We start from the raw sequence: 135326 nt of genomic DNA, 5'->3' as shown, positions 1-135326 counted from the left end.
CATATTCTTGCTATTTTTTTAATATAATATATATTGTATATACAGTATATCGTAGGAGGACAGGGGGCAACCCACAGAGCCCAGTCCCTCCACGTGCCAGAGCCTCCCGGTCCCGGCAGAGTAGTTCCGGAGCAGCGGATTGAGTGGCCCTGTCTTTCCCTAAGAGGGCTGACCGTGGGTAGCTACTGGGACGTAAAGGTGCTCTTGATCAACCCTGGCTGGGTCACCTGGGTGAGGGTGTATGATGTTGCAGCAAATCAACTGGGAGCAAGTCGAGCAGTATGCAGACTCTATTTATTTTTGTATGATGTTGTAGTACCCGAAACATCCTATGACCCCAGGGTACATCACTGATGATACGTCCCAGTTGCATCCATGTGATGTTTTTTTTTAATATATATATATCTTGAATACACATGATAATAAATGATTAACTTATTTCAGACCACGTATCCTAGATATTTTCATTCAGTTTTCTCTTCCTCTCAACCTTCTACCATCATTTTTGCACACGGTCATAATCCTATAACTCATATGTTTTCATAGTTTTATTCATGTTCTTGCCACATTAGAATTGTTGGTTGTGTTATGTTTAGCACTTTTTTTCTCCTTTTCTTTGCTGTATCCTATATTTTTTACACCACCACAACTCAATGCCCCCAGCCAGGCCAGAGATCATTACAGTTTCTACATATTCCATCTTATTCATCTAAAAGCTTACCAAAAAGTTGCCATGTGACAAAGCCTCCATATATTGTGAATTTGTGTGGGCCTTATTTTAGCACAGGCTGATAATTTCTTCAGCTGTTTGTTGTGGAGTCTGTAACTTTGTGCTGCTCTTGTTGGCCAGGTCACTCTTGAAAAAGAGATTCTTAATCTCAATGAGGTTAACCTGGATAAATAAATACAAATACAAATTCAGCAATTGTTCCTTCAAGTAACAAACCTGCACTATATTGTTCGTTTCCAGCCTGAGTTGTGTGTGTGCATTTTATGTGCAGACAAGTAGTTGTTACACACTATATTGAGTTAGGAAACAGGAGGGGAAAACCTTTCACTGGCGCAAAGTGAGCCAATAAATATTTTTCAGATAGGTGAAAAACCGCAGGCTAAATCCAAAATGACAAGGAACCATGTACTTTAAACATTGATATGAATGCCAATTGCACTTGGTTTCTCCTGTTTCAACCAGCCAATCTTCGGGGAAATTCTCCCGTTCTCCCCCACGTTCACACACACACACACACACACACACACACACACACACACACACACACACACACACACACACACACACACACACACACACACACACACACACACACACACACACACACACACACACACACACACACACACACACACACACACACAGAAGGGGGGGGGGGTGTCACTGGAGGAATTTTGAGTGCTCTGAAATAAAAAGCTGCAACCCTCCTGTGACCAAAATATATTTTTCTTTGGCCCTCCCCAAGTGATTGGAAAAATTTGTTTGACCCTCCCACAACGAATGTTATAGCCTATAATTTCGCTGGCAAAACAGTGTCAATAACAATGTTCATTGTCAATAAAATCATAGGCAGCGCGAGGCAGGCATCATACATGGGATACATTTACTGTAGGAAAAGCACACAAACAGCTCGACTTGCACTATGAGATTAAATATAATAGGACCAATGCATTATTAAGCTCAAAGCCTTGTTCATTTTTTTTAAATTAAATGAGCTCCCGTTGCCAGCTGCGATATGCGTATAGCTGAGGACTTTATGGTTAAAACATCTTCATTCTTCACATCCTGCGTTTTGGTGACTGCATGGTGAAACTGCATGGATTTTTTTTTTTTTTTACATGATTGCCATCATCAGCAGCACCAGCTTCTTCTGTGAAAAGATTGATTGCAGCCTCTTCATTAGTCTATTATTAGCCTATTTAATTATTTTCAGGTGTTAATGCATCTTCATTATAGTAGCCTATAGGCAGAAGTTGGGTTGGTAACGCTTTAGTATACAGCCCGCAAATTACCCTGTAAGTACAGGGTACCAAGATCTGTACTTACAGGGTAAGTACAGGGTACCACACCTGTACTTAAGAAGTGAATTTACCCTGTAAGTACAGGGTACCAAATCTGTACTTACACGGTAAGTATGGGGTACAAGATGTGAATTTACCCTGTAAGTACAGGGTACCAAATCTGTACTTACAGGGTAAGTACAGGGTACCACACCTGTACTTAAGAAGTGAATTTACCCTGTAAGTACAGGGTACCAAATCTGTACTTACACGGTAAGTACGGGGTACCACACCTTAAGAAGTGAATTTACCCTGTAAGTACAGGGTACTAAATCTGTACTCACAAGGTAAGTACAGGGAATACAGCCTGCACCCTTGTAGTTATACCAGGGGTTCCCAACCTTTTTTGGCTCGTGACCCGATTTTGACGTAAAAAAATATAGGGACCCTAGACATTCAAATTCCAGTACACCGTTGATAATATCATCAGTGACATCATCTGTGATGTCACATGTATGCTTCTTTCCCCCCTCAGAATTCTGACTTTAATCTGAGAATTCTGACTTTAATCTAAAAATTCTGACTTTATTTTCAGAATTCTGCCTTTATTCTCAGAATCCTGATTTAAAGTTATAATCTCAAACATTTTCATAAAAAAGTCACTATCTGATAGTGAGCCCATTGACACTGTTTGGATGTCACCTGCATTTACCACTCATCGCCATAGGTGTCACCCAAGGGAACAAAACTGAAATCTTAGAGATTACAACTTTCACTTTAAACTCAGAACAAAACTAAAAAACTTAAAAAAAAAATCCAAGTGACCCTAATCATCTTCGCTAGTTTTAAATTGTGTGGTGTAAAAAAACAAACCTAAGGTCACGACCCTAAGGTTGGGAACCACTGAGTTATATTGTAGTTACTAAGTACAGGGGAATTGACACTGCTTTAGAATACAGCCCACACCCCTGTAGTTATACTGTAGTTACTATGTAAGTACAGGGGAATTGACTCTGCTTTAGAATACAGCCCACACCCCTGTAGTTATACTGTAGTTACTATGTAAGTACAGGGGAATTGACTCTGCTTTAGAATACAGCCCACACCCCTGTAGTTATACTGTAGTTACTATGTAAGTACAGGGGAATTGACTCTGCTTTAGAATACAGCCCACACCCCTGTAGTTATACTGTAGTTACTATGTAAGTACAAGGGAATTGACTCTGCTTTAGAATACAGCCCGCACCCCTGTAGTTATACTGTAGTTACTATGTAAGTACAGGGGAATTGACTCTGCTTTAGAATACAGCCCGCACCCCTGTAGTTATACTGTAGTTACTATGTAAGTACAGGGGAATTGACACTGCTTTAGAATACAGCCCACACCCCTGTAGTTATACTGTAGTTACTATGTAAGTACAAGGGAATTGACTCTGCTTTAGAATACAGCCCTCACCCTGGTAGTTATACTGTAGTTACTATGTAAGTACAGGGGAATTGACTCTGCTTTAGAATACAGCCTGCACCCCTATAGTTACACTGTAGTTACTATGTAAGTACAAGGGAATTGACTCTGCTTTAGAATACAGCCCGCACCCCTGTAGTTATACTGTAGTTACTATGTAAGTACAAGGGAATTGACTCTGCTTTAGAATACAGCCCTCACCCTGGTAGTTATACTGTAGTTACTATGTAAGTACAGGGGAATTGACTCTGCTTTAGAATACAGACTGTACCCCTATAGTTACACTGTAGTTACTATGTAAGTACAGGGGAATTGACTCTGCTTTAGAATACAGCCCACACCCCTGTAGATATACTGTAGTTACTATGTAAGAACAGGGGAATTGACTCTGCTTTAGAATACAGCCCGCACCCCTGTAGTTATACTGTAGTTACTATGTAAGTACAAGGGAATTGACTCTGCTTTAGAATACAGCCCGCACCCCTGTAGTTACACTGTAGTTACTATGTAAGTACAGGGGAATTGACTCTGCTTTAGAATACAGCCCACACCCCTGTAGTTATACTGTAGTTACTATGTAAGTACAAGGGAATTGACTCTGCTTTAGAATACAGCCCACACCCCTGTAGTTATACTGTAGTTACTATGTAAGAACAGGGGAATTGACTCTGCTTTAGAATACAGCCCACACCCCTGTAGTTATACTGTAGTTACTATGTAAGTACAAGGGAATTGACTCTGCTTTAGAATACAGCCCACACCCCTGTAGTTATACTGTAGTTACTATGTAAGTACAAGGGAATTGACTCTGCTTTAGAATACAGCCCACACCCCTGTAGTTATACTGTAGTTACTATGTAAGTACAGGGGAATTGACTCTGCTTTAGAATACAGCCCACACCCCTGTAGTTACTACCTAACTACGAGCAGTTCTAAAGCAGTGTCAATTCCCCTGTACTTAAAAAAATAAATAGATAAGATAAAATAAATTATATTTGATCAATTTAAATTTGTATGACCCTCCTATATGGACTCAAATTAATAACAGAGCACCCTCCTTGAGACTACATTTTAAAAAGCATCACCCTCCCCTATTTTCCTCCAGTGACCCCTCCCATAAATAACGAATGGTCACTTACTCATTGCTATTTAAACAATTTTGTGAAAGTGCTGCTAATAATAAATGAAAATGTTATAATAATCTTCCTGTTCAACATTTCACCTGAATCCGTATTCAACTTTGTGTCATTATTCAGTCAGCTTTGAGTCAATTTCAATGGAGAACCAAAATAGAGCACATGGTTAAAAGTGAATTTTGTAATGAAGGATAGAACCAGAGGATCCCAGGCACTGAAGTTAAACAATGTGGTCCTGAACTGCTCAACCTGTCTTCTACAAAAGGGCCAATGCAGTCGTGCAATTGCCAGCTTACTCATCCGTCCCATAAAGAAAAGAAAAGCCAACCCATCAACTGCCGAGAGAGTTGGAAAAATGGGCATGGCGTGAATAAGGCAAACAATACAGCAATTCAAGGGGATGGATCCAGCCAATTTCCTGCAGGACACATTCTAATAATATCTCGAGTATCAAGTACATTAATCATATGCTAAATAAACAGCACAAGGCAGCGCCTGAAGTGAAATAAATCTAACCTGTGGAAATTCAAGATGCAATAATGTAGATTTGATGCTAGATAAGTGGACTGAAAGAGTTAGCCAGGCACCAAACTGAACGTCTCCATTAAGCTTACAGACCAGGCTGCAGGGCCCATTGCAATTCTGCGTAATTCTCCAAAACGAAACACTTAGTCTGACTTCACTTTGATTGTTGTTTGTCAGATTCAACCTCTGTGTGGATGCAGTTCTTGGTGGTCTGGTCTCTGACGTAAGTAAGTCTTGGCAATGTTTCTGCAACTTTGTAATCTGCACTTGCCAAGGTGCCATAGGTCAACCCGACAAACAGGCAAAACGTAAGTAATGAGTCGCTCCCAGCAAGTCCTGCATCTCCCTGCCAGGCTAGTGAAAGAAGGGGTCTAGAGGCTTATCGCAACTTTAAACAAAAGCCTGTAAAAAAACGTAAATATAAACAGTCATTTACCATTTCCGCCTCTGTAAATCAAAGTGCTGTGTGTTTTTGTAGGACAGAGCAGTTACAGGCAGTGATGGCATTGACCACACATGATATAAGTGTCTGTGTACCCCAGTCCAATATAGTGATGCTCCTGTCAGAACCATGAACACATTTCAGCATGAAAAGTAGCTATCCATCATTTTACGTGTTTGTCTTACAGAAAATAGGCTACTCCTCGGGCGGCCTTAATAGGATAAACTTAAAGGGGGCTGCATGATGCGCCAAAGATTCCATGAAAAACCTCAGCTCGATCTCCAGTTCCATGAAAGCTTTCTTGGTCAACAAATGAATCCAAGACAGGGAGAGGAGATGACATTGCCAAAGACACCCACCACTGGCCTCCCTCTAATATCTGTCAAAAAATAAATCAATAAGATCTGAAGACAAATGCCTCACTGCTGGATGTTGCAAAGCCGAGCATCCCCCCTCTGAATCCGAATTCCAGCATCTCATATGAATTTCAATGGTTCTTTTGTCGACTTTTTAGATATGCATCACCTCGCTCCTAGTGCGTGTCAGGTTATAAATCAGCAGCCCACACTCCTGATTCAGAGCCCAGTGCTGACTTCAGCACTGTCGCACTCGATGGCAGTGGGACCAAGGTTATCGAGCAAGCCTGGGGGCCAGGAAACAATACAAACTTGCAGAGAGCACCCAGTGGCTGAACATCTGTCCAGCACATGTCCACGGTGCAGAGAGGGCGAGAGACTTGTACTCACACACGTCAGCAATATCGCACGATCCAAACAGGGGAGGCGATCAATATTTGACCCCCCTTTAATTCTTGCTCCACAAGCCCTGTTCCCAAGTAGACTCGATATGCACAACTTCACTCTTCCTCTGCAATTTTCTCTGAAAACATGACATTACAGGGAATGTGCTGCTATCTCCAAATTTGTGGTCGTGAGCATTCTTACCAGAAAAGAAAAGTGAAATCGGATAACTCCAGATTATGCTGTTTAGCTATGGGTTTTCACTGTACAAGGGATGGGATTTGATTATTCTTGTTCATCTGGATTCTGAATTTCTGTAATAATTGCTGTTGCGCATATTTATGTAACTAAATGGAGGCCTCTGTATAAAACCACTCTCAGAATAGTAGGAAGAAAGCAACTAAGGATAGCGAACAATAGTCATGACTTGTCTGAATGTCAAACCTCAAGTTAGACCCCCTGAGAGGATGTAAAAGTGCTCTATATATTTCAAGCTCGAACAATAATGAATGAACCTCACCAGTCATTGCAACTCCAACATGTAGGTACCTTCAGACCAAGAGGGCAATCATGTGTTTTTTGGATTCTAGGCTGCAAAAATGTGAATATTTGTCTTGAAGAGGTGAAGATCCTACTTAAAAATCATTTTGCAATTATGAGGATTATGTAAGAACAGGCTCAAATGCAAAGGCATCCAATTTGCCCTTTCTCACTGTCATTAATTCCAAGCAGAGTATGGTGATGTGTGTGTGTGTGTGTGTGTGTGTGTGTGTGTGTGTGTGTGTGTGTGTGTGTGTGTGTGTGTGTGTGTGTGTGTGTGTGCGTGTGTGTGTGTGTGTCGGTGTCAGGCCCGTATCCAGGATTTCGAAATTGGGGAGGTCCAGACATGGCAAAGGGAGGTGGATTTGGGGCGCCCGTTAGGGCACGGCGATTTAAAAAAAAGTTTTTTTATTAAAAGATTAAAAAAAATTTTTTTACCTTTTTTAGCCGTATTTAGAGGAATATCTCATTTTTAATTAACATTCGGATACTGTTGTGATGTAATTATTCAGTATTTTCTCCTTTTCTCACTCATTCAGAGCAAAGAGGGAGATATATAGCATGATGATAATGCTCTATAGCTCCCTATTTGCTCTGAATACACCAGTTAACATGACACAGACTTAACATGATAGAAAAATTATCAGCAAACTTAATGACTAGACTAATTATTCTGATCTGAATGGCATATATCAAGAAACATTGACTCCTCTCTTTGCTGTATAGTGGGAGCTGCATTTTTGAGTAGGCTATTAAAATAGCATGTCAAGTTCACATTTCTTTATTGCCAGATTAAACAATTCGTATTGGTTGTTGGTTGGTTCAACACAACATGTGCGTGCATGCACGCTTCTTCTTCTTCTCTAGCCTACAAGCATGTAACTTCCTTGATTGTTATTGTTGATAATTCTATTTAAATAGGCTACATTTTAATTTCCCGAAACATTCTTAAACAAGAAAGGGACATAGTGCACTGCAAAATATTTTTAATTACATTTGTATAAAAAAAAGAAAAAAAAAAAGATTTTTTCTTCTTTTTTTCTGAAATTATTAGGGAGGTCCGGACCTCCCTGTTCTCATAGCTAGATACGGGCCTGGTGTGTGTGTGTGGGTGTGTGTGTGTGTGGAAATCAATTGACTGCAGTGTCAAAAGCTTGTGGCGCTGGGTTTCTTCTCATTCTAAACTCCAATCACTTCTTATGATGGAACATCTACCTAATTGCCTTCATTGTAGCTGTTGAAATGTGGCAGAACACCCACAGACTGCAGAAGTCTTTTGGAGGTAATGTCATGCATGGTGATGTTAAATACTTGTTTGAACTGACTTTAATGAGAAAGGACGATTGGTTATTAAAACCAATCCGGCAACACATAATATACTACATGTGGTAATACTCCACTCCACAATGAGCAATCACAGTACTACAGGAGGTGTCTGGGGAGCTATCCATCCTAAGCTTCGTACTGTGTGAGTAACGTCAGTGACCAGCGTGGTGCTGCTCTGACATGCGGCTGGATATTGTTCTTGGCACTCAGACTAAGGCAGAGAAGAGCGAGAGAGCGAGGAAGCCTAATTGTGATGTGCCATAATGTCCCGCTCAGGGCCTCTCACTCAGGATATGGGTGAGGTCAAAGGTGCAATGGAGGGAGTCCATCAGAGGCAAAGCGTGCTGAAGTCATCTGTACAGAGTTATTCGCGGTGAGGTGAAAGCAACTTGGTCAGACAGGGGACCTAATCACATTTCAAAGTCAACACAGAGCCGCCGGCTCCAGAGGGCTGAGTCCAAACATTGTTGCTAATTGCATCTGTCTTCATTTTCCGCAACTCACTGTACGACACCGACGAAAAAGAAATCTAGATGGAACAGGAACTGTTTCAAAACCACAGAGAGCACCTCAACCTTACCTCAATTTTTTAGTTCATAACTGTTCAGTTTAGAGATTGCCAACTCTGATTGCTTCTGTCAGAAATCAAAATATAATGCCTGTGAAGTGTTTCTACTGGAATATTTCTTTCTTTTTCATACATGGAGGCTGAAAGGGAAAATATATATAGGCCTGTCCCGTGTGCCATATGTGGGGCTTCCAGAGCATGGAAACCTACGTAAGCACCAGTCAACTAGTACAATTTGGGTTTTCACATGGCTGCAATTGATCTCCCATATTGTGACATTTCTGTACAAGAGAGCTGATCCAAGCTAAACAGGCGCCTTATGTCAAAATAGGTTTTTTTCACCACCACCGGATCCAGCTGCATCTCAAAGTTAGGGAGCATGTGCACAGAAGGCTTTCACCATCATGTCCTGAAATCCCCAAAGTCATGCCCGCTGTCAGGAGTATAGTGCAGGTCGCTATCAGGGTCCTGGCCTTCAGTAAAGGCACGCCCACTGTCAGGAGTATAGTGCAGGTTGCTATCAGGGTCCTGGCCTTCAGTAAAGGCAGGCCCACTGTCAGGAGTATAGTGCAGGTTGCTATCAGGGTCCTGGCCTTCAGTAAAGTCAGGCCCGCTGTCAGAGGTATAGTGCAGGTTGCTATCTGGCCTTCAGTAAAGTCAGGCCCGCTGTCAGAGGTATAGTGCAGGTCGCTATCAGGGTCCTGGCCTTCAGTAAAGTCAGGCCCGCTGTTATGAGTTTAGTGCAGGTTGCTATCAGGGTCCTGGCCTTCAGTAAAGTCAGGCCGCTGTCAGTATAGTGCATGTTGCTATCAGGGTCCTGGCCTTCAGTAGCACCTTGGCAGGGAGGGGAAAGCCCTTTACTCCAAAGGACAGTGTTTGCCTGTTTTAATGTGGTCGCTTTGGTATTTGGTGTTCCAGCAAAAACCCAACCACATATCAACTGACTGCCATGTGCAGACTTGAAAATTACAAGTCCACAGATCGCCAGAGCTGAGCGTAACTTAAACTGTAGACAGTGTTATTATTTGTATCCCTGACAGAGATGATGACATTTTATAGTCCTCTTGTGCACTTGCACTTGCCCAGTACTGATGATGCTATGCCATGTTATAATATCCATGTCCTTCAGAAAAACATACCCTTGTTGCCCTTAGACAATAGAACATTTACAAAGTATACATATCAATAGGCGATCAGTGAGCAGCACTGGAGATGACATCAGATCTCTGAAATGTCTCTGTAAGCGGTTTTGTGCTGAGTCCACCTCAACAAGTGTGTAATGTGGTAAGAGAGGAGTGCGTAACATACACAGAGGGGAGATGAGATCCACAGAGGCTCCTGAGGGAAATCAGGAAAAGAAACGGGAGATGTGCTTGGAAAGCACATTTCATACTTTCAGAGGAAACTGAGATTGTAGGCTCAGCCTACTGTCCTCACACAGATCCTTCAGAGGGGAATTATTTGAAAATGTTAATGGAACATGAGAGCAACAGCATCTGGATCATAAATGGTTACAGTGGAGATGCAGCCTCCTAACCACCATGGTGCTGGACAGTGCTATGGGCATGCTAGTGCAGATTTATGGTACAAAGTTAGTAGCTGTGACAGGTTTCACAGTCGGGCTATGCCTAAACCAGAGCTTGGACTTGAAAGTCATAATAAACAACTGGCCTCAATTCAAACTGCACAGCATATAAATCATAGGTTATGGTGTCTTTATATGTTTACAAGAAGGTTTCAAATGCATTAAATGATGTCATTGTATCTATTTGTCCATCCATACATAGTTGAGCTTTTTTCATGCAGCATATAACATCTCATTACAGTCAGTACGTTCCATGCACAGTTAAGTCAAGCTATGGTTATAGCTTGATTAGGCTATTTACTCGGACTACTGTCCTTGTCCAAGTAGGCTATACATGAGGGTGGGACATCGATTTTTCTGATGGAATCACGTTGCCTCTGCTACGATAGGTGGCGATATGCACTCTTTCCCCGCAGGCTCTGCCAATTCTAACAACTGGTCTCTTAATAATGCAGCTATTTCATTAAAAAAGATGATACAATTATACAAATGTTTCCCCTCAAAACGATCACTTCTCGCATAGGCTATATAATAGTGTGGCAGTGTGTTTATGTTGAGAGACGTTTCGATAGAGACAGTCCGCATGTCTGGGAACGCCCATACAGGCTCTAGGAACGCCCACAATAGACGCTGGTTAGCTGGCTCAGCCTGGCTGGGGGCGTGGTCAGGGTGGGGTAAAAAACCCTGTTCTATCCATTCAGCAAAGTTAGAATTTAGCTGATAGCCCAGCCCAGGCAGACACGATCGGGGATTTAACCACCGCAGTAAACGCACATCTGAGCAGACGTATTGTGTTCTGCTCTAGAACCCCCAAACCTGTAATTTAGAGCCGCAGCACCATCTTTTGTTGAGTCAGCCCATGAGCTATATCGGCGGTTTTACCCCACTCGCGCGCCAGCCATTTTGTGGGCGTTCCCAGACTTGCGGACTGTCTCTAGGACATTGTTTTGCTGTGTTCTGTGTTTATGTGGTCGAGCGAGGTTGTGTTTATGTGGAGAGAGAGAGCGCAGAGAGAGTTGAAACTAAGATATTCCATTTAAAAAATATTTTTTCTATACACAGATTTAGCTCTATATCAACGAACTTCACATTTAGCTTTAGCTAATCCCTCCCTGGCCGCTAACGTAACAGTTTTACATACTGTTCGACTTCCGGGTCAAAGAGTGTTTGCGCATGCGCTGGTCGGTTCGTCCAGGTCCAGTCCAAGCCCCCAGGAATAGCGCTGAGCTGTGAAGCCATTTGAACATGGTGGCGAAGCTCTGTATTGCAAGTCACATGACGCCATGCAGCCCAGAAAGGAAAATTCCCATCCACTTGCATGGGGACCCCGGTAGCTGTTAAACCCAGGGGAATTTTTTCCGGGTGTAAGTATGGTGTAAGCTCAAAGTATAAAACAACTCTTTTAATTATCAACAAATTTTTTATGGGGCATTTTTTCTTCAGAAGCCACTAAGAGCTGTATACAGGTGTATTTTCTTCTTGTAATACAATCCATGGGTGGGAGGGGTGGGAACACATCATGGAACACGTCATGGCACACATGCGCACTTCGCCTTGGGCCGCATGGTCAGGAAGTAATCAGGAAGTAAAACCAGGAAGAAAAAACCCCCATGATGGCTTCATGCGCCAGTGAGCAACCTCCGTCCGAATGCATGGTGGGCGAGGCACGTCCCCTATCCAGTTAAAATCCAGTAAAAGTGAATCTGAGTCTGAATCTGAAACAAAAAAGACACCATCAAGTTCAAGCTTACAAAACAGCCATTTCCAATTTAGATTAAAATTCAAATCTATTGTCTAGTCTGAATTTGAATCAAAGAAGTGACTCCTGAGTCACTTCTTTGATATACATAGAAAATACAATATTGCAGCATAGGAGGGGGTACGGTGGTGCAGTGGTAAGCGCTGTCGCCTCACAGCTCGAAGGTCCTGGGTTCGATTCCCACCTGGGACGCTGTGAACGCTGAAGGAATGCATGCCCGTCCGCATGTCCTCGAGTGCCCACCGCCCAGGTGGGGTCGTCAAAAGGGCCTTTCTGTGTGGAGTTTGCATGTTCTCCCCGTGCCTCCCGGGGGTTTCCTTCATATAGGAACCCCCTTCACCAAAACATGCAATATCCTGGTTGCTAATGTGGTTCCTCCTCTGGTCGTTAAGGGCGCCTGTTCAGAGGGAGGGGAACTGGTTGGAATAGCGTGAACCTCCCACGTGCTATGTCCTACCGGTGAAGCTTCCTCTGTCAGGTGAAAAGAAGTGGCTGGCTAACTGCCCATGTCTCGGAGGAAGCATGGAGCAAGTTTCGGCTCTCCCCAGATCGATAAATTAAAATTAGCACAAATGGGGGATAAAAATGGGATAAAAAAATCGGGGGAAAAAAAATAAATAAATAAATAAATATATATATATATATATATATATATATATATATATTGCAGCATAGGTAACATAGCGTACGTTTTGCATTATCTGTAGATGTCAACATCAGCTAAAAATTAGTACAAATGCATAACAAATTGCAGTTTTTCTTTTGTTTATTTAAAGCATCAAGCTCTTTTCCAGCAACACCCTGCCTCACAGGCATACAGTTCCACACATTCTTAATGTACCAGAGAGGTCATTTACACCTGGCACTAACATGCGTTTTCTGTGATCAGATTGCAATCTGATAGTGCTTGACCAGTGACTACTTGAAAGTACAGGTGTAAACGCCCCCAAGACACATTGAAGAGGATTGCGATCTGATCAGCCAAACCACCTCCGGAGGTGGTCAGGGACGCATTGTGAACACATTGAACACAAGTGTAAATGCAATGTGTCCTCTCAATCCGCATACAGCAACTGTATGCGGATTGAGAGGACATCCGTTTTGCGTGATCAGATTGCAATCAGATTGCAATCAGATTGCAATCTGATCACCCAAAACACATGCTAACGCCAGGTGTAAATGAAATCAGGCTAATGTGGTCAAACACTATCTGATTGCAATCTGATTACAGAAAACGCATGTTAGTGCCAGGTGAAAATGGCCTCAGTCTTCTGCTTTTGGCCACTGAGCACCATTAAGGGTAGAGTCAGAGTGCCTTGCTCAAGGGCATCTCAAAGGTAGTTACTGAGGGCAATGGCAATTTACTTTTATTTGTTCCAAACTCACATTTAAGTCTAAATAAAATAAACATAGTATAAAGGTTCTAACAGGGAAATAGCCTAAATTAAACATAATATGGAATAACCCAAAAATATGGCCTATACAATATTATAAAAGTATGAAGAAATCAGCTATATATAGCAGTTGAGAAGAGTAAGTGAATATCTACCGAAGCCCTAAGAGCTTTTAAATATTTTCTTCGTGTTTGAAAATTTTCTGAGCAATGGGGTGAATATAGGAAATGTACTGTTTACCCTATGCAGCCAAAGACGACACCCCAGCAGCAAGGTCCAGACCACGCCCAACGTGACAAATTGATGACGTAGCACGACGTATGTCGTCATGTTGTCAAAGAAAGAAAGATGGCGTCGGTGTCAGAAATGTACGATGTGGGCTGGGAAGGTAAGGCAAAAGACGAAATATATTCACCCCAAGTGTCATTGAATTATATGCTATATGTGTATAGCTGAATGTTTTGAGAGTTTTCTTTGCTGTAGAGCAAGGGCGACAGGTCGTCGGTGTCTCAGCATCTCACTGCTAGCAGCACTAATGTTAAGCTAACGGTTAGCTACACAGCACCGTCTATGCGGTTAACGTTTAGCCAAACGAAACACTAATGGCCTAACCTAATCTCTATTGTTACATCATCCAGACTGTAATATCAGCCAAATATTCGTTAATGGTATCTAGCTAATGTTGTAGGTGTAGCTGCTAATGTCAAGCAGAAAACAATGCCTTTTAGCATGTTAGCTAACGTTAGTTAGGTCTTGTAAGGATTGCTTCGTCCAACTTTAGCGTGTATGGCCCTGCGAAATACATGAGACCAGATGTTGTAGGCTATTTCTTTCTCTGATGATAATCTTAAAATGAAACATGTACGTTAATGCCAACAATAGCTAATCTTGTTAGGTGCGTGGAGCTGCAGTGATATGGTCATGCACGATTTGAGCTCATTGGAACCATTGACTGTATAATTGGAACAGGGATGCAAACTAGCCACCTTATAGGTGACAGTCACCCTTTTGATCCCAAAATAAGGCACTCAAGTGAATGATTTCTGGGTGGTTTTGTGTCTCCCCTGGTATTGGTCACCTTTTTTCACGCCATGAGTTTGCATCCCTGTTGGAAAATCAATTAATAACTTTGCTGCAGATGACAGTGTGGTGATATTCACACGCTGACCCAAATCAATTATCAAACAGAACAAGCAAGATAAAAGGTCCAGGCATGAATGCATTGTGTTACAAGCTGTTACAAGCTCATTGGCTGTCATTTAGCCCACTACTAAATTTGTGTTTTTTATCACAGATTTGGGCTGTTCTCATGGCTAAACAATTTTGTTCACAGAGATGAGAGACAAGCTGCGTAAATGGAGAGAGGATAACTGCAGAAATAGTGAACAAATTGTGGAAGTTGGTGAAGAGCTCATCTGTGAACACGGCTCTAAACTTGGAGATGACAGTAAGTTTGTCTAAATCATTACTTGACTTTAGATCACCGTAGCATAATAATTTTCAGCAACTGCACAAGCTGCTGATGTAGAATACTAGAATGTCCAGCCAAGGCAGGACATTTGTCATTGGTCTCTCACCCACTTACATAAGAACACAAACATGTTTCCAAAAAGGAACATCAACAGGACATCACATCACATAAGTCAGTCAATAGTGCATTCATATTCAGGTGCACAGCCTATACTCCCTTATTTGCATTACTGTAGTTTATTGACTACATTGATTGTATTTGGAATAAAAGAACCCTTGTAGATCTTTTTCCTGGTCTGATGAAGAGCAGTCTGCTCGAAACGTAACCAGTAACGGTGCAATAAATATTTTTCACTGGAGCCCATGCAGTGTGCGAGCTGTTTCATTTATTCACTGTTCCAGCCTCTCTCCAGCTCTGCACCTGCCAGATTCGACCTCGATGTGCGTGTTTTTAACTTTTCTTTAGATATTTTTCCTTGCCAGAGGTACCGGTACTCTATAGCAAGGGTTCCCAACCTTTTTTGTGACGAGGACCGGTAGATACATGGAAAAAAAAGTTGCGGACCGGTTGTCAATTTGAATGGTTTTAGTTACATATATATTTACTCACCAGGTATCGACAAAGGGTAAATAACAGCCTTTTGTGTTGTACTGTATGTAGCCTATACAGTATTTATGTTTTTGTTTTGACTACAAACATAAATAAATGTCAACTTGAAACTATGTTTCAACTACCACACACAGCCTATAATATTTAAGCCTATGTTTTTTGTTTTTTGTTTGGGACCGGCTCGCGGCCGGTACCAAATGCGTTGCGGCCTGGTACCGGTCCGCGGCCCGGTGGTTGGGGACCACTGCTCTATAGCACCGCCCTGAGGGGAGTAGCTCAAACTCAGTGTGGAGGGGATGTGTCTCATCATTGATAATTAGCAGGGCTTTCCTCTGTACAGCTGTGCTGTAGAGGTCATCTAATGGCTTTTGTTGGCGGCCAACTATCTTCCCTGCCGTCTTGACAATCCTGTTTAGCTTGTTTATATATTTGCTAGATATTTGCGAGATATTAAAAACAATGATGCTCTCTACCCCCCAGATTTCTGGCAAAACGGCATGCTGCTTGATAAAAATAAAAGAAAGGCAGCAGATTCCACCCGCTAGTTTGTTCCAATGCAAATTGATGCACTGTTGTAAAAGAATCAGAAGAGCGTCTCCTCTTGTCTCACTACACTCTTTGTCTCCGCTCAGAACGGAAATAGCGCCATCATGTAGTGCTGCACGATTTGGGGGAAAGGTGCGATTAGCGATTAGGGTGGACAATATTGCGATTGCGATTGTGATTGCGATATAATAAACAAGAGGTATCTAGGGATGTGCCGGCATGAGTTTTTGACGGTATGATAACCTTGGACAAAAATACCACGGTTTCACGTATCACAGACTAAAATACATGAAATATATTACAATTTAAAATACCGTAAATTCCGGACTATAAGCCGCACCGGAGTATAAGCCGCACCTGCAAAGTTGACTGTTTTTTACATATATAAGCCGCACCGGACTATAAGCCGCGGGTGTTTTAATGGTATTTTTTTTTTTTTTTTTTTTTTTTTTTTTTTTGTGTTTTAATGTTTAATTACCATATGTAAGGGTTCATGCACAGAGGGGATTGTCGGGAAAGAGATGGCTGTTTGAGGAAGCTCCCATTTATTAACATTTCAACAAAACAACATAACACAACACCACCTGTGTTTCTTTTTTACAGTGCACACAGTGTCATACAGTGTCATACAGTGTGGTGAAAAGAGGGCAAGAGAGGAAATTAAAACAGAAGTGGATTTATAGTTAGAAAGAGTGCTAAGGAAGAGAGAATTCCGTTTTTTTTTTTTTTTTTCTGAAAAAATCCATAGATAAGCCGCACCGTTATATAAGCCGCAGGGGCCAAAAAAGCCCAAAAAACGGGAAAAAAGCCGCGGCTTATAGTCCGGAATTTACGGTATATTAAAACTAAATAAATAAAACAATTTGAAATAAAATGATCTTTACAAAAAAATAAAACATTTTGAGACATTTGCCTGTCCCAAACATGTAAAAAAGAAACACCAGAAAAATAGAAACTGCACTGTGTTACAGCACATAGAAGATGGCTCAGACTGGCAAAGTTAGTTACATGTCTGTCGAGTAATACAATGATACACCCCGTTTATTTATTTTGTAGCGACAGATGGCCGTAAACGCCACACTCATGTGACGCTTCTTGAGAGAGAGGTGAGGGAACGTGCATCTGCAGACTTTTAACGAGGGACCATGAAGGCATCATGTGACAGGCTAACGCTAGTTGAAGCCTGGAGGTGCTGCTGATGGCAGCTGCGACAGTGTTTTGCTATCAACCTTGTTAATCTCGCTATATTCTTCATCACAGGGGGTCATTACCCACTGTGCACTTAATCGTGCACTAGTTCTGCATAAGCACCTGCAGCTCTCTCCTTATTTTACTGACGTTCTCACTAAACACTCAGCTGTTTTATGCGTTTCTGAACGGCAAGCTAGTTATTAGCATAGCTAGCTGTTAGCGATCATGGATGTTCTCTCTCTCCCTCTCGGTAAGATGTAACTTTGCTGCGCATAAAATTACTTATTTGCGGGAGTGCATGGGAGAAGCCTCCCGCTAGTGTTGATGCCCACAGTGTGATGGCAGAGAAACGTGTGTTTGCTGCGTCGCGTGTAACGTTAGAGGACACACACACACACACACACACTCAAAAAGACGTGAAAAAATGATAATAATCGCACACTTTTGCGGTTATGTAATCGCACGTGCTGACATCGCGATTGCGATTAGATTAATCGTGCAGCACTACCATCATGACAGTTTGCCCGTGTCGAGTTTGCAAATCTCATGGTGATCTTGTTCAAACTTGACTCCAGCCTTTTGGTTGACTCCAGGTTTTGTTACTTTCTATGAAGAGTGCAACAGTTACATTATCTTACAGCCGGTGTTAAATCATCCAAAATGAGCATGAAAAGGTAGACGGCAGTGGGGGGAAATTTCAGCAAGACCGAGGCGGCTTCAGAATGCATGGGTCGGTCTCTCTTTAATCTTTTCTCTTATAAATGCATAATCTAACATTACGTTTGTTCCTCTACAGGCTGTATTCAATAGTATTATGATTGATTGTTTTTTCCCCCTCCAAATTATTAATGCCATTAAATAGGAATAGGTCTCTTTATAAAAAATTATAATAATTAAAATGACGGCCAATTAATACATTATGGCAATTTGATCATCTATCGCCAATATCTAATGACCACGATTGGACGATATGGACGATCTAACTAGCCTAAATCCATTTTCTTCTTCTTCTGTTCCACCATAAAACCCATTGACTGGTAAAACCAAACAGAAGAAGAAGCAGCACATCCGGGTGACTTGCAGGGTTGACTGTAGTTAGCTGTTATGTAGCTTAACATGATAAACATTGCAGATAATTATATTTTCGAGAAGCCCTCTTTCCCGGGAATCCTGGGAAATTTATCGTTTTTGTTGTTGTTGCTTTTTTGTTTTTTTTAATGCATCAAGGAGAAATATACCTAGGCTATTAGTTCCCAACCTGACCGAATGTATTATTTGGTGGCATTAAATTAATATTGATTAATTAAGGCAAAACAGCGCAATTTAACGAACATAATATGCCGTTAGCGTTTATATTTTCACCAATCGCCTGGATTGGCATATAAATAAATCCTGTAGCCTAGGCTAAACTTTTCACTTAGAGTTGTGGAAACTGCCGTGGAACGAATGCAGCCGTAAACGCGTCGATCAGCCCGTTTTCACGCTCTTTTATGCACAACATCAATGCTGTCTGATACCTGGCACCGTGTGCTTTTGGATATGGGCTGCGGCGCTGTGCTCTAGCGGCTGCGCGCTCGTCTTCCAGCCGTGCCCAGTCATAATCTTCGGCTGCGCGCTCGTCTTCCAGCTGTGCCTATAGCCATAATCTCCATACCGCAAACCGGCCAGTGCATGTACTGTAGATATTTTTAGAACACGCACCAGTGCGCCCTGGAATTCATATCGTCTTTCCCCTCCCTCCTAAACCATGTGCTTTGGCATGTGCTTTTGCAAAGATCCGCCCCGCTCTGTCTCTGATTCGCTCAGATCCTCCTCCTCATATTCCTATTGAATGGCAAGGATGTCCATTCTGCACAAACCCGCCCCACTCTGCCTCTGATTGCCTCTAACACTAGGGCTGGGACGGATCAGAAAACCCACGGATCGGATCGCGTGACGGATTTTGAGCCACGGATCACGGATTTTTCGGATCAGCAAAAAATAAATAAATAGGCTATATCAGATTTTTTCTCTCAAAATTAGATTTTCGATTTGAATTTTTAATACTATTATACTTCTCTAACCATTTGTTGCCCTGCACAGCTCAAAAAATATTTTTTTCTCATGACACAATTTATGCTTTTACTCTGAAGGCAGAACAACAACTTCCTGTTTTAGGTGGCACTGCGCCTAACTTCCTGGCTGTTGCTAGCTAACGTAGTCACTTGACACGGGTAGGCTACAGACCAGACCGGGTGAGTCTGGAAACATAACGTTGATGCTACGTTATGCTACTCGGTGGCCCCACGTGTTGTTTTGTTGTTATGTGTCCAAGGCAACATTTCACCGTCCGGTGATAATGTGTTCGTGAAACGTGTGCGCGCGCGCGTGTGTGTGTGTGTGCGTGCGTGCGTGTTGTGGCTCTCGCTATCTTGTGCAGCCTGCAACATGCTGCTCGCATTCCTGTGCTTTTTCAGAGGTGTTGAAATAAGTTTGTTGTCTTTAGTAGCCACTAGCCACAGCCTTCAGAGAGACTTTACAGCGACGACAAGGGATGAGGAAGCTCACTTGTGCATGCCATGATGCCTGTCTGTGTCTGGCTGCGCTGCAGGCGTTATCATACACTAACGTTAAATGAAACGAAAGGTGGGGGGGGGTTCCGCGGACCACGACGTTCCGAACCGTGTGCCGAACCGTGGGGGCTGATCCGTACGGGTCACGGATTATCCGTGATCCGTGCCAGCCCTATCTAACACTCTGCCAGGGAAAATGATACCGCGTGTGTGAAACGTGACGCAGACAGTGCCCAGCCCACTCCTCCTCCAGCAACGCCATACCTCAAAAATGAAGAGAACTATAGATCATTTTTTCGTTAAGAAGGGTGCCGCGGTGCCCGTCGCTGTCGGAGCGACGGCGTTCAGAATCGAGTCATTGAAGCAACACAATAGAGAGCCCCAGGGATGACGTATTTTTGTAGTCGGAACGCGGAAGTCCCGGACTTCCTGGTTCTTCACTGTTTCTGCCTATGAGATTTTTTAATGGGTTTTTGCCGCGATGCTTCAAATAAGGTCTCTGGGCAACTCAAGCTTAATCAAACGCGAACCAGTGTTCAGCTGGATAATCTTCACACATGAGGACCACTTTCATGAGTTTTGAAGCTTAAATGCGAGCCCTAGAAGTAAAAAGCTTGTGCTAAGCTAATCCAGAACTACACACGTGTCGCATAGGCTTCCCCGTCATGTCACCACTCAACCTGGACTGTTGTTGATGTGTGCGCTGCTGTGCACTGATTACCCCAGGCTGATTACCCCAGGCTGAACACAGGTGTTTTTCGTCCTTTGAAGTGATGACGTTATTGACGTATAATATCCCCGTCGACTCAACAGTGTAGTCTCATTTAGCCGTTTGCTAGCTAGCCGCCATTTTAACGGCACGTAAAAGCTTAAAAACTCCTAAAAGTGGTGTGAAGATTATCCTACTGAACACTGGTTCGTGTTTGATTAAGCTTGCGTTGCCCAGAAACCTTATTAGCAGCATCGCGCCAAAAACCCATTCAAAAATCCCATAGGCGAAAGTGTCAAATCCCTCTTGAAGAAAAGCGGGTTAGACGTTAAACCAACCTACAGTAATCTTGACACTGGGATTGTGCCCAATTCATTGGAGTCATTTCAGACATTCTAAAAATAAAGAGGACGTCTCTTCAAATCGCACATGCACAAGGTACAATAAAATAATGTTATTATTGGGGTAATAGGCTTTTTCCACGTTCCCATAGCAGCGGTCGAGGCAGGCATCCCCCCGGGTGGGGCATGTCACGTATTGATGGTATGCCGGTAGAAGTTCAGTCAGACTGCACATATTAAAATCCCCGAGAATTAGCTTGGCCGCATCAGGCGACTTTGCTTCAGCCTGTGCTATCAGGTCGCCTATGATGCTGGCGGCTTCCTTGACGTCAGCTGAGGGAGCAATATAGACGACAAAAATACATATCTGGTGTATTTCACGGGAGGTAGTAGGGTCTTAAATTAATCGCTAAAAGTTCAATGTCCTTCGTGCATATTCTGTGCTTTACTGTGATGTGGCCAGGGTTACAATACTTATTATTGATAAGAGCACATACGCCGCCTCCTTTGCTCTTGCCAGAGTTTATGTCGCGGTCCGCTCTTATCAAAGTGAAGCCCTCCAGCTCAGCAGCCGAGTCGTGGTCGTTCTCTGTGAGCCAGGTCTCCGACAGACAGACCAGGCATGATTGACGGTAGTCAGAGAGGTACTGCACGCAGGCTCGGAGTTCATCAGCTTTGCTATAATAGATGGTAAAGGTTGCCTAAAAGGCTTCTTCTTGAACCGAGTCCGGGCACCCCCTTTCTTACCCCGCTTCCTTGTTCTGGTGGTTACCGTGTCGATATTGCGACATGGAGGTGGTATTATGGCTGTAAATCCATCCTGGAGGACAGCAGGTGTGGCTGCAGACCTGATATTAATCAGCGCCTCCCGGGTGGAGGTAATCCTGAGCGGTGGCCCATTAGAAAGACCAGCAGCCTGCATTGAGTAGTCCATCAAATTAACGATTAAGAGCAAAAGGAGAGCTGCTGTGGTTCCCCTCATCTTGTCCACAAAGTAATTCTTAAGACTGTGTGTACAAAAAAAAAAAAAAAAACAATCTCAAAAGACAAACTTTCAGACAAACAAACACAAATGCACGCGGACAAACGCGCCAGACCGTGTCGCCGCAATGAGCATGCGCCACACACGGCCTGGTTTTGAAAAGCGCTAAGCGCTAAATTAACGCCAGGGGGGAAGATATCGTTATGCTGGTATTTAACTAAGGCCGAAACGCCCATTCTGGCCTATTCTGGCACTGCGCCACGCCTCTTCGGCGTAAAGCGCATTTCGGGGCCTAAAACCATGTTGCTATCTTCCTGAGGCATGCGCAAGGCACATTTTTTTGTGTTTAACGCCAGTTTTTGCGCTTAAGGCCACTGGGAAGATAGGGCCCAATGTCTCTAGTAGTCATCTAGGCTCTAATCTAGGCACCAACAGCCAGGGCAAACACTCTGTTTTGGTTTAAGTCCATGGACCATGAAGGCATGTCACTATTTCCTTGTGGCAAGTATCACATGACATTATAGAAGTAGTGTAACCTTGGCTTCGAGTTTAATATTTGTTTTGCATACGGATAATTTTGCTGTGTAGACTTAAGAACCACTGAATGTTCCTCCGTACAAAACTAGAAAAACAAGCAGGCTAATGTTATTGACTGCGGCGGCCTCATTAGCACAGATGTATGAGATATGACTGATCGAAGTGGGTGAGATTGTACTTTTTTGTACTTTTTTACAAATTTTTTGATGAATGTCTACATAGGGTCTTGTGTTACCTGTTATTTTGAAAACGTGGCTTGAACGGCAAAATCCAAGGCACACAACATCAAATACAGCAACCTAGAATTAAAAGGGGAAAGTGTACAACATTTAAGACTGTAACTTGGAAAAGAATGAAACAGATTACCCCCCTCCCCTCTCTCTCTCTGGGTTTGGTTATCAGATGTCGATGAGGAGGAGGCAACTTCACCAAAAAGTAAATTAACAATAATGTGAAAGTAATATTGAAAGATGAACATGCTACAGGTCTACTGTAAGCTAGCTGTGATATATTGGTGAAGAATCAGAATCAGAATCAGAATCAGAATCAGAATCAGAATCAGAAAGACTTTAATGATCCCCGGGGGGAAATTGGGACAAGTTACAGTAGCTCGCTCACATAACACACATAGCATAAAATAAAATACACAGTAGTAATGCGATAGTAAAATAAGCAGAATAAGAAGAAGAAAGAACACAATATTAATATTAATATTAAATGCGATAGGAGCAAAATAGTGGGGTACGTCTAAGTAAGAATAATAAGACGGCAATGGTTTTGGTTTCAAAGTTGCAAAATGCATATTTTGGTGAATTGCTCTCACTCAAGGGTATGCTATTTGCAGCAGTAGTCAGTTTTACCTACCATAAACATATCAAAGGTTTAGGTTTCCTTCATAATGGTGCTGTCCTGCTGAATTACCCAATAAAAGTTTTCATTTTTCCCAGTCATTATGATTCATACAGTCCTTAAAGAGGAGGGTAAACACTTAACACACCATGGTTTTATTGAAACCAGCTCTTAAATTGGCTGTGAAACAAGATGGCAATTATCAAAACAAGAGCTGGAATGATAAAAAGCCAAGAAAAACTCTCGGCATTTGTTTGTTTTGGCATAACCGATCAGTTTTTGGGAGTCCGATTTTATTGTTCTTTTTCAATTAACAGGGGGTGTCTATTGGCAGAGGGTGTTTGGGGCTGCTTGTCAAAACAGACTTATCTGAAATGTCGTATTAATTTCATTAATTGGCTTCTGTAGCCAAGCCATTAGTCAAGACTGATTGAATAAACATTTATTCTTTTATTGCAAACCACCAAGCAAAACATTTGAAAGGAGAGGGTGCCGCTTGTTAATGAGGGGCCAAACCATGACTTGCTGCACAATTGCAACAATATAACAATGTTGAAAAAACGGATTGAAGTTTGATTGTATGGTGCAGTGGTATGCAATAGGGCTGTGAATCTTCACTGGCCTCACGATTCGATTCGATTACGATTCAGAGGGCTACGATTCGATTCGATAACGATTATCAATGCATCTCGATGCATTTTAAATCGATGCATCACTTTTTTTCCCGAATACATGATTTTTTTTCTCACTTTCTTTTTATGCCTCCGCCGGGCGAAGCCAGGCCGAAGGCATTATGGATCCGGGTTGTCCGTCCGTACGTACGTACGGCCGTCCGTACGGATGTCCGTCCGTCCGTCCGTCCGTCCGTACGGATGTTTGTTAACGCCATATCTGAGGAACGCCTTGACGGAATTTCATCAGATTCGCCTTAAACATTCACTTAGGCGCAAGGATGATCTGATTAGATTTTGGTGGTCAAAGGTCAAAGGTCAAGGTCACTGTGACCTCTCGAACGCCATTTTCAAGCTTGTTAACGCGATATCTGAGGAACGCCTGGACGGAATTTCATCAGATTCGCCTTAAACATTCACTTAGGCTCAATGATGATCTGATTAGATTTTGGTGGTCAAAGGTCAAGGTCACTGTGACCTCTCGAACGCCATTTTCAAGCTTGTTAACGCGATATCTGAGGAACGCCTGGACGGAATTTCATCAGATTCGCCTTAAACATTCACTTAGGCTCAAGGATGATCTGATTAGATTTTGGTGGTCAAAGGTCAAAGGTCAAGGTCACTGTGACCTCTCGAACGCCATTTTCAAGCTTGTTAACGCGATATCTGAGGAACGCCTGGACGGAATTTCATCAGATTCGCCTTAAACATTCACTTAGGCTCAAGGATGATCTGATTAGATTTTGGTGGTCAAAGGTCAAAGGTCAAGGTCACTGTGACCTCTCGAACGCCATTTTCAAGCTTGTTAACGCGATATCTGAGGAATGCATGGACGGAATTTCATCAGATTCGCCTTAAACATTCACTTAGGCTCAAGGATGATCTGATTAGATTTTGGTGGTCAAAGGTCAAAGGTCAAGGTCACTGTGACCTCTCGAACGCCATTTTCAAGCTTGTTAACGCGATATCTGAGGAACGCCTGGACGGAATTTCATCAGATTCGCCTTAAACATTCACTTAGGCTCAAGGATGATCTGATTAGATTTTGGTGGCCAAAGGTCAAGGTCACTGTGACCTCTCGAACGCCATTTTCAAGCTTGTTAACGCGATATCTGAGGAACGCCTGGACGGAATTTCATCAGATTCGCCTTAAACATTCACTTAGGCTCAAGGATGATCTGATTAGATTTTGGTGGTCAAAGGTCAAAGGTCAAGGTCACTGTGACCTCTCCAACGCCATTTTCAAGCTTGTTAACGCGATATCTGAGGAACGCCTGGATGGAATTTCATCAGATTCGCCTTAAACATTCACTTAGGCTCAAGGATGATCTGATTAGATTTTGGTGGTCAAAGGTCAAAGGTCAAGGTCACTGTGACCTCTCAAACGCCATTTTCAAGCTTGTTAACGCGATATCTGAGGAACGCCTGGACGGAATTTCATCAGATTCGCCTTAAACATTCACTTAGGCTCAAGGATGAACTGATTCCATTTTGGTTATCAAAGGTCAAAGGTCAAGGTCACAGTGACCTAACAAATGCCATTTTCAAGCTCGGTAACGCCATATCTCAGTAACACATTGACTAAATTTCTTCACATTTGGCTCAAATATCCAATTCTGCACAGAAACGCCTTGATGCAATTTCTTCCTATTTGGCTCCAACATCCACTTGGACTCAAGAATGAACTAATGGCGGAGGCATAAGTCCGCGTTGCGGTCGTTCTAGTTTCTCACTGTGTGGCTACTTTTAAAATAAAAGTGCATTTAGAATTGCATTGTATTATGATCCATAATTAAAATAAACAACTGCATGTACTTCCATTATATTTTATTTGATTATATATATATATATATATATATATATATATGTATATATTTTATAATCGATTTTTGACATTTGTGAATTGATGCAGAATCGTGCAGGTCCGCATCGCGATGCATCTTATAATCGATTATTTTTGACACCCCTAGTATGCAACCTTGCCCTACTCAGGAGCCACATTGACAGAAAAAATATATATTGTTAAGAGCCACAATAAAAAAAGTCCCTTTTCCTCTTATTTTTTTAGATGTTGATTTATTAATTTATTTTAAGTAGGACTTAGAAATGCCACAACTACCCATAAAGGAGCCGCATGTAGAGCCTCGGGTTGAGTATCGCTGGGGGGTGGTAGGTGGTTGACAATATAGATCCATAATATCATGATACAAAATGTGAATGCACCATGGAGGAGAAAGTAGAGAAATCAGATATAGTGCATCCATTTAATTCCTCATTCCTCAGGGGTTGCAGAGATGTGTAAAAGTCTGTTTTTTAAGAATTTGCTACTGGAGGACTTGCCTGAAAGGCTATTCAATGCAATCATTCAGTATTATTATGTGATATTGATGACTGATGCCCTCTTAGGTCATGTATCATGGTGTAGTTAAAGAGATACTCAACAATTTTTCCACTTTTTTCTGCTGAAAATCAATATATATTGGAAATTAGCTGTGTTCTTGAGGAATCCAGGTCAAAGTCCTGACATTTACTGTAAATCTGAGTAATTCCTCATCTCTTCTCACATACCCATGCAGTTCCATGCAAACCAAAAAGGCAAAAAGGCCAGCTGTAGACTCCCAATTTTCCTCCCTTTCTATTGGCAGAGCTCTTGATCAGTGACGTAGCTTGATCAGTGACATCACCAAACCCACCTCTCGTGGCCCCTCCCAGCCAAAGTTTATAAAAGTGGCTGCACACCATGCTGGGACTATGGAGTGTGGAGAATTGTTGAATAGGGAGAGAGAGAGAGAGATTTGTGGAGCGTTTTGATTAGACTGCATAGTGTAAATTGTAGTATTTAGTAGTTTAGGTTTAGTTTTAGTTTTAGAGTACGTCAGATAGCCTAGGTTGTGTTTGTTTGTAAAAAAAAATGTTTTCATCTGTTTGCATAGGTATGTGAGAAGAGATGAGGAATTACTCAGTTTTACAGTAAATGTCAGGACTTTGACCTGGATTCATCAAGAACACAGCTAATAATACAGTATTGATTTTCAGCAGAAAAAAGAGGAAAAAGTGTGAGTATCTCTTTATAGTATTTCGTCGCTGTCCAGGCAGGACCTCGAATCTCCAAAACAGCAACTTTTCAGGAAGTTAAAAAAACCTGTTTGCTCTTAAAATACTGAACCAAACGTCGTCAAAGTTGGCACATGTCTTAATTATAGTTAGTTTCCCGCTGAATGTGTCATTACTTTATTAATATCTTACCTGGATAAGCTCAAATGATGTTGTTTATATTATCAGTCTGACTTGGAAGCACTCTCTCCCGGCCAGTCAGGCGCTGATGGCCGCCTCCCCTATGGTAACTATGCACATGCACAAGCCGCAAGCTCCGGGCCGCCGGGGCGCGCGCAGCCGAGCAGCAGTGCTCCCCAGCACTGCATGGCCGAGGCGAAGGCTTTGGGATGGGGATGAGAACAGTCTGACATAACGTAATGTTAACGTGACTTTATTTTTGTCAGAAACCACTCCGATTTGCATGTTAAAACAAGTTTGCAGCCTAGGAATAACTGGAAAACATTTGATTGATCTATTCACATCAGAAGAAGCCAGGATTAAACAAAACAATATCAGAAATACACAGCATGTCTGCCGTGTGTCTTTTCCGGCTTTAGTCTCCTGTGTGGGGGTGTACCCCGACAGCTTTGACTGGTGTGTTGGCTCGCTCCCCCAGTGGTCCCGATGCATCCATATACTTCTACTACCTTCAGATAAAGGTTGTAAGCTCACCTGTAACTATCGGTGACAATAGGCTCGTTTGAGTTGACTGCCGCCTCGCCTGGAAAGCAGACGAGAGCAGGCGAGCACAGTCAGGCGAGGCGTCAACAAGTCGAACACCCCCACAGCACACTCACTAGACTTTCACAAACAATGAACAAGGCTCATTCAGGCTTAGTTTTGTAACTTTTACCTGCTGCTCCTGCACATCACAGCACAGGCTAAATGATAAGTACTATTTCTATCTAACTTTTTAGCCAGATTTGATGGTTTTCTTGTCAAAAGTTAGCCGCCTCAAAGCCTTCTGGGTAATATCCAAACAATAGAGAGGCAAAGTGACCGCCTACTTCCTGCTTCAGCACTGTACCAGAGATTTTCATCTGCCATTTATTTTCCCATACACATTTCGTAAAATGCTTATAAAACGTTGTACTGGTTCAAACCAAACGGTACAGATATATTTAGAAACAGGGGAGATCGCATAACATCTCACTGGGACCAAAACGTAAAGAAAATGTTTAAGTTTTGGTCGGAGTGAAATGTTCTATGGTCTCTCCCGATTATAGCGTTAGCTGAACCATTTGGTTCGACGAAGTAAAACGGTGGTGTTTGGACTGAGAGAGCCTGGTTTGGACAGGAGGAAGCGAGGGGGTGGTAAATAATAATAATAATGGATTTGATTTGTATAGCACACTTTAAAATACAACAAAATCTCAAGGTGCTTCACAGAGTAAAAAACATAGCAATAATAGTAACATAGTAAAAACAGATAAAACAGATCAGCTAAAAACAAGATCAGTTCACATAAAAACAACATATTAAAGGCACAAAACGCAGAACATGGTAAAACTAGGGGAAAGCACAGTGGAACAGGTGAGTCTTTAGTTGTGATTTAAAAACAGTGAGTGAGTCTGATGCCCTAATCGTTTCTAGGAGCTGGTTCCACAGCCGTGGCTCCAGGGATGAGAACGCACGGTCTCCCATGCTGGCCAGCTTTGTTCTCGGCACAGCAAGGAGGTTTGAACTGGTGGACCTGAGTGACCGGGGTGATGATTGAGGGGTGAGGAGTTCTTGAAGATATGCTGGACCGGTAGAGTTTATGGCTTTGTATACAAGGAGGAGTAGTTTGAAGGTGATCCGATTTTGACTGGGGTTATGTGTTGTGATTTGTGGGTTTTGGTAAGAACCCGGGCAGCACTGTTCTGAACATACTGTAACCTCTGGATGGTTTTGGCTGGTAGACCAGCGAGGAGGGTGGAAGGGAGGCGGGGGCGCGCGGAGCATGAGCAGTGGGATTCCCACTGGCCGACAGAGGGGCTTTGTCATGGGGATGAGAAGAGGCTGACATAATGTTAACGTTACTTTATTCTCGTCAGCAACCACTTGGATTTGCATGTTTAAACAAGTTTGCAGTCTAGGGATAACTCAAAAACATTGTATTTATCTATTCACGTCAGAGGGAGCCAGGATTAAACAAAACGATATCAGAAATGCACCCAACCTTTTTTGACTTGTGACCCGATTTTGACATCACAAAAATCTAGAGACCCGGCCTAGACATTCAAATTCCTGTACGCCATTGATTACATGATCATTGCCATCGTCATTGATCTTACATGTAACAGTATGCTTCTTTTCCCCCTCAGAATTCTGACTTTAATCTAAAAATTTTGACTTTATTTTCAGAATTCTGACTTTATTCTCAGAATCCTGAACATTTTCATCTAAAAAATAATAATAATTAAAGTCACTATCTATCTGATAGTGAGCCCATTGACAGTTTGGATCTCACCTGCAATTACCACTCATCACCATAGGTGTCACCCAAGAGAACAAAACTGAAATCTAAAGCCCATGGCACACCAAACGAACATTCTCAAACAAACACAAACAAACACGAACAAACACGAACAAAGACAAATGTTCGTTTGGTGTGCCATAGCTGTCTGTCCTTGTCTGTTCGTGTTTGGCGATGTTCGGCGATGTTCTGTCATGTTTGCCAGGATTCGACTTGTTCAATCCGGCGTTGTTCGCTGTTCGCTGTTGTCTGGTAACTTCCCATGTTTTCAGTCGCGTATCCATGGAAACGGAGCTCACGCATGCGCGCCTAATGCATGCGGTTGTCTGGTCAGTTTGGTCAGAGGCAGAGCCTCCTCTAAACTAACGTTACACGCGACGCAGCAAACATACGTTTCTCTGCCAACCATGTGCCATCACACTGGGCATCAACAACACTAGCGGGAGACTTCTCCCATGCACTCCCGCAAATAAGTAATGTTATGCGCAGCAAGGTTACATAATGAGGGAGAGAGAGAACATCCATGACGGCTAACAGCGAGCTATGCTAATAACTAGCTAGCCGTTCAGAAACACATGTAAACAGCCGTGTGATCACTGAGAACATCAGTAAAATAAGGAGAGAGCTGCAGGTGCTTATGCAGAACTAGTGCACGATTAAGTACACAGTGGGTAATGACCCGCTGTGATGAAGAATATAGCGAGATTAACCAGGTTGATAGCAGAGAAAACACTGTTGCAGCTGCCATCAGCAGGACCTCCAGGCTTCAACTAGCGTTGCCTGTCACATGACGCCTTCATGGTCCCTCGATAAAGTCTGCAGAAATATGCACGTTCCCTCACCTCTCTCTTAAGAAGCGTCACGTGAGTGTGGCGTTTAAGGCCATCTGTCGCTACAAAAGAATAAACTGGGTGTATCATTGTATTACTCGACAGATGTATAACTAACTTTGTCAGTCTGAGCCATCTTCTATGTGCTGTAACACAGTGCAGTTTCTATTTTTCTGGTGTTTCTTTTTTTACATGTTTGGGACTGTTGTGCTGAATATGTTGGGTCGGTGTGCCATGCTTTCAAACAATCTCCAACATCTGCCAACATTCACAGACAATTGTCTGTTGGTGTTTGTTGGTGTTTGTTTGAGAATGTTTGATTGGTGTGCCATGGCCTTTAGAGATGATCACTTTCACTTTAAACTCAGAAAAAACAAAACAAACGAAAAATCGCAAGTGACCCGAATCATCTTCACTAGTTTTAAATTGTTTGTGGTGTGTCCGCATCGAATCCGAGTCGACTGGCAGAATCCTGAGTCGAGGACAGCCCTTTTGATAGGGGGGAAACAAACATCTGGGAGCCGAGACTAGGAATACATAAATAAGGAACTATTACATCTCATGTGGTCTTCTGTGTGAATGATCAGAGAAGCCAAATTATTATTATTTTTATGATCCAGCATTCTTGTCATCTTATCAAAGTAGTGTGAATACTTCCACCCAGAGAAAGTCAACTATTCAATTTTTCATCTTAACTAATTTAGTGTGAGAGCACAATTGGAACGATACAGGTAACGCTAACGGCGGTTAGCTTCCTATAAACGCTGCTCTCACATAGGCTGTCACTTAAGAGCTGCAGCGCTATGTCGAGAACATGGCGGTGGTGGGCGTGCCCGTACGTGAGTGACGTCAATCGAATAAGGTCTATAGTGTAGCGTTATATTTTACATGCTTGCTATATTTAAACTGCTGTGAGATTTGTTTGTGGAGATTGATCTGCGGAGATGCGGAGGAAAAAGAGAAAGAGACGAGATGAAACGCAGATCAAAGGACAAGCCGTGGCAAACAGGCTTGTGATTAACGAGGCTCATTGCGGACATCAGAAACATGTATAGCCTACACCCTACAGTAGGCTATATTTAAACATGTTTAAATATAGCCTACTGTAGGCTAGTAGCATTTATTCACTGACAAATAGTCTGGACAAGTTCTACACACACTCACTGCTGCGTCACACATCTCTCTGCGCTTTCTGCTGCCCATCAGTGTCCACAAACTGTCTGACCACGGGGGGGGTGGGGGGGGGGTTTGAGAGGGCGATGACATCGTGCATTGGCGATGTCAAAGGGTGGCAATTGGACGATCTGACTGTGGTCGAGATCGTGCAACTCTACTTTCCAATTCAGATGGGAAGACAGACTTCAATGTATGGTTTTTTACAACTAACCTAACTTCAACTTGTGCCTAACTGCAGACGTTATGTCATTTGACCTTCAGGATAGTAAATGAAATGGGATTGAAGTATACCACTGACTCTTAAGCTGTTGGTTTGGTGCATCTTGCAAGCTTAGTTGTGGTAATAGAAAATATGATGTGCTGCTGATGGGGTCAGAGTGTAAGACAGTACATCAAGTACTGTATATACTGGTCAATATATACTTTTTGTCATGTTACACCAGACTCTGGAGTGGAAAAGGCATTAACACAGTCCTCTTTGTATGTGTCTCCTCTCCCCAGTATGGATTATTTATGAGCAGGTGATGATGGCAGCGCTGGACTGCAGTCGGGATGACTTGGCCCTGGTAAGTTTTTACAGAGAGCTTCCTCCCACACCCAATAGCTTCAAAAGCCATCGTTCACCCTCTCCCGAGTCATCGCTACTTCTGCAAGACCCTTCTGCCAAATGTGAAAATCTGATTTTTATTTGGCCAAATAGTATTGCTCTGTCTGTGCTTTGGAAAAACAATTTGCTGAGCTTTGGAATAAGAGGGTGAGGCAAATGAGTGGAGAAGCACGCCTCAAGTGTTAGCCCAGCTTGGCCCTCCTTTATGGAGTTCAACTACTTTTTCCCCTCAGGATTAATTTGCCATCCTAGAGCTTTATGTAATGCTTTTAAGATCACATTTTGAAATATGAATAGCTCTGAAAATGGTCAAATTTGCATTGTATGAGAAAATGTAAACGATCACGTTAATTGAATTTGTTCATCTCCAATCTGCATGGATGTGACGATTCCACCTTGTAAAAATAAATAATAAATAGTAATTGAATGCAGAACCATTAGAGCCATTAGAAATAGTTGTCTATTGCCCATCTTTTCAGCCCTGCTGCCAGAGGACAAACGAAACAGAAGGGCCAGACTTCAGCTGTTGGTTAAAGGAGAATTTCGTTTTTTTTTAACCTGGACCCATCTCCTGGCAATAATTATGATTTGGCCACTCACCCAGCGATATCCGCGGCGTTTCTGGCCATCCTAGCGTTGTTTTGAGATCAATAGCGTCCAAGTCAGTTGTAAAATGGAGCTGATTTGGGGCCAAGTGTGAGCCTGTCTTTCCTGCATCTAAATAGCTATTTTTATTCCCGTTTTCGCCAAATATCGTCGTAATGTGATCCCTCAACATCCACCAGAGTGATATTTCGCCCCAGGCCATTTCATTTGGCGTAACCTATGTGGGATTCGAAATAACGAAGGTTATGCCAAACCCCACATAGGTTACGCTAAAACCACCACCGCAAAGCGTCCTACCTGTAGTTGGGCAGTCGGCAGGAAAGTATCGCGGGACTTTACGAGACTTGGTGACCGAGATCACGTTTGAGGCAATTTGATGCCTGGGAGACTCCAGGAAATGGCCTGGGGCGAAATATCACTCTGGTGGATGTTGAGGGATCACATTATGACGATATTTGGCGAAAATGGGAATAAAAATAGCTATTTAGATGCAGGAAAGACAGGCTCACACTTGGCCCCAAATCAGCTCCATTTTACAACTGACTTGGACGCTATTGATCTCAAAACAACGCTAGGATGGCCAGAAACGCCGCGGATATCGCTGGGTGAGTGGCCAAATCATAATTATTGCCAGGAGATGGGTCCAGGTTCAAAAAAACAAAATTCTCCTTTAAGGCAAAAATAATCGTGTCATAGTGCAGACTTTTCCATCTCATTCAGGATAACACTGAATGTAATGATAACCACTCCTCAACTCTCACCATTATAATAATAATAATAAGAAGAAGAAGTTTTTTAAACATGAACAGTGTTTCCCACAGGATTTTGAGTGGTGGGGGACCGCAGACCCCCTAAGGGGGTGCGGGGGCATGCCCCCCCGCAAGATTTTTTTAAACATTTTAAAGTAAAATGCATGAATTTGGTGTACTTTGAGAAAGCTTAAGAGCAAAATGAAAAGGCTAGATCTATGAAGAACATGTCATAATTACTGTGCTGTGGGTTTACAATGACAAACTAAATTTCTCCCTATAGGTCAGGGATACTCAACTTGCTTTGCCACTTTCGTGAAATGATAGAAGGCGAGGGGCCAGTTAATAAACAAACAATATACATTTTTCTGTAGCGGATTGTAGGTTTTTGGGGTGTCAGCCAGAGTTTAGGCTGACAGTGTTGTGCACACCGGATAGTTAGGTTAAGTTAGTTAGGTTAAGTACATACATAAGTGCCTGGGTAGCGAGCAGATGGCGGTATTTGACAATTTAGCAGCTAAATCATAGATTATTGAAAGATATTCCATATTCCAGACTGAAATGCTATAACAGAAGTATTGGCCAGAATGACATGAATTGGACACTTATTCAGCGGATATCTTGCATGTTGCGTTCAGGTGCACTGTAAATTTATTTTTTATTTTTTATTTTTTTGGTCAACATCTTATTGTGGTGGTCAAAATATTATTGTGGCGGCCCGCCACAAATTCCTTTATGTATGGGAAACACTGAGAAGAAGAAGAATACGTTTTTTAAACACAGCTGACAGCATCCCCTCTCCTGTTTATAGTAGCGTGGGTGACCACATGGCTAGTGATGGCGATCTTTTCTCTGCTCCCCCTGTTTTTGATACTAGTGCGTCCACTGTATTAATTTTGTTTCAGTTCCTACATTGGCAAAGTCTGAAATCCTCCAGACAGGTGATTTGTTTGGATAATTGCGAGCGTCTTGAGAGGTGCGTGCGTGTGAGAGTACGACTGCAACATAAAGTTTAGTTACCGCCAACTGTAATTGCCCTCTCTCCTCTGCCCACATCCTTGCAGACCTGTCTACAGGAACTGAGGAGGCAGTTTCCAGATAGCCACAGAGTGAAGCGATTAACGGGCATGCGGCTGGAAGCTTTAGAAAGGTAAGCATTGGGCACAAAAAGCTGGAGACCAAAACACACACACACACACACACACACACACACACACACACACACACACACACACACACACACACACACACACACACACACACACACACACACACACACACACACCGCCTCACTTATGTATAGTACTTTGGGAGGCTTGGGGGTGAGCAACTGTTAGCAGATCCTAAGTGGTACAATTGTGTGTGTGTGTGTGTGTGTGAGAGAGAAAGTGTGTGTGGTGGGATGTGTTTATGTTGGATCACCCAGCATTCTTTTGGAGAAGAAGGGGAAAGGAGAGAGGAAGGGTTCAGCGCTGGGTAGTCCTGTGGCCCTTTTAGCCGGAGTGAGGGATTCCCGGGAAGGAAGTGGTTGGATCCCACTGTTATTCCGGGGGTCCCTCAATCTTCTCTGGTTTCTATCTCTCCATCTTTTTCTCACTCTCTTACTCTTAGACTCTCTCTCTCTCTCTCTCCTCCCCGTTCTCTTCTGTTCTGTTTGCAGAAGTAGGTCTCTCGCCTCGGCCCTGTAAATATTGACACGTCACCGCAATCTCAACTTCTTTTTCCCCCTCCCTCGCTGCGCTGTTTTATTTTAAAGCCTGACGTTCATAAAAAGAAGTATCCAGAGTGGAGCGAGCGTGAGAGGAAGTAAGATAAACAGTGGGGCTATTTTAGTCTTTACCGAGCTGAAGTAAGGGTAATTCGATCTGTTTACTACCTCTCTCACATTCCCCCCCCCACCCTGATGGCCATCGCTGGTTTATCGGTTATGTCAGAGTTGATGTGATAATTGAGAGTGATTGCTTCAGCACTGTCAGATTAAATAAACGGCACACTGCAGATCTAATTGGCAGCAGGCAGAGCTACACTTGAATGACATAGCTTCAAACAGTTGGGTCCATTCTGTCTCTCTCGCTCTCTCACATGCACGCACGCACACGCACGCACGCACACACACACACACACACACACACACACACACACTCTCTCTCTCTCTCTCTCTCTCTCTCTCTCTCTCTCTCTCTCTCTCTCTCTCTCTCTCTCTCTCTCTCTCTGTCCCTAAGTAAATAAAGTAAATCAGAGTGGTTCATGAGTGGTTGCCTGGTGCCATCTGAAATCTCGCAGAGTGTGGCTGAGTAATAAAGTGAATGTGAGGGAAGCCGCTCACGGCTAATAGGAACCAGAGTTGCTTCTGTCTGTTGTCGGCTGTGGGCGGGACACTTTTTGATCACTGAACCCTGTGTAGCTTTGGCTACTAAAACGTCCCCCCAATAGAAAAAAAAAGTGAGTTTTTCGAATCATCCTTCAGCGCCTGATTTGACATGACAAGTGAAGTGCACATGCCTCCTATTTCCCAGATTTCTTTACCGTATGATTTGATATTTACAGCTCATAACTTTCCCCTTTTAAACAGAATCATGTGAGCCTGAGACTCGCTGTGCTGGATATTGTTGCTTATCAGGCTCATGTGTGTGTGTTGTTGGGGTATTATGTGTTGGCCAGGAAATAGGCAACCGAACCAGCAACTTAGCTGCGGGCTCTGGACAGATGTAAAAGCGGTCGTTTGATTTTGTTTAAAGGTGAATCAAACTGGATACAATCAAGTGAAAACACAGTCTTCAAATCACTGTGCTTTGTGTTTGTATTGATTTCATGACTCATTGTGAAGTGATATAAGCCTCTCACAATGTCGGCTGTTTGACCAGCAACCTTAACTTTAACGACTGTTTATTTCTTCCTTTAGATCACCGCTGATTTCCGCACGGCCTCACTTGTAATCATAGGAACCTGCCGCGCTGTATACACAAACTTGATTGCCTTGAACTCCGTTTGATTTCCCCACCACCTAATTTCACTCGACTGGTGACTGGGATTGGTTAAAAAGCAAATCTGCGTTCTTTTCTTTTGTCTCTGAAGGTACGACGACGCCAGCAAGCACTATGATACCATTCTACAAGATGACCCCACCAACACGGTAAGGAGGAGGAGGAGTGGGGATAGAAAGGGGAAAATCCCTCTGCTTAGTATTACACTTTGCTTCATTCTGTGGTCTCAACTTTTTGGAGGGCTTTAAATCTGCTGAGGCACTTTGGTGTTAGCGGTGTGAGTTTGCTAAGTTAACCTCCCCTTGGCCTCTGTGACCTCAACCACATTGCTGATCAGACTCTCACCCACACAACTGACAAGTGTTCACGGGAGGGAGCCGGCTGCTCGGGTAGGTGGGGGGTGATTCATGGTCTTAGTCAGTGGTAGACATGTTTGGTGGGACTAAAGCGTAAATAGAGGTCTGGCCTTTGAAGATGGTGATTTACTGGACATTTCAGACCCCCCTCCCACCCCCTGAGGTAAGAGAGCCATGCTCCTGTCCCAACTCCTCTATTGCTGTGTACTGGTTTCCAGTGCAGAGTCCACTGCTCTAAACAGGTGAAACAGACAAGCATAATTAGCCCTTACTTTACATTACATTACGTCATTTGGCAGACGCTTTTATCCAAAGCGACTTACAATAACACATTTTTGTCAGCAATAGAGCAATCAACTATGGAGCACAGTCTATGACAACTACAACTTCTGAAGGAACTGTGGTACAAGTTTAGTTTCCCCCCCCCCCCCCCTTCTTTTCTTTAGAAAGAGAGAGAAAGAAGTTAGATCAAGAAGGGCCCAGATGGAGCCTGAAAAGGTGTGTCTTTAGCCTTTTCCGAAAGATCGGCAGTGATTCAGCTGTCCTGACCTAAGGTGGAAGTAGGGCTGGGCGATATGACCAAAATCTCATATCCCGATATAAGTCATTTCATATCCCAATACCGATATATATCACGATATAGCATATTTTCTGTCAATTCTATTTATAGTTTATATAAAATGACCACATGGCCATTTATTTATGTAGCAGTTAAACCCGTTAAAATGTTGTCAAACCTTTATCAGATGTCAATTTTATCAGATAATATTTATTTCTGCTGTTTTGGGGTTTCATCAGATTATAGTAAAATAAAGCCTTTGCTTTCATTCTGTGTAAAGCTTATTGTGAAATTCGACCGCTAAATATACTTTTGAAGCTCTTGAAGTTAGAGTGACAAAACTGAAACTATACTGCGCTGACAGCCTGCTGCTCTCTGCGTTCTCACTCTGCTGACTGCTGCACGTGCAGCCCTCCTCACGTTGCCAGTTAAACGGGTTTGGAAGTACTTGCAAATGGTAGGCTATATTATAGACTACTCTACGATTTAAAACGATGTTTCTAAAGTTTGTCAGGGTTGTATTGTGGAGTTGTGTTATTGGTTTGTTATTTTAGACTAGTTTAGGCTGTTTATGTAACGTTTTAACCTCTTAAAAATCTGCCTCTTCGGGGGATATCGATAACGAACATGGCAACCCGTCTCTGCCGTCTCTCTCTTTCCCTCTCTCTCTCTCTCTCTCTCTCTCTCTCTCTCTCTCTCTCTCTCTCTCTCTCTCTCTCTCCCCCCTTGCAGCTGCGTAATTTCTGCATCCAGTGACAGTCTGTCTGTCTGTCTGCCTGTCTGTCAGATTGATAGACTAATACTAGTCAGTAATCTGCATGATAATGTTGCTTGATTTTTAAATTCAATTCACAGATGGCATTAGAGACTGAGCTAATTTATGATTATTTGCCTCATAGCCTAGGTTACTTTCAGCTGTCTGTCTCTCTGTCTCTACTCCAGAGCAGAAACGGGTCTGCTATAGATTCTTTGTTGCTGTTATTTGTAATAATTATTACAACAATTACAATTATTACTACATTAATGTACAATTATTAGCCTGCATTAATGTAACCCTAATTTAAAAAAACTATGTGGGTGGGGCGTCAGATGATCTTCTGTCAGTTGGGTGTTACAGAACAGTTGGTATTGATGATGATAATAATAATAATAATAATAATTTGTAGGACTTGTAGGACCGCTTTTCTACGTAGCCTATTAAAATATGCTTTGAATATATATATATATATATATATATATATATATATATATATATATGTATATATATGTATATACTGTATATATATATGTTTGAATATACATGAATATTTCCCAGGGGTTAAAGGCTGCATTACAGTAAAGTGATGCCATTTTCTGAATTTAGCTGGTCTATTAGTTGCCTTTACATAGGCTACTTTGTCATGATATCCACTGAGGTGTACTGAGATGTCATGTGTACCTGTTCACCAACAAAAGTATCTATCTATATATATTCGAATAGAAGACCAGGGGCCAAATGTATAGTGTTAATTTGGGCGTAGAGCTTTTTTGGGCTTACACAGATTTCTACACATACAGTACATGCACAGAGTTTTATACATTTGGCCCCAGAAGTGGTCGTGGTTTATAGGGAAAGTCCCATCAAATCTGTCAAATTTATTTTCTAATCTAATATTAGAAAATACATTTGCCAGATTTGATATGATGGCTCGTTTGAAATGCTGTAAATGAAATAAATGAATGAAATAGATAAACTTAATTTTAGGTCTTAAATTCAGAAAGTCCAGTTTCAAGGATTTTCTAAGTGGTTTCCAGGACCTTACCATGACCTACCCCAGATCATAACACACCACCATGCAAATTTACAGCCCACTCCAACCGGAGGTGGTTTCCAGACTTTACAAGTAGTTTCCAGGACATTCCAGGTGGTTTTCAGGACTTTCAAGGTGGTTTCCATGATCTTCCCATGACCTTACCCGCATCATGACACACTGCCATACAAATTTACAGCCAAATCCAACCTGGGGAGGTGGTTTCCAAGACTTTCCAGTGCTTTCCAGGTAGTTTCCAGGACTTTCCAGGTGGTTTCTATGACCTTGCCATGACCTTCCCAGGATCATAACACAGTGCCATACAAAATTTCAGCCCAATCCCACCTGGTCTGTGGGCATGCACCTGCAGACAACTTCAAGAAAAGATGTTTATGTCTCAGAATTAACGTCAAACTTTGAGGCAATTTTTCTCAAAAACATAGTTTGGAAACAGTCGCGACATAAAGGGGTGTATCTCCCTCAATTGTTGGACTACAAAGATAATTTTGATATCCCCAGAAAGCTGAGATTCTCCTCTTTCCAACAGTCTATACAACTCAAAATGTGTTTTGGGGTCAATGTGACTGATTTTGTCAGAGCAGGTCACAAATATATGTGTAACTAAAACTTTTCCCCATGTATCTACCGGTCCTTGGTGCAAAAAAGGTTGGGAACCCCTGTGTTACATAACTGGACAATCATGTAATTCAGGTTACAGCTTAAAAAACATGTTTTAGTATCACTAACCAAATCGATATTGAAATTAATCGAATCGAATCAGGATTAATTGATTCGGAACCTTGTGAATCGGAAACTAATCGATTCTTGAAATTTGAACCAATACCCAGCCCTAGTCCAGACCATCTCTGTTTCTTTCACCCTGTTGTTGCTGTTGGAACTGACCAGCTGTATTGATAACTCTGCCTCTTCCCCCCTAGCGGGCCCGCCGGCGGGCTGAGCCCTTGTCATCTCTCACAAATGACTCTCTATAGCAGCTTAGGAAGCAGGCAGGGAGACGTACAGCACACCAAAATGTCGGGAAGAAACGTGGCTACAAAACTCTGACAAGCATTTGTATTCAAACGAAAAATAATTCCAACCCCAAGCAACAATATCACCATGTAGCAAAAACAAGAAAACAGTGCATGCCTGCGTTTATGTGGTGATTTGTTTTTGTGAGTGAATCTTTTCTCTCCAAACGAGGCGGCTTTCGAAAGCTCGGAGTCTCCTCTTTCCAAAGAGGTATAGCTCGTCTCTGAGAGATGAAAACTCACTCAGTAGGCTGTCAAAGAACAGCAAAAAAGTGTTTAACGTTTTACAGATAAAACTACAAGTTATGTCTTACCTTTGCCGTTTTCCAATCAAAAGTTGTGTTTGACTTCATAAAAACGCTACTAATTGCTACTCCTAATGCCTCTTCATCATCTTAAAGTGTTGTTTTTTTACAGTCATCGTGTTTACAAAGCCATATGGAGGATTTTACATGGAGTGGTCATCTTCACAGAATAGACGAGCTTTGGGTTCAGTCGACAGCATTTCCTGAAAAAACTGCCTGACGTAAATTATTTCAGTTCACGTCGATTCTATTGGCTCTGACGCTTCCATAGAGGTGTCAATCATCGAAATAGGCCAATGGGGTCCCGAGATATCCCTCTGCGTATCGCCCCAGGCTTTGCAGGCAAATTGAAGAAGCCCTTTTGATGCATTTCACAGAGTAAAAATACAGATATAAGGCTTGAGGGTTATCCAAACCATAACGCATATTAACTGAGTACCTATAGTGATATGTAAATAGGAGAAAAAAAAGGTATTTCAGTCTTCTACCATAGAAAACTCAAATGGCACCATGATGCCCAAAATGTGCCCAGATCAGGTCCGCCTGGGCCTACATGTAGTAAATCACCTGTAAAATTGCTCTGGTTCACTTTCTAAGGATTTCCTTTGATACAAGCACTCATAAGATATTAGTCTACTGCTCCATAGAATAATTTGGCTACCAACCCATGATTTTCAGGTGCTTTTCATCCAAAATAGTGTTGTTTTTTTTAGGCGGAGCTTGAATTTTTAATTTTTTGCCATGTTCCAACTGATTTTACTCTGATACAGTACTTTTGTAATTGATTCTGACACTTCTACAGCAATCTCACAGGTGTTGGCTAGCTTTTGAAAAAAATAATTTTCAGAAAATACCCTGTAGTTGTGGAGATATACTCCATTCAGTTCGGGCATGTCATTTTCGGCAGGTGAGCTGAAAAATAGGCTTAGGGATTAACAGGTTAAAACAATGCTTAGAACTATTTGTTTTCATGGGCCGGACTCCCTAATATTTCAATTAAAAGCAGGACTGTTCTAACCTGACGCTGCCAGATGGACGGTATAGCTCCACATAGGTTTCACTAAATCAGTCGATCTGGGAATGAAGTCACCAGACCCGCTGACGGAGGCGGGCACTTTTTCCAAGCTACTTGGCAGGTGATTGGATGACCCATCTGTCTATCACCGCTGGTGGGTGTTAACTTCAACCAATCAGATCGCCGAAGGTGCCTGTGGATGATCTCCGTGGTATTCATTGATTGAGTCCTCGCGGTCGTAAAGTCACCTTCGAAGCATTTAGTTAGATTATAACGAACTACGGTAGTTGTGTGGCTTAGCCTTCCCAAATGTTGAGGGTCGTTTTTTAGAATTTAATACATAGAATTGGGAACGTTACATTCAATTTCATTCAGACTGCCTGTCACTTCCGCGGCGGCAGCCATGTTGACGAGTGAAAAGAACTACAAAGACCATGTACCCACTACTTGCCCAGACGAGCCTAAGCCCGCCTAAGGCTGCCGCTGATTCGTCGAGCCGGCATGGCTCGACCAATCATCTTAACTGCCTGTGCGGGTCCAGACCGTCACGGAGAACCAAATGAAATGTGAGTTCACGTGACGGGCGGTTTACCAGGCTAGTGCGTGCAAGTAGTGAAAGCGTTTCTGGTCAGTACGCTGACAGGCAATGTGCAACAGATGCATTACGGCTGCGTTGCGGATCCGGTAAAACTGCCTGATTGACTCTTGCCCATGTGAATTGATGGGTGATACATGCGGTACGGAAAAATTACGCACCTGTTCTATTTTTGTCGGATCCCGCATCCGTCATTACAGATTACGTGAGTGTGGGTCTGTTCGCAGCCGTACCGCATCTGTTCCAGAGGTGGTGTGCATTAGCCCTGAGCGTGGAAGCATCTCTTGTGCATTTGTTTATCATTCCATATTAGGGATGTTCATTTTGAACAATTTCCATAATCGAAATTCGGGAAATTAACGATCAATTATCGATTATCAATAGCGTAATAATAATAATAATAATAATATATATATTATTTTTTTTACTCTCGTCTGGTAATAACGTTGCGCGTTCTCGGCCAGCTATAATGGAGATGCCGCTGTGTAGTAAGAATATCAGACACTAGCGCTGTGGCCAGGTAAACAAACATGTCAGGTTACATGATGTAAGGCAATCGGCGTCTTCCAGCTTATGCCTACCCCACACTACAGGATAATTTGCAAGATTATGGCCAAGATTCCCCCCTCCCGATTTTCTCGGGGGTGCTCCCGATTTGAAGCGCGTCGGGCAGATAATCTTCCCAAATGATCCTGTAGTGTGTGGGGTTCAAAGATTCACAATCGGGAAGACTGCCTCTTCCCGATTGTGAATCGGGCATATCTAACATGTTAGATATTTACAACCCGACAGGCGATTGCATCTTGAGCAGAGAGCCAGTAGTAGCTGTGTTTCCATTACAGTTTTTCGCAAAATAATCTGGTCCGCGTCCGCTCGCAGCCCCGCACAGAAACAAAGAACGAGGAAATTGTCATCGAGGTGAAATACCCGTGCGTCTTTGAACGGGACGGAAAACTAAATGCTATACTGCAAAGCATGTAGCCTACAACAAGCGCTTAGGTCTCAGCTTCCCGCATCGGCAAGTGTCCGCACGGAAAAGTGAGTCAAATCAGCAGACCACAAGACACCTGTGCAGACGGTTTTCGCCTGGCCGTGCACAGTAGGCCTACACCCCGAATGGACGCGGCTGTCCGCGCAAATATTAGTTAAACAAATCCTTTCAGTGCAAATGCATTATAAAAACAAAAAATAAAATTTGTTTAGAAAACGAAATGACACTACTACACCCGGTGCGCACACTGAATAGGCATTTTAAAAGTTATCCAAGGTGAATCTTCGGCATAATCTTCTAGTGTGTGGGGTTGCGTTTGAACAGACGCGATTGTGTGTGTGTCCCAAGATTGAAATGTTAAAAAATCGGCTCTCTCTGTCCTGTAGTGTGTGGGCTCTCAAGATTTTTATAATCTTCAAGGATTTGAAAATCCTGTAGTGTGGGGTAGGCATTAGCTGACAGCAGAGTCAAACCAGCCAGAAAACTAGAGACTAAATGAAGCTCCACCTCACGTTAGTCGGCTGTGCAATGGAGTGGGGCGAGGGGGAACGAATTCCACCCAAACCTAGTCCAAAAAAAAAAAAAAAAATCCACGTGATCGAATTAATTCCTCAACAATCAATTATTGATAATTGATGAACATCCCTATTCCGTATGATATGATAGCGTTGCATTTTATGATAATAAGTGTGTATCCTTTGATAAAGACGCTGCCCAATTTCCTGTATCTTAAATGCCAGGAAAACAAAGTTAGACCATCACAGTGTCTCAATCTCATCTCATGCCATCTCTACTTCTCAACATTGAAAACTCAAAACAGCAATGAGGAGTGAAAGCATTCTGCTTTGCTGAATAACGTCATTATGTTCTGTTCATGCCATATCCGTTTTCTAATACGTCCTTGTTAATCTTTTGGCAGCAGGAGCTTCTCCAAAAGGAATTGGGTGACAAGGGAATAACACTTGGCTTGGATGCACTTAAGATTTTGATTTAGCCGCACTTAAGCCATCCAATACTAACATTATAGAAGATGGAAGTGAAAAATCCAAATTATGTTTTTCTTCCTCTTAACTAAGTCATAATTTTTTATGTACACAATTTGGCTAGCCAAAGCAAATTTGAGTTTAATTAGGTTGGCTAATTGGCAACAAATCGCTTAGTGTCTCTCCGCCATTATGGGAATGGAAGCTGCAACTTGAGTGAATCCCAGGCCACCCCCCCCGATACAGATCCTCTGAGGCTTCCAGGGACACCCTCGGAAAGGGACTGGTCTATTTCCTGCTCTCTTTCAGGGACACCCTCGGAAAGGGACTGGTCTATTTCCTGCTCTCTTTCAGGGACACCCTCGGAAAGGGACTGGTCTATTTCCTGGTCTCTGAAAGCTGGCTACTGCCACCCTTTAAGACCAGAGGCTGTCAGTCAAACCTGGGGCCGGGAATGGAACAAAATAGACAAATAGCTCCTCTATCCCTGGGGTGTTAACCTTAAAACCTTTTTCCCACAAGCCCTGTCCTGTCTGGCACGGGTGGAGTGATGATTATGATGACATCATTTAGGTCACCTGTCTTGGATTGAGGGATATCTCTCCATGTTCTTAAAAATGGGGCAGGGGATGGGCCTGAGAAACATGTTCTTAAGAATTGGGCAGGGCGATGGGCCTGAGAAATGGCGGAAAATTGGCGACCGCAAGGAGGACTTGCGAGGCATCCCAGCATGCGGAGCAGAGATTGGAAACTGAGCTGTTGTAATTACAGGCTGTGGAATAGATGTGGTACCCATTAACCAAAATTGTTGAATCAACAAAAATTGCTCAAGGTTTCTTTGCCATGGTGGTGTCCAAAAAATGTTTCAAACTCTTAGCCCTTCCATTGCTTGCTGTGTTCCAATACCTACAGCAATGATCTGGCGAAATTCTCGTCTGCCTGCGTAAATGCATTTTCCCCCCTTTTTTGCTTCTTTTTTTGCTACGTGGGATTATGTGGTACCCACAACATTTGCATACAACGGGTACGATACTAAGTTATTATTTATTTAACATTCTACTGACTCAATGATTGAGTTGATGGTGAATTTCAATACTCCCATTTCACCCTAATTGGTGTGCATAAAAAGATAGTGTTTCTTAAATAAGCCACTGAGGTCACAGAGACTCCTACTGAGGTTGACCCACAATTAATGTCAATTGCAGTTTCGTTGTAGGACAAGATCGTATTTGAGGGGGTCAAGTGGTATCTCAACGCTACAGTAAATCTTCTATATATTGCTTTTTGGATCACCATACTTTGGTGGAATATGGTGATGAGTTTAACGTGCCAATGCTAATTAAAAAACTCTTCTTGCCCCCACCAAAGGGGAGACTATGGAGCAGTCTCCGTCCGTCTGTCCATCCGTCCGACCGTTAGTTATTCACCCGTTAGTTATTCACTCCCTTCAATTCATATAGTTTGTACAGTGTAGTAGGTGTGTCAGACGTCTGTCTTGTTGTGGTAGGTCATAGCGTAAAGAAGTCAGTATGTACAGTGTAGTAGGTGTGTCAGACGTCTGTCTTGTTGTGGTAGGTCATAGTGTAAAGAAGTCAGTATGTATAGTGTAGTAGGTGTGTCAGACGTCTGTCTTGTTGTGGTAGGTCATAGTGTAAAGAAGTCAGTATGTACAGTGTAGTAGGTGTGTCAGACGTCTGTCTTGTTGTGGTAGGTCATAGCGTAAAGAAGTCAGTTTGTACAGTGTAGTAGGTGTGTCAGACGTCTGTCTTGTTGTGGTAGGTCATAGTGTAAAGAAGTCAGTATGTATAGTGTAGTAGGTGTGTCAGACGTCTGTCTTGTTGTGGTAGGTCATAGTGTAAAGAAGTCAGTATGTACAGTGTAGTAGGTGTGTCAGACGTCTGTCTTGTTGTGGTAGGTCATAGTGTAAAGAAGTCAGTATGTACAGTGTAGTAGGTGTGTCAGACATCTGTCTTGTTGTGGTAGGTCATAGCGTAAAGAAGTCAGTATGTACAGTGTAGTAGGTGTGTCAGACGTCTGTCTTGTTGTGGTAGGTCATAGCGGAGAGAAGTCAGTATGTACAGTGTAGTAGGTGTGTCAGACGTCTGTCTTGTTGTGGTAGGTCATAGCGTAAAGAAGTCAGTATGTACAGTGTAGTAGGTGTGTCAGACATCTGTCTTGTTGTGGTAGGTCATAGCGTAAAGAAGTCAGTATGTACAGTGTAGTAGGTGTGTCAGACGTCTGTCTTGTTGTGGTAGGTCATAGCGTAAAGAAGTCAGTATGTACAGTGTAGTAGGTGTGTCAGACGTCTGTCTTGTTGTGGTAGGTCATAGTGTAAAGAAGTCAGTATGTACAGTGTAGTAGGTGTGTCAGACGTCTGTCTTGTTGTGGTAGGTCATAGCGTAAAGAAGTCAGTTTGTACAGTGTAGTAGGTGTGTCAGACGTCTGTCTTGTTGTGGTAGGTCATAGTGTAAAGAAGTCAGTATGTATAGTGTAGTAGGTGTGTCAGACGTCTGTCTTGTTGTGGTAGGTCATAGTGTAAAGAAGTCAGTATGTACAGTGTAGTAGGTGTGTCAGACGTCTGTCTTGTTGTGGTAGGTCATAGTGTAAAGAAGTCAGTATGTACAGTGTAGTAGGTGTGTCAGACATCTGTCTTGTTGTGGTAGGTCATAGCGGAGAGAAGTCAGTATGTACAGTGTAGTAGGTGTGTCAGACGTCTGTCTTGTTGTGGTAGGTCATAGCGTAAAGAAGTCAGTATGTACAGTGTAGTAGGTGTGTCAGACGTCTGTCTTGTTGTGGTAGGTCATAGTGTAAAGAAGTCAGTATGTACAGTGTAGTAGGTGTGTCAGACGTCTGTCTTGTTGTGGTAGGTCATAGCGTAAAGAAGTCAGTATGTACAGTGTAGTAGGTGTGTCAGACATCTGTCTTGTTGTGGTAGGTCATAGCGTAAAGAAGTCAGTATGTACAGTGTAGTAGGTGTGTCAGACATCTGTCTTGTTGTGGTAGGTCATAGCGTAAAGAAGTCAGTATGTACAGTGTAGTAGGTGTGTCAGACGTCTGTCTTGTTGTGGTAGGTCATAGCGGAGAGAAGTCAGTATGTACAGTGTAGTAGGTGTGTCAGACGTCTGTCTTGTTGTGGTAGGTCATAGTGTAAAGAAGTCAGTATGTATAGTGTAGTAGGTGTGTCAGACGTCTGTCTTGTTGTGGTAGGTCATAGCGTAAAGAAGTCAGTATGTACAGTGTAGTAGGTGTGTCAGACATCTGTCTTGTTGTGGTAGGTCATAGTGTAAAGAAGTCAGTATGTACAGTGTAGTAGGTGTGTCAGACATCTGTCTTGTTGTGGTAGGTCATAGCGTAAAGAAGTCAGTATGTACAGTGTAGTAGGTGTGTCAGACATCTGTCTTGTTGTGGTAGGTCATAGCGTAAAGAAGTCAGTATGTACAGTGTAGTAGGTGTGTCAGACATCTGTCTTGTTGTGGTAGGTCATAGCGTAAAGAAGTCAGTATGTACAGTGTAGTAGGTGTGTCAGACATCTGTCTTGTTGTGGTAGGTCATAGCGTAAAGAAGTCAGTATGTACAGTGTAGTAGGTGTGTCAGACGTCTGTCTTGTTGTGGTAGGTCATAGCGGAGAGAAGTCAGTATGTACAGTGTAGTAGGTGTGTCAGACGTCTGTCTTGTTGTGGTAGGTCATAGCGTAAAGAAGTCAGTATGTACAGTGTAGTAGGTGTGTCAGACATCTGTCTTGTTGTGGTAGGTCATAGCGTAAAGAAGTCAGTATGTACAGTGTAGTAGGTGTGTCAGACATCTGTCTTGTTGTGGTAGGTCATAGCGTAAAGAAGTCAGTATGTACAGTGTAGTAGGTGTGTCAGACGTCTGTCTTGTTGTGGTAGGTCATAGCGGAGAGAAGTCAGTATGTACAGTGTAGTAGGTGTGTCAGACGTCTGTCTTGTTGTGGTAGGTCATAGTGTAAAGAAGTCAGTATGTATAGTGTAGTAGGTGTGTCAGACGTCTGTCTTGTTGTGGTAGGTCATAGCGTAAAGAAGTCAGTATGTACAGTGTAGTAGGTGTGTCAGACATCTGTCTTGTTGTGGTAGGTCATAGTGTAAAGAAGTCAGTATGTACAGTGTAGTAGGTGTGTCAGACATCTGTCTTGTTGTGGTAGGTCATAGCGTAAAGAAGTCAGTATGTACAGTGTAGTAGGTGTGTCAGACATCTGTCTTGTTGTGGTAGGTCATAGCGTAAAGAAGTCAGTATGTACAGTGTAGTAGGTGTGTCAGACATCTGTCTTGTTGTGGTAGGTCATAGCGTAAAGAAGTCAGTATGTACAGTGTAGTAGGTGTGTCAGACATCTGTCTTGTTGTGGTAGGTCATAGCGTAAAGAAGTCAGTATGTACAGTGTAGTAGGTGTGTCAGACGTCTGTCTTGTTGTGGTAGGTCATAGCGGAGAGAAGTCAGTATGTACAGTGTAGTAGGTGTGTCAGACGTCTGTCTTGTTGTGGTAGGTCATAGCGTAAAGAAGTCAGTATGTACAGTGTAGTAGGTGTGTCAGACATCTGTCTTGTTGTGGTAGGTCATAGCGTAAAGAAGTCAGTATGTACAGTGTAGTAGGTGTGTCAGACGTCTGTCTTGTTGTGGTAGGTCATAGCGTAAAGAAGTCAGTATGTACAGTGTAGTAGGTGTGTCAGACGTCTGTCTTGTTGTGGTAGGTCATAGTGTAAAGAAGTCAGTATGTACAGTGTAGTAGGTGTGTCAGACGTCTGTCTTGTTGTGGTAGGTCATAGCGGAGAGAAGTCAGTATGTACAGTGTAGTAGGTGTGTCAGACGTCTGTCTTGTTGTGGTAGGTCATAGCGTAAAGAAGTCAGTATGTACAGTGTAGTAGGTGTGTCAGACATCTGTCTTGTTGTGGTAGGTCATAGCGTAAAGAAGTCAGTATGTACAGTGTAGTAGGTGTGTCAGACGTCTGTCTTGTTGTGGTAGGTCATAGCGTAAAGAAGTCAGTATGTACAGTGTAGTAGGTGTGTCAGACGTCTGTCTTGTTGTGGTAGGTCATAGTGTAAAGAAGTCAGTATGTACAGTGTAGTAGGTGTGTCAGACGTCTGTCTTGTTGTGGTAGGTCATAGCGTAAAGAAGTCAGTTTGTACAGTGTAGTAGGTGTGTCAGACGTCTGTCTTGTTGTGGTAGGTCATAGTGTAAAGAAGTCAGTATGTATAGTGTAGTAGGTGTGTCAGACGTCTGTCTTGTTGTGGTAGGTCATAGTGTAAAGAAGTCAGTATGTACAGTGTAGTAGGTGTGTCAGACGTCTGTCTTGTTGTGGTAGGTCATAGTGTAAAGAAGTCAGTATGTACAGTGTAGTAGGTGTGTCAGACATCTGTCTTGTTGTGGTAGGTCATAGCGTAAAGAAGTCAGTATGTACAGTGTAGTAGGTGTGTCAGACGTCTGTCTTGTTGTGGTAGGTCATAGCGTAAAGAAGTCAGTATGTACAGTGTAGTAGGTGTGTCAGACGTCTGTCTTGTTGTGGTAGGTCATAGCGGAGAGAAGTCAGTATGTACAGTGTAGTAGGTGTGTCAGACGTCTGTCTTGTTGTGGTAGGTCATAGCGGAGAGAAGTCAGTATGTACAGTGTAGTAGGTGTGTCAGACGTCTGTCTTGTTGTGGTAGGTCATAGCGTAAAGAAGTCAGTATGTACAGTGTAGTAGGTGTGTCAGACGTCTGTCTTGTTGTGGTAGGTCATAGCGTAAAGAAGTCAGTATGTACAGTGTAGTAGGTGTGTCAGACGTCTGTCTTGTTGTGGTAGGTCATAGTGTAAAGAAGTCAGTATGTACAGTGTAGTAGGTGTGTCAGACATCTGTCTTGTTGTGGTAGGTCATAGCGGAGAGAAGTCAGTATGTACAGTGTAGTAGGTGTGTCAGACGTCTGTCTTGTTGTGGTAGGTCATAGCGTAAAGAAGTCAGTATGTACAGTGTAGTAGGTGTGTCAGACGTCTGTCTTGTTGTGGTAGGTCATAGCGTAAAGAAGTCAGTATGTACAGTGTAGTAGGTGTGTCAGACATCTGTCTTGTTGTGGTAGGTCATAGCGTAAAGAAGTCAGTATGTACAGTGTAGTAGGTGTGTCAGACATCTGTCTTGTTGTGGTAGGTCATAGCGTAAAGAAGTCAGTATGTACAGTGTAGTAGGTGTGTCAGACGTCTGTCTTGTTGTGGTAGGTCATAGCGGAGAGAAGTCAGTATGTACAGTGTAGTAGGTGTGTCAGACGTCTGTCTTGTTGTGGTAGGTCATAGTGTAAAGAAGTCAGTATGTATAGTGTAGTAGGTGTGTCAGACGTCTGTCTTGTTGTGGTAGGTCATAGCGTAGAGAAGTCAGTATGTACAGTGTAGTAGGTGTGTCAGACATCTGTCTTGTTGTGGTAGGTCATAGTGTAAAGAAGTCAGTATGTACAGTGTAGTAGGTGTGTCAGACGTCTGTCTTGTTGTGGTAGGTCATAGTGTAAAGAAGTCAGTATGTACAGTGTAGTAGGTGTGTCAGACATCTGTCTTGTTGTGGTAGGTCATAGCGTAGAGAAGTCATAGTATGTACAGTGTAGTAGGTGTGTCAGACGTCTGTCTTGTTGTGGTAGGTCATAGCGTAAAGAAGTCAGTATGTACAGTGTAGTAGGTGTGTCAGACGTCTGTCTTGTTGTGGTAGGTCATAGCGTAGAGAAGTCATAGTATGTACAGTGTAGTAGGTGTGTCAGACGTCTGTCTTGTTGTGGTAGGTCATAGCGTAAAGAAGTCAGTATGTACAGTGTAGTAGGTGTGTCAGACGTCTGTCTTGTTGTGGTAGGTCATAGCGTAAAGAAGTCAGTATGTACAGTGTAGTAGGTGTGTCAGACGTCTGTCTTGTTGTGGTAGGTCATAGCGTAGAGAAGTCATAGTTTGTACAGTATAGTAGGCGTGTCAGACTTGAGCCTTGTTGTGGTGGTTGCGGTAGGTCATAGCGTAGAGCCAGGGGTGATGTAAATAATCCAGTCCTCACTCTTGATGTAAATAATCCAGTCCTCACTCTTGATGTAAATAATCCAGTCCTCACTCTTGATGTAAATAATCCAGTCCTCAGTCTTGATGTAAATAATCCAGTCCTCAGTCTTGATGTAAATAATCCAGTCCTCACTCTTGATGTAAATAATCCAGTCTTCACTCTTGATGTAAATAATCCAGTCCTCAGTCTTGATGTAAATAATCCAGTCCTCAGTCTTGATGTAAATAATCCAGTCCTCACTCTTGATGTAAATAATCCAGTCTTCACTCTTGATGTAAATAATCCAGTCTTCACTCTTGATGTAAATAATCCAGTCCTCTTGATGTAAATAATCCAGTCTTCACTCTTGATGTAAATAATCCAGTCTTCACTCTTGATGTAAATAATCCAGTCCTCACTCTTGATGTAAATAATCCAGTCCTCACTCTTGATGTAAATAATCCAGTCCTCACTCTCGATGTAAATAATCCAGTCTTCACTCTTGATGTAAATAATCCAGTCCTCACTCTTGATGTAAATAATCCAGTCCTCACTCTTGATGTAAATAATCCAGTCCTCACTCTTGATGTAAATAATCCAGTCCTCACTCTTGATGTAAATAATCCAGTCTTCACTCTTGATGTAAATAATCCAGTCCTCACTCTTGATGTAAATAATCCAGTCCTCACTCTTGATGTAAATAATCCAGTCTTCACTCTTGATGTAAATAATCCAGTCCTCAGTCTTGATGTAAATAATCCAGTCCTCAGTCTTGATGTAAATAATCCAGTCCTCAGTCTTGATGTAAATAATCCAGTCCTCACTCTTGATGTAAATAATCCAGTCCTCACTCTTGATGTAAATAATCCAGTCCTCACTCTTGATGTAAATAATCCAGTCCTCACTCTTGATGTAAATAATCCAGTCCTCACTCTTGATGTAAATAATCCAGTCCTCTTGATGTAAATAATCCAGTCTTCACTCTTGATGTAAATAATCCAGTCTTCACTCTTGATGTAAATAATCCAGTCTTCACTCTTGATGTAAATAATCCAGTCCTCACTCTTGATGTAAATAATCCAGTCTTCACTCTTGAGGTCTACTCGGAGCGCTAATTAAAAAAGAATCATGGCAGAGGGGTCAGACCCACTGCCAGCTTTTTCTGGATCATTAGTTAGAGAAAGGAGGAGAGAGAGAGGAGCGGTTTGGAATTGCTCCTCCTTTAATAAAGTGCCGTGTGACTCTCTGGGCTACCAACTTCCATATGTTCCTTTGAACCCCAAGTGGTTCTTTATCTGGGGGGGGGGAGCACAAGTGCATAAATCCACATTCAACATTACTGTAGTGCTCATTTACCCCCCCCCCCCTCCTCCTTCCCTTTTTCAGTATTGAATGAGGGGGGGAATCCCACATGCTTGTAATTTTGTGAGAAGTGAGTATAAATTCCAGAATCTCACATAGCATCAAATTCCCGGTGAAATACGCTCTGTGAAAAATGCTGCTATCTGTGTTTTCTTGTAGTGGGGGGAGAGAAAAGTGGAAAATAGCTTCCACTACTCCCCATCGCTTGATAACTTAATATATATTTCAATAATGTTCTCTTAATTTCCCTGCCAACCACCCTCATACTTAATTTATGAAGTACTGCAGATTTACCTGTTTTGGAATAAGGTACAACATAGAGTGGGTCAAGTGGAAATCCTCATTGTGAATGTGAGAAATGCTCATAGTGATATCAGCTGCCTGTAACCCTCAACCCCCCCACCCCCCCACCCCTGTGTGTAGCCAATATATGTGAAGCAGGAGAGAGATGGGTCCAGGCTGCACTGTCCCAGCTGTGATGATAAGTGGATTTCTTGTGATGGCAGTGTCAGAGGAGGCCCAGATTTACAGCCCTCTAGACATGACTCATGCACAGCCCTCAATGGCTTTGCTTATGAGTGTGGGAGAGAGGAAGCCCCACTCAATCAAGTGCCAGTCCATAAATAAAATAGGCTGTGGCAGGGGCAGCACACTTCTAATGGAGGAGCGGCCTCCTCTTAGGGGTTTCACTCACTACCAGAAGGATGAGGAGGGGAGGGGAGGGGGGAGAAAACAAAAAGTCTGGAAAAGTCTGAGGAGCAGGCGTAATACTTTCTGATTCAGATTGATGACAATCTAATCCACCTTAAGGTCACTTCAACATCAAAATGAAGCGGAAAGCAATTTTCAGCTGATGTAAGTCGGGCTGGTGCAGCACTAGATGCGTGCCGGGCAGGCGTTGGGGTTTGGGGTAGTACGCTATTTTCCCCACTTAGTCGGGAGATGACTCACCATTTATCTCAGCCGCTAAGCTCACTCCGACTCCCAAACACTGACTCATAAGATGTGTCCATCTCTGTGAGTGTTCCTGTTGGATATGGCCATTAACTGTCTCTAATGATGTGCCGGTTAGGCTTATATTCATTTAAAGTTCCCAATAACAATATCAATAAACTTGACATCACTGTCTGATGTTAAAAGTGACGTCTTCTTTTCCCTTCCATCTGTCGCAGCAAAGCAGCAAAGTGCTGATTCATCTTGTTCTATGAAAGACATGATTTGGTTTCACAACAAATTGTGGAAGGAAAGTGTGGCGCGCTCAAAAGACCTCTGCATCTACACACCATACTCCACCTGTGCCCTCACACCATACTCCACCTGTGCCCTCACACCATACTCCACCTGTGCCCTCACACACTGACCCACACCATACTCCACCTGTGCCCTCACACACTGACCCACACCATACTCCACCTGTGCCCTCACACACTGACCCACACCATACTCCACCTGTGCCCTCACACACTGACCCACACCATACTCCACCTGTGCCCTCACACACTGACCCACACCATACTCCACCTGTGCCCTCACACACTGACTCACACCATACTCCACCTGTGCCCTCACACACTGACCCACACCATACTCCACCTGTGCCCTCACACACTGACTCACACCATACTCCACCTGTGCCCTCACACACTGACTCACATCCATTCTCACACCATACTCCACCTGTGCCCTCACACACTGACCCACACCATACTCCACCTGTGCCCTCACACACTGACTCACCCCTTCAGACAAACACTAATGTAGACTCTTCCTCACACTAGGGCATTCACAACTAGTGAATTTTACTAGTCGACTAGTCGTCCCTAAAGGTAGTCGACTAGTCTTCTTTTTTTTTTTTATCTTTAAGAAAGAACATGAGGTATTTACACGACATACATGGACTATCATATCCCATATCCCCCACAAAGAACATCAAAACACAACAAAACAAAACAAAACAAGAAAACTGCATAAGATACACAATAATCCAAGAACAAACAAGACTATTGGACAAACAACCAAACAAAAACAATGCATTCAGCTCCTATCCTGATAAGCCTAATGACACTGGGGTAAAAAGTTCTTAAAGTCAAACTCTGTATGTGGTTGCCATATTTTGGGGATGTCTAAGAATCTGCCTTTGCTCTTGTAGTAAATGTTATCCAACGTATGGTAGCTTGAGAGTTCATTCCACCAGTGAACTACAGCTGGGGGATTGGATGCTTTCCAATTTAAAGCTATGCATTTCCTAGCTGCCAACAGGGCAATATCTACGTATTTACTTTGAATGCATTGTTTTTGTTTGGTTGTTTGTCCAATAGTCTTGTTTGTTCTTGGATTATTGTGTATCTTATGCAGTTTTCTTGTTTTGTTTTGTTGTGTTTTGATGTTCTTTGTGGGGGATATGGGATATGATAGTCCATGTATGCCGTGTAAATACCTCATGTTCTTTCTTAACACGTTCACTGCCAATGACGAGTTGACTCGTCAAACACTATCCAACCGTTCACTGCCAATGACGAGTTGACTCGTCAAAAAAAAAATATATTTTTTTTGACGGTGCTACGTGGATCAATGTCCCCCACGTCTCCTATAAAAATATTGGAAGTATTGAATGTGTATAATCTATTTTACCGACCAACTAAGTGGCGACAGTGCTCTCCCGACAGAGAGAAAGCCAACCAAAAACAGCCGCGGGAGCAAGCCATTCTCAAGGAAATGGCTTGGCGATTTTACAGTCATCAGTCACCAGACTCGCCCGAGAGCGGCCGCGCCAGCAGCAGCACACAGAGAGCGGAGAGCGGTGCTGGCGTGGGGGATTGCAAATTTGCATAATAGATTATGGGTCAAACACACTTTGAAACACCCGCAGAAAGGCCAGAATCGCACGCATTCCGAAAACCCAGAAACGAACGAGCCTCATTCTAATACTGTAGGCGAAAACGCTTTCACGCTGCTGCACACCGGCGCACAACGGTGTGGGGTTCCAAAAATAGACTGGGTGGGCAGCATAAAGCCTAGAATCGCACAAAGCTTCATCAAAGCTCTCAACCGAAAATCCAAGAAATGATTGAGTCCCATCCACAGTCCACACTCGCCACACTCGCCGACGAGGGGCCACCAGAGAGGGAGGCTGCTCACTGCTCAGACAGGCAGGAGAAACTGGCTTGTGACAAACGCCACCAGACACGCCCACGGAGGGAGGAGTTTAAAGGAGAGGGTGTTCAGAACTATATTGTTCAGATGTCTGATCTCTCACTGATGCCAAAAATAAATGGTTAAAGTGACTGTTCTGCCTGTTTGATTGAATTTCACAAAACTGCGATTATCTCAGCTTCCTGTCTCACACGCTGAAACCATGCTGTACTCAACGGCTAATATCTACATAACTACTAACTCTACAAACTAACTCTTTTAGACAGAGAAAGCACACATTCTATTAGTACTTTTGTGAACTTCGTGTTCACAAAGTCCAAGCAGAAAATTATCCTCGGCTCTTGTAAAATGAGCCAGAATCCTCAAAAAACGGCTTGGCAGAAGCTACCTACAGTAAAAAAAAAAATGGCTGGCAGTGAATGTGTTAAAGATTAATTATTATTTTTTTCTTTTTCTTTTTTTTTGCTAAAACGACTAGTCGACTACTAACCACAGTGTCGACTAGTGGTTTTACTAGTCGACTAGTCTGTGAATGCCCTACCTCACACACTGACTCACCCCCTTCACACCATACTCCACCTGTGCCCTCCACTGATGTAGACACACTTCCTCACACACTGACTCACCCCCCTTCAGACAAACACTCGAGGAGCCGAGTCCCTAATCCTCTGTTAATACTCTGCTCTATAGGCAGCAAGGAAGCGCAAGATCTCCATTCTGAAGGCCCAGGGGAAGAGCGCCGAAGCCATCCGTGAGCTCAATGAATATCTGGAGCAGTGAGTGTCTTTACAAGAGGGAGGAGGGGGTCAGGGACCTCCTCCCCTGCACCCCCGCACCCCCTGCACCCCCGCTGGCTTTTTTTTTTTAATTAAAAAAGGGTTTGCATTCAATTGTGCCGGCACATCTTGTCCCTAAAACAGCCAGCAACCTCTTTCTGCCCCCTTGGAAGTTCTGAAGATGATCATTATTGTAAAGACGGCTATGAAATGTTATCCAATATTTGTTTTATTTCTGTAATGTATTCCCCAATTTTTACTACTTTTAACTCTCCTGCCATCGTACAATATTTGTACCGTTTGTTTGAGGAAGTAAATCTTATGTAATTTTTTTTTATCTTTGCAGATTTGTTGGGGACCAAGAAGCATGGCACGAGCTGTCAGAGCTCTACATCAATGAACATGAGTAATTATATTTGTCCTTTCTAAACGGCACACAGCTTCTGCTTAATGAAAGATTCTTTACCCTCTGGCATCAGTAATCCATCAGCAGTAAGGCAGCATTACTGTGTTTTAATGGAGCATCTGTCTGTTGAACTGGGCTTCACATCAGGCTGATGGCTTCACATCAGACTGATGGCTTCACATCAGGCTGATGGCTTCACATCAGGCTGATGGCTTCACATCAGACTGATGGCTTCACATCAGGCTGATGGCTTCACATCAGGCTGATGGCTTCACATCAGACTGATGGCTTCACATCAGGCTGATGGCTTCACATCAGGCTGATGGCTTCACATCAGGCTGATGGCTTCACATCAGGCTGATGGCTTCACATCAGGCTGATGGCTTCACATCAGGCTGATGGCTTCACATCAGACTGATGGCTTCACATCAGACTGATGATGGCTTCACATCAGACTGATGGCTTCACATCAGGCTGATGGCTTCACATCAGACTGATGGCTTCACATCAGGCTGATGGCTTCACATCAGACTGATGGCTTCACATCAGGCTGATGGCTTCACATCAGGCTGATGTGAAGCCATCAGGCTGGTGGCTTCACATCAGGCTGATGGCTTCACACCAGCCTGATGGCTTCACATCAGGCTGATGGCTTCACATCAGGCTGATGGCTTCACATCAGGCTGGTGTGAAGCCATCAGCCTGATGTGAAGCCATCAGTCTGATGTGAAGCCATCAGCCTGATGTGAAGCCACCAGCCTGATGGCTTCACATCAGACTGATGGCTTCACATCAGCCTGATGGTGAAGCCATCAGGCTGGTGGCTTCACATCAGGCTGATGGCTTCACACCAGCCTGATGGCTTCACATCAGGCTGATGGCTTCACATCAGGCTGGTGGCTTCACATCAGACTGATGGCTTCACATCAGGCTGATGGCTTCACATCAGGCTGATGGCTTCACATCAGACTGATGGCTTCACATCAGCCTGATGGCTTCACATCAGACTGATGGCTTCACATCAGGCTGGTGGCTTCACATCAGGCTGATGGCTTCACATCAGGCTGATGGCTTCACATCAGCCTGATGGCTTCACATCAGACTGATGGCTTCACATCAGCCTGATGGCTTCACATCAGGCTGATGGCTTCACATCAGGCTGATGGCTTGATCGGCAGAGGGCCGTTGGATGGCCACAATGGAAGGCGGTGAGATGCCTAACTCAGCCAGGGGTCTGAATGGAGCCCTGTCCATGTTTGTCACATAAGAGCAGTTTAATAGGATTGCAGTCTTAAGCCCCCTCTCCTACATAGGAGAGGAGAAAAGACTCCTGGCCCCCCACTGATATCTCTGTTGCCAGGGAGAATAGTCAGCCGGACAAGAGCATTGTAAGAAAATAATAATTTTGTTTGTGTCACCTTTTATCCTTCCTTAATTGTCTGGGGCTTAGAAGTCAGTGAAGCAGTGTCTGTAGTTTGTGTGTGTGTGTGCGCGCGCGCAAGTGTGCGTCTGTACGCTCGTGCGTGTGTGTGTGTGTGTGTGTGTGTGTGGCTGGCTCTATGGTTGCTCCGGTATGAGGCCAGTGGCAGTAGGAATGTGTAGTACGGTGAGAAGGCTACTTATTGGATATTTCATGCTTTTGTCTGGAGGCTTTATTGCTGTAGTAGCCAGAGGAAATCCAGGGGTGAGCGGATTATCTCCCAGCTTAGCCCAACGCTTCTAATATCACACCATTCACTCCCACAGCCCCCTTATCTACAGGCGTGTCCATTTCTTTCTTTTTTTTCTCTTTACTTTGGGACACAAACTCCCTGTTTCCCCTCCTCCTCCTCTTCCGGACAGCATGGCATTATCTTGCACTGTTTTCCACAGGGAGAGAGAGAGCAGGAGTCGGAGAGAGATTCCCAGGAGGAGGAGGTGGTGGTGGCACTCCCCCACCACCCCTCCAGCCAGAGAAAGCAGAGCCTGATGGAGAAGCCAGGAAGAGAAATAAACTCTCCTCCCTCACTGCACAGCACCCTGGGAGCTCAAAATAAACAAAGCACACTCTGTGTCTGCACAGCCATTGTTTGACTTGCAGCAGGCATCAGTGCGAACACATGAAAAGTGTCATTAATAACCTCTACGTTGACACTTTTAAAACAAGCCTTGTGCCAGTGGTGTTTAGACGGGACACTTCTCCAGCATCACTGTCTGAATATGCTGCTGGCTTCATTCTGACCCAGCTCATAGAGGCTGTTCAACCAAATTGGACTGGTCATCCTGGATTACAGGATGAATATGTTCATACATACTTTGCCCAGAGTCTGAATCCATTTTTGTCTCATATTCAGTCAGAATGCGGTCTTGAAATGGGGGGGAAAGCCACTGCTGATGGTTTTGCTAAACTCCAAAAGAAACAAATGCGATTCTCACAGTCTGACACACAATGGTGACTACAACCCTGGAGCACTGTGGTATTGAGTGAGAAGGCACGGTGCTGATGGGGTTAGGGGGCTTAGAGTAGTAGGGAAGGTAAGGGGTCCGGTGGTGGTACAGGCTTCTGGCTGATGGTGCTGGCTCTGGTGCAGGCTGGGGCCACTGCACGAGCACATCTGAAAGTCTTTACGGGGAGGAAGTGGTAATTGTAAGCAGCCTCCAACCTCTCGAATGCCCAGATCTCCCTCTGTACTCTACACCCCCCTGCTCCCTATTTCTTTCTTTGTTTCTCTGTCCCCTCCTATGCTGCCAATGGCTTTCAACTGGTTAACATGGAGCACTCTAAATGGACCTATAGGCCCTTCATGTTGTGGCGAGCATTCATTGGATTGCTTTTGTTTTCCGCAAAAACACCCCGCTTGTATTATAGCATCCCCACCTCTTCTGCCAGTGCCACCCTACCTACCCCGCCCACTAGCAGTGAAGTTGGTAGAAAGTTGCATCCTTATCTACTGTAGTTTAGAAGACCAATGCCACAAGCAGGTTTTTTGTGTGTTACTTTTAAGGTGAGTGCAGAAACAACATACAGTCTGGCATGGCAGCAAAACAAAGGACATCACTCAAAAAGTGTAACTGGAGGGCTTGGCTGTGGAGAATGGTCTCTCAACTTTGTTTATTTGAATGTGTTGGAAAGCCAGAGCAGTTTTCTCTTTGCGGGTCTGTTCCTGCATTAGTCTGTGTGCATACTTGGCTTCTTCTTGCTAGGTGTTCAGAAGTTGATGGCCTTGTGTTCAGTCATATATCTGGCCTTGTCTTGGACTGGTCCCCTGAAGGGGAAACTGTGTATTAGAAGATTACTGTGAGTCTGCTGCTGAGAAGTGAGCTCATCTGAGTATGGGCACAGTGTGTGCCAGCTCTTACTGTAGTGCTGACCTCAGGAAGGTAGTTAACTACACATTAAAAGGTTGAAAAAACACACACACACACACACACACACACACACACTCACACACACACACACACACACTCACTCACTCACTCACTCACTCACTCACACACACACACACACACACACACACTCACTCACTCACTCACTCACACACACACACTCACTCACACACACACTCACGCACGCACGCACGCACGCTCGCTCGCTCACTCACTCACACACACACTCACTCACTCACTCACACACACTCACTCACTCACTCACTCACACACACACACACACACACACACACACACACACACACACAGGATTGATCCTCACTGCCCCCCCCAGTTCCTCCCAAGCATCCCCAATTGTCTGGACTGAGCAACCTTCACTGTAGACCTGTAAATATACTTAATGTCATTATTATTGTTATTGTGGATCTTTATGGATCCCCACAATGTAGGCTAAAGGCCCATTGAATGTAAAGTGAACCATGATCACTGTACTTTTCTATACATTTATAGTCTATGGCCATAGACCTAGTGCTTCACAATTGAGCAAAATCCAAGTTTCACCTTGTAAAATCTCCAGTATGACACATCCACAGCTGTATCGATCAGCTCAGTGTTTTCCTTGTGATTTCCACAGCTATGGAAAAGCCGCATTTTGTCTGGAGGAGCTGATGATGACCAACCCTCACAATCACTTGTACTGTGAGCAGTACGCTGAGGTAGGTGCTCTGCTCTGCATGTCCCTCATCAAGCTGAGGTAGGTGCTCTGCTCTGCATGTCCCTCATCAAGCTGAGGTAGGTGCTCTGCTCTGCATGTCCCTCATCAAGCTGAGGTAGGTGCTCTGCTCTGCATGTCCCTCATCAAGCTGAGGTAGGTGCTCTGCTCTGCATGTCCCTCATCAAGCTGAGGTAGGTGCTCTGCTCTGCATGTCCCTCATCAAGCTGAGGTAGGTGCTCTGCTCTGCATGTCCCTCATCAAGCTGAGGTAGGTGCTCTGCTCTGCATGTCCCTCATCAAGCTGAGGTAGGTGCTCTGCTCTGCATTTCCCTCATCAAGCTGAGGTAGGTGCTCTGCTCTGCATGTCCCTCATCAAGCTGAGGTAGGTGCTCTGCTCTGCATGTCCCTCATCAAGCTGAGGTAGGTGCTCTGCTCTGCATGTCCCTCATCAAGCTGAGGTAGGTACTCTGCTCTGCATGGCCCTCATCAAGCGGGTGGACTAACTATGGAAGAAACTTTCACTTTCTGTGAATGGTCCCTGTCTCTGACCCGAGAGCCGACGATGCACACTCAACGTCACCGGGAATATAGGCTCGTGAATGGAGAGAAAGGTTTTACACGGGGTAACCATGTGTTGCTTATTCAGATGTCATGCTGTCATTGCTTATTGGCTGTATTTGATGCCTCCTCACACAGGTGAAGTATACCCAGGGGGGGCTGGAAAACCTGGAGCTGTCCAGAAAGTATTTTGCCCAGGCACTGAGGCTGAACAACAGGAACATGAGGGCGCTGTTTGGTCTGTACATGGTGAGTACTGCCCTGCACGAAGAAGTAGTGGGATAGAAAGGAGTGAGGGAGAGACACCCTGTGGTTTGTCAATGTTGAGGCAGGCCACTGAGTGTGTGGAGTGAGACCATACTCTGTATGTGTGTGTATGTGGGGGGAGTGTAGAAGGGGCTCTCAGACAGGTCAGCTCGCTGCTGACTCAGACGGTGAACTCCAGCATCGGAAAAGTCTGCCCCTCTGGAGCTCTCTATTTGAGTAATAATACCCCTTTGTTCTGCCCCTCTGGAGCTCTCTATTTTAGTAATAATACCCCTTTGGTTGGACCTTTTTTATGTTTATGACTTAAATAAATAAAGTAGTCATGGAGTGAAAAAGAGAAAGACGCAAACGAGAAAGGAGCATGACTGCCGCTAGCGTTCTGTCAGTGGCGAATGAACTAGCCAGGTGCAAGTTAGACTTTTGTCTGCGCCGAAAGGCCCTTTCATCTGCATATTTGTTTCTACAGGATGTTGTCCATTAGCGCCAATGCATCATATGTAAGTGAGTCCTGACATAAGAACACAAACTGAGGGGTGCAGCGAGTAAAGGCTCTCACACACAGAGCTCCAGTGTTTTCCTCTCTGCTGCACTGGGATTCTTCAGGTAGTCCAAACACCTCGTACCAGAAGAGGTGTACGCAGCATGTACAGGAGGAGCAGGGTGCGGTCAAGCACAGACGTTGGCTCCTGCTAACTCTCAAGTTGGTCTGGAGAGAGAGCAGAGCCCTGTAGGACTTCCTGACAAGTCATCCACCGACACTCGGGTCTTTAATGGATACTTCAGCTGGGAGTGTAATCTTTATCAGTCACAGGTCTGTCTCTGAGTGTGCTTTGCAGATTGTTAGCTAGTCTCAGCGGTCCAGGGCTTGACAGGTGCAAAGGGTTCAAGGAAGGGTCAGGAAACCTTCAACATCTCTCCAGTGTTCCTCAGACAGAGAGGCTACTGTGCGTCTGATTCCTCGCAGTCCCACAGAAGACCTGGCAGCACTGACCACAGTTGGGTTGTGGCTTAGTTACTCACAACACTTGCATGGGGATTCCCCTTCATAATAGTACGCACTATTATTCAGGGATAGCCTGTCTGGGTTGACATCATCCAAATCGAAGTTTCTCTCAGTTAATTTTTTTTTTTTTTTTTTTAAAGAAAATGCTTACCAAAAAATCCAGAAGCCAAACCATTTGATAGAAAAAAGCAGGGCCAGGTTGATTGGTGTGTAGTTAAAGTTTCAGCACGTTGGTAGGGAGAGCTTTGAAGTGCAGGCCGGGTAAGCCCTCTGGGGTTTGCTGTGTGGAGACGATGGCAGGAACATGGGAAAGACATGGGATTTGTGGTACGGAGGGGGGAGCTGTCAGGGCAGCAGAGAGCATGATTCACACAACGCTCCTCTCGCCGCACGCCGGGCTTTTTCGAAGACATGCGAGGCCCTTTCATCGCCGGGAGTCGACAGTGTTGGAGAAATTAGGGACCGTTAAGTGACAATTTACGCTGGGTTGGGAAAGGAAGAGGTTTTTACGTATGGAGCATTAAAACACTCACTTTTTCCTCCCCGTAAACGATTTCTCCTGTGTCATTGGGCCAAGGTCTGTTTTCTCTCTTCGCCCTGCCACAATGACTGGTAGAGTGGTAGATGGTAAGAGTGGTTGCACATTCATCTCAATTATGCTTTTATTGCTTTTTTCACCAAATTTTGATATAAGAACACTTCTCCCCTGCTCTCTCTCTCTCTCTCTCTCTCTGCCTCTGCCTCCCACTTTCCCCTCTAGTCCGCGAGCCACATCGCTGCCAGCCCGAAAGTTGGTGCCAAGGTGAAGAAGGACAATATGAAGTATGCTGCCTGGGCTGCCGCTCAAATAAATAGGGCCTATAAGGTGAGTCACACATGGATACAGACTGTTCATTAGGTGTGATTTATTAATTACCTACGTCATCTTTGCCACCATCCTTAGTCATTTCCTGCTTGTCTTGACTCCATCCATACCTTTTCATAGAAGTGTGTCTCCGTCTTCTATAGGGAACCTTCTTTTTCTCTCATTTTGTCACCGTCACCCCTCCTTCCACCTTTGGTGAAGAACCACTAATCACACTTTTAAGCATTCATAACTACCCCCAGTGCCCCCTGAATGCATTCACAACTGCCCCCAGTGCCCCCTGAATGCATTCACAATAGGGCTGCGCGATATATCGTTTACACATCATCATCGCAATGTGCGCATGCGCAATAGTCACATCGCAGGACGTGCGATGTCAAAAGCAAATTAACTTGTCATGTTGCTTGGTAAACCCCCACTTTAGGGGTAGCCTACTGAGTGAAATGCAGGCTCTCTCAAAGGAGAGACACGCCCCGCTACTGTACTCACTCATTTAGTGCTTAGCTTCAACACAACAAACATGCACAGAGAGCTCAATTGAATTGTTTTTGCTTATGTTGCGTTGCTGACAGTAGCCTGTCTGTAAACGATGTGATTGCGGAGGCGGACTTGTCCACAGCTTGCAGCGCACTAGCATACAGCAGGCTGGCTGCTGTAACTCAACATGTCCATGGAGTGGAGATATTTACTCTTGAAACACCAAAAAGCAAGACCGCAACTTATAATGACACGAAGGCTAAAGTGATTACTGAGAAGTTGTCCGTGTTATCACTGCGGCTGTCTCCTTTAGGCATGGGTCGGTTTGAAAATTTTGAAACCGGTTCGATATTCCCCAAAAAACGTATCAAACCGGTATATCGAATTTTACCAACAAAAAAAAAGAAAATTTGTACCATACTGTAAATGACTAATGCGACTGCAGTTGGTATCAATAATGCACCTCTAAGCTGGTATGCCAACCAGCACTAACACTGAATAAAAATAAGCAGAACCATTTAACTGTAACAACACACTGTTTTTATTTCTCATAACTATTCAGCTTAACTTTTCTTCAAACATCAACATAATAAACAAAATAAGACTTTTGCCTACTAGTGCAACTTGAGAAGTGGCTAATACGAAAAATAGTGCAATCAGAATGGATTGGCACAATTTTTATTATTATTATTATTATTATTACAATTTTTTTTTTTTTTTTTGTAAAATTCTGTTTTTTCGGTTTGCACGTGATCAAACCGGTTTGGGCTCGTACACCGAACTGAACCGGTAAAACCGGAAATCGACCCATGCCTAGTCTCCTTCAGTCTCTGATGTTGCATCAGATGATAGCAGCAGTTATGGTAGAGTTAATCATACATAGCGACTCATTTACACAAAACATGTCAGTGAAAATAAAAAGACAAACATATCTGGGCAATTAAATGTATATTTATTACTTTTCAAGAATGAATTGTTTGTCACCGGTCGGCTGCATGTGAATCCTCGTGTCTCTGTACTGCCGTGCGCTCAAAAACCGGAACTCCCCAGATGCGGAGTGTACCACTTGGTAGTTTCTGGAGGGGGTTTCCGGGGGGTCAGACCAAGTGTGTGGGGTGTTTCATTGTTGATTTATTGAAATGTTATAAGAACGAAAGAAGTTGAAAGCAGTGATTATAATCAGAATCAGAAAGACTTTAATGATCCCCGGGGGGAAATTGGGACAAGTTACAGTTGCTCGCACTCAGGCATGAAATATCCACATAACACAACATAGCATAACACAGTATCACACAGTATCTCCCTAAACGTAAAACAGTCAATACAATAAAATGCAATAGAGTAAAATAAAATAAAGTAGAATAAAGTAGAATGTACAGTACGTGTCAAATTGCAGTTATTGCACACTGGAATTAAATTAAATCAACTTGCACATTACGTGTGAGGTAACTAAGGCACAGCTATCCTATCGGCTGACTCAGTCTCAGAGAGACTTGATTGATTGATTGATTGATAACTTTATTGAAACAATAATAGCAGGATTGTACAAGACAACACAACAAAAACATATTGCTCAAAAGGAATAAAACACAATAAAGCCAGAGGGCTTGTTTTCATTGTCGTCCTTGTGTGTGGGACAAGAGGAGTGAATCTGTATGCAGATATGAGCGCGTGTGTGCGCGGGCAAAAACAACACAAACAGATAACATTTTACACTCAAACCAAACATTCTTAAACCTTTAGTGAATGGTTATTTAGATACCTAGCAAGAATGCATCAATCAATAAATAATAAGATAGAGACCAGCTCAGAAACTAAAACAGGAACCTACCTAGGGTTTAAAAACCGCGACTATTCAGGGGACATAAGAAAAGGAAAATAAAAGGTTAGGATCACATTTGGGAGCCAACCAGCCATTTTTTCAAGGCAAGCTTAACTGAGACTGAGTGTCTCCGAGGTGCTCTTCTTAGTGAGGCGTTAAAGAGTCCAATGGCCATAGGCAGGAATGATTTCCTGTGCCTCTCTGTGTTGCATCTGGCTGGGATCAGCCTCTCACTGAACGTGCTCCTGTGTTTGACCAGCACGCCGTGGAGTGGGTCAGAGTCATTGTTCATGATGGAGCGCAGCTCCAGCCCCACCTGGCCAGTTTGTTGAGTCTGTTGGCGTCCGCTGCCTTCAGCCTGCTGCCCCAGCACACTATAGCATACAGGAAGGCACTGGCCACCACCGACTCATAGAACATCCTCAGCATGGTCCGGCAGACGTTGAAAGACCTCAGCCGTCTCAGGAAGTAGAGACGGCTTTGCCCCTTCTTGTAGAGTGCTTCAGTGTTCATAGCCCAGTCCAGTTTATTGTCATTGTACACTCCAAGGTACTTGTAGTCCTCCACGATATCCACACTGACCCCGTGGATTGAAACAGGGGTCACCAGTGCCTTGACCCTCCTCAGGTCCACCACTAGCTCCTTTGTCTTTGTCATGTTGAGCTGCAGGTGGTTTTGCTCACACCATGTGACAAAGTTAGCCACCACAGCCCGATACTCTTCTTCATCGCCATCTCTGATACATCCAACTATCGCAGAGTCGTTAGAGAACTTCTGAAGGTGGCAAGACTCTGTGTGGTAGGTGAAGTCCGTGGTGTACATGGTGAAGAAGAAGGGAGAGAAGACCGTCCCCTGTGGTGCTCCCGTATTGCTGACCACTCTGTCTGACACACAGTTTTGCAAGCGCACATACTGTGGTCTGCCAGACAGGTAGTCCACAATCCAGGCCACCAGGGGGGCATCCACCCGCATCGCTGTCAGCTTCTCACCCAGTAGAGCCGGCCTGATGGTGTTGAAAGCACTGGAGAAGTCGAAGAACATGACTCTCACAGTGCTAGCTGGGTTGTCAAGGTGGGCGTAGGCGCGGTTGGTCAGGTAGATGACAGCGTCCTCCACACCCAGTCGGGGCTGGTAGGCGAACTGGAGGGGGTAGAGGTATGGTTTGACGATGGGCCAGAGCTGCTCCAGGACGAGCTCCAGGAGTTAATCAATGAAATCTAATGTTTTTCTGCAAATAGCATCATTGGGAGGTAGATTCTGGCACTCAATATTAGGGGTGGGCAATATATCAATTGTATATCAATATTGTGTATGAGCCTATATGATCTTAGATGTTGGATATGGTAATATGGTGATACAGCATGCATGTTGTCTTTCCCTGGTTTTAAAGGCTGCATTACACTAAGTGAAGTGTAGGCTAGTGACATTTTAAAGTAGAATGTCATAACTCACTCACTTTTTCATGTATGTAAGTCATGGAAATCCATTGGTCAAAATGTGTATGAACCCTGATAGATGACGCTCTGAGGCCTACCAGTAGGCCACAGCCCAGTGGTTGAGAAACATTAAAATACCTAATTTCCCCTCCAAAATCAGATGGACTCCTCTACAAAATCATCCCAATCATTCGAAGTATTATTTTCTTTAAAATAGAGCTATTCTGGTAATCTGGTGAAAATCTCTGTATTTTTTCATATCGCAATATATATCGCAGGGGCGGGGAATATTGCAATGTCAGTTTTTTCCAATATCGTGCAGCCCTAATTCACAACTGCCCCCAGTGCCCCCTGAATGCATTCACAACTGCCCCCAGTGCCCCCTGAATGCATTCACAACTACCCCCAGTGCCCCCTGAATGTGCAGCAGTGCTGAAGGATGCCTTTGACTTGCAGTGGTGTAATAGCACCCCGGTGTCTTAAGATGTCAACCTAGAAAGCAGAATCTTTCAGTGTGTCTCGGTACATTTACTGTTAATGTGTTGACTTAAGGCCACAAAGTCTGCTATGACTTTATCCTGCACCCTGGCTTCACATATGAGCTTCTCACAGCTTTGCAAGCCTCATTCTACCAGCACAACATTCACACCAGCCTACATCAGAGGAGAGTTGTCTACATGACTGGTTCTCAACGTGGGGTCTGGTGAGCCACAGGGGCCCTTGAGGGTGATCCAGGGGGTCCCCAGCAAAATCATACACCTGATCATAGGTTTTAATTTGATCTCTGTGTTTTGTGCCCAGTTCTAAAGTCAATACTAAGTCAACAAAGGCAAGATATTACCCAGAATTGGGTCCCTGGAATAGAATGCGATCCCACAGGGATCTTAGAAGTAAAAGTGTGTCTATTGGGGGACCAATGATTTGAAAAAGTTTGAGGACCCATGAACTAGATGTTGAGGACCCCTTAACTAGATGTTGTGCGGCTGAGAGAAAAGAGGGAGGGCAGAAAAGAGGTAAAGGAAAGAGGTGTGCCTGTGTGCGCAGACTTAGGGTGAAGAGGGGAAAAAATGAGCCACAGCTCAGATGGTATCACTAAAATGGTTTATGCTGTTGCCACGGCAACTTAAGTATAAAAGCATACTTAATAGAAATATTTTTCGCCATATGCATTGCTTATTTGGGCATTGACAGTTAAACATGTAATAAGCGGTTCCTTGCTCAGCATGTGTGGGTCCCGTTGAGAGAGTGGCTCCCCACCGAGGCTCTAATGTCCCAGTCTCACCACATTTGCCTCTCTTCCCATCCTGGACATATTTTCTATAAGCACGAGGGCTGTGTTGAAAACCTCCTCCCATCCTGGACATATTTTCTATAAGCATGAGGGCTGTGTTGAAAACCTCCTCCCATCCTGGACATATTTTCTATAAGCATGAGGGCTGTGTTGAAAACCTCCTCCCATCCTGGACATATTTTCTATAAGCATGAGGGCTGTGTTGAAAACCTCCCATCCTGGAAATATTTTCTATAAGCATGAGGGCTGTGTTGAAAACCACCTCCCATCCTGGACATATTTTCTATAAGCACGAGGGCTGTGTTGAAAACCTCCTCCCATCCTGGAAATATTTTCTATAAGCACGAGGGCTGTGTTGAAAACCTCCTCCCATCCTGGAAATATTTTCTATAAGCACGAGGGCTGTGTTGAAAACCTCCCATCCTGGAAATATTTTCTATAAGCATGAGGGCTGTGTTGAAAACCTCCTCCCATCCTGGAAATATTTTCTATAAGCATGAGGGCTGTGTTGAAAACCTCCCATCCTGGAAATATTTTCTATAAGCATGAGGGCTGTGTTGAAAACCTCCCATCCTGGAAATATTTTCTATAAGCATGAGGGCTGTGTTGAAAACCTCCTCCCATCCTGGAAATATTTTCTATAAGCATGAGGGCTGTGTTGAAAACCACCTCCCATCCTGGACATATTTTCTATAAGCATGAGGGCTGTGTTGAAAACCACCTCCCATCCTGGAAATATTTTCTATACGCATGAGGGCTGTGTTGAAAACCACCTCCCATCCTGGACATATTTTCTATAAGCACGAGAGCTGTGTTGAAAACCTCCTCCCATCCTGGAAATATTTTCTATACGCATGAGGGCTGTGTTGAAAACCACCTCCCATCCTGGACATATTTTCTATAAGCACGAGAGCTGTGTTGAAAACCTCCTCCCATCCTGGAAATATTTTCTATAAGCACGAGGGCTGTGTTGAAAACCTCCTCCCATCCTGGAAATATTTTCTATAAGCACGAGGGCTGTGTTGAAAACCTCCTCCCATCCTGGACATATTTTCTATACGCACGAGGGCTGTGTTGAAAACCACCTCCCATCCTGGAAATATTTTCTATAAGCATGAAGGCTGTGTTGAAAACCACCTCCCATCCTGGACATATTTTCTATAAGCATGAGGGCTGTGTTGAAAACCACCTCCCATCCTGGACATATTTTCTATAAGCATGAGGGCTGTGTTGAAAACCTCCTCCCATCCTGGAAATATTTTCTATAAGCATGAGGGCTGTGTTGAAAACCACCTCCCATCCTGGACATATTTTCTATAAGCACGAGAGCTGTGTTGAAAACCTCCTCCCATCCTGGACATATTTTCTATAAGCACGAGGGCTGTGTTGAAAACTACCTCCCATCCTGGACATATTTTCTATAAGCACGAGGGCTGTGTTGAAAAAAAACTCCCATCCTGGACATATTTTCTATAAGCACGAGGGCTGTGTTGAAAAAAAACTCCCATCCTGGACATATTTTCTATAAGCACGAGGGCTGTGTTGAAAACCTCCTCCCATCCTGGACATATTTTCTATAAGCACGAGGGCTGTGTTGAAAACTACCTCCCATCCTGGACATATTTTCTATAAGCACGAGGGCTGTGTTGAAAAAAAACTCCCATCCTGGACATATTTTCTATAAGCACGAGGGCTGTGTTGGAAAAAAACTCCCATCCTGGACATATTTTCTATAAGCACGAGGGCTGTGTTGAAAAAAAACTCCCATCCTGGACATATTTTCTATAAGCACGAGGGCTGTGTTGAAAACGTTTGTGCGAGGAACTTTATGTGCAAATGGCTTTTCTCCTTTTCAGCTCTTACAGAAGCATCAGGGAAGACATTTTAGCCTCCACGACTTGTTATTCACTTTATGACTTGTATTGAAGCAGATTGATGACTGAACTAGTGCAAATGAAAGAAAAATGGATGCAGATAAACTTCCCTTAGTGACGATCATGCCTGCCATTACCACATGTAACGGGGAATGTTATTGCTATTTAAAGTATCAAGTATGTGTAAATGTTCCCATTAATTTATTCCCATAAATATAGCTTTAGTTTAGGCGGAAATTGTACTTTGTGGTGATAGGAACATAGGACTCCATCACTTTTCTCTCATTTATCAGAAAAACAGAAATCCCTGGAAAATATACCATTACTGAATTGTCTAGGGTGCTATTGAACACTGACCAGTAGTTGTATGGAGATATCTGGTACAGTTCTATTGCAAATTAGATTTCTTTAGACATAGGCCTAACACCTCTTCTCTGAAACAGTCAAATTATGTCATTCCGAATGGGGGATAAGTGGCATAAAAGCCCATAACTTGAGAATGCTCACTCTTTTCCTCATCATATCTGCTGAGGTGTGAACCAGGTGGCTGCCCTACATCACCAAATAGTCAGAAAATGATTTACCTAAAAAGATCATGAATTATAGTCCTGTAAATATAGCTTTAGTTTAGGCGGAAATTGTACTTTGTGGTGATAGGAACATAGGACTCATCACCTTTCTCTCATTTATCAGAAAAACAGAAAAATACAAATGAAAAATATACCATTACTGAATTGTGGCGATTCACTTATCTCCCGATTCGATACTATCACGATTCTTGGGTGCCGATTCGATTTATATTGCGATTCTTAAGTATTGCGATTCTACGATTATTGCGATTCGATATTACGATTTATTGCGATTTTTGTTTATTTTTTTCTTTTCTTTTTTCAGTTTGTTTGCTTTTTTACACTAGATTAGAACATGGGAAAAGTTGAATCATACACTAGAGACTGTATATTATATATCATGAGTAGGGCTGGGCGATATAGTTAAAAACAGGGGCGGACTGGGATCATAATTCAGGCCGGGCATTAGATACCAAGCAGGCCAGGCCGATATGGGCCAACGCGCGTGAAATTTGGGCCGTTTGAAGCCAGATTTGGGCCGTTTGAAGTCCAATTTTACAATGAGATGCACCCACTTTAACCCTGAAGTGTAATTATTACTTCAGACTAACTAATAAAGTAATAAAACCACTAGTAAACCAGTAGGCGGCGCCTGGCCTGCTGTTCAGTGAGTGGCCTGACTGCAAGCACCAAAAAAAAAAAAAAAAAAAAAAAAAAAAATTTGCGATTATCGATTCTGGAATAAAAGATCGATCCAAAAAATCGTGACATTAAAAATCGCGATACTTAGGTGAATCGATTTTTTCCCCCACCCCTACTGAATTGTCTAGGGTGCTATTGAACACTAACCAGTAGTTGTATGGAGATACTGTATCTGGTACCATTCTTTTCTTTAGACATAGGCCTACCTTTTCTCTGAAACATAATACTAATAATAATAATTTTATTTGGTGACACCTTTCAAAACACCCAAGGTCATTGTACAGTGCATAAGAGACATAACATTCTAAAAGATCATACATAAAAACAACAGGCATGGCAAACACCAGCATTATTAAAATACGACGAGCGTAGATATAGGAAAAGACAGGAGATACACACGGCAGGCGAATAACAGATTAAGTGCTGTATATGATTAAAGTGAGTAGGCCAATTTGAACAGGTGGGTTTTGAGGTGGGATTTGAATGTGGTGATGAAGTCAGACTGTTGGATGTGTGGGGTCAAGGAGTTCCAGAGTCTGGGTGCAGAGCAGCTGAAGGCCCTAGCACCCATGGTACTGAAGCGAGATGTGGGGATGGTCAGGAGGCCAGCTGAGGAAGAGCGTAGGGAGCGGGAAGGGGTGTATTCCTGGAGGAGGTCAGAGAGATGGGTGGGTGCTAGGTTGTGTAGGGCTTTGTAAGTGAGCAGAAGGTTTTTGTAATCAATCCGGTAGTGAATGGGAAGCCAGTGGAGTTGAATGAGGACAGGGGTGAGGTGGTCAGATGATTTAGTGCGGGTGATGATCCAGGCATTTGGAGTCTGTTGAGCAATTTGGTGGGTAGGCCAGAGAGAAGAGAGTTGCAGTAATCAATCTGGGATGTAACAAATGTGTGGATGAGGACTTCGGTGCTGTGTTGGGACAGGGATGGGCGGAGTCTGGAGATGTTGCGGATGTGGAAGAAAGCAGACCGGGTGATGTTTTTTATGTGGGATGCAAAGGAAAGGGTGCTGTCCAGAATGACGTGGAGGCTCTTGACTTGGGTAGAGAAGGTAACAGGGAAGCTGTCAATGATGATGTTTGGGGCAGTGGTGTTTTGAGCTTTGGAGCCGATGAGCTAGGCCTCGGTTTTACTGGCGTTTAACTTCAGGAAGTTCCTGCTCATCCAGCTCCTGATGTCCTGGAGGCAGGCAGTGAGGGAGGTGGGAGGAAGAGCGGTGGTGGGTTTGGTGGAGATATAGACCTGGGTATCATCGGCGTAGCAGGGAAACTGGACACCATGGTGTCGGAGGATTTTACCCAGGGGGAGGAGGTAGGTGATGAATAGGAGTGGACCCAATACTGACCCCTGGGTAAAATGGCAGAACACCCGGACGTGTGGTTCCCTATTTGGACAAACTGTTGTCTGTCGGTGAGATAGGATGCAAACCAGGGAAGTGCAACACCAGCTGCACGGAGGAGGTCGTTAGTGATTTTTACCAGGGCTGTTTCAGTGCTGTGATTAGGGCGGAAACCATATTGAAATGGTTCGTGGAGGTTGTTTGAGTCGAGGTTGGACTGGAGTTGGGCGGCAACCACCCTCTCAAGAGTTTTGGAGATGAAGGGGAGGTTGGAGTTGGGACGGTAGTCGTTCAGGTCAGATGGGTACTGTGGCCCATAAGTTAAGAATGCTCACTCTGATGGTCATCATATTTGGAGAGGGAAATACCAGGTGGCTGAACTACATCACCAATATTGGAAGTTTGATTGAAACTGGAACATTCATCCAAACTATAAATCAGTAGTATCTCCTGTCTTGATGAAATAATACAAGTATAATAGTAATAATAATACATTTGTTTTATGGTAGCCCCAAATCTCAGTGCTTCATTTCATTTTATAAACAAAAACAGGAGAACAGACTAGAAAACAAAATAACCAAGGCAAAAATAAAACAGAACAGAGGAATAAAAAGTGACTGCTCATTTGACCTGGTATATGGACACTTGTTTCACAGCCAAAGTCCAAATATCCAAATATGAAATACAGTATCAGCCCTTTGTTGAACGTATTATGACCCTACCAGATTATTGTGCCAGTGTTTGGGAGTCTGGGGCACATTCACAAGCTTATACTCCATGGACTGCAATTGTAAGGCTTGGAAAAGACTGATGCAAACAAAACGGTGTAAATATTGTTCAGTCTGTAGGCAGCCTGTCTATCTGGAGACAATCATGTTTAATATATCCTTAGTATCATTGTCCATTTGTCAGATTAAGCTATCGCAATGTTAAAATGTTTCCTCTTCTGTGTATCATATTGTAACCTTTTTCCCAAGTATTTGGATATTTCATTGTTGCTGCGCGTACATAAGATGTGTTTCAGTGAGAGGTCAAGTATATAGATACTAGAATGTCAAATGTCAGGTTCCTCAGAGACGTTTGGGGGCACATTTTGACATTCTGCACAGCAGGTACAGAACTCAGGGGAGGCCAACAGAGAGGCACTGGCACTTTCCACTCTCTCCACAGTTTGGATCTTTGCAATACAAGTGAGTAATGTGTCTCATACTTCTGTAGGTGCTGGGGGTTTCCTAAATAGGACTGGTTTAATGGCTCCATCTCTGACAATCCATCCCTTGCCGATAGGACTCCATAACAGGGGTTTGGGCATGTGACTGTGACACCATATCGCTGTCTGATACATTGCTCTTTGCACATGTTGTGCAAATGCATCCTCTGTTGGTGGCAGATTTGCAGAGGCTGCATATGTTGTTGATGCAATTATGAACCTCGGTTCATCCAAGTTTGTGCACATCAGTCCATTTTCCTTTTTATTTTTTCCGTAAAGCAGAAGCGCAAATTCTCTTGCGACTGGCAAAGACTCTTCCAAACTGGGAGAGTCCAAAATGGGCCAGATCTTTGAGCTCACTGAGATGGGTCTTGAGTTTGGTGAATGCTGTTGTCTTTCCTATTATGTACAAACTACTTGTTGTGTCACAGTCAGTGAGTGCATGACATGCTGGTAGACAGCAAGAGCAATGTATCAGACACTGATATGGTGTCACAGTCACATGTCCAAACCCCTGTTATGGAGTCCTATCATCAAGGGATGGATTGTCAGAGATGGAGCCATTTGACCAGCCCTATTTAGGAAACCCCCAGCACCTACAGAAGTGAGACATTACTCACTTGTATTGCAAAGATGCAAACTGTGGAGAGAGTGGAAAGTGCCAGTGCCTCTCTGTTGGCCTTCCAACATCTTATGTACGCGCAGCAACAATGAAAGATCCAAATACTTCGGAAAAAGGTTACAATATGATACACAGAAGAGGGAAGAATGTAACATTGTGATAGCTTAATCTGACAAATGGACAATGATACTAAGGATACAGTATATTAAACATGATCGTCTCCAGATAAGACAGGCTGCCTCCAGACTGAACAATATTTAGACAGTTTTGTTTGCAAGTCTTTTGTTCAGTTTTGTCTTTTGCAATCCTTACAATTGCAGTCCATGGAGTATAAGGTTGTGAATGTGCCCCAGACTCCCAAACACAATCATCACACAATAATCTGGTAGGGTCATAATACGTCCAAGAAAGGGCTGATACTGTATTTCATATTTGGATATTTGGACTTTGACTGTGAAAAAAGTGTCCATATACCTGGACAAATAAGCAGTCACTTTTTATTTCTCTGTTCTGTTTTATTTTTGCCTTGGTTATTTTGTTTTCTAGTCCGTTTTTCTAGTCTGTTTTTGTGATTGTGTATTATGTATTATAATTATTATTATACTTGGATTAATGTTCCAGTTTCAATAAAACTTCCCAATATTTACACGTTGTATTTCTATGTTTTATGGTAAATGGTAAATGGCCTGCATTTATATAGGGCTTTACAATCAGTAGGTACATTCACCCATTCATACACCGATGGCGGCAGGCTGCCACGCAGGGTGCTGGCACACCATCAGGATCAATTGGGGTTCAGTATCTTGCCCATGGACACTTCGACATGCAGACTGGAGGAGGTGGGAATCGAACCACCGACCTCTTTTATCCAAAGTGATTAGTGGATGACCTGCTCTACCTCCTGAGCTACTTTATTTTATTGGTTTACCCACATTCTGACTATTTGGTGATGTAGTTCAGCCACCTGGTATTTCCCTCTACAAATATGATGACCATCAGAGTGAGCATTCTTAACTTATATGCTATTATGCCACTTATCCCCCATTCAGAATTACCTAATTTGTACTGTACCAGATATCTCCATACAACTACTGGTCAGTGTTCAATAGCACCCTAGACAATTCAGTAATGGTATATTTTCCAGGGATTTCTGTTTTTCTGATAAATGAGAGAAAAGTGATGGAGTCCTATGTTCCTATCACCACAAAGTACAATTTCCGCCTAAACTAAAGTTATATTTACAGGACTATAATTCATGATCTTTTTAGGTAAATCATTTTCTGACTATTTGGTGATGTAGAGCAGCCACCTGGTCGGGTGTTTTCAGGGTCAGAGGCGTCGGGTGTTTTCAGGGTCAGAGGCGTCTGGTGTTTTCAGGGTCAGAGGCGTCGGTTGTTTTCAGGGTCAGAAGCGTCTGCTGTTTTCAGGGTCAGAGGCGTCGGTTGTTTTCAGGGTCAGAGGCGTCGGGTGTTTTCAGGGTCAGAAGCGTCTGGTGTTTTCAGGGTCAGAGGCGTCTGGTGTTTTCAGGGTCAGAGGCGTCTGGTGTTTTCAGGGTCAGAAGCGTCGGGTGTTTTCAGGGTCAGAGGCATCGGGTGTTTTCAGGACAGCTGACATTGGAAAAAAAAAGAGCAGGGTGAGAGGGCAGACTAGGTAGCTGACATTGGTTTAAAACAACAAAGCAAAGTGCCCCTCCATAATACATTGCAAATTGCTGCCAAAAATCCTGTTGCAACTGTCTAGTTCACCTGCTTTTCTATTACTACCGGTAATTGGATTATGTGTAAACTGATCGGCTGTTTTTACATTTATTTCAAACGGGTTATTAATGCATTGTAGGCAATTAGTAGGCTATAACTAAACAAGCAGACAAACTGAGCTGTTATAACATGACTTGTGTCCTTCAGCTGAAGCTGCATCCCAGAGAGGAGAGAGTAGCCAGTAGTGTAGCCCACGTATTTGCCTTGATTAAATATTTTCTTTTTACACAAGGAGGCGTGGGAGAGGTTTTACACACAGACAGGCAAGACACATCTGTGTTTGGTGATGTTAGCTGGAATGCATATTATCTGGTACCCGGCTATTGCCTTACCTATGACTTAATTTGTGTCTGTATATTGTTTGAACTAATGCCTTACCCGGCTTAGAGTGCAGTCTACAAACGAATTGAAATTGTGTCATTAATAAGAAAACGTATCCTCTTTCTGATTCAGCACGTTTTGTATCATGTTTATGCCGTGGAATGTCTTTATCCTTTCCACAGCTTTAAATAGGCCAGCTAGATTAGATTCACATTGAAATGTGTGTCACTAGGATAGGTAGACTATGCTGTAATTTAATTTGAAGTGGCTTGTAGGAGAGGATTTATTTTCTCTGGAATCCCTGACAGCTAGCTTGGTGGTGATCACAGCAAGAGTGAAATAATTCAGTTCCTCAGAAGGCCATATAGACGAGGGGTAATAGCCGTCATCAGGTTTTTACCCCCTGGTGATGATCATGAGTACACCTCACCTCAGTCTGTCACAGCTTTATCATCCAGGGAACAGGATGTGAGCTGCTGTCCCACCCCTCTGCTTCTGTGCTGGTCCACAACCTCTTTTGTTTGTTTAAGTTGCCTCATAATAGCAGGGGTTGTACTGGGATCTCTACTCTTCTGTGTGTGTGTGTGTGTGTGTGTGAGCCACCGCCCACACGTGCTCTCATAGATGTTTTTTCATTGCTGCGTGTGAGACGAGGTAAATGACAAGGTGTAAGGTTGCCTCTTTATTTTTTTTACCTCCCCACCTCCAGTGAAATGCCCTGCGAGTTCTTTGAAACGGAGCGGTGGTGTGGGCCTCCGTCGGACAGCTGCAGGCTGCTGTGGGCTTGTGCTGGCTGATTGATGGCCCCTTTAAAGTGTTGCTCGTGTCAGTCGTCCACTTTTATTAGGCTCCGGTACCTGGTGATTGTCATACCTCAGTGTGAGAAAAAGGTGGGCAGGTGAGTGCAAGCGGGAGCAGACGTCAGCGAGAGTTCATGACTGACTGGGGGCCCGTTTAAAAAAAAAAAAAAAAAAGTAATTACCTCGGCGGGGCCCGTTGACATGTAAAAGACCTGGAGATGTGTGGGTAGTAGTAGGTGTGGGGGGCTGCAAAGCGGCCCTGCATGGCCTGCCCCCCGTGCCCTAACTCTGACCAGATTCCCCGATTAGCGTCTCTGTCACGGACCGTGGGCTCCCTCTGCGTCACGGCTCTGTTATCAGAGGCCCTAAATAGCTGCCTCCTCTGCTCCTACTGTTGCAGAGCAGGGCAGGAGTTAATGTGGTGGTCTCACCTCAGGCTGAGGAGATAATTGACTAGCGGGCCCGGGGTAATGGCACATTAGGCAGCGGGGCAGTGAAACGCACTGATCATCATAACCGCCCCACCACACACACTCCCCCTCAATCTGGATGAATGAGTCACACTTGGAAATTACACAGCCAATCGTACACCTTCGCCAACTGCCCCTCTCTAAGTTGCAGTTTGGCACACATGGAAGGAAAAAAGTTCTGCCATGGAAATACAGTATGGGCTAGGTTTACAATTAGTTCCTGTATGTAGTAGCCCGAGCAGGAGCGTCGGTTCAGAGCGAATAAATGACTGGAAACATGAAAGGCAGTGCTTTACGTTGAACATAGGATTGAGACTCGTGTGCTTTGCTTTGTTATTCTGCAAGCTTGTAGAATGGAGACGTGTGTGGTTTTGGTCTTGGTGTGGGCACAAGGCCGGAATTTTTTCACTCCGTTGGTGTGTCTCTCGAGTAGTGAGTTGAGTGTGTGTGGGTGCACGTGTATGCATGCCCGTACGTATACACACACACACACACCTGTCCTCGTGTGTGCATGTGTGTGTATTCCCTCTCAGGGGGCTCATCGCTCACCTCGGAGGACATGCAGCATGTGCTGTCCTGTCCATAGGCAGCGTTGCCATGTGGCTGAAACAGTGTTGGAGTCAGGGTAATGGTGTTTTCATAATGATTTAATTGAAAGGGGCCCACAATGCTGCTGCTGCCTCCTCCTCTTCCTCCTTTGCTGTTCTGCTCAGCGCTAGTTGTTGCCGACACATGTGCAATTCCTCTGCACAGCAGCAGATTTTTCTTGCCCTCCCTGCTCCAGGATGATGATATTTGTCTTGGTGTGTTGCCTCTTTCTAGCCTGCTAAACCATCCTGATCACATTAACTCACATTCTGTTTCTTTCTGTGGATCCGTCGTCTGACCTCCAGCCCGCCCCCACCAATTTTCAGAAATGACAAAGTCCACGGGCCAATCAAGGACCTGTCTCGTAGTTCACAACGTAACGGCCAATCAGAGATGCCGCTGGCAAAACAGTGATGTCAGCTCCCGAAGCAAAGAGCGGTAACCTTAACTTTCGTAGACTTTACACAGCTGTAATTGCAGTTATTGAAGGAAGGGGAGAAAACTTAAAGGGACGTTCCGACGGTTTTCAACCCGTTTTGAATCCGTACTATGTCAATATTGTTAAGACATGGACACAGGTTAGCTTGCCTCTGTTTTGCCTCCGCTGAGATCCTGCGTTCTCAATCTGGCAGAATGAGTGGACCGCTGACGTCAGCGGTCCACAGACAAACTACAGCTCTTCAGTTGAGAATTCTCCCTCTGCAGGGTGCGCGCATCGCGCGCCGCTCAGGCAGAGCGGAGGGAGCAGAGCTAGTAGCAGGCTAATAACAGACTCCTTCAGCTGAGTCTTGACAATCCTCCTTCTGGATGCCGTCCACAATAATATACTGTACATGAAATAGCCTAAATGTGTTCTCAATTCGAAAGTGTACTTGCAACATACAGTAGTATTACAAACTATTACCAGGGTTCATACAGACATTACAAAATTAAATTCAACGACTTTCAAGTACTTTTTCAATTCCAATTTTTCTTTCATTTTCAAGGACTTCACACAAAGCAAACAATTCATTTTCAAATGTAAATTTACGCAGGGCAGGACACAACTACACCACATCACTACATCAGAAAATATTATCTAGAGTCAGTGAATGTGCTTGAAATGCTGCATTTCACAAAAGGCTGAATATCTCAGCTTATAATTTGAAATGCCTGAAAACGCTGAAAACAACCTATCTTCTCCGGCTCATAACTAAAGAACGGAAAATGGTATCAATAAACTTTTTTTGCTGATGATACAATAGAGTCTCCTTGTTCTTTTTGCGTGTTCGGTGTTTACATAGTAATATCACACAATATTCTGTGGGCCTCGAGAAATCACTGAAAACGCTCTGAAAACTCTGGCACTGGGAGCGTCCGTTCTCCAAAAGTGGCTGGCACTCAATGAGTTAACAAGCCAATTCTCCTATCAATCCTGTGAATAATATTGAGTTTGTGCAGTGCTAAATGGGTGTGTCTACAGAAAATAGTTCAATTTAATACTTTTTAAAGATCTGTTCAATACCACTTCCAAGTAAACACATTGTCATTTCAAAATTAGAAACTTAAATGACAGTACCGGTAATTGGTTGAGTTTAAGAACATTGTCCAAATGACTGAATGAATATCGATCACTGTCATGATGATCAAAAACAAGTTGATTTTAATAAAAAATGTTCTGTGTTTTGAATGTCTGGGGTCACTAGAGTTTTGTGATGTCAAAGTGAGGTCACAAGCCAAAAAAGGTTGGGAACGCCTGGTCTAGACACTGGTGATGGTTGAAGAGAATGCTGAGATCTATGGATGAAGAGCAGCAGGCTTCTGGAGGTGGATGGAGTAGAGGAGTAGGCTGATGCAGTTTCTGTCCCCAGAAAGGCACTCTGGCAGAGTGAGAAAGAAATGATTAGCTATTAGTTAACAACAACATAGCATATATATTTATTTGTGGACACATTTTAATCAGAGCTCACAGCAAGAAAAGCACAATGTGAAAATGTAATCCAAGGATAGTCTATAGGCCTGTAAAACTAGGCCTGCTGTAATCATGCCCATCGAACACAACAGGTAATAGGCAGGGGAACAAATGTTGCATGGAAATTTGCACGGACAAGCATGAATCTATTCATAGATGAAGCAGCAAGGAACATCAGGCTAGTAGCCGCTATAGGAACCAACCATCAATGCTAATCATGTTTACCAAAGGAAAAAAAGTAGCACAAGTGTGTTATATCCACGGGCATAGTGGAGAGTTTATTCACCTATTTTTACATGACCTGTATCAATCAATGAGGGGAAACAATGTGGGTAAACTACTCACCTTGGATAGTTTACCCACCTCTCTTATTTACCACTACAACCCTGGTTATATCACATCACATTTTAATCGGAGCTCAAGGCAAAGTTTCTATTTGTGTTAGTTTCTAACAGTATAGCAAATTCTTACCTCTGGAATAAGCAGGACTAGGAGCAGGTCCGTGTTTCTGTCCCAAAGCTGCAGACTGACAGTCCAAGTACAGCAGTCTGCCATGGCAGAGTAAAAATAACAATGATTAGCTAGCAATCGCAATTACAATATCAGTAGAGCAGACACAATAACAATGGTTACATATGAAAAAACGGTTTTCAAGTAACCTGGCGTTACATCTTTTGGAATGATATATATAGTTTGATAATATTCCATAATGCATTCAATGCAGTAATGTTAGCTGACAAAACCTAAAACAGCTTACCTCTATCATACCCAGCCTCTGCGGTGGTCGCTCTACTCATCGGCTTTGGGCACAGTAACGTTGTCTTCAGCAAAGCATCTCTGTCCCTGTTGTTGTTTTCATCAATCGGAGCCATTCCTTGCACCCTGCTAGCTCTCCATTCAACAGCTAGCCTGGTGCTAACGTTAGCTTGCGCTTTACGTTCTCTGCTTTCTGTAACGTCAGTTGTTGCATCCAGGCAGGCACCGTACAATAAGGCATGTTTGTTGTTGATAAAACTAGTGTTATTCAATTTTCTCCCTCTCTCTCTCAACTAACGCTAACTAAACAAACTCTATAAGCTAGCTAACGTCAGCCACTCACTGACCCACTGAAGCCCCTCTCTCCTGCTCCATGTTAGCTGACACTGCTAAAAGCTAACTAGCGTCAGCTAGCTACAAAAAATAAAACTGTCCTCGTCTCTTCTGCTCTCTCCTCCTCTCCCCTCCTCTCTATCTCTCGGTGTAGCTATATATTATGTTTGTCTGTGTCTCTGTGGTCTGACTGCGCAACAAGTGAGAAGAACAAAAGAGCCTCCACTTGGGGTCGGGAGCGTGCATCAGCGCAATGAACTCTGGGTAATGGATGAGCTGCCTGAACACCCCACAACAACAAAAATGCAGTTTTTTCCGCCAATGTTTGGTCGATTTGAAAACAAATTGCTGCTATGAACTCCGGAATTAATTTCCTTTAACACAATGTCCACGTGAATGTCGCCGGATCATTCCTTTAAGGTTATGAAATATAACCCTGGTTTTATGAATACTATGAGTGAGACTATGCACTGTGGGACCAGATCCACTCTGGGCCCTAGACAGAAGCACATTTATTATCTCTACAACAAATATCCATATTTTGGGGTCAGAGGAATAAAAGCCCGCTCATGCCCATGTGAATTATCGAAGATTTCTGTTCGGGATCCTCATCTCCTCTGCATACGGTTGGTTCCACGCAAGCCAAGCCGATTCAAGCATGTAGTGCTTCACAGACGCCTAAAACAAGCCATCGCTATCAGAGATGGAGATCCACTTTTCTCCACTTAATTGTGGAGGATATTTTGGAGCTGAATGCCAGGCGGGACGAAGGCTTTGCCGAGGCTTTCCCCCCAAATTTCAGACGAGGATGACGGTGATGTTTACGATGAGGTCTTCGATACTGAATCCCTGGTTAACCCCAGCGCTATATCAGAATTTTGACCCACCTGTCAATCACAGCAACAGATGTGTACACGTCGGAAGGAAATTTCAGAAAAATCGACCTTGGTTCGAAAAAATAAACGCTCAGCCAAACTTCGCCGTTGGTATGCACGGTTGCATTGACTGATATAGGTTCGGAAAATATTATTGACGTGCGAATTAATCACACACAAAAAATGCTCCCGATGTGTAAGGACCTTTAGAGTTACAGAAAAAAGATGTAATCAAGGTTACACTTAGATTTAGTCAAATTTTTAATTACTAGCAGGATTACAATTTGATAGTAGAGCAATCGACAAGCACAGGGCTGTCAAAATGTTGATCATAATGAAGCAATTCATGGTAATCAAACGGCAACAAGTCCAATCCAAATGAGGCGAATGTAGGTGCCGATAGAGAGAAAAGAAAAAAGATGTGCAACAAATGAATGAAAGGTAGGCCTATCTCTGTAAACTAATCTTTCTCAAATATAGCCTACAACATTATATTTTCGTCTGTGCTGATTTTTTTTAAATGGCAAGGTAGGTTAGGCGTATATTGTTTTGCAGGTAATAAACTTAAAGTGTGTGTGCGTGCACGTGCTTGCACATGTGTGTGAGAGAAATATCCTCCTGAGGAGCATGCCCTTGGACTCAATAGTCAATTGCAGGAAATTTGTTCAAAAGTAACGGAAAGTACTCAGTTACATTATATTCATATTGCGATACTAGTAATTGTATCAGATTACATTTTTAAAGTAACATTCCCGACCCTGCTCGTGGGCCATGCTCGGTCTGAGTCACGTCGGAGGGAACTCCAACACACTATACTACAATATTTGCCTCATTATTCTTGTTGTTCTTGTATTCTATACAATTCAAAGTAAAGTGGAGTATTATCTCCGGGTGATGTCCTTGGACCACTTTTGAAGAAGATTTTGGAAGATGACCCAAGGTTGACAAAAGCTCTTGAGGCGATGGACGAAAAGCTAGAAAAGATGGTACGTGACAACGTCATAATCGACGAGGCAGAACAGAGAAATCTAGCGGTGAAAAAAGCATAGACTGATACTGAACAACACCTGCTAGCTCTGGAGGAAACTGTAAACTGAATAACTGAACGGATACAAGATTGTGGAAATGGAGGCCAACGCAAAAAACCTATGGATTATAGGTCTGCAGGAGAAGCTGGAAAGTACGAACGCAATGAAGTCTTTATGGAGTCCTGGATCTCCTAGACCAGGGGTTCCCAACCTTTTTTGTGCCGCGGACCGGTAGATAGATGGAAAAAAAAGTCACGGACCGGTTGTCAATTTTAATATATATATATTTCTTTTTAAATAAACATAGGCTATAATATTATAGGCTGTGTGGTAGTTGAAACATAGTTTGAAGTTGACGTTTATTTATGTTTGTATTTTAAAAAAAGTTTGTAATTTATTTATTTTTTAATTATTATTTTTTGGACCGGGCTCGCGACCCGGTACCAAATGCGTTGCGGCCTGGTACCCGTCTGCGGCCCGATGGTTGGGAACCACTGTCTTTGACCCTCCAGCTAGACACCAAAGCGGGGCTGCATCAAACTGGAAAGGGCGTACAGGCTCCCGGGCCCTGAGACGTCCAGGAAGTTCCCTCGTGCCATGATAGTCAGGTTTCACATATTCAGTGTTCGTCAGAGGGTGGTGGTTGCAGCCAGACGACTCAAGGATGTCCGACTCGACCGGACGAGGATTCACAAGTTCTTCCATGACTATGCTGCTGCAACACTGAAAAGATGACGCGGATAAGAAGCTCCAGAGCATATATGCATATATGCATCAGCTGGCCTTCACTATGCCACTGTCTGTGTCATTATCCATATTTCTTTTCATTCATTCATTAGTCAGTCAGTCAGTAGTGTGTCTCCATGTACTTGACATTTTGCTGTGCCATGTGCTATGCTCTATTCTTATCCCTAATACCTGTCTATCATAGAGAACTGAATTGAGACCAGGTACTCAGCTTTTTAATAGAAAGATACAGTCGGTCTGTGTGGGAACGCCCACAAAATGTTACTACGGCTGGCGCGTGAGTGGGGTAAAACTCCCCATATATCTCAATGGGCTGACTCACCAAAGGACGGTGCTGCGGCTCTACACTACAGGATTGGGGATTCTAGAGCAGGTACATAGACGTCTGTTCAGATGTGCGTTTACTGCGATGGTTGAATCACCAATCCTGTCTGCCTGGGCTGGGCTAGCAGCTAAATCCTAACTATGCTGAATGGGGAGAACGGGAGGATTTACCCCACCCTGACCATGCCCCAGCCAGATACCCCAGCGTCTATGACGAGACATTGACTGTATCTATACTATGAATTTCTGTTATACAGATTTATATTGGCCTAAAAAGGGGGTGAACTGAGTGTAATTGGGGTTTACCCTCCACTACATCCCTGGACCCTGCCAGAGGTTAGGCAAATTGGGCTTTTTCTCTGGAACAGGGCTGAGGGGACGCCCCTGTCAACTGCAAAGTTTAGTTGGTCAGACAAAAAAGTGTGTGTGCATGCGTGAGTATTCCTGTATGTGTTTGTGGATCATATTTTGCGGCCTGTGAAACCCTGTGAACACATTGCAGAAATTAGAGTGGGGTATTGTACTAGAGGCCATGGAAGTGGACTCATGTGGACATCCTGTCTTGGACTGCACACATACACTTAAGACTATAATGGCACTTATGCAACAGTCTAGGAAAGCCCCTCAGAATAGGGGTGCCGTTTTACTTTGCATTTGACCTCTTTCCCAATTCTAAATCCATCCAATGACCACAGTTGTCTCTCTCCGAGTTTTAAACGCCTTCGGCATTCAATAGTGGCCTGTTGCTTCTAGCTTTGCAGCATCTAAATTGGGACGGATATGTTTTTGCTCAGTTTGGTGAAGCGTGGTATGGGTGGATGAGGTTATTGTGGCCTCTGAGAGTCTGTGTGTTCAAGTGTGTTTGGCTCTCAATTCCCTTACTTGGCTGAGGGACCTAATGAGCTGATGTTCTCTTTTCCCCTTCCCTCCCCTCCTCTCTCTCTGGTCCACTCGGTGTCTCTCTGCCTTTCACCTTCTCTGTCATGCAGCTGGCCGGTCGTGGGACCAAGGAGAACAAATGCTCTGTGAAGGCTGTGGAGGAGATGCTGGAGTCGATGCAGATCACTATGTCCTAGATGCCCCTGTCCACCCTTTCCTCTTCTCCCCACAGTGGAAGACATTTAATTGTTTCCCTGAAATGCTAAATTTCCCCCCACCCATCTGGGATCTGAGACAGATCCAAGCTAACCCTGAAAGTAATCAGAGTTATTTAAGATAGTTCTGCATCATAATACTCCAGCTGTGATTTCCCCCAGACTGGACTACCCAATCCCACACAGATACCCACATCCACACCCACAAGGCTGTAAACATGTGAACGGGAAAGATAACAGGCTGTAAATGCTATTTATAAAGACGTGGTGGTCCTGCCCGTCTGCACTGACGTCCTCCATTATCTGATTCCTTGTTATCTGTAAATGAAACATTTTTTATTAATACCTTAATGAAACTTTTCTTTTGTCAAATCCATCAAAATGTCTTAATAAAATATTGTATTGTTTGCAGAGTTCAGAGTATATTTTTTCATGGGTGTTGGTAGCAGTGCAGGGTAAGAGCTAGAGAGATACAGTATTTATTGAATTCTATATATGTAAGCTGTCATGTTGTCTAGTTGCGACACTGATGAGATGACTGACAGATTTATCATCTTTAAAAGGTCTCCTCTGACTCTGCCCCACCAATAGTGGAGGAATCTGTAATAACTATCCCAGTGAAGAGGAGAGGGCAAACGACATTTGTCATATATAATGGCAGCAGTAACAACACAGGGCATAAAAAAGGCTTTCTTCTTTCCACAGTGATTCCAGCTGGGAAATCCTGCCTTTCAATTACCACAGACAGCAGCTGAACCAAGTTCAGCACACTGGAGAACACCTCTGTCATTTTAGTTTAGAGAGCCTCGTGCGCTGCCAGTAATTAACACGCCACAAGTAAAAAAAAAAATATATATAAATAAAAAAAATGAATCTGGGAACATTTATGATGGTGGCTGCGGAGAAGAAAGACATCTTAGTGCTGTGAGACAGCTCTGCTTTCCTCTACTGTTGCAGTACACTTGGAACTGTTGAATCAAGGTTGATCCAAATGAACATCTTAAGGTCACTCACCCATGCAGTGTCAGCTGTTACTTCCATTTCTTTTGTTTATTAAGTCGCGGCAATTGTCTAATAATTTCACTCTTAGACTGATGGAAAACTTGAGCGTTGACTTTATGGTCTTTTTTTGGATGGGGTTTAAATTGAGAGAGGTCACAAGCTCTCTTGTGGATGTGGAAAGCCATTTTCTCAGGTTCTTAATACTCTGGCCTTGGTCAGTGGATGAATGTGTCTGCGTTTGATTTTCCTCACCAATCTGGCGGAACCAATGAAAGCCAAGGGACGTTTGAGCATAAACTGACTGAGTGGTTATTTTTACAAGAAAGAGCTGAAGCAAAACAAAGCATTTTGATGAATTACAGGATGAAAGCTGTTTGATTTGAATGAGGGTGAGTACTTTTTAGTTGTGGTTCCCATGCAAATGTGGCTGTACTCGCAAAGGTCATTTATGAACTTGTAAAAGGGGAATAAAGTTTGTCAATCAGTTTGAAGTGAGTGATTAGTGCAAGGTAGCCTACTGCTATCCACACTAAGGCAATAGTGCCATCTGTAGTCTGGATGAAGAACTCTGAGAACATGGTAGTTGGTGTTGGTTTGAACTTTGAAGTAGTGTATGTCTGTGTGAAGACATTAGTGACAGTATTACTGTCATAGCATGCTATAAACATCAGCTAAACATGATCTGAATATAATGTTATTTCTAATCGGTCTGCAACTCAAATTTTCTGAACATAACCTTGAAAAAAAAGTGGGCTACACACAATTTACTAGTCATGAATTCTGATCATTTCCCCCCTTGCATTCAACTGTGTTATCCAAACATGTCCTTGTAGAGTCAAGAAAAATAGAGCATTGGCCCAGACCTTGCATGGCTTATTGGGCCTGAATAAACCTTTGCATCACTTCTCACTCTGCAGTTTGAACACCTCCAGCTACCCACAGCATCTCAGTGCTGAGTCTATTGATACCTTGTCTGTCCATCAGATGGGTAGCAGCGCCAGACAAAGCGATGGGAGGAAGGAAGGGAAAAACCCTTCACTAAGCCATTGGCCCTGCTCAGGGTGTTGCAGACCAAGTGTAGTGGATTAGGTGTTAGTGTTGCCCGTAATCCTGGATTCTGTTGGAGATTAGCTCCTGGAGAGGTCTTGCCTGTCCCTGGCTGCTGTGAGGGTGCCAGGTCAGCTGAACAGGATGAGCTCTGTGATGATAAGCTAACACAGAGATTTAGCCAGCCCCAATCGCTCTATTCATCAAAACGAGTGACCATTGCACATGCAAAAATATTTCCCTAGTAATATGATAATGCTTTGTATTAAAGTCCCAGTGGCTTTTCAATGATGTCTGACATTTTGGGGTGTATACCATGTGGCAGACAAGACCCGTTTTTTTCTTTTCTTTTTTAAATTAAATTGCAGATTGGCTCTGCTCTGTGTCTGCACTTCAACACCTGTGGTATAACTTTATGGATGCTGGTGACCTCAGCCTCAGGCTAGACGCCAGCTCATCAAGATGAGTGACAAGTGTCGGGGCGGAGCTTGACTGAGGACGAGAGGGGCGGGACTAACAATACCCTTGGCTCCTGCCAGGTGAAAAGTGAACAAGTAGCTGAGTAGATGTTCCTGAGTGGCTGTTCTACATCAATCCATTTGTCATGATGCACAGGAGAGGAAGGTGTTGGCTGTGGGAAATGGAGAAGATTACAGTGAGGAAGTGTATAAGAAGTGTGTGTATGGGGCGTTCACAATAGAGTGCCTAAGTCACACACCCTCTTCCAGGTTCCCCATGGGGCCTAGGGAGTGAAATTCCCCATTCATTTTTCCATTGAGGTTTCCTAAAACCCTTATAAAAAAGAGTTTTATTTGGACCAATTAAACGATTCAGCTACCAGATGAATCACGAGAGACCATAGAACATTTGACTTGGACCAAAACAAAACAAACTCCTTTTTTTTGTCAGAATCAAATATTCTAACTTCTATGGCCTCTCGTGATTCATCTATTAAGTGAATTGATTGGTTTGTGCAAGTAAAACTCTTTTTAAAAGGATTTGACAAAACGTCAATGGAAAAACGAATGGGGAATTTCAATCCCTAGGCCTGATGGGGAACCCGGATGGGGGCATGACTAGGCACTCACTGACTGTGAGTGGGATAGTGAGAGAAGAAGAGGGAGATATGGTGAGAGTAACAGAAGGCTGTGAGAAGAAGAGGGAGAGTCCCAAGGTGAGGGAGTAAGTGGAAAGGCAGAGCGAGCCTCGTCCATCTCTGTCTGTTTTGGGGAAGCTGGCTGGGAGTGCTAAAGACGGATGAGGCATTCAGTGCTAAATCTTGCCCTGTCCAGTCACACAACGCAGCCTGGTGATGAAATAGTGTTTTGGCTACAAGCTGCAGGGGCAGCCTGACCAACTCCCTTTTTTCTGGGAATGAGCTCTGCAAGGAGCAGAGAATGGGAGCAATGAGGATGGATCACTCAAATAACACCTGACTGTAGAGGAGAGTATAGTCACTAGAGAACTGCTTCAGCTGCCCCACAAAGACTTGAAGGCCATCCAAAAAGAGCTTAAATAATCAGTGGCCTTGAGCGCTTTCCAAACCAAGCCTCCGATCAGTTTCAATTAGCTTTCAATATTAACACGCACCACAATAAATTTAAGTCAGAAGATTACATACACTTAGGTTGAAGTCATTAAAACTCATTTTTAACCACTCGACAGATTTCCTGTTAACAATATAGTTTTGCAATTGTGTACAGAATATATCACTTATAATTCATATCACAAGTCCAGTGGATCAGAAGTTTACATACACTGGAAACACACTGAAAACGGAAGCGAGGCGGAAGTGAAGCGAAACGTCTGGAAGCGCAGGCAGTTTCATTTCGGCGCCCTTGTTAACAGATTAGACTGGTCACACCGGCCGCGGCATGAGCGTCTCGTGGCCTGGCTGCAGCGATAGTTTCCGCATCTGGTCTGTTGTTGAAGCGAGCCACGAGCAGCCAGGCATGAAGTCAGTACAAGTTGTGACTGGCGCGGAGCAAAACAGAGCGCTTCTCGTGTGAATGGCCAGGCTCCTGCTTGAGCTGAATTTACGTGTGGCACCACCTCCGTTTACAGTGTGTTTGTTTGCGCCGTAAGTTGACTGTGCATTTAAACAGCTTAGAAAACTCCAGAAAATTGGGACGTGACAATGATTTCTTGGAATGTCAAGGGGCTCGGCCATGTTGTGAAGAGAGAGGTCTTCAAACACCTTCAAATTTAAGGCTTAAATCTTTGTCTGCTGACGTAATTCTTCTGCAGGAAACCCACATTAATGCAGCTCAACAGCACAGGCTGAGGCTTAACTGGGTTTCCCAAGTTTTTCAATCGCCATTTTCATCCCATGCCCGAGGTGTGGCTATTCTAAAAACAACAACATTCCATTTCAACCCATTTCTGTGACTGCTGACTCGTTTGGCAGGTATATTTTAGTCTCTGGCACTATTAATTAATTCCCACTAACCCTATACTACACTATATATATATATATATATATACACTAACATCCCAGCAAACATTTTCACGTACAGTATAACGACCGTCTTACTTTACTTTACTTTATTGATATTTAGCAGACGCCTTTATCCAAAGCGACATACAACCAGTATTATAACACAGTACAGCAATAAGAAAATTACATAACAGTTTTAGCGAACAAATGTATAAACAGCAATTTGAATTAAAACATATTTACAGACAATAGAGCATAGGACAATAGAGCGTAGGAGCTAGAGAGGGTTTACAGGGGGGACCGTCTGCTGCACGTCAAACCACTACATCTAGTCAGGGTCTAATTATATATCCGGAATGGAAATCGTAGCGATGTAATTCGGCTACTTGCCCACAACGTCGAAATAATGCTGCTCCCACAACGGCTATGTTAAGAAATAAAAAAGACATGCTCGTGCGGGGTTCGATTGGAAATACTTTCTGCATTTTGGCATATATACTTCTAAGGAAGGTTCCTACTGGAACGTGCATGCAAGGCTACCTCGCTAATTCAGTTTGCTTCATACTAGAACTTGCATTGCGAGGCTGCCTTGCAGTTAACGCTAAATTAATTCAGTTTGATGATTTCAACCAACGATGAGACAGGTATATATTTTATATGATACGCTAATGTAGGTTTACCCAGAACACACTGCATTCAGTTACGGCAAGAGTAATGGGACATACACCACAGGATTCAGGAAGCTTGTGATAAATACAATAGAGGCACTGCTATGGGCACTTACACACACACTACAGGTTAAAACTATATGACATAAATGTGTTTTCATATAAAAAAAAAAATTGGCGTTCAATAATTGTAGCCATTGCACGTGGGTACACGTCACACTGTGACTATCTGATCACACCACCAAATAAATTGTCAATCAAATGTCGTTTTATTCAACTAAAACACAAAATACATCTATACATGTGGTGTTTTCAAAGCAATATGAGATCAATATTTCTTGTTTTACAAGAGGTATAGACACTACTATGGGGGAACGTGGAGAGAACGTCACCTTGTGGCCGGCAGCGGCATGACTTTCTGGGTAGATGCCAAACCACAATTCTATCGTCTGGTGACGTCGCGGTCAAGACGATGTTTGCTGGGATCTATGGCCCAAATATAGGTGACCCCAATTTCTTTAAGAACATTTTTAATTTACTCCCCGACACCAATAATTTGAATATAATAATTGGTGGCGACCCGAACTGTTACCTAGATCCATATTTAGATAGGCTATATCCTCGCATCCGCCCCCAAACATTTCATCAGTGCAGGTCCTGAACAATTTGATCAAATCCCGGAAATTAGTGGATATTTGGAGGTTTCAGCAGCCTACTGACAAAGATTACTCGTTCTACTCCCATGTCCACAAATCCTACAGCAGAATAGACTATTTTCTAATAGATTCTCAATTAATCTTCCACGTCAACAATATGAAATACCACAACATATTGATCTCCGACCATAGCCCCTTATCGATGTCTTTAAGTCTCTCTCTTCCCAAACAAACATACTCTTGACGTTTCAACCCCTCCTTGCTGTACACTTGCTGAAGGGAAATTTACAAAATATATTACCACCAAATTAAAACATTTTATGGAATTCAATGATAACGGTGACTCCACACTATGGGAAGCATTAAAGGTTGTCATTCGCGGGGATATCATCTCGTATAAAACCAGGGCCGTAGCCAGGGTTCCGAAATAGGGGAGGTCCAGCAAGGGGAGGCGGAAAAAAATTTGAGGTTTTTTTTTCCCCTTTTTTAGCCATATTTAGAGTAATATATCATTTTAAATCAACATTAGGATTATACTGTTGTGATGTCATTATTCAGTATATTCTCTTTCATGTCACCACCTGCTCAGCTCTCCTGTCAACATAATTGTAACTAACAAACACAAACTGTTTTAGCCAAATTCATATCAAAATGACACCTACAAACACAGGTACACAACCCAAGCCGTACACAACACACAAAGTCATCATCGATAATAAAAAAAAACATACAGAGGGACATTTATTTATTCCTGATAGGAACGATTGAAAAATAAAATAAAATATATTATGTTGTTTTTAACTTTACACCACCTCTTTTTGTTACTTATTGGGTCATGAAACTGAAACCATGCATATAGCCACCTGCATACCTGACTTCGGGAGCTTGGCAATTGGCATCATGCATGATTAGCCAGTAGCATCCCAACGTGTCACACAGGTAACATTACTTAACAGACAGACTAGACACTTACTTTCTTGGTTGTTGCTAAAAAATCTGTCAGTGTCACTCACTGTCTGTCGTTCACTCGCTCACTGTCTCGCAGCTCGCTCACCTTCAATTATCTCGCCAGGCAGACAGAGAGTCATCACTCACCACCATGCTGCTGCTCTCTCAGAATCAAGTTACCGCGGACGCGGCGTCAGATGACTTCCTGTCTGACCTGCCTTTCGTTTCAAAATAAAAGAGATCCCGTGTTTTTCATGCTTTTCCATGCAGATTGTTTTATTTTTTTCTCTGAAATATTAGGGGAGGTCCGGATCTCCCCGTCCTCATAGCTAGCTACGGCCATGTATAAAACCGCTGCCAAGAAGCAGAGAGAAGGGCAACTATTGGAGATTGAAAATGCTCTTCCCACCCTTGAATCGGCATACCAGGTCTCAAAATCCTCTGAAGATTATAATAAAATATTGAAGCTAAAATATGAACATAACTGCATCCTGGGTGGTCAAATAAACACTCTCCTTTTAAAACTGAGACAAAAGCAATTTGAACTGGGAGATAAGCTCGAGGGGCTCCTGGCGTGGCAGCTTAAGGGCGCCCAGGCCTCCAGGTCAATCCTCTCCATCAAATCGAAGAGGGGCGCCCTGCTGACTGACCCCAAGGAGATAAATGATCATTTTAGGGAGCTTTACAGTGAACTTTACTCATCTAAATGTGATGCCGCTAGTTCTGATTTCAGTGACTTTTTTGACCCTCTTGAAACACCCAAACTTAGTGACGCTGCCAGAGAGGACTTAGACTCTGATTTCACATTAGAAGAAATAACTTCTGCCATTAAATCATTCCCATCAGGCAAAGCATGCCGGGCCGGATGGATTCTGTGCTGAATTTTACAGGAAATGTGACATTCTTGCCCCACTCCTCCTCAGAATGACATCTAGCTCTAAGAAGGTCAAAGTCTTGCCTAAAACATTGTTGATGAGAGACTAGAAGGAAAGTACAATAAACTTTAATGATGCAACAAACAACACTTAGATTTGGCGTATGACTCCATGGTATGATGACGCTCCTCTGAGACGTGAGGAGGATATCAGTGATTTATAGGATAGATAATCCCCCATAGGGAATTCTACAGGAGTCATGCCATTGGTGGTGTTCAGGGGAGGAGGTGGGGCGAAGCAACTGCTATGGTGAAGACCATCACTGAGGGAAGACACACAAAGTGAGTTACAACACTCTAAATTATGACGGAACTGATATAGAACTCCAGTTAGGTGATTGGCCAGCAGGCCAGAGAGAGGGAGAGCATGGGAAAGCGTGGGAGACATTGATTGAACAGGAATGACGGCGCGCATATTTATGAATGAGTGATGTCACCTGAACAGGGCGTTGCTGCAGGGGGAGAGAGAGATGAATGGAAAGAACAATGGATTAATGAATGAGATTGTTAATCAGACATTGATTAGGGGAAGTAGTCTTGCATCATTGAAAATAGTCTGAGACATTATATGAAGCTAACATCTCCCTCATTTTAAAAAGGGAAGGAGGAAGTAGACCCAGCCAGCTATAGCCCACAGAAAGGTAATCACTAAAACGCTGGCTACCTGGCTAAATACACATTTGTCATCCATCATTCATCCTGACCAGACAGGGTTCATCCCGAATAGGTTTTCTTTCTTCAATGTCAGACGTCTCCTCAACACCATATATGCAGCAGATCATAGTAAGACCAGTGGTGCAGCGGTTATCAAACATAACGATGGACATTATAGCCAAACAGATCAACTTTTGTTTCATCAGACCAGGGAACATTTATCGAAAAACTAATATTTTTTGTCCCTGTGCACATTTGCAAACCTGTTTGGCTTTATTATGTTGGTTTTGGAGCAGTTGCTTCCTCCGCTGAACGGCCTTTTCCCGTTATGACTCGGTTAGGACCCATTTGACTGATATAGATACTTTTGTACCAGTTTCCTCCAGCAAGGTTCTTTGCTGTTGTTCCTACCTAACCCCAACCCACCCACAGGTATAACTCCATCAAAAGACATGTTACCTGTATGTTAGGGTTAATACTAATAACATACAGACTTGTGGACCCAAGGAAGAATAGCTGATGCAATGCTTTAGCTAATGGTGATCCTAATAAACTTAACCTCCATTTGATTCAAATTATGTCAATCAACCTATCAGAAGCTTCTAAAGCCATGGAATTTAAGGTGTTTAAAGGCACAGTCAACTTTGTGTATGTAAACTTCTGACCCACTGGAATTTTGATATAGTGAATTATACTAAGTGAAATAATCTGTCTGTAAACAATTGTTGGAAAAAAGACTTGTGTCATACGCAAAGTAGATGTCCTAACCAACTTCCAAACTATAATTTGAAATCTGTGGAGTGGTTAAAAAATTAGTTTTAATGACTTCAGCCGAAGTGTATGTAAGTACTTCAACTGTACCTCCGTTAATGTTGGTTTATTTGCATGGAATTACTTGGCTTGTCACTTCAGATTAACTTTGTTTTCATGGTGATGTTCGTTTTATGGAAAATAAGGTTTGACAACCATTGATTCAACCAAGGAGGCATTTCTGCCTTGGAAAAGAGCCGTCATGCCGTGCAATGAGTTGACTGTTGACTCATTCATTCACTCTACGTAGCTGTGAAATTATCTTAACTAGAATTTGAGCGATCCTTTCTATCGTCCCTGGCTGGCTCACCCGCTGAACTGGCAGCGCTCATTTGTACCGTGCCTGTTCGTCGTCGTCGTCCATTTCTACCATGCTTTGTTGGTTTGCCCTTGAGGCTTTGCGGGCTTGCAGACGCAGCTGCGAAACACGTGCTTGCCTGGCCAATTGTGTGTCGCTGCGCCTCGCCATCGGCCTCCCAATTATATTAGTAAGATCACATCATCCTATATTGACATAAGCAAGTAGGGTAGTTATTTTATGAAAGATTGGCTTATTGTTTCATGCTAGAAAAGAATAGATTTCTATTGCATAATATAATTGCACATATGAAACGTGAGGTCATCTGGCAAAATGAATTATATTTTTTCCCCCAGGTCATATTGCACAATGTCTCCCTGTTGATCCTGCCATATTTTCCCTACACAATTGCACCAGCATGAATGCAAACTTAATTTTCTCTCCAAGGGCAACAATGCTGGGAAACGATTTCCTCTCAAGGCAAGAGAACATCCCTGAGCAAAGTGTGTGTGTGTGTGTGTGTGTGTGTGTGTGTGTGTGTGTGTGTGTGTGTGTGTGTGTGTGTGTGTGTGTGTGTGTGTGCGTGCGTGCGTGCGTGCGCGCGTCCGTGCGTGTGTGTGCGTGTGCGTGCGTGTCCGTGTGAGGGAGAGAATGTGTGGTTATAAAAGTGTGATTATGAATGTGCAGACAATGTGCAGGCATGCCTTTGTGTCAGCTCGAGCTTGTGTGTGTGTGTTTATGTGGTAATTTTTACAATATGAAGAGGTTTTGCCCAGGGAATCAAAACTAAGGCACTGCTTGTACTCCTAAGTCTCTTGACCAGGAGGCTCCAGACTGCTGCGATCTTCTTCCAGAGGAGATTCTGTGGCCTTCATGCAGAGGCCTCTCTGGCTGTTGCGCTGGCTCCTCAGCTCCCGGCTCTCTGGCAGAGGGCTGGACCGTGCACATGTCGAGGCCGCATCCTGTCTGCACACTCCGTCACAGTGTATGGCATGTGTCAAAGCTGAGAGGGGCAAGCTGCCGGCTTCAATAGACAGTTGTTCTTTCCAGCCCAGGCTTCACAGACCACAAATCCCCTCTCAGAGCGTCCTCTCAGCCAGAAGGCATGCGGCTTACCCCACACAAGGCCTAGGGCCTAATTATAAAAGGAGGGAGAAGCCAGGATTGGCTACTGATTGAGCTTCCTGGGTGAACGTTAATGGTAACCACAGAGGGATATTTTATACTCTGAGGGATGCAAGAAGAGAGTCTGGGTGTATGGAGCAGTCAGGGAGGCTTGGGGCTGATACACATACAGACAAAGCTTTATGTATCTGAACCTTTATGAATGCCGACACGCTGTGTCATGCTCTTTTCATATAGGTGCTCAGTGTTTCAGGTATCTGCGTCCAAACGAACACAACACCAGCCAGTCATGGTAAACATTACTTTACAACAACGCTGCATTCAAAGGCGTTCCAGGGCTGCGTGCCAAACCTCACTCCAACTGGGAAACAATGGGAGACGACACATTCCTCGGCATTGCCTCTTTGATGTGTGAACGCTTCCTTCTCTGGATTTTGATGACTCTCAGTCTTGACTCAGTGTTTAGAAATCCCTCTACCCGCCACAGTGTGAAACATTCGGTGTAATTCCTCAGCTGCGGAAAGCATTGTTATTCTCACTTCAATAATGTTTTTTCTTTTTTCCCCTAATCTCTAAAACCAACAACATTGTTATTAATGGCACCCACATGGGTTCATGAGAGCTGGGGCCACGCATGGTTTAATTTATCAGTTGGCTGCCTCCTCCGCCCTCATGGAAGACATACGACTCCTGCACTGTCTTTTGGGGTAATTGGTCACTGCTAATTTCCCCAACAACTGGCAAACATGGAAGGATTTAAGAAAAGCCAAGGATTCCCAACGGATTTGACTCGCTCTCTGTCTGAGGTTGTCTGATATGTGTAAAGTGGCAACGGGGAGAGGTTCAAACTTCCATCTGCAGGACATACTGACATGCACTGTGGTCTCCTCACTCGCTTTCAATGGATTCCCTTCCCACTCGACGGCACGCTACTCACTTGCCCTCTTGATTTTTCAGCGTTGAAAGGTTACTTTATTACATCCTTTCTGACACATAGCCAGTCAAGACCATCACTGTTTCTCCATGACACGAGGCATAATGTGACGGGAAAACTGACATGTATTACATCCTTTCTGACACATAGCCAGTCAAGACCATCACTGTTTCTCCATGACATGAGGCATAACGTGACGGGAAAACTGACATGTATTACATCCTTTCTGACACATAGCCAGTCAAGACCATCACTGTTTCTCCATGACACGAGGCATAACGTGACGGGAAAACTGACATGTATTACATCCTTTCTGACACATAGCCAGTCAAGACTATCACTGTTTCTCCATGACACGAGGCATAACGTGACGGGAAAACTGACATGTATTACATCCTTGCTGACACATAGCCAGTCAAGACTATCACTGTTTCTCCATGACATGAGGCATAACGTGACGGGAAAACTGACATGTATTACATCCTTGCTGACACATAGCCAGTCAAGACCATCACTGTTTCTCCATGACATGAGGCATAACGTGACGGGAAAACTGACATATGGAAGATAAGGCGGGAATCTGCTAGTCGCCTTTAGAGACGGATGGGAATGCACTCTACCGTGTTATTGCCACATAGAATTTAATGTGTGGTCAGTCACGCACACGCATGTGCTCAAATTAATACTCACGTCACACATACACACACACACATACACACATTCCCGCCAGTGTAAACTTGGCCGGATAGTGATGCTACCATCTGCTTGTGGGGAAAGGGATATGGCAGGGGGATGACCACAAGCAGCCAAGGTAATAGTGATGGGTTCCACTCAGTCTCTATCTCCCAGACAGCAGTAGACTCTTCATTCCACAGCGCTGGCCTTTGTATAGCGCGGGCTGTCGCACCACAACACTGCTTCCCAAGCTCGCTGCCGGCTACTGGAAAATTACTCCGATATTTACTCGGTTTCGCATAAAAAAATGACAAAAAATAGAATCTTTCACACGTCGAGTTTTTATCCATGTAAAACTTGGAGCCAGTTTCTGTCCCTATTTCCAGGTGGATTTTTTTTTTTTTTTTTTTACTTTTTTTTTATCAATAATAATTGGGAGGGTTGTGTTTGTAGAGGATACTTTGGTCTTGGAGACACATAAAAGGTAGAAAAATACAACAGTGAGGCAGAGGCAGAGCCAACACGCTGATAGAAAAACATTAGAATAAATGAAAGAAGTCTAAGCAGTTTATGAGTTGGGTGCTTATCCAAATGAATACACTGCCAGAAAATGAAAACAAAAAAACAGCCTACAAATCCTTTACCTATGGCAGCATTTTAATACACTTTGTTCATCTGGACTATGGACAGAGAAAAAGCTGCTAATCAAGCATTTCTCTATTTCAGGAACACTACAACATATCCAGATATTTATAAAGCCAATGATACTTGTTAAATGTGGTTTGAAATAAGCAATAATTGGAAACATGTACCTGAAGTTATATAAGTTATAGACATTCAAAACACTATTTCTAATCTAATATACAAGACAATCATGCAAAATTCTGTTTCCTACATTAAATAACTGATAACTGGATTGCAGTTGCCCGTGTGACCTTCCTGTAGTATTAGTGTTCGCTTAATTTCGCAGATTTTTCTATGGCAATTACAAGAGAACCAAACCATGGAGTCTAATTTCACCACAGGCCTCTCTCAGGTCAAAGGGGCATCTAACTGTCATGTGAAAAAAGGCAGAAATGATAGTATAAAGATGCTGCTTGTAGGATTTTCTCACTATCATTAATCTTTGTTGCGGTTAGTTGTGACACATTCTAATGCTGCCAAAAAAAGCATCGCTGTTTGCATTACAATCAATAGTGGCATTGATCCACTTTGTCCGGTCATTTGCTCCAATTTTGACAGTTGGGCTTCTTAATTTTTGACTGTTGTGCATCAAAAATAGGCCTGCACGATATGAGGAAAATCTGTGATTCCTCTGCCATTGTTCAATATTGCGATGAGAATATACTGTATGATGATAAATAAACAAATATCGAAGTATGCATATTAAAGCTGCACGATAAATCATATTTTCATCATCATCTCGATATGAACATGCGCAATAAACACATAGCAGAGACTGCCTGAAATGCAATGAATAACAGAAATAATTTTATTGACATGCCCCATGTATTCACACTCAGCATGCGATTTTGTCTTGTCTTGTAAATCCAGCACACACCATTCCCTTGCAGCGGTACGCCAAAGCCCAAACACGCTGTGTAGTTTCAGCTTGAGTCAGTAACGTGCCATGATTGTGGGCATAGGCTATTCAATGTTTGGGGTCTATCTTAGCAGTATTAAAGCAGAAAGACAGGAACTGTATAGCTAATATGCATACTTCAAAATTAGTTTATTTATCACAAGTTATATGGGGTGAGTTGTGCCAGTTTTTACTTGAGGTGTCTTTAAAGTGAGGGCTTGACAGTAATGCCTCCAACTAGAATATGTAAATATATTTCAGGATGTTGTGCACCACTGGGAACACTCCCTTTGGATCTTAAATAAACTGTTTAAAAAAATATGGCTTTTCAAAAAAAAGTGGTCTCTTGGCACAACTTGCCCCCGGTGCGGGGTAAGTTGTGCCTTTGGAGAGAATACGTTGGGGTAAATTGTGCCATTGATTACTGAAGTAAAACAGAACATTTTCATCTCATATACTGTAATGCTATATCAAAGCAAGACAAAATAAAGATAACATTAAAGTCCAGTGTACTATAACAGGGTTAAACAAGGCTAAACGGTAGCAGCAGTTGACCTACATATTTAACATTTTCAGAAATAAAAATTATGTTAAAAATGAACAAAATCAACTATCACAGAGACAGGCTACACTTGCCAATACTTCAATATCCTTCAACAAGGTCTATTTAAACATAAATCAACTGCAACTGCACTGGCACAACTTAACCCAGGCCTTTTGGCACAAATCACCCCATCCCCACCATTTTAACAAACTTGTATCATATAGCTGGTTAGGAGCTAACATCATGCTAACAGTATAGCCTCATATTGTAGCTTACTAAAACACTAACACATGTGTGAAATGTTTTCAAGCTTGTCTATAATTGTTCAGACACAACAATCAATAAACCTTGATCATAAAAAAATTTACTTTGAGAGGCAAAAAACAGTTTTTTGAACTTAAATGTGCTTATCTCTTGTGCCATCTGCCTCCCTTCTTTGCAGAGTGAGTAAAATGGATGCCTCTTCAAAAATGTGTGGTCACATGACCAATTTCTTCTATGGTTTTCTAGATACAAGGGGTGGCACAACTTCCCCCCTGGCACAACTCACCCCACTCTCCCCTACTACACGCGACTACAGGGCAAAACAAACGGAGCACAAAAAAACCTTTCCGTGCGCTGTGTTTTGTGTTTTGCCCTCGACATGATTTTCATGAATGTGTGTCGTTTGTAGCCAGATTTGGGCCGTTTGAAGCCCAATTTGGGCCGTTTGAAGCCCAATTTGGGCCGAGTCCAATTTTACAATGAGATGCACCCACTTTAACCCTGAATAAAGTAATAAAACCACTAGTAAACCAGTAGGCGGCGCTTGGCCTGCTGTTCAGCGAGTGGCCTGACTGCGAGCACCATTTTTTTTTTTTTTTTTTTTTTTTTCAGGCCAGGCCAGGCCAGGCCACCGGGCATTTGCCCGACGTGCCCGATTATGCAGTCCGCGCCTGGACGCTGGGGTAGTTGGCTGGGGGTGTGGTCAGGGTGGGGTAAATCCTCCCGTTCTCCCCATAGCATAGTTAGCATTTAGCTGCTAGCTCAGCCCAGCCAGACAGGATCGGAGATTCAACCACCGCAGCAAACGCACATCTGAACAGACGTCTCTACCTGCTGTTGAATCTCCAATCCTGTAGTGTAGAGCCGCAGCACCGTCCTTTGGTGAGTCAGCCCATTGAGATATATGTTTTTTTTTACCCCACTCACGTGCCAGCCGTAGTAACATATTCTGGGCGTTCCCACACAGACCGACTGTATCTATACTGTATCTATACTATACTGACTGTATACTGGAGAGTGAGTTTAACCAACTTAGTCGCTACCACTCGGGACACACGAGGACTCACACTCATTCGGTTACAAATGCATGATGCAAAATAAAATGATTTTCCTTGCGTTTCAGGATGTGCTTATTGCTATGTTCATATTGCGCTGATGATGAAAATACGATTTATCGTGCATCCCTATTCAAAAATACTTGAGAAATAATGAAATATGCCAAGGAAGCGGCTTACAGTATGGGTTACAGCACATTGTTCATACAGTAATTTCCAGTTGATTGGCAATGACATTTAGAGGAAATCCTCCACAGGTAACAAGCAGCCACTTAATTAAGGATGGCTGAAGTATTTTCCAATAAGTCATGTAATTTGAAGATTCAGTGTCATCTTTTCAGGTAACATTATCACGCAGCCTTTAGGTAGAATTACTGGAGTGACACCACTCTGGATATGGAATCTGTGTATCAGCACATCCAGAGGCATCGACGACCACGGTGAATATAACGAGATCAGGTTCTCCTTAAAGCTATCAAATTCTGCACGCGCCAACAAAGTTAACTTTCCCTGTGGCAGCGGAGCCAGTTTAGCCCAGTTCAATACTCTCAATTGCCGCTGCCTGCTCACTTTAGGCCCAAGGTATCTTACAGCAATGTAACACTTTCGAGATTGGGATAAGTAATAGCTATCACATGCTGAATGTTGCTTACTTGTTGGGAGAGTAAGGTTACCTTTGTGGTGTGTGTTTGTCAATAATTGGTCTTTTTTTTACTTTTGGAAGGCGCCTTCCACAAGAGCTTCATCCCACTGAAAAAGAATCACTGATGCAAATTTGTTTTGTTGTGGAGGCTGTGATTCAATCCAAGATCAGGATGGTCCGGTTTCCTTACAGCCCAAATTGGGCTATTTTTCTTCAGAGCGGGCTCAGAGTTAGAGGGGGGATTAAAACCAAAGCTATTAAGATCCTTGACTAGGAACATTACTGCTTTGCCCTTGTGTGTCAACACTCTTATGGTTCTTATTTTCTTTTGATACATTGTTGGAGTGTTATCAAGCCCTTAAAGTAGAGTCTGTGAGCTACCTAGATGCTTTATGGACATATTTGAACTGGGGGAAGAGAAAATGCCTTTTCCTCCCCTGATTCACAATTAGATCAGATGGTAGCATAAACTTGGACGGTGGACAAATCTGCATCAGAAGAGCAGAGTCTGACCTGTTGTGGTGCCAAAGCATGGATGCCAGAGAATTTCTAAGAAAGAAGTCGAGTGGAAAAGGGTCGAGGTTGGTTGGTGCAGGAGGAAATGAATAAAAGCAGGCCTGACTTACGCTACGTTCACACAGGGCACCTACGCCTTGCCTTGCCTCAACCCACGCCTACGCCTACATACCTTGAGCTGGGCGTGAACCTATCACACGCTTTTGCGATCACACTGGACGCCTATTCCACGCTGAACCTGCGAGTCACAAGCACCTCTCCTCTCTCCCAAGTGTTTTTTTTGTCACATGTGGTCCTGAATTATCATGGGTAGGTAAAATAAATCTGATATATTTAATGTGCTATTGATGATTGATGATTGATATGTATAACCAGGTCTCCTTCTTGGGTCACTGTTGTCATAGAGAACTGGATGCTGTTGTACTAAGTGGATTAACTTTTCATTGTCCATCTTGCTTCTTCGGTCGCTATTCTCTCTCCTGAAGATTTGTTTACCGACGGGGAGAAAGCCCCACGTGATAGCCAGCCGTCAATCACTCTCTCTCTCTCTCTCTCTGCTCAACACTGTTGTAGTAACACCATTTTATTTTGAAATTCAGTTGACTTTGCCATTTCCCACGTACAGTATATTGTCATGTTTTTCCTTCATGGCTTGACAGAAAAAGTCTGCCTTCACCCGCCTAGTCTGCTTGAAAATACAACTCACGCCTAAACGATAAAATCGGCGCAGCTCAGGCGAGGCGTGGGTACACGCAAGGTTCACGTTGAGGCGCCCTGTGTACACAGCCTCATTGACTAAAAAGAACGCCTATTTAAAAGCGTGGGTAAATCCTATCCTTTCTCTCCCACTGACGAGCCTATCCTCTCTCTCCCACTGACGAGCCTATCCTCTCTCTCCCACTGACGAGCCTATCCTCTCTCCCACTGATGAGCCTATCCTCTCTCTCCCACTGATGAGCCTATCCTCTCTCTCCCACTGATGAGCCTATCCTTTCCCTCCCACTGATGAGCCTATCCTCTCTCTCCCACTAACGAGCCTATCCTCTCTCCCACTGACGAGCCTATCCTCTCTCTCCCACTGACAAGCCTATCCTCTCTCTCCCACTGACGAGCCTATCCTTTCCCTCCCACTGACGAGCCTATCCTCTCTCCCACTGACGAGCCTATCCTCTCTCTCCCACTGACAAGCCTATCCTCTCTCTCCCACTGACGAGCCTATCCTTTCCCTCCCACTGACGAGCCTATCCTCTCTCTCCCACTGACAAGCCTATCCTCTCTCTCCCACTGACGAGCCTATCCTCTCTCTCCCACTGACGAGCCTATCCTCTCTCTCCCACTGACGAGCCTATCCTCTCTCTCCCACTGACGAGCCTATCCTCTCTCTCCCACTGACGAGCCTATCCTCTCTCTCCCACTGACGAGCCTATACTCTCTCTCCCACTGACGAGCCTATCCTCTCTCTCCCGCTGACGAGCCTATCCTCTCTCTCCCACTGACGAGCCTATCCTCTCTCTCCCACTGACGAGCCTATCCTCTCTCTCCCACTGACGAGCCTATCCTCTCTCTCCCACTGACGAGCCTATCCTCTCTCTCCCCTGCACTGACGAGCCTATCCTCTCTCTCCCACTGACGAGCCTATCCTCTCTCTCCCACTGACGAGCCTATCCTCTCTCTCCCCTGCACTGACGAGCCTATCCTCTCTCTCCCCTGCACTGACGAGCCTATCCTCTCTCTCCCACTGACGAGCCTATCCTCTCTCTCCCCTGCACTGACGAGCCTATCCTCTCTCTCCCCTGCACTGACGAGCCTATCCTCTCTCTCCCACTGACGAGCCTATCCTCTCTCTCCCCTGCACTGACGAGCCTATCCTCTCTCTCTCACTGACGAGCCTATCCTCTCTCTCCCACTGACGAGCCTATCCTCTCTCTCCCCTGCACTGACGAGCCTATCCTCTCTCTCCCCTGCACTGACGAGCCTATCCTCTCTCTCCCACTGACGAGCCTATCCTCTCTCTCCCACTGATGAGCCTATCCTCTCTCTCCCACTGACGAGCCTATCCTCTCTCTCCCACTGACGAGCCTATCCTCTCTCTCCCACTGACGAGCCCCCGCCCTGCTGTACGTGATGGGCTAAAAAGAGTCCATGCTGGGATCAGTCCCTGGAGATTAAAGGAGAATTCCGGTTTTTTACCCCCCAGACCTTATTTCCAGCTTAAAATATGATGTTTTACTCACCCAAATAACTTTGGTTTCATTCGGATACCCACATAAGATATTTAGCTCAGAGTAGGGTCCTCAAACAGGCTATAACAGGCGCAAACGGGGCAAGCTGCATGCGCTGTAACATCGCGGTTCATTGTGGTTGTTATATAATTATGAGAACATGAATTAGCTATCTAATGAAGCTCCGTGCTGCCGACAGCCTGCTCGGTTTGCTGTCCGAATGTCCGTCACATTGATAACACCTCCTGCTTTATCTCCCGCTGCTGTTTATAATCGATATATGGCCTTATTCCATACCAGCGGCAATTTAATTGAATTGTCTATAATCTTGACATCAGATCATATCTATATGCCAAGCTAGGCTGCTAAGCTAACAACACAACAGAGACCTGCCCTGGATGGGCTTACAGTGCTTATGTTCTTCTTCTGTGGTTTATCTTCTGTTACCAAACAGAAGCGCTTCTCACTGCTTCTTCTGAAGCACATCCGGGGCAGGTCAGAGTTGACTCGGTCTCTGTTGTGTTGAGCTTTGTTAGATAGCTAATTCATGTTCTCGTAATTATATAACAACCGCAATGAACCGCAATGTGACAGAAAAGGTGTTATGTAGGCTACAGAGCACATGCAGCTTGCCCTGTTTGCGCCCGTTATAGCCTGTTTGAGGACCCTACTCTGAGCTAAATATCTTCTGTGGGCATCTGAATGAAACCAAAGTTATTTGGGTGAGTAAAACATCATATTTTAAGCTGGAAATAAGGTCTGGGGTGTAAAAAACCGGAATTCTCCTTTAATGAGCCAGGCTCAATCCTAATGACACTATCCGACAGACACCGCCATTACTCAAACTGACAGATCAAGGTCTGGCATATTTGGCATATTTCATGTTAATAAATAACTCCTCAGTGACGCATTCCATCTTATTGAGTATGAGAAGGCCATCCTCACTGCGACTACTAACATCATTACCACCATCACCCGGTCCTGCCGCCAAAATAACAGCTATACGTGTTCTAATAGGGGTTAAATATACCCGGGGTTAAATACCCCCCGGCCTCTTCTGTGGTTGGATCATGCATTCCTTGTCTGTTAGCAGCAAAATAAGGTAAGCAAATAGTCCATCGTCAGGAAGCAGACAAGCAGGGATTTGTTCATGCCCGTTCGGTCCAGCCTGGATCAAATCATCCAGAGCGTATACCCTGATCCAGCTTGCTGGCATCTCAGCCCACCCTTCTCTCTCTATCCTGGCTGCCTGTGGGCTCTGGGAACTAGGGATGCTGTCACTCACCATCAGCCAGTCAAGTGGGGTAGAGCTTTAAATGGATGCCTGAAGAGGGCTAGAGTGACAACAAACCAATGCTATTAGCAGTACTGTAGTAGTCTTGTTCTTACAGTATATTTATTCTGTAGCTTGTAGATCAGTAATAGATCTAAACTATGGTGATGTGACATTAAATACAACAAATTAAGAAACATCTACTTCTTGTAAATGCTTCCATTATTTAATCAATGATCAAAGTTGAGTGGCTAGTTATGCTGAAAAAGTAAATGAACCCTCACTGAAGAATATTAATGAAAACATATTTTTCTTTACACACCCATGACCTGTACATGATTAGTATTAATTTGCTGAGCTGCTTTTCTTCCTCAACTCAGTGGGGTGATTAGCCAAATCAAATTAACACTGATGAATCAGTCATTATTTTCAACGTGATGCACAGTTGCAGTGGGGATATTATGATAATGGTTATGGGCTGCTTTTCTTGGTCATGATCTAGATATTGAGTCAACTCATTTAGTGATTTGTACCCTCTGGAAAGAACAATCTGGTGTAAATGAGACTCAGCTTCACATTCAGGTTCAGTTTTGATGAATTATTGACTGCTTAAATAAAATAAGTATTTGCAAAGGTAAGACAAGACAAGACAAGACAAGACAAGACAAGACAAGACAAGACAAGACAAGACAAGACAAGACCATAATGTTGTTTAATTGCTAGCACTTTACAATAAGAGTCACTAAAATGCTTGATAAGCACGCCATTAACTAACCCTAAACTATTAAATAATGTATCAATACCTACTTAACTTGAACACCAGTCCATTAGTAAATTATTATGAGACACATTAGTTAAATGTTTATTAAGGGTTAGTTTACGATTTCAGACGGCAGCCCATCTTTATTGTCACACGAACACACTACAACACATGCATGCAGCCACTACACACACTAATGCCGACGGTGGCCGCCAGGCCGGTGAAATATGTCCTCTGCATTTGACCCATCCAGGCTTGTCCTTTCCTCCAGGGGGCAGGCCAGGAGCAGTGGTCGCTATTTCTTTCCAGCGCCCGGGGACCTTCATTGGAGGGAGCGTACCTATGTTCCCCGGGTCCTATGTTCCCCGGGTCCTATGTACCCCGTTTTTCACTAACCTCTCCCAGCCCCCACGCAAAACCTAACCTCCCCCCATGCCTAAACCTAACCTCCCCCAGACCCTAACCCAAAACCTAACCTCTCCCACCCCCACGCCTAAACCTAAGGTCGGCATTGCGGCTTCTATGTTCCCCGGTCCCACAAAAACGGGGAACATAGGCCCTGGGGAACATAGGACCCGGGGAACATAGGGATGACCCCTCATTGGACCATCATTGGACCAACTTCTGATGTAGTGTTAATTTTGTCAGCTATTTTTTAATTTAGTCTTAGTCTTAGTCCCACGTCAAATGTCCTTGTTAGTTTTTATCGTATTTAGTCAACCTCATCCTGTTTTTATTTAGTCAAGTTTTAGTCGACTAAAAGTTTGAGCATTTTAGTCTCATTTTAGTCATATAAAACCATAAGTATTTTAGTCTAGTTTTAGTCAACGAAAACTGTTCACATTTTAGTTTAGTTTTAGTCAATGAAAACTGTTGAATCTGCTGATTAATTGTAATTTGAAGCAGTGTTGGCAAATCTTTCCCAGTGAAAGTAGCTAATGCTGACTCTGCCCACCCGGGCCAGTGTGGGCTTATGCCTGTAGCAATGACAAGTGGACCCTATTCACAGTCCCTGCTCAGTCCACAGCTGAGGGGAGAATGGAGGGAGGCTGGCTGGGCTGTGTGGAAAGCGCTCAGACGTCTCTGGATATAATGACGTAGACAAGCAAGTAGCTGTACATTTTGGGAACACAATGCCTCATACTGTACACATATACCAGTAGATAAGACCCTTAGCTTAGACTGGGCGGGTTCTGTTGTAACTACTGTATGTATGTCCTATGTATGTATGTATGTATGTATGTATGTATGTATGTATGTATGTATGTATGTATGTATGTATGTATGTCTTTCTGTTGCATTTTCCTCAGACACTGTCGGCCTGACAGCATTCATATTTTTTCTCCCATTTTCCCCCCAATTGTACTTGGCCAATTCCCCCTGCTGTCCCAGTCGTTGCTCCACCCCCTCTGCCGATCTGGGGAGAGCCGAAACTAGCACCATGCTTCCTCCGAGACATGAGCAGTAACAGCTGGAGCCTCACCGGTAGGACGTAGCACGTGGGAGGATCACGATATTCCAACCAGTTCCCTTCCCTCTGAACAGGCACCCCGACCGACCAGAGGAGGTGCTAGTGCAGCGACCAGGACAAAAACATTCAAACCAGTTTCCCTCCCACAGACACACACGAGTCAATTGTGCCTGTATGGACGCCCGACCAAGCCGGAGGGACCACGAGGATGCAAACCTGTGCCCCTCGTGTTGGTAGGCAGGGACTTTACCGCTACACTACCCGGACCGCCAGTATGCGAGTGCTTTTATCTCTACACTACCCAGACACCCCCATTAAAGATTTGTGACTGAACATTAGTTTGGACACCCTGTATTGCCAAACATTACAACAACATTACAACAGTGACATTGACAAAAACCACTAGACCTGTATATGTTCATTCAATAATTGGTGTCACTGGTCGTATGGTAATTAAAAGCCCTCAGATCAAACTTGCCAAAATCAACTACCATATGTTAGCAGTGTCAGCTTGACTGTCGTTAATGAGATCAATAACAGGTTAAAAAAGTACTAATGTTGGTGACCAGGAATAAGCCTTTTTATTATTATTTCAGTGTTTACAATTGTTTGTGTTGTTGATTGGTCTCACACACACACAGTTTAGCCCTCGGACACAGATTAAATTAAAGACAATAGATTTAATGAAGTAGACAGAAGATCTAAGAACCTTCTCTAATGTTCTTAGCAGCTGTAGATCTTGTTGACCCTCTGGATGTCGATGCGGGACATGCCCTGCCTCTGGCCGATCCGGACATTAGGGTTGGGGATGGGGGTGATGGTGTCCTGCCCGTATTGGGTGGTGAAGGCTGTTCTCGGATAGTGCATGACGGAGGAGTAGTCGTAGGGAGTGTTCTGGTTGTTGGTGTTCTGCTTCTGGAAGTTGTGTTTTGTCCGTGGGTTAACGTACCGGAAGTTGATGCGGACATACTGGTCGCGGTCACTCCTGGTGTGCTCGTGATAGAAGCCCAGAGCATGGAGGAACTCGTGCTGGATGACACCGTGGTAGACGCAGCCCTGCTGGGCGAGAGAGACGGTCTGCCTGCCTCCCACTCTGCCCAGGGACGAGAAGCAGCCGCCTCTGCTCTCCACGCTGATGTAGTCGCGTTCGTTTGTACGGGGAACGAAGCGGATGCAGGTGCTGCTGTGGAAGGACTTCATGCCTCTGTTGATCGCCTGCTTGGCCGACCTGGAGAAGACGCTGCTCACTATGAAGGGGATGGTCACCTTGCCGCCGGCTTTCTTCCAGAGGCAGCTGTTGCTCCAACACTTCATGGCGTTTCTCGTTGTGGGGGCCACCAAGTCGCCCTCCAGCAGGAACTCACTGGAGCCGTTGTTTGTGGCCAAGATCCTGCTGCCGGTGTCCATCGTGTCGGCCTCTGGGTCGTCAACTTGGAAATATGAGTCGCTTTCTTCCTCCCTGGAAAGAGTGTCATCTGTTTCCACCCAGAACTTAGCCTGGGAGAGGCCGATCAGCAGCAGCAGCAGGAGGCCGAGAGAGGGATTCATCTTCAGGTTTCTGTCTGGTAGCTTCTTGTCTTCTCTGCAGGGTTCCTGGAGATGCTGTGGAGAGACTGCTTGCAGCTTGATGCTTGAGTCTGCTTGGTCCTGCTCTTTTATACTCTTCTTTCCAGGTGTGTCTGCTGGAGGATTAAGGGTTGGGGTCCAGACTGCTAGGCCTAAATAAACGTCTGAAGGGAGGATGCCACGGACAAACCCATAGTTTCAACATTGTCTGTTATTTCTGCAGATACATGGACATACCTAAACACCTGATTGTGCCTGCAAGTCAACGTTGCTTTGGTATACTGTCGTATCCTCTCTGGATCATTGGTTTATTTTTTATTTTTGTTCCAATATTTTATTTCCTGTTTACATGTGTTTTTAAGACAGCTAAATGTCAGCTGCATCTATGATGCTGCAGCACAAGACTGAAAACTGAACTGCTGCATTGAGGGGGAAAAGCAGTCTATAATTAGTGTTAATTTTCTTGTACATTTTTTAATTTAGTCGTAGTCGTAGTCCTGTGACAAATGTGCTTGTTAGTTTTTATCAGATTTAGTCAACCTCATCCTCTTTTTGTTTAGTCAAGTTTTAGTCGACTAAAAGTTTGAGTATTTTAGTCTCGTCTTAGTCAAAGGAACTAAAAGTCTGAACATTTTAGTCTTGTCTTAGTCTTGGGGGAAAAGGTAGTTGACTAACATTTTTCGTCATAGTTTTCGTCGACGAAATTAACACTGGTCGTCACTGGTCGGATGACGATCTTCTGCATGTTTTTAGTGGGGGGTTATGTACGGAGGAACCCCCTGGGGGGTACGGGGAGAACATGCAAACTCCACACAGAAAGGCCCTTTCGACGAGATAGCCCACCTGGGCAGTAAGCACTGAAGATATGGGGGGGTCACAACTCCAGCGCCCACAGCGTCCCAGGTGGGAATCGAACCCAGGACCTTCGAGCTGTGAGGCGACAGCGCTCACGATTATGATTATTAACACATTCAGTGCCAAGGACGTCTGTGGACGTCCTAAAAAAAAGTAACGTTCAGTGCCAAGGACGTCTGTGGACGTCCTAAAATCATAATTCATATTATTCCATAATTCTTCTGTTTAAGGTCGTACCCAGCCAGTGAGCATGAATCCCTTCAAGGGATCACACGGCGCCACCTTAAAAATCACATCGCAGCTGCGCAGTGCAGCCACGTTAAAACCTTGCGACGCCCAGAGTCTCTTGTAGAGTAGGTTGGTCAGTAGCAGTAGCATTAGCAGTAGCAGTAGCAGAAGAAGAGAATAGATTTATAGCATTTAGTAGCATTTAGTAGAATTTAGTAGCATAGCGATTTTAGATTAGTTTGTGAGATTGTGTAGTGAGTGGATTCGAGTGCTTGGTGTGAGGTGAGTGCGTGCGTGGGTGGGTTGTGTCGGGTGTGTGTGAGTGTGCTAGCGAGTGTGCCTGGGTTAGATTTAGCAGTTAGCATTTAGCGTTAGTTAGGTCAGGGTAGATAGGATCTGTGTACAAAAAAACAAAAAAACAAAAAAAAATTGTCCGTGTGTCTCTGTCTGTCTTGTGTGTCTGTTTTGTTAGACTAGCGTTAGTGTTAGACTAGCGTTAGACTAGCGTTAGTCTTAGCGTTAGTGTACAGTTAGACTAGCGTTAGTTAGCTGTTAGCTGTCATGCCCAAGGCCAGGCGTAAGCGTGGTGGGCCGCTCCCAGGGCCTGGGCAGCGGGGTCATCCCTATGTTCCCCGGGTCCTACTGCAACAGGCTCTCAGCCGTGCTGTTCGGGAGAGAGATCTCCCTGAAACAGACACGGATGAGCCCGAGGAGACGGCTTCATCATCTCCTGATGACGCCAGAGATGAGGAATGGCAGCCCCCTGGCCCTGGACCTAAGAGGCGAACATTCTTGGACGAGGCGGCTTCCAGAGGTTAGAACCTACATATAGGCTATAGATAGCCTACTTTATTGATCCTTTACAGGAAACTATTACTACTAAAGCTGTAAATGCCAGACGATTGTATGCATAGATGACTTCTCGATTGTTGACAAAAATGTGATATTGTAAGTTCTGATATTGTAAGTCGATTTGAATAAAAGCGTCTGCCAAATGCCGTAATGTAATGTCTAATAATAAAAAGAAGCAGGAGAAAAATAGGAGGTAGAAATGTAAAAAATAAAATAAACACACCCACACACCTTTTATTATTCATCAATTTATTTTCGTCAACACAAAGCTTGGTAAGAATAACGATCCTGCAATTCGTTAGCATACTAATAATACCATGTAAAATATTCAATTTCAGAGTTGGAGCACAGCTCGGAGGAAGACGCCAGTCGCAAAGGAAGACATCAGCCAGTGATGCAGTGTTTAGTTTAGTTTAGTTAGTGTCAACGAGTGTGTGGGCAGTCCATCAAGCTTTAGTATGTTTATTTGCTTTGACAGTTGAAAAGTAGAGACACTGGAGAGAAAGCTGTAGCGGGATTCAGTCCTTCAAGACTACAGTAACGTTACCTCCAAACACAAACTGCCTGCTGTCTGACTGTTGTCAAGCCGTCCAATAGCAGTGTCATTACTGTAACAAGAATAGTAGCAGTTGTAACACAGTAATAGCATCAGTCATGTGTATGCCTTTTTTTCCATAAAATGTGTTGGTTCTTTTGAAAAAAAAAAAAAAAAAAAAGCTGGAATCAAATATTTGTAGAAAATAAATGGAAGATTCTTTTCACATACTTGTTGTTATTGACTTGAGTTGAGTTTCCAACCTTTCGTTTGAGGTATTGCATTTTGTTCAACTCTAAGCAGAATTTATTCTGTGGGCTATTATGAAAATACTATGCATAAAAATGTGTTTTAGTTGGAAACTACTTTGAAGGTTTTTTTGAAGAAAAGAATACACTGCATGAAATGTTGTGGTGGAATATTTGATTGTTACACACCAAATGAAAGCTTACGAAGTGTACTTTCATCATCAAAAAAAAAAAAGTTGATATCATGTTTCTTTATGGAGAGATGGCCTGCAACATACACCTTGATGCCATAAAAAGCAGCGTCTTGAAGTTGGACTAAGCGGTGTTCAAATATTTGTAAAAAATAAATGAAACATTCTTTTTACATACTTTTTCCCCCAAGGTAAAGTAGACATTCCAACCTTTTATTTAGGAATAGCATTTTATCAAGCAGAATTCATTCTGTGGGCTATTATGAAAATACTATGCATAAAAATGTGTTTTATTTGCAAACTACTTTGAAGGTTTTTTTGAAGAAAAGAATACACTGCATGAAATGTTGTGGTGGAATATTTGATTGTTACACACCAAATGAAAGCTTAGGAAGTGTACTTTCATCATCACAAAAAAAAAAGTTGATATCATGTTTCTTTATGGAGAGATGGCCTGCAACATACACCTTGATGCCATAAAAAGCAGCGTCTTGAAGTTGGACTAAGCGGTGTTCAAATATTTGTAAAAAATCAATGAAACATTCTTTTTACATACTTTTTCCCCCAAGGTAAAGTAGACATTCCAACCTTTCATTTAGGTATAGCATTTTATCACACTTGAAGCAGAATTCATTCTGTGACCTTTGTTTACATAAAAGTGTGTTTATCTCAGAAAGTAAAAAAAAACAGCAGAAAACCCTTGAAAGTGCTCTTCCTGCAGAGGCTGTCATTTCATAATGGAACTGTCTAGAAACAAAATTTCTTCTTTGAGAGAAGCAGGAGTGTCCAATGTTTCATTTGAGTCCAGTCCTGTCAATATACCCCTAATAGAAAAAATTCTATAGCTGTTTTCAACTGAATGGAAGTGAACCTGGCACAGGCTCCAGACAATTTTACTGAAGCGCTGTGGCACTCAATGTGTTAAGCATGAACTAACCCTTAAGTTAGTGACCCTTATTGTAAAGTGTTGGCGTTTAATTTGTATTTTATTTGACTGGATCTGTAGACTTCTGTGATAACTAAATGTTTTTTCTAATCCAAATGACCCCACAAATAACAAACTATCTGGGATTACTACAATGTTTTTCTTCTTCACGAAACTATATCAATTTATGTTGGAAAGCATGACATGGCGGGCCTCCTGCAGCAGGCATGGTTTGCATGAGCAGGTCTGAAACATGCCCGAGTCACGTCCTGACTACATGGAGAAATCAAGATGATTAACGTGAGAACTCTGTCTCCAATTAAACTGCTGTCATGGTTCTCCAATATATGTGATGGCTCAATAAAAGGAGTGTGGAGGTATTGTCTTTCAGGATCCAAACCCAACATGATTGACAGAAATCCATTTTGATGATGCTCTCGTTGTTAACACATTCTCTACCAACCTTTTCCAACACCGGTCCAAACCAAGGACAGTGTTTGGCTTTCATATTTTCCCAGAAAAGCATTTGATGTCCTGAGTATCACAGCATGGAGCCACAATGTTTTTGATCGTCGAAGCACGGCGTTCTTTCCACAGTTTTACGAACAATGTTTCTCCTGTTCTCTTCAATGCATGACTAAGTGCTGATTTACTGACACAGTACAACGCTAGTCGACTTACAACCTCATACACCCATGACAGTGCCACCAGACATTCACTATAAAGACTCTGCAGTTGCGTGACAAATCTCCTACCCCATGGCTATTCCATTGGTCCATTGAAGACTTGTCCTAATAATTTAAGTATACAATAAACAGGCTGGAAAAAGAGAGATGTACTAGTTGTGGTCTGGTGGTTGTCAGAGTAATGTTATAAGTAAAAGTGAATAGTCGGATTAGGTGTTTCAAAAACAATATTTAACAATTGTAGAGCCGAAATTGTGAAATAGAAACATTTTTGGCTGTGGACCAATGTTACTATTTCACAATTTTCTGTGAGACTGTACAGTGTTGCTTAAATGTTGTAGCTATTGTGCTGATTGTGTTAAATGGGCATATGATATTCTCTCATATCCATCGCAGACCCCCGATTTGAATCGAAATTGTACTGTGGCAGACTTTGTGATATCAGCAAATATCCTATCGTTGTCCAAATAATCTATATAATATTGTATCGTGATGAAACTTGTGATTTAGAACCCCTATCGACAGGGGTGCCCCTGTCTATTGAAGATGTACATTGTTTGTTCAACTATTGCAGTAGACATGTACTTTACTTCATAATTAAAGCCTGTCTATAAGTATCCAACAAGCTCCTTTTTTCTCTTTTCTGATTCTCCTATTTTCTCCCCAATTGTACTTGGCCCATTCCCCCTGCTGTCCTGGTCGTTGCTCCACCACCTGTCTATCTGGGGAGAGCCATAGACTAGCACATGCTTCCTCTGATACATGTTTAATTGCCAGCCGTTTCACCAGCAAGATGTAGCACGTGCATAGTCGGCCTGGCCATCGGGAGCACCGGGACAAATCCCGGTGGGCCGGTGGGCTGGTGGGCCGCTTGACCAGAAAAAAAAAGAAAGAAAAAGGTTGAGACAGTGACCCCCAGCGGCCCACTTTGGGAATGCACCATCCCCGCAGGATTACTCCTGTGGAAATAGTGTAGAAGCTAGTGTAGAAGTGAGTGACTAAGCTAATAACCATAACAGCACAAATAAAAAAATAAAAAATCTCTAAATAAATGTACAGGATTTACCCTAATGAGAAAAGTAGCAAATATTGATGGTTAAAACTGAATTACATCACAACAGTCTAATGTTAATTTAAATGAGTTATTCCTCTAAATCTGGCTTCAAACGACCAACATTTTAGAAAAACAGCCAAAGAGTTTCGGCTGCGACCTAAGGTCACGTCAACATTTTCCGGCGGAGACCTTTGGCCGTCACCGAATGTTGCCCCCTCAGAATTTTGGCTTGCTCTTGTGTTTGCGCGTCGATGGGGCAGGGGTTGTGGAGTATCCGCGCTGCGGGCTGGTTGAGGTGGGCTGGTCTGGGTAGACCAGAGCACTAGTGCAGTGACCAGGACACATACCCCTAATCCGGCTTCCCATCCGCAGACACGTCCAATTGTGTCTGACCAAGCTGAGGTACCGCTGTCGGGAATTTAACCCGGGTCTCTGCGAGCTGGTGTATTCTGAGAATCTGTTAGAGAGCGACGCTACTAGAGTGATTTGACCTGCTCCTGTTGTGAGGAATCTGTGAGAATGTGCGGCAGGTCTCCATGTCAAATGTGCCTCCTGCAGAGTGCTTGGCTCAGTGTGAAAGGCCCTGAATGACTAAACAGAGCCATTAGTGCTGGGTAGACCAGTGGTCTGGCCTGAGGGCCTTGCTTTGCAGCAGGGGTCCTGTGGTAGGAAGTCATGGTCTGTAGAAGGCAGGCAAGGGGCTTGGGAAGCGTGAAGCCCAATACACATGGCCTGCTGGCTGGACCACAGTAAGCAAGAGATAGGGTGTCTGTGAAAATATGTGGATAGTTTGGATTCATCACATTTAGAGACCACAGAGGACACTGAATCTCACTGTCTTCCTCCAGCAGTCTCTTGACCAGCATGTCCATTCAATTGCTTTTGTACAATATGCAAATGTTATTTCATCCTCTTCGTTTTGCATATTCTCTCCGATCGTTCTCTCTCAAGACCTATGGAAGAGAAAGTGTTTTGATAGAGGAGTATATTCCAGATGCATGCAGTGAAATGGGAATGGAGGAGGCTTGTATATATGCACTGCATGGTGCATGTATACCTTACATTACTACAGACCATTTTTCAAAGCACACCATACTTTTTTTAGATTTTTGAATACTCGATTTCCCCCCCCCCCCCCCCCTTTGTCCCAGCCCCCCTCCCCCGTATAAGTCACGGATGTTTGAATTTAGTTTGTAATGCTTTCTTGGAGTACATGCTGCTGTGTGGGTTTCCAAGTGCGACAGAGAGGAATAGTGCATTCATGTGCCAGCGCTAAATCGGAAAAACAAATCTCCTACTTGGTAGTTAGCCAGAATAACTATCATAACCTTTTTTAAACAGGAAAAAGCCAGATCCACATATTCCTTTTCACAATGTTCATATTTGCTTTTAGTTTGTCTTCTGGGTTTGGTTTCCTGACCAAATAACATGTGAATACAATGCTGTTTTGAAGCCGACTTTGAAGATCCGGGTGTCGGAGCTTCTCACCAGCATGTGAACACTAGAAAATGTGTGGAGTTTTCAAATCAGTAACTTTGGCAAAGAAAGGAAATTGACAGGGTGTTCTGAATTGGATTGAATGGATTACCCACCTCAAGTAAGTCAAGTTTCTGTAAGTTGACTTTCATAGCATACTGAAATAAATGGAGAGTAACGGCTGCCTGGAAGGTAGGAAACACTTTCAGATCACATTCTTCTAAAAAAGTAGAAGATACGTTTTGGAAAATTTTGGTAACGCTTTAGAATATAGCCCGCAAATAAGCATGCAACTAGAGGGTAACAAGATCTGTACTTGGCTCCGCTAGGCCGGAGGCGGGGGTTTAGTGAAGCCGCGGTCTTGCCTGGTTAGAGGACGCCGGGGTAGAGGCTTCCCTTCTCCCTGTAGCGCAACTCCCGTCCCCCGCGCAGTGCATGCCTGTGAGTTTGAGTAACAACAAAGTGATATCCATTCTCCTAGCCGATTGTCACATTTGCCCATGTACACTGTAGGTCATTTAGAGGCACCAGTATTTCATAAACAGTTTAAAAGTTCTGTGTATGGATTTAATTTTAACGTTATACGTTATAGCCTACTTCGGCTATGGGCGGAGGGCAGATATGCGGTCGCTATGACGACCAGGTGTGGGCGGAGGTGAGTAAACTTGCTATGGAAACAGAGTCTATATCAAGTAGAGACGAGTAAGACCAGGTCGAGTAGAGCTGTACTGTGCTGTTATATGTGGTGGAAATGAGCCATTATACAGTAGGCTAATTACGGGGTACCACACTGTACTTATAGTGTAACTACGGGGTAACAAGACTGTACTTGTAGTATAAATACAGGGTAACAAGATCTGTACTTATACTGTAGTATAACTACGGGGTAACAAGACTGTACTTATAGTATAACTACGGGGTAACAAGACTGTACTTATAGTATAACTACGGGGTAACAAGACTGTACTTATAGTATAACTACGGGGTAACAAGACTGTAGTTATAGTATAACTACGGGGTAACAAGACTGTAGTTATAGTGTAACTACGGGGTAACAAGACTGTACTTGTAGTATAAATACAGGGTAACAAGATCTGTACTTATACTGTAGTATAACTACGGGGTAACAAGACTGTACTTATAGTATAACTACGGGGTAACAAGACTGTACTTATAGTATAACTACGGGGTAACAAGACTGTAGTTATAGTATAACTATGGGGTAACAAGACTGTAGTTATAGTATAACTACGGGGTGACAAGACTGTACTTATAGTATAACTACGGGGTAACAAGACTGTAGTTATAGTATAACTACAGGGTAACAACACTGTAGTTATAGTATAACTACGGGGTAACAAGACTGTACTTATAGTATAACTACGGGGGAACAAAACTGTAGTTATAGTTATCTTGTTACCCCGTAGTTATACTATAAGTACAGTCTTGTTACCCCGTAGTTATACTATAACTACAGTCTTGTTACCCCATAGTTATACTATAAGTACAGTCTTGTTACCCCGTAAATATACTATAACTACAGTCTTGTAGTTACAGTCTAAATTCACTCCTTGTACCCCGTTAGTTATACTATAACTACAGTCTTGTTACCCTGTAGTTACAGTCTAAATTCACTCCTTGTACCGCGTAGTTACACTATAAGTACAGTGTGGTACCCCGTAATTAGCCTATAAGTACATAATTGGTCCCCTGCTTTAGAATACAGCCCGCGCACCTCTAGTTACACTATAGTTACTATGTAAGTGTAGGCGAATTGACACAGCTTCAGAATACAGCCCGTGACCCGTAGTTACCCTGTAAGTACAGGTGTGGTAACCCGTAATTAGCCTATAAGTACAGATTTTGTTACCCTCTAGTTACATGCTTATTTGCGGGCTGTATTCTAAAGCGTTACCAACATTTTCAGTAGTCATGTTAAGTGTATGTGAATTGTACTGTAGTAGGTGCGGTAAAACATGCACACACAAAAAAACTATGATACTTTAACGCTAAATGCTATCAAAATTCATCATGATTTACAGCACTTGAGAAAATAATTTTCTGCAAATCATGTATTTATTGAGCAGAATCTAATTAATAAAGTGAGATAAAAGTTGGATAATAACTATGAATCATGACACCTTCACCAGCTATACGTCATCACAACATAGAAACAATGTGGTGCACCATTACGGAAGCAAGGGGAAGGACTGGTCGTACACTTAAAAATTGCACTCAAAAACAACAACAAAGCATGAAAAGACCACAAGGACAAGTTGTGATATTTCATATTGGAATACAGGAAAGGTTGTAACAGGTCCAGCAGGAAGGGACACAAAAGGTGAATTTGAACATTGCAGAGACCTCATGTTGCGTCTATCTTCCCCTGTTCCCCTTTGTTTCCATGTACAGTATGAGTTGTGGGACTGGATAGAATCTGTAGCCTACTTCTCCATCCTGGAGGGTTTTACCTGTGGTTGCTTGCACTTCCAAAAATAATGGAATCCCATAAACCTAAGGGCACCATAAAAAGCCAACTGTAAATTTGTTTACTTTCAACAGCTCAGTTCCTTTTAATGTGATTTGTTTGTGCGCCTCTGGCACCTGCCGGAGGGTTTTTAGAGGCAGGGGTCAGCCAGACCATCCTCATCACTCCCACGTGCTTGAATCCAAGAACTACACTGGACTGGACTCTGCAAAAGAGCTCAAGTTGCTGTTCTGTATACTTTCTGATGCAGTGAACAAGTGATATCTTTGGATGCTTGGTACAATAGCAGTGGCAAGCATGCAGTAAGACGCAGAAGCCATATTCATGTATCAAATCCCAATTGATTCCATCATTACATCAGCCCTCCTTTTCCTTTGATTGCACGTTGTCATCTCATGATGAAAGTCCAACCATTCACACACACCACGCACGCACGCATGCACGCACGCACGCACGCACGCACGCACGCACACATACACGCACACACACACACACACACACACACACACACACACACACACACACACACACACACACACACACACACACACACACACACACACACACACACACACATCTCCCTTTACAATAAGTCAAAGTCACTGAGTGAATAAAGGAGTTCTGAAGTGTATCTCCACCTTAGACAAATCAAATCAGTGGCATTAGTTCAGGAAGCGGCGTATAAAAGGAAACACCCAGGGCCTCCGGGGAGGTGATTGATTTGACTCGTTTCTTTTTCTCTCCTCCGCCCCTTGATCCCTTCCTCTGCTCCCCACCCTCTGCCCTGGCTGTCCCTGGGGAGAGGGGGAACATCTGAAGATGATCAGAGAGGGTATAGGCCTACACAAACCTTCTCCTGCAGAGGCCCATGCCATGCCACTACAACAGGAGGACCATCAGATCTTCGGGGTCTTGGCAGGATGACTCACACTGGGTTATATATTGGTCGCGGTGGGGCTTCCGTTCTGGAGTTTGCCGCGCTCCTCAGAGGATCGTCTTCCCAACCACCATAGGGCTAAATTCCACATGTGCGTGTTAACCTGTGTTATTTTTACATAAACCGAGGGGCGAGGGGGATCCGCAGGTGTTATGTGTTACTTAAAAGTGAGGATGCTGTGCCCTCACAACATGAGACAGATAAATGGTTTTTAGGACAAAAAGAATGGCCAACCAGGTTAGAAGTTGAGAAAACAACAACAAACAAGTTGAAGTTGACGCTCATCACCTCTGATGATTGCCAGCAGGGACAGGGGAAAATGTTCCTGTAGTCCACATGCATTGAACTGTGTATTTTGTGCCCCCACTAATTGCCATACCTAGCTGCACCCCCTTCATTCCTATAATCCTAATGTACATCCTCTCGGGTGTATCACTGTCCACTTTGAACTGGCTTTAGATCAGCTGCACGGTGGTGCAGTGGTAGCATTCTTGCCTCGCACTCTCGCCTCACAGCAACAGGTTCCTTGGTTCAATTCTCGCCTGCTGGCACTGAGGGTATGTCTCCCCATGCCATCACAGTGCCCAGGTGCGCTATCTGGTGAAAAGGTCCTTTCTGTGTGGAGTTTGCATGTTCTCCTCGTGCTCCCCTGGGGTTTCCTCCATAGCATCAATATGGACCCCCACTAAAAACACGCAAGATAATCATCTGACAAGCGGCGGTTGGAAAAAGTTGGTCCCCATGTGCTTCATTGCAGCTGCCCACCGCTCTTGGCTAAGCCCATGGAGGAGGACGAGCCAGGATGGGGAAAATGCGGAGGACACATTTCACGCCTCTAAGCATGTGTGTGTATATAATGTGTATGTGCATGCATTGGTGCATTGTGACAAATAAAAACAGGGTTTGTCTGATCCGTAACTATTAAAAAAGGATAAGGGACGTTGACAGGAAGCGTTTTCTTCAGGTCAGAGTGCTTTGGAAATCATGTCCAGAGCGCTTCCAACACGCACAGACACAGCGCTGTCGAAAAAAGTGACAAGCAGCGCGCCTCTCCAAAGGTTTTCCTCCAAACTTTTCTCTGCTTGAGGCACTCAGAGCGCTCCGCCCAAAAAACACTAGCCGCCGAGAGCACTTAAACGCCAGGTGCGGTGCTGGTGCCGTCCTTCCCATCAAGAATAAATTGTAGAAAGGCGCTGGCAGCTCAATTTACAGTAAACACCTCTTGTTGACACGGCCCCTAAAGCTGGTGTTTTTTTTAATGCACTGCTTACCGTCCACAAATAGGGGCAACTGCAAAGCATTTGTTTATGTCCTGTAAATAGCTTATTTTCTGCCATGCACCGGCTTATATCCTTATTATATCATAGAGCTCTGCTGTCCGTCACATAGAAGCTCCCGTTCCACCTGCTCCTCACTTTGTAGTCCATATGACGTTATTCCGGCTCAAATAAATACGGGCGGCCGTTGAATTCAGCTGCATCGCATAAATATCAGCCATCCTATGTTGTTTTTACCATGCGATGGGCTGTCATGGCGGCTTGATCCACTGCTCTGAGCTCTCACTGATGTGAGAGACTCTCGCGGGACTTGGTTACACAGTCCCTGGATGTGACAGCTCGCTCAGAGAGGTAAATAGAGAGGCTCACATTTATGACTGTATCATATAATAAGGATATGCGTGCATATCCTATCCCACGCATAAATGCATGCCCCTATTTGCTGTGTTCCAGGGAGTCGCTCGGCGCGTTATTGCTTTGTAGTGCATCGATTTCAAAAATTCCTTTTCTGGAATAATAAAGCTGGAAATAAGGTCCAGGTTGTAAAAAACCTGAATTCTCCTTTAATAAGCCGGCTGAGATCTCAGGAAAGTAGTTCCCTGGTGTAATGAAGAATTTGTTTCCATTTTAATTTGATTTGGTAATAACTGAAACAGCTTGACTTAGCGATTTCTTAAATTTAAACGATGTCTTTGTGAGCTGTATTTCAAGGTTTTTTTTTGCTTACAATTGGAGCCAGTGGGTTGACAGCTAAACACGGTACGTGGGAAGTCAGAAAGTAACAGGGATCCTTTAAGTTGCCATTAGTTTATTGTTAGTATTCCCTGTTCATTGTTAGTATTCTCTGTGAATTTTCTTTCAGTCTTCTGAAGGGGAAGCACTTGCTTAAATCACATCAAACCAGGCGATGCACCAAGTCCTGGATGAAAAACGCCCTTTGGTCTGTTGGCTTCACCACCAGATGGGTTTGCAGCTCATTGAATGAGTCACTTCCATAACATCAATTAAATCTCCATTTTCATACTGGCATGAGTCTGACTTAATCAAAGACTTGATTCCCCTCCAATATGTAAGATAATATAAAATAAACCTATTATTCCTCTAGGGAACTTTGTCTTGGACATTATGACAGCAGCACCTGCCACCTATCATGTAAAAACCTAATTTAAAAAAATGCAGTTGAAGTTGAACCCTGCGTTGTTTGATTTTAGTTTGGTTTTGTTTGTCTGAGGGTCATGTTAGGGTTAGGGTTAGGGTTGTTTGATTTTGGTTTGGTTTTGGTTGTCTGAAGGTCATATGTTAGGGTTAGGGTTAGGGTTGTTTGATTTTGGTTTGGTTTTGGTTGTCTGAAGGTCATATGTTAGGGTTAGGGTTAGGGTTGTTTGATTTTGGTTTGGTTTTGGTTGTCTGAAGGTCATATGTTGAGTTGGCTCTTTAATGAGGAGATTTTTCATCTCAGCTAGATTTATAGAAGATGCATGGCAACTAAGACAGAGAACATTGTATCCAACATAATAGGACATTTTTGCCATGGAAATGGCATGTTTTTGTTGAAATGTTCTCAGTTTGAATTTGTGGAAGTCTATTATGATTTGTCATGTGGCCATCCTGGCTGTTAATGGTGCTAAACACATCAATCAGCTTCACATAAAAACACATCATTACATATAAGTATATTAGTACTAGTAATAAATAGATAGGAAATATGTATAATACATATGTCAGTCTAATTGGTTGGGTTGAAGGAAGACCAAGGCTATAATTGTGTAATAAAGTTTTATTGACAGGGGAAGAACATTATTTTGTCCAACCTAGACCATGGCATTTTGTATTGTATGTAAATCATCTACCACATTGATCTTCACTAACATTTTATATTGCCTGTATGTCAATTAAGCTACTATTATTTAAATCACTGGCATGGGAGTGTGTAACAATTCTATGCGTTTTCTCATTCCTGTAGCCTCAGCTTCAATGTCATGCCTTCAACACCTTAGAATTTATGGAAGAGCTATTCTAGCATCCATGAGAGGTTTATGAACCCCAGTAAAATGTTATTTTGTTCGCTCGTCCAAATGGACAAACCACAAAGCATCCAATCATGGAATTAACAGTGAGTATTGACCTGTTTTTCTGCTGCGGCCGACTCCCATGGCACCCAGTCAAGACTCTGAAGGCAGGCCTCCGGCCCAAAGCTTTTCTGCCTTTGGACAGAGCAGGCTGAGCCAAGCACTTCTATTCTACAATGCTCCAGAAAATTTGGATGTATTCTGAGTTCTTTTATTGGTTCAGGCCCTCTTGGACTCTTGCCTTGATCACAGCGTCAAATTGTAAGTGACTGAGATATTTTCATGTGAACCGAGGATTGCACAAGGGCAGATATTTTGTAGAATTACACGTGGTCTTTGCCATGTCTGTTTGTCTACGATAAAATCTTTGTTAGATATACTTTGATGAAGGGATGTTTATTGAGAGCGAGGTGAATATGGATATTGACAGGGATCTTGGATATCCCACTGGGCTTTATAATTTTAACATTGAACAGAAGATTGAACTCCATGAAGTTCTCAGAATATTCTATTTCAATAAGTAACTTCTGCAATGGTTATCATTATTTGATTTGACTGCAATGTTGTATATCACATCGTCAAAAGAAATTACATAATTGTCAATTTGAAGCCCTTCATGAGTTTTAAAGTCTTGCCCACTATTACACTATTATTGTCTTACTGCAACATCATGAGATGCTTACTTTGCAACCACACACAATCTTACAATTCTTTGTACAATTCCGGCTCTTCCTTATGATTGAAAATGACGTGAATGGAGAGACAGTCCGATTTTGTGTCTCCATTCACATCATTTTCAATCATAAGGAAGAGCCTGTATTTTAGACACAATTCCATGTGGTTACGGAGAAACACACATTTGGCAACATTCCTCTGTTTCTGACTATTGACAATCTGCATCTGTGATAGCTTCCTCTGGGCAAATAGAAACACAAATGCTAATTCAAAATCTCCAACTCTCTGTAATTTTCAGATTGCATCAAGATCATCATATGCACTTTGATTATCTCCATTTAGCAATAATTCCGTTGACACTTCCATATGTCCCCCCTCCGCCCTCCCCTTCCCCATTCACACATCATGCTCTTCCACTCCCGATTGGTCGATTTGCACAAAATTTGACACTGCACTTTCTTGGGTACACAGCCAAGTTCAAAGTCGATCAGATCGATGGTTCTGGAGATGGGAACGGGACACACCGGAGCCCCCCTCCACCCCCAGTGTGCGCAAGGAAACCTTTCCACCCGCGGAATTATATCTGCAGGATTACCTCAGTGACTGGCTGAAGAGGAACCTTGTGAGGGCCGATGTACTCCGGGATAGGCCGAGAGGATGCCAGGCTAAACATTTTACAGAGTTTCACATATAGAAATAAAATTTACAAAAGAACAGAAAGTTGAAAATCTAAATAAGGAAAAGTCCAAAATAGGAATAAGAAAATGTAGTCTTTAAATGTCCATAAGTTCAGGGAAGAAAGTTGAAAATGTAAAAAGGAAGAGTCCAAAAAATAAAAAGTAAAATTTAGCCTTTAAGATCTTTAAGATTGTTGATATCTACTGTAGTTTTGAAGATATTCTAAACTCTCTCTAAAAAGTTGTGAACGAGGTGTGGCCTGGCCTTTAAGGTAAATTGTTATAACTTGTGATAGATGGTCCAATCATCATGAAACTTGGAAAACATGTTCAGATAATGAATGAACATGTGTGCAAACTAAGCCATTCAAATATTGACCTATAGGGTGTGCCACAAAGTCCAGAAAACTGTATCTCCTAATTCAATATGTGAAATTGCACAGAATTCGCTACCATTACTCTACAGTAGGTCTAGAATCATGTCCTAGTCAAAATCTTAAGTTTGGTCATCATTAGTGAAACTCTGCATGACATTTTTGGCTTATAACCACTGGCCATAATGGCAGATAATTTATTATGAAGCCAGTACGGAAATTGCATTCTCTCGAATGCCCGGGGGAGCCACGTGACGGTCCGGAAGTGTCCATACTATCCATACTATATCCATACTATATACTATCAATTTTTATAACTCAAACAGAATTACACTAATCGCTATTGTCAAGTTCCATGATGGAACTTCCAATTTCCATAGAGATCTGACCAGATGTTTCCCAACAGCAGCATTTTGAGTGTGCAGCTAAACACAGGAAAGCCAATACAAAGTTCGATATTGACACCTTTAACTTGCTATTACATTCTTGACTATCAGAACTTGGAGCTTGGAGCTTGGAGCCTGATGATGAATGACAAAACCTGCCAGTAATCGCAAACTTCAACATTTCAGCTCTGGCTGCTGAACCCGCGCTCTGTCACGAACACAGCCATCGCCGCATACCGGCTATTTTTAGTTACATTTATTATTTAGCATAAAAAAATGTTAAGGTACATATCCTTTATTATTGGGGAATTAATTGAATGCCTTTTTATTACTTTGACTTAATGGGGCCATCAAGGATTGGGGAATTTTGTGCACATACCCTTTATTACATGGTATCATGGTTGTATCAAATTGCGAACCCATATCGCCTATCAAAACATATTATGCGATACACTAAGCTTATAGTCCCATCACCAATAGCAAATGTATGACCATAAAAAGCAACACATATTGACAAAGTGTCCTTGGGCAAGACATTGAACCTCTTAGCTCAGTCGCTCTGTAAATGTAATTTACATGTGATGATAAACTATCCATGACAAAATAAGAGTCATCAAAGCAATATATTGTATTGACTGCATCACGGATACTGCAAAGTCACTATTCACCTCCCGCGGCTGCTGGCCTAGCTCAGACACACAATGGGCTAGTCCTTAGAAAGAGAGCTTCCAGGGTCACGCACACTGTGACAAGTATGTTTCCATGTGCTCTCTCTCCCGAGCCAATCAATCAATCAAGCTTACATGTAATAAAAGCAAAAAGGGGGTGTGATTATTATTGCAATAAATACTACGTTGTCAGAGTGCCAGTTTTTTTTTTTTTTTTTCTGCTGTTGCTTTTACTGCTGGTCACAGATGAGTGTTTTATGGCCCCCCGGCCCCCTTAGCGCATGGTCCTGGTGTTGTAATGGGGCCCTGGCATTCCCGTAAGCCTGCTTCTTAAACAGACTGACATTGTAATTACGCCTGGCAGAGGGCTATGACGCAGCATAAGCGGTGGGGCTATCTTCATGCGGCCTGTGTAAAAAACCTCTCCTGGAAGTCTGAGGCCAGATGACTGTAAGAAAGACGTGGCCGCTCCGCCTCCGGACCAGAGCTCTCACGACCCTCGCCGGTGGCTCGGCCAGTGAAAACCATCCTGCGCGGGGTTTTCTGGGGCTCTGAAATAACAACGAAGAACAATGGAGGCGCCAGGCCGCAGCCCAGGCTAATCTGGACACACCTAGTGCAGCGTTCAACTGACACTCAGCGCCCTGGTCTGAAATGCTGCGACTACGTGCTGTTTGTATTGTAAAAAGAGCAAGAAGACAAATGAAAAGAGTGTTTGGGAGTTATGGGGTGGCTTATTGGACCCTGGTTGGAGACCCTGGCCTGGACAAAGGTCCGAGTTGTAAGGTCATCCAGACGGAGGCTGGGATTTGACACGCTAGCGGCCGTCGGCTCAGTGTGTGGTGCACAGCAAGGGCTCAGTGTGTGGTGCACAGCAAGGGCTCAGTGTGTGGTGCACAGCAAGGGCTCAGTGTGTGGTGCACAGCAAGGGCTCAGTGTGTGGTGCACAGCAAGGGCTCAGTGTGTGGTGCACAGCAAGGGCTCAGTGTGTGGTGCACAGCAAGGGAGGCTCAGTGTGTGGTGCACAGCAAGGGAGGCTCAGTGTGTGGTGCACAGCAAGGGCTCAGTGTGTGGTGCACAGCAAGGGAGGCTCAGTGTGTGGTGCACAGCAAGGGAGGCTCAGTGTGTGGTGCACAGCAAGGGCTCAGTGTGTGGTGCACAGCAAGGGAGGCTCAGTGTGTGGTGCACAGCAAGGGAGGCTCAGTGTGTGGTGCACAGCAAGGGAGGCTCAGTGTGTGGTGCACAGCAAGGGCTCAGTGTGTGGTGCACAGCAAGGGAGGCTCAGTGTGTGGTGCACAGCAAGGGCTCAGTGTGTGGTGCACAGCAAGGGAGGCTCAGTGTGTGGTGCACAGCAAGGGGCTCAGTGTGTGGTGCACAGCAAGGGAGGCTCAGTGTGTGGTGCACAGCAAGGGAGGCTCATTGTGTGGTGCACAGCAAGGGCTCAGTGTGTGGTGCACAGCAAGGGAGGCTCAGTGTGTGGTGCACAGCAAGGGCTCAGTGTGTGGTGCACAGCAAGGGCTCAGTGTGTGGTGCACAGCAAGGGCTCAGTGTGTGGTGCACAGCAAGGGCTCAGTGTGTGGTGCACAGCAAGGGAGGCTCAGTGTGTGGTGCACAGCAAGGGAGGCTCAGTGTGTGGTGCACAGCAAGGGAGGCTCAGTGTGTGGTGCACAGCAAGGGGCTCAGTGTGTGGTGCACAGCAAGGGGCTCAGTGTGTGGTGCACTGCACAGCAAGGGAGGCTCAGTGTGTGGTGCACAGCAAGGGGCTCAGTGTGTGGTGCACAGCAAGGGCTCAGTGTGTGGTGCACAGCAAGGGAGGCTCAGTGTGTGGTGCACAGCAAGGGGCTCAGTGTGTGGTGCACAGCAAGGGCTCAGTGTGTGGTGCACAGCAAGGGAGGCTCAGTGTGTGGTGCACAGCAAGGGAGGCTCAGTGTGTGGTGCACAGCAAGGGAGGCTCAGTGTGTGGTGCACAGCAAGGGAGGCTCAGTGTGTGGTGCACAGCAAGGGCTCAGTGTGTGGTGCACAGCAAGGGGCTCAGTGTGTGGTGCACAGCAAGGGCTCAGTGTGTGGTGCACAGCAAGGGCTCAGTGTGTGGTGCACAGCAAGGGCTCAGTGTGTGGTGCACAGCAAGGGGCGGAGGCCAGCTTATTAACTGTCATACTTGTGCCCACATATTGGATTTGTGTGTAATAATATTTGGGCTTCCCGGAGACTCCTCCTGCCTAGTGATGGGAATGTATGACCACAGCCAACACTTTTGTTTCCTTACATTTCTCAGCAACCTAACAGATTTGATTTATCTGTAATCTATTCACGAATGACAGTCCAAAAATAATTGATCGTGTTTCTAAGTGAAATACACTGTTAAGAAGATGTGAAACGTATGAATGGTTGTCATATAAGTTACCTGGAACAAAATTATGTTTGACCTCCGTAAGATCTCATGAATCAAATTCTAATAACGACACACAGGAAAGTGATTCCACCACTACCGATTGTGTAAACTTCAAGCACGGCTCTTCAGTCTTGTCCTCCTATCTTTAAGAATAGTTTATGAGGAGAATAAAGTGTTGGCGAGGCGCTAAAGGTGATGTATGAGGAGACTTCCACTGAGGCATAGCGTCAGAGGGGCTCCAGCGTAGGTGTGTTACAGATGTGATGTCTCAGGCTGCTTTGGGCATTCACGTCTCGTCTTACAACTTCTTAACACTGATTGGATTGGGGAAGGGCGAGGGACGCAGTGTCTGGGGCGAGCGTGCCTCTTTACCTGCCTGTCCGCCACTTAGGAAACTGCAGGACACACCCAGGAGTCGCTCTTCAATGCATTATACTCACTTCAGCGCTGAGGGCAGTTAGGCCTGCTGATGAAGCAGTGCCACACTGAAAAAATATCCACATTACCAAGCCATTTAATACAGTAAAAAAAATGCTTGGGTGAAAAAATGCCACTTCAAATTCATCGGTAAAAAAAAGTCTGTCTTGAGAGATTACTTGGGCTGCGACTGATGACGTTTCAGAGAGAGAGACTGCCCTAACCCGGTCCTTTAGGCCTTCCGTACTGGTGTACCCTCGTAAGCGCCCACCTACTTCACCATGCCAACCCACCAGAAAACAATGTGCTGGATTTTAATGCAACACCCATGCAAACTTTTTTCTTTCCTTTTTTTGTAAGTCAACAAAATAATTTCCTTGTTATACTACACTAGTGGAGTGTTCTTCCTTATCTGCCTTGTTTGTTTCAAGATATTAACACTTCCAAATGGTGCATTTACACTGCGAACAATGATCAACAGGTCGCTTAAGTCCATTAATTTCCAGCTGAGCAACCAGGCAGACTCAGCCGACGTGAGGACAGTCAACACGCTGCTCAACAAGCTCTGTCTGCCCAGGAAAGTTGGCCTCAGCAGAATAGCCATATCATCAGATGTCTGCACTACCTTGTTTCCCTACTCATGTGATTCAATTTCTTGCTCCAAAATGGACGAGAAATTCATTAAAGCCATTCAAAGCTTCCCAGTTCTCTGCAACTTTTATTTGAACGACGACACAAATAAAATCCAAATCTCAAAAGTAATTTTATATTAAATAGAAATGAATGCTACCTAAGTAGCTCTTGCTGCATAGCTACAGTATGTTACACTACTCTACTATGGTAACATGTTAATATGCATGGTAAGAAAAGCTTTCACCAGTTTCAACAAAAGTACATTTTCAGACTGCTCAAAGTAATTTTAAGAGGAAGTTAGACTGAACATGACTATGAATGACTTGCTTGCGGTGCAGGAGACCCCCCACCCTGTAATAGTATAATGACAATTGCCTAATATGTCTGACTGACTATGACAACAATCATGGTTAGCAGTCAAAACAGAACAATAGCAAACCTCCATCGTCATCATTCTGCAGCGCAGGCAACAGAGGCACGAAGAGAAGAAGAGGCCCCTGAAGCCAAATAAACACGGAGCACTGGCAAGGTCATGACGCCACAATCCGCTCAAGCACATTGCTATATGGGAAGTGGGAGATGTTGAATCCACTCAAGCACATTGTGGGAAGTGGGAGATGTTGAATCCGCTCAAGCACATTGTGGGAAGTGGGAGATGTTGAATCCGCTCAAGCACATTGTGGGAAGTGGGACATGTTGAATCCACTCAAGCACATTGTGGGAAGTGGGAGATGTTGAATCCGCTCAAGCACATTGTGGGAAGTGGGAGATGTTGAATCCGCTCAAGCACATTGTGGGAAGTGGGACATGTTGAATCCGCTCAAGCACATTGTGGGAAGTGGGAGATGTTGAATCCGCTCAAGCACATTGTGGGAAGTGGGAGATGTTGAATCCGCTCAAGCACATTGCTGTGGGAAGTGGGACATGTTGAAACAGATCAAGCACATTGCTGTGGGAAGTGGGAGATGTTGAATCCGCTCAAGCACATTGCTGTGGGAAGTGGGACATGTTGAAACAGATCAAGCACATTGCTGTGGGAAGTGGGACATGTTGAAACAGATCAAGCACATTGCTGTGGGAAGTGGGACATGTTGAAACAGATCAAGCACATTGCTGTGGGAAGTGGGACATGTTGAAACAGATCAAGCACATTGTGGGAAGTGGGAGATGTTGAAACAGATCAAGCACATTGCTGTGGGAAGTGGGACATGTTGAAACAGATCAAGCACATTGCTGTGGGAAGTGGGAGATGTTGAAACAGATCAAGCACATTGTGGGAAGTGGGAGATGTTGAAACAGATCAAGCACATTGCTATGGGAAGTGGGACATGTTGAAACAGATCAAGCACATTGCTATGGGAAGTGGGAGATTCTGAAACAGATCAAGCACATTGTGGGAGGTGGGAGATGTTGAAACAGATCAAGCACATTGTGGGAAGTGGGAGATGTTGAAACAGATCAAGCACATTGTGGGAAGTGGGAGATGTTGAAACAGATCAAGCACATTGCTATGGGAAGTGGGAGATGTTGAAACAGATCAAGCACATTGTGGGAGGTGGGAGATGTTGAAACAGATCAAGCACATTGTGGGAAGTGGGAGATGTTGAAACAGATCAAGCACATTGCTATGGGAAGTGGGAGATTCTGAAACAGATCAAGCACATTGATATGGGAAGTGGGACATGTTGAAACAGATCAAGCACATTGCTATGGGAAGTGGGAGATATTGAAACAGATCAAGCACATTGATATGGGAAGTGGGAGATATTGAAACAGATCAAGCACATTGATATGGGAAGTGGGACATGTTGAAACAGATCAAGCACATTGATATGGGAAGTGGGAGATATTGAAACAGATCAAGCACATTGATATGGGAAGTGGGAGATATTGAAACAGATCAAGCACATTGATATGGGAAGTGGGAGATGTTGAAACAGATCAAGCACATTGATATGGGAAGTGGGAGATGTTGAAACAGATCAAGCACATTGTGGGAAGTGGGACATGTTGAAACAGATCAAGCACATTGTGGGAAGTGGGACATGTTGAAACAGATCAAGCACATTGTGGGAAGTGGGACATGTTGAAACAGATCAAGCACATTGCTATGGGAAGTAGGGGTGTCAAAAATAATCGATTATAAGATGCATCGCGATGCGGACGTGCACGATTCTGCATCGATTCACAAATGTCAAAAATCGATTATTATTATGATTATTATTATTATTATTACCTATTATTACCTTTATTATTATTATTATTATTATTATTATTTTTAATAATCAAATAAAATATAATGGAAGTACATGCAGTTGTTTATTTTAATTATGGATCATAATACAATGCAATTCCAAATGCACTTTTATTTTAAAAGTAGCCACACAGTGAGAAAAAAGAAAGTGAGAAAAAATAAATCATGTATTGCGGAAAAAAGTGATGCATCGATTTAAGATGCATCGAGATGCATCGAGATGCATCGATAATCGTAATCGAATCGAATTGTAGCCCTCTGAATCGTAATCGAATCGAATCGTGAGGCCAGTGAAGATTCACAGCCCTAATGGGAAGTGGGAGATTTTGAATCCGATCAAGCACATTGCTATGGGAAGTGGGACATGTTGAAACAGATCAAGCACATTGCTATGGGAAGTGGGAGATGTTGAAACAGATGTTTCTCATCTTGCCTTTGTGGCGTGGAGTTGATGAGTGCTCTGTTACATTAGCGCAGCATGCTGTGCTGCTGTAGGAATCGCCTTCAATTTCATCTAGCCCTAATTACACACAATAACCTCTCACTCTCTCAGCGTCGATTTACACGGCTGTCTCTCAGGACCCACTAAGAGTCCGAGTCATCGACTCCCCCATCCCCCTTTCTGAGGTCACAGTGTGTTTCAGCGTCCTCTAAAGACCTACTCAAATGGCCCTTGTACAACATCATTGAGACAATTTGCATTTGAGCATCAAGCAAAAGCAGCATGTGTTTTATGTTATTTTTGGAGCACAAACTTTTCCCACGAGAAACACTGAAACCCCAAAATAAATAGCCTTTTATGATTAACTTTATTGACCTGAAGTTGAGGTGGGAATATTTAGGCGTTTCCAACCTGGACATCGTCAAAATCTTTCAGCCCTTTATGGCCAGGATATTTTATATTTGACCTGCTCTGCCCTCGGTGCACCTGGATGTATAAATAAAACTGGATTTGTGCTGAAATTGTTAATGATGTTTGGATCATGAAGGTCATGAAGGTCATGAAAACACATTAGTTAAGTAATAAATAAAACACATTAGTTAAGTAATAAATAATGACCAGATCTAATCTAAAATATGCAGCCTTATTGTCCGGCTCTGTCGGATAAATGTCAAGTGTCTTCTGCCTCCTCTCTCTCTCTCTACCTCTCTCTCTCTCTCTCTCTCTCTCTCTCTCTCACACACACACACACACACACACACACACACACACACACACACACACACACACACACACACACACACACACACACACACACACACACATACTTACACATTGTACCAATGTACAAAAAGAACGTGTAAAAAATAAGGGGGTGCGCCTGGACCCCTCTGAGGTGCCCTACTAGTGAGGATGGCCTATTTTTGTAATAAAGAACTGGATGACCATGATTCGCAATAGCCACCATGGCCGAATAGACAAAGAAAAGAGCGCCACCTACAGACACTCAAACTGCATCAACAGAGAATCCAAGGAGAAAGACCTTGCAATACTGTACTACTGTTTGATTGACAGCTGATCTGTGGGAAGTCCCGTTCAGAAACCCCCCAGCAATGAGCACTGAGCACCAAAGATGTTGCCAAAATCTAAAAAAATCTTCCTGATTACCACTTTTAACACACACACACACACACACACACACACACACACACACACACACACACACACACACACACACACACACACACACACACACACACACACACAAACAAACACACACACCATACCAGAAGCACAGTGGAAAATGTGCTGTCATTCGATATCATGCTCTAAATCCTGTCTGGCCAGTTTCTTGAATATGAGAAGGACATGAGACCAATGGAAAGAAGTGCTCTGACTATCAAGAAGAATCCCCAATATTACTTAACTTTGAGAAATAAAGCAGGCTGTAAATACAACCAATCAATCTATCTATCATCTTCCAATTATGTTCAACTGTGTTTACTGTATGCTTGAGCAATATAGACTTTGGGGGCGACAGCAGATATTTCACGGTTTCCGGTACAGCGGACGTCCGGGCCAACACTTCTTCTTCCGCCATTGTTTACAGTCCGATGACATCTCATATGCAGGTATCTGTTTATAGATTGTCCAAAATGTTGTCTGGACCTACAACACCTACAAAAAGTATTGTTGGATCAACTCCAACTCCATTATCGCGTCTCAAGTTGCTAATTGGACTGTAAATGATGACGAAAGAGGAAGTCTTGGCCTGGATGTCCGCTCTACCAGAACCCCTGAAATATGTGCCATCGCCCCCAGAGTCTATTAGTCGTCAAAGTGACAGACTCTGGGTTCCCAGATTGATGCTTGAATGACTCATTGTTTTACAGAGAGCATCCTCCGCTCACGTCAGAGCTTTCGTCCCCTCGCTGTCACCCTTTCACCCCGGAAAGAGGTTTCTATTCCAGTTCAACACAAAACAGCAACAGCCCTCAAGCCCCACAAATGCTTCTTATTTTCACTGCAAACTCTCTCTCTGTCTCTTTTATGAGGCTTTTGCTCGAGCACGACGGCTATTGGGTTTAGGAAAGAAAAGGCCTGACGGCTGCCAAAAGCGATCGGTGGTTGGGAAACAATGGCACGCCCTGTGCGATTCTCACTGCTCCTCCAACCCCAGACGTCCTCCGAGCAGCAATCATCTGTTCCTTTTATTTGTCAGATCATGGTTGCCTCGACCAATTGGTTGTGTCAGCTTTGGCCCAGGAACACTGAGACGACCTGACCAACATGGTCACGCCTCTTGCCAAAAGGACGGAGAAGAAAGGAAGAGGGAATGAGAGAAATGCTTTAATTGCTGCAGGAATCTAGACCGTTTGGGGAAATTTGTTTGAGAAATGTGCGGGTAATAAGACAGAGGCGAGGCGGAGTGGCAGTGTGATCCAGCGGGCTTGAATTTGCTCCACTTCCAGTGGCAACTTGTGTGGCAGACACCCTTTGCTGGGCCGGGGCCATACTGCGACAACACTGGAGGATCATGACCAATGATATAAGTGTGTGTGTGCGTGTATGTGTTTGTGTGT

General features: G+C 43.6%; 1 protein-coding gene and 1 pseudogene across 2 annotated transcripts; one reads left to right on the top strand and one right to left on the bottom strand.

Annotated features, from left to right (window-relative positions):
- Nucleotides 1–13832: 13832 nt before the first annotated feature.
- On the top strand, nucleotides 13833–86328 carry emc2 (ER membrane protein complex subunit 2). Its single transcript, XM_083642023.1, has 11 exons — nucleotides 13833–13878; nucleotides 14824–14937; nucleotides 32010–32074; nucleotides 34535–34620; nucleotides 36546–36603; nucleotides 56274–56359; nucleotides 56706–56765; nucleotides 60766–60847; nucleotides 61542–61652; nucleotides 63434–63538; nucleotides 85817–86328. Exons 1-11 carry the CDS (start codon nucleotides 13839–13841, stop codon nucleotides 85901–85903), a joined length of 894 nt encoding a protein of 297 aa, XP_083498149.1. The 5' UTR covers nucleotides 13833–13838; the 3' UTR covers nucleotides 85904–86328.
- Nucleotides 86329–109162: 22834 nt separating this feature from the next.
- Nucleotides 109163–109987, bottom strand: LOC310773604 (hatching enzyme 1.2 pseudogene; annotated as a pseudogene). Its single transcript has one exon. The product of its transcript is annotated as a hatching enzyme 1.2 pseudogene (transcript).
- Nucleotides 109988–135326: the final 25339 nt, after the last annotated feature.

The sequence above is a fragment of the Poromitra crassiceps genome, assembly GCF_964638095.1.
Source record: "Poromitra crassiceps genome assembly, chromosome: 1".
In the NCBI taxonomy this organism is placed as follows: domain Eukaryota; kingdom Metazoa; phylum Chordata; class Actinopteri; order Beryciformes; family Melamphaidae; genus Poromitra; species Poromitra crassiceps.
This window is presented reverse-complemented; position numbering and strand designations above follow the sequence as displayed.

Bases quoted from the DNA above. Each gene is read 5' to 3' on its own strand.
- emc2 (XM_083642023.1), top strand. From the start codon at position 13,839: ATGGCGTCGGTGTCAGAAATGTACGATGTGGGCTGGGAAG. The intron at 32,075-34,534 runs GTAAGTTTTTAC...ACATCCTTGCAG, and splicing joins GTCGGGATGACTTGGCCCTG to ACCTGTCTACAGGAACTGAG. The intron at 56,360-56,705 runs GTGAGTGTCTTT...TTATCTTTGCAG, and splicing joins CTCAATGAATATCTGGAGCA to ATTTGTTGGGGACCAAGAAG.